Source organism: Scyliorhinus canicula, chromosome 3 (assembly GCF_902713615.1).
Source record: "Scyliorhinus canicula chromosome 3, sScyCan1.1, whole genome shotgun sequence".
In the NCBI taxonomy this organism is placed as follows: Eukaryota; Metazoa; Chordata; class Chondrichthyes; order Carcharhiniformes; family Scyliorhinidae; genus Scyliorhinus; species Scyliorhinus canicula.
The window spans coordinates 83,335,553-83,479,731 of NC_052148.1; the positions used below are offsets into that span (position 1 = coordinate 83,335,553).

A 144,179-nucleotide genomic window follows, 5' to 3' on the forward strand; every position below is an offset into this window, starting at 1 on the left:
TTGACTTCTTTGAGGAAAATTGAACGTCAGCAGTAAGGGGGAGGAGAAATGGGGGGGAGGGAAGAAAAAGGGAGGCATGGTAGTGTAAGACAAGGACAGGGAACTTAATATACGGGTAATCAGGAGATAGGGTGTGGGGGGGGGGGGGGGTGGTGGGTGGGTGTAATAGGGTATGTTGTTTTAATGTTGTTGCTCACTGTCCCAGCATCCACCGCACTCTGGAGTAGCGAATTCCACAGATTCACAACCCTTTGGGAGAAGTAGCTTCTTCTCAGTTTCTACCTCTACTACCTTTTCAGGCTGTTTTTAAAAATTCTTTCATGGGATGTGGGTTCTGCTGGCAAGGCCAGTATTTGTTGTCCATCCCGAATTGTAGTTGAACTGAGTGGCCTCTTAAGGTTGATAATAACCAACCACATTGCTGGAGTCTGGAGTCATGTGTAGGCCTGACCAGATAAAGATGGCGGGCACGATTCTCTGCTACCCAGGCCGGGTGGGAGAATAGGGGGCGAGGAGCGGCCTCCAACGCCATCGTGAAACACTCTGGGTTTCACGCCAGCGTCGGCCGTTGCGGAGAATTGCGCCCGGTAGATTTCTTTCCCCAAAGGACCTTGATGAACTAGATTGGTACAATCAACAATGGTTCATGGTTGCCAATACATGAGACCAGCTTTATTTTCTAGATTTAGAACATAGAACAGTACAGCACAGACAGGCCCTTCAGCCCTCGATGTTGTGCCGAGCATTGTCCGAAACCAAGATCAAGCTATCCCACTCCCTGTCATTCTGGTGTGCTCCATGTGCCTATCCAATAACCGCTTGAAAGTTCCTAAAGTGTCCGACTCCACTATCACAGCAGGCAGTCCATTCCACACCCTAACCACTCTCTGAGTAAAGAACCTAGTTCGGATATCCCTCCTATATCTCCCACCCTGAACCTTATAGTTATGCCCCCTTGTAACAGCTACATCCACCCGAGGAAATAGTCTCTGAACGTCCACTCTATCTATCCCCCTCATCATCTTATAAACCTCTATTAAGTCGCCTCTCATCCTCCGCTCCAAAGAGAAAAGCCCTAGCTCCCTCAACCTTCCCTCATAAGACCTATCCTGCAAACCAGGCAGCATCCTGGTAAATCTCATTTGCACCCTTTCCAATTCTTCCACATCCTTCCTGTAATGAGGTGACCAGAACTGCACACAATACTCCAAATGTGGTCTCACCAGGGTCATGTATAGTTGCAGCATAACCTGGCGGCTCTTAAACTCAAGCCCCCTGTTAATAAACGCTAACACACTATAAGCCTTCTTCACGGCTCTATCCACTTGAGTGGCAACCTTCAGAGATCTGTGGACATGAACCCCAAGATCTCTCTGTTCCTCCACATTCCTCAGAACCCTGCCGTTGACCCTGTAATCCGCATTCAAATTTTTTCTACCAAAATGAATCACCTCGCATTTATCAGGGTTAAACTCCATCTGCAATTTTTCGGCCCAGCTCTGCATCCTATCAATGTCTCTTTGCAGCCTACAACAGCCCTCCACCTCATCCACGACTCCACCAATCTTGGTGTCATCAGCAAATTTACTGACCCACCCTTCAGTCCTCTCCTCCAAGTCATTGATAAAAATCACAAATAGCAGAGGACCCAGCACTGATCCCTGCGGTACACCGCTGGTAACTGGTCTCCAGTCTGAAAATTTTTCATCCACCACCACCCTCTGTCTTCTATGTGATAGCCAGTTACTTATCCAGTTGGCTAAATTTCCCTCTATCCCACACCTCCTTACTTTCTTCATGAGCCGTCCAGGGGGAACCTTATCAAACGCCTTACTAAAATCCATGTATACAACATCAACTGCTCTACCTTCATCGACAGACTTAGTTACCTCCTCAAAGAATTCAACAAATTTGTGAGGCAAGACTTACCCTTCACAAATCCTTGTTGACTATCCCGGATTAAGCTGCATCTTTCCAAATGGTCATAAATCCTATCCTTCAGGGCCTTTTCCATTAACTTACCGACCACCGAAGTAAGACTAACTGGCCTATAATTACCAGGGTCATTCCTATTCCCTTTCTTGAACAGAGGAACAACATTCACCACTCTCCAGTCCTCTGGCACTATCCCCGTGGACAGTGAGGACCCAAAGATCAAAGCCAAAGGCTCTGCAATCTCATCCCTTGCCTCCCAAAGAATCCTAGGATATATCCCACCTGGCCCAGGGGACTTGTTGACCCTCAGGTTTTTCAAAATTACTAATACATCCTTCCTCAGAACATCTACCTCCTCCTGCCTACCCGCCTGTATCACACTCTCATCCTCAAAAACATGGCCTCTCTCCTTGGTGAACACTGAAGAAAAGTATTCATTCAACGCCTCTCCTATTTCTTCTGACTCCATGCACAAGTTCCCATTACTGTCCTTGACCGGCCCTAACCTCACCCTGGTCATCCTTTTATTTCTCACATAAGAGTAAAAAGCCTTGGGGTTTTCCTTGATCCGACCGACCAAGGACTTCTCATGCCCCCTCCTAGCTCTCCTAAGCCCTTTTTCTTAGCTCATTCCGTGCCACCTTGTAGCCCTCAAGCGACCCAACTGAACCTTGTTTTCTCATCCTTTCATACTCTTCCATTTTCCTCTTGACAAGACATTCAATCTCTTTGTGAACCATGGTTCCCTCACACAGCCATTTCCTCCCTGCCCGACAGGGACATACCTATCAAGGACACACAGTATTTGTCCCTTGAACAAGCTCCACTTTTCATTTGAGCCTTTCCCTGGCAGTTTCTGTTCCCATCTTATGCTCCCTAATTCTTGCCTAATCGCATCATAATTACCCCTCCCCCAATTATAAACCTTGCCCTGCCATATGGCCCTATCCCTCTCCATTGCAATAGTGAAAGACACCGAATTGTGGTCACTATCTCCAAAGTGCTCTCCCACAAACAAATCTAACACTTGGTCCAGTTCATTACCCAGTACCAAATCCAATGTTGCCCCCCCCCTCTTGTCGGCCTATCCACATATTGTGTCAGGAAACTCTCCTGCACGTACTGTACAAAAACTGCCCCATCCGAACTGTTCAACCTATAGAGGTTCCAATCAATATTTGGAAAGTTAAAGTCACCCATGACAACTACCCTGAGACCTCCACACCTATCCATAATCTGTTTCGCAATTTCTTCCTCCACATCTCTATTACTATTTGGGGGCCTATAGAAAACTCCTAACAATGTGACTGCTCCTTTTCTATTTCTAACTTCGGCCCATATTACCTCAGTAGGCAAATCCCCTTCGAACTGACTTTCTGTAGCTGTTAAACTATCCTTGATTAACAATGCTACTCCTCCAACTCTTTTACCACCTTCCCTACTCTTACTGAAACATCTATACCCCGGAACTTCCAACAACCATTCCTTAGGTTAAAGGGGGTGGAAGGGTGGGGGGCACTACAAGTGTATTGTCTGGGGTTTAGGAACTGCCCAACTTAAATACAGGTAAAAAATAAAACACTTAACCAGCAACCGCTGCGCCCCACACAAGAACAGCAATCAGTTGTTATGGGCCTATTGAATTCAAATCCCACCAGCTGCCATGGTGGGATTTGAACTCAAAGCATTAGCTTGGGCCTCTGAATTACTGGTCTAATTACCACTATGCACCATCTCCTCCAGAACCACTGGTTGAAATAAATTCTCCTCAACGTTTCTCTCATCCTTTTACCTGTACGAAAGAGGGGCCTTTAAAGAAATAGTGGCTTTTTAGACTTGTATGGAACAAGCTGACACAGCACTTCATTCTCTTTCTCGTACTCTCTCTCTGGACAAAAACGTAGACAATACTAACGAGTCAGGGACCAAGACAAGGTAAGGTAGGATAAAGGTCACAAAGATTGCACACCCCACGTTGAGATCACTAGGCTCAACAAACTTTCCAGCCCATTAACTCTTTTGCTCTTCACAGCTGCTGCCTGACCCGCTGAGCAATTGCTCTTTTTTATTTCAGATTTTCAGCATCTGCAGTATTTTATTTTTGTGTGAAATGAAAAATGAAAATAGCTTATTGTCACAAGTAGGCTTCAATTAAGTTACTGTGAAAAGCACCTAGTCGCCACATTCCGGCGCCTGTCCGGGGAGGCTGGTATGGGAAGCTTTGTATTCGGTAAGCTTTGTACCCTGCTTCTTAAAATTCCTGTCCACAGGTGAAGTAAGTGAGAGATTTCGGGTGAAGCACCATGTAGGGTTTATTATATGGCTGGAAAGCCACATCCTATCATTTAAATAGCCTGCTGAAGTTTTAATAAGCTGTTCTGGTATTTTGCCAGGAAAGTTTGTTATAAAAGCAGTTTAACAACCTTCTGAAAAGTTATTAGCGCTGTGAAAAGCTGCAGGAAACAAATTGGGCTTCTGAAGTCCTGAATCAGAGACACCCAAGTCATTGCCGGATATGGTTTTGTCTCAGAGTCCCTTGAAAAGAATTAACAACCACAGCACGGTAGCACAGTGGTTAGCACAGTTGCTTCACAGCTCCAGGGTCCCAGGTTCGATTCCCGGCTTGGGTCACTGTCTGTGTGGAGTCTGCACGTTCTCCCCGTGTGTGCATGGGTTTCCTCCGGGTGCTCCGGTTTCCTCCCACAGTCCAAAGATGTGCAGGTTAGGTGGATTGGCCATGATAAATTGCCCTTATTGTCCAAAAAGGTTAAGTGGAGTTACTGGGTTACGGGGATAGGGTGGAGGTGTGGGCTTGGGTAGGGTGCTCTTTCGAAGGGCCGGTGCAGACTCGATAGGCCGAATGGCCTCCTTCAGCACTGTAAATTCTACAATTCATATATCTGCATGTAGTCACTAAGATATTCAATTGAATGCTGAGAAATTTCTCATAGTTGTTAGTTGTTTTGCAGCTTGTGGAGAATAGTAAGTCACCTGCGTTTTGAGTAAAACAGTAAGCTCCTCTTTTCATCTTTTATTTGTATTTGTCTGTTTCTCTTTGATTCTCTATGTCTATTGTAATTGTCTCTGTCCCTCCCCTTTCTATTTTAAATAAGAAAATGGTGTTTTGTTTCTTTTGTGGTGTATCTTCCACTACAGTATCTACATTTTGGATTGTAGTTTTTTTGATGAATAGAACATTCACTTAGATGAGTACCCCATGATGTTGAGCACTTCCAATGTTGGGAGATTTACCCACAGACCAAGAAAGTCACAGGTTGTCTATGCTGGGTTCGCTGTTAGGCAGGGCAGGGAAGATGTGGGGCTGTGACAAATAGCCACAGTGCTCCTGAAAGTGAGAGGAAGTAAATTATTTTCCTTTTCTTTATTGCAATCTAGTTAATCTGACACAAAGCGTATTTGTTTATCTCTCTGAGTGCAAATGGATGATCATGTCAGAGAATAGAAATTTGTTTTTTTAATAGCCAACAAGTGGCACAGAATTGTTTCAAAAAAGTACGTTCAGAAATGATGAGAGCAAATCGTTCCAAACCAGATGTTACACAACATCTTCCGCAGACACGAGAGCAGAAGTAGTTACTGGCCCTCTCTGTTAAGAATTGGTGCATGGCAGAGAACTTGGATGGAAAATTAGAGGGAATATTTCGAACCCAGAAGGCATTTCACACGAAGCTAATTAAGAACATAAAATATTTTAATTCAGATATGTTGTGAGTAATTAATACTGCTCTCAAGCATAAACACAAAGACAGCCAGAAAAAATTGTTTAGCATACCATTCACTTTGAGCTTAGCTATGCTAAATTCTTTGTGTGCCCTTCAGAGCTCCATTGAAGGCACAATGTTTTACTGTACATTCATCATGATTTCCTCAGAAATTGAGATAAAGGCTGTGCGAGCCTTTAGATAAGTACTTTCTAGTAACCTTCAGGACATAAAAGATATCAGCATACCAAAGGCAGATTTAAACAAAATACTGTTTTGAATCCGCATTGGGAAAGTGCGTTTTCTTTTGTCTGTGAATGTTTAATGATGATTGTTTTTCCTTTAAAATTCAGCTCACATCACCTTAGCTGTTAAAACATTCATTTAAAACAACCACCATCACATGGAGATCTCTGACATATTTACTTTAAAAATTGCCCTAGAAGGAATTTCCACATTATAATATCAGTAGAGAAACATCATTTTAAATTTTTAATCATTTCAGTAAATATCAATTCCCAGACCATTTATTTATGTGAGTAGCAGAACTGTGAGGAGGAATCTTTCTACTGCCAGATTTCTAAGTTAGCTTCATTAAAGTGACTTCTCCATGAGTCTGCATTTACACCTACTTTGAGTATTAAAACAAAATGAACAGACAACCTCGAAAATCAAAGGCTGAATCTTCTGAAAATTGGTGAATTGGGTGAGATGTTAAATTTGAAGAATCTTAATCCCAACCACAACCCGTGAACACTAAGAGCCAAATTTTCCCCAGGACACAGGTTTTACTAATTGTGGGCCACGGTGGCTCAATGGTTAGCACTGCTGATTCACCGCCAGGTACCCAGGTTCAATTCCAGCCTTGGGTGACTGTGTGGAGTTTGCACGTTCTCCCTGTGCCTGTGTGGATGATATAACCTGCCCGGATCCTATTGGCTGGGGACAATTGGTTACCCCATGACTCTTGAGGAATATGAGTTTCCCCAATGGGGGGGGCGGGGCAATCATTAACCTCTCAGCTGTATAACTGGAGCTGGCTAGTCTGGTACCAGCTAGAGAGAGAGAACCAGTAGTGAACTACAGCTGCTGTGTAAATATTGTTGTAAATAAAAGTTACTTTTTGTTCCACTCTACAAACACGTGCTGGACTCTTCGTGGCCTTCACAAAAGTGGGTTTCCTCTGGGCCTTCCGGTTTCTTCCCACAGCGCAGAGGTGTGCAGGTTAGGTGATTGGCCTTGCTAAATTGCCCTTAGTGTCCAAAGGTTCAGTGGGGTTACGGTGGATAGGGCGGGGGTGTGGGCTTAGGTAGACTACACATCGTGTAGACTCGATGGGCCGAATGACCCCGTCTGCACTGTAGGGATTCTATGATTGCAACCAACTGTACAATGAGTGGCGAGGGTTAGGCCTGGGACCAGGGGTGGGTGTTGCACTGACATCAGCCATATGCAAGCAACCTGATAGCTTGTCAATCCAGAATTGAGAGCCAGAATTCCCAGCAGTATAAGGTTCTTGCGTTACACCTGGCTCAGAGGTAGTTATGTGACCACCTAACCAAAGTCTCACTTGCCTCTTGCATGTAAAGACATGTTACGTGTCAATGCGTATGTTGTGAAATAAAAATCAGCTTGTAAATCATTGATGACATTTAACTTCACACTAACAAAGCAGCCTGTGAGAATGTGATCAAGAGGTCAATATAGTTTTGTGTAACTTTGAAATGTAAACCTGAAGCCACAAGTTTATACTTGCACTATTATACATTTGTTATTGCTATCAAACTGATTTCACAAGGATAAAAGGGATCAGAGGAGGTGCTTTAAAGATGTTTACTCAAATTATTATGAACTACTTATGCCAATATACAAAAAAGAGAAATTACATTAGGTATTTCTGAACAGGCGAGTAGTGTGGCGACTAGGGGATTTTCACAGTGACGTCATTGCAGTGTTAATGTAAACCTACTTGTGACAAGAATAAAGATTATTATTATTCAAAAATATATTGCTTTAAAACTCCAAGGGACAGAAACCTACATCAATTTACACGTAAATCCTCTGGCTTTTTGCGGCATATAATCTCTCAGCTCCTGGCCATCTGCCACTTCAATTTTCCACCCATTCCTATTCTGACCGCTCATCAAAACTATTTCAATGAGACTCAACATGTGTTTGAATAACAGCAACCACATTGGCTTTAATATTAACATTAATAACTTCAGAGTTTAACTACAGTTCCAGTTTTATCTCTGGCAGCAGCAGGCAGTGGCAATATATAGGGTTCATGCGACTGATTTAGAGCTGGGGACTGATTTCTGCTGATATTGCGATCAAGGAGGGGGAAAGCTATCTGGATGCTTTGTCCCAGAAGATGATCATAACCCTTAGGATAGGGTCTTTTTGTTTGGAATGTGGTCAGGGACAGGAGGGTGTGACTGCAGCTGAGGCAGTTAAGGGGACCCAGAGGACAGGAGAGTCAGCCCCTGCAATTGTCCAACATTGAATTGAACTTCTTTCAGCTTGTTTGGATGAGCGTGGGAGCTGCAGGGTGGCTGAATTGACTGACCATGACACCGTGATACTGCAAGCCCTTCAAGTGGGTGGGAACAAAAAGGAATGTAGTGGTAGTAGGGGGACGGTATAGTGAGGGGGATTGTCACTTCCTTGAAACAATGAGCGAGAGTCCAGACAGCTGTGTTGCCTGTTCGGTCCGTGGGCTTGTGACGTCTGCTCCGGGCAGGAGAAGAGTGCACAGTGGGCAGGGGTAGACCCAGTTGTGATCCACATAGGCACCAACACCACCGGCAGGACAAAGAAAGAGGTTCTGCATAGTCAGTGTGAGGACCTAGGCACGGAACTAAGAAACAGAACCTCCAAGGTCATAATCTCAGGATTATTACGTGAGCCACTTAAAATTGGCACAAGGCAAATCAGATTAGAGAAATGAATGCTTAGCTCAAAGACTGGTGTGGCAGAACCAGTGGGTTCTGGTCCGTGGGGCACTGATACCAGTACTGGGGAAAGTGGGATCTGTACCATTGGGACAGTCTAAACATCCTGGGACCAGTGCTCTTGTGAACCACATAAATAGGGAAGTAAATAGCGGGGCAGGGTATCAAATTTATGAAGATGTGGTAAACCAAAGAGCAGATACATGGTAAAAGAGGAAAGTATTATTACAGGAAATTAAAAACAGACCAAGACAGGAAAGGTTAGAGAGTACAAACCTAACAGTAAATCAACGATGAGACGAGAGGTTATAAAAATAAAAGGATAAAACTAAAATCTCTGGGCTGGATTCTCTGGTCGCCGACGTCAAAATCGAGTTCGGCGCTCGGGCAGAGAATCACATTCCCAACCAAATCGTGGGCGGTGTCGCTTACAGGATGCTCCGACCCCTCCAAAGTGGTGTCATCTGCGAGTACGCCACGCGACGTATCGACGGCCTCAGGACATTGTCTGAGGCCCGCCCCACGATGCTTCGCCCCCAACCGGCCGAGTTCCCGATGGCATCGGTCGGGTGCGGTCTCATCCGTCGGGATCACGGCGTGGTGACTGTGGACTCAGTCCAGTGCCGCCACAGTTGGGAGATGGCCGATCCGCGGGCAGATGGGACTTTATTAGGGGCTGGGGCACTGTGGGGGGTTGGTCTGGGGTGCGCGAGCCGGCCAAAGGGGCAGCACTATTTCGTGGGCCGGGTCCGCGGGCCGGGTCCGTGAGTGGCCTCCGCTATATAGCACGGCACGGCCGCTGCAGGCCGGCATGCACTTGCGCGGCCACGGACCCGGCAATTCTCCAGGCCGTTTCGGCAGCTCGAGCCGGGGGCTCGACACTGACGGCATGCTAGCCCCCAGCCAAACGGGTGGCCGTTTACACCATTTTGTCTGGTGTAAAATGTCCCATGCCAACGTGGGGACATAGCCCCAGAAACGGAGAATCCAGCCCTCTGTATCTGAATGCATGTTGCACTTAAACAAAACAGATGGACTTAGAGTGCGCACAGAAACAAGTAGGAATGGCCATTACTGAGACATGGCTGGAGGAGGACAACGATTGGAACCTGAATATTTAATGATACACAATATTTAGGAAGAACAGGAAGCGAGGAGAAAGTGGAGTGGTGGGTCTGTTAGTTAATAATGATGGTAGTAGCACAATACAGCGGGATGACCTAAATTCAGGAAAAAAGGGACAATTTTGAGTCTGCTTTACCCGCCTGTGAGAATGTCAACATGGCCGAAAAATTAGAAGACGTGACTCTCTCCGGTGAGGTAGCGATTTCTGATTTCCCAGGCCCCTCCCTCTCCAGTGACATGATTTACCACAGCCATATAAAAACGAGAACCTGGCGACCTCACTTCCAAAGGGATATCAGAGGTGGGTGTTCAGGTTGCCATTACCATCCAGGGTGCCAGCAGCATGGAGGACGGGGGGGGGGGATGGACCCCAATAGGTTCAACCTGCGGCTGAGGCAGGGGTTCAGTCTCGGCATCCCGGGAAGTGGGATCGCTTGCAGGCCTTAGCGGCCCTTCATGTCTGACAGCCTCTAGGTTAGAGGGGTGTAGCAGCTGTTATGCAGGCAATGCTTCCCATGCCCTGCTTGCTGGCATTGTGGTGATATAACTGCTGAGGGATTGCCCTTCCAGAGTGGAAGCAGGTGAATTCATAGGGTCAGTACTGGGGGAAACAGGTTTATCTGTGACCATGTGATGTGCAACATGCAGGTAGGTGTGTGTCCGTTCCCTGGGGAGCGTCCATGATAGTTACATCTTGCAGTGCTCGCAGAGACCAGCCTGCTTTGAGGGAAACCAGCAACTAGAAGGATGACTCCTTGGTGACAAAGGGTACCACTCAGGGCGTGGCTGATCATACCACTGCAGAGGCCCAAACACCCACTGAGACTTGCTGCAACGAGGCTCATGCATCAATGACCCTACTGGTCCAGCAGGCAATTGGACTGCTCAAGATGCAATTCTGGTGCCTGGACCATTCAGAAGGAGTTCTCCAATACAGACCGCAAAGGGTATCGCGCATCATTGTGATCTGTTGGGCTCTGCACAACCTGGCACTGCAGGGTGGAGAGCAGCTGGACCAGGAGATGGAGGAGCACCATCTGCTTGGATGAGGAGGAGGGCAGTAAGGGTCAACACCTGGAGGAGAAGGACCTCGGGTGATGGTCCGGGCCTGCATGAGGCGAAGAACTAGGGACGCACTCACCGCATCTTGGTTTGGGGACGATCAGGACTAGGGAGTGAAGACCTCTCACACCATGGGGCCTGACATCAACTCACTAACGTGGTGCCTGCGGGAGCTGCTCGTTAAAGTTCCTACATTCACGTGCAAGGTGCGAAAGCCATTGGCCATACGTTGCAGTGGAATGGCGATTGCATGGAGTACAGAGCAAGCTCCTCTCTTCCTCAGCGATATGTATGACCCCTGCTTGACAGACAGCTGAATGCATCCTGCCAATGAATGGACATTTGTGATTCAGAGAAGCTGGATAACAAATCTCAGCTCCGACTGTCCCCTCTGAGATCAAGGGTCCTGGTGTTTTTCTCCACCTTATGTATGAGTGGACAAGCTCTCAACACTTTGTCAGCATTGGCATCATCATCACTGGAAAAGAATGAAAGACAAGTGATATGAGTGTTGATGTCGGGGATGGGCGCAGTTAGCTTTCCTGGATGGGGGGGGGGGTTTGGGTGAGGGCTGGGGGGTTCTGTGCTGGCAGTTGCACATCTTTACTGCGTCGTTAGTGTGGGAGATGGGATAGATATAGCGCTACCATCCCCACACATCCCCATTGTTCATGTCAATGGGGGAACAAATTGACGTTTAATACAAGAGCGATGTTACAATGGCGACATCTCTATTAGTACCTAGGTTTACGGGCCGGTTTAGTACACTTGGCTGGATTGCTGGTTCGCGATGCAGAGCGAGGCAAGCAGCACGGGTTCAATTTCTATACCAGCTAAATTATTCATGAAGGCCCTTGCCCATCGCCTGAGGTGTGGTGATCCTCAGGTTAAATCACCACCAGTCAGCTCTCCTCCTCAAAGGGGAAAGCAGCCTATGGTCATCTGGGACTATGGTGACGTTACATATTACAGTGCCTCGGTTCACCCATGGCCACCAGGTACTTATGGTTTCTTACTCTTCCTCACCCTCCCACTCCATTTAGGTGCATCCCCCAGGATCCATAACTACGGTTGTGGCGACCCGCTGATTTCCATGCCCTGTTGCCTGAGATGACCTTGGCAGGCATCCCCTGGGGGGGACCTGGACCTTGAGGGTCACGTGTTGCAGTGCTTCCATCCTCAATGTGCGGGGCTGAAGGTGTGTCGCACACAGGGAGGGGGGGGGTGTCAGATGAACTGGACACCCTTGGGGTATCCTGGGTGGAAGGGCTCAGGTAGAACCCCCACCGATCTTCAATTCAGGGGCTCCACCCTGCGTGATGAATGTAGAGATTTCAGATATATTGTATTGTAAGTATGTGGTGAAGTAAGGGTAAAAACCTGGGTTAGAGTGTGTTTGACTGCTGCAATCATGTTTTTAAAATAATCTTGGTTTGAAAGACAAGCTTTTAGGAGCCTGAGGTGCAATTAACCGTTGTGAAAAGTTTGGGCTAATGTAACTTTGTTTTGATTATGGGGATTCCCTGGGGAGTTAATTAGATTTCAGATTGGTAAGCTGATGTAGGTGGCACGGTAGCACAGTGGGTAGCATTGTTGTTTCACAGCTCCTGGATCCCAGGTTTGATTCCCGGCTTGGGTCACTGTCTGTGCGGAGCCTACACATTCTCCCCGTGTCTGCGTGGGTTTCCTCTGGTTTCCTCCCACAACTCCCGAAAGACGTGCTGTTCGGTGAATTGAATATTCTGAATTCTCCATGTACATGAACAGGCGCCGGAATGTGGCGACTAGGGGCTTTTCACGATAACTTCATTGCACTGTGAATGTCAGCCTACTTGTGACAATGACGATTATTATTATTATGTAATGGCTTGGTGGAGCTCAGGCATCAGGAATTTTGGCTGAAGGTGTGCATAGTGAAACAGTTCTGTTCTCACTGTAAGTTTGTTAAAAGACATTAACTGTATTTGAAACAGTGCAGACTTGACTGAGGACAAGGGAGATTTGAAACAAGTCAGTTGTGAACAGCTTTTTGCAGACATTCAGCCAGAGATTTCTGCAGGGGTTCAGACTCGAGTTAGAACGGTTCTGTAAAGAAGTGTCAAGAGATTTCTTCTTGAAAGAATGACTCTGTAAAGCAAGCATTACTCTGCCATTGATATTTAAGGTGAATTGAGAACTGAGATGGTTTATTTCCTTGATGTTCAAGTGGGAATAAAGATAACAATTAAGGGTATTGTATTCACTGTATTGAGTAGAATTATTTGAGGGGTAATTTCAAGCTATTTTCGGGTGTATTAGTCGTAAAGTTTTGTTTTAAAATACTATATTCCTACTTCCTTGTGCAATCACTCCAGGAGCGAAGTATTCCTTCCTCACAGTCCAGACCTTGCAGTCCAAGGAGGGATGTGGTCATCCCTTCTTGATTCTCGCGACTCTGCCTTTGCATTTCCAGCAGGTCTGGGATGACCAAACCCAGGGGCACTGGCCAGGAGTTCAACAGAGTCCTAGCCTTGGCCTCCTTCTGAGTTCCGGTTCCCTGAGATATTCCTTCCTCTGCCCGCTGTGGATCTTCAGCTGCGAGGTGCTCACCAGTCAGTGACCCAGAATCTGCCTACTAGTTAATCCAAGGTGTAAGTATCTACACTGGGGAGCGCGGGTGACAGCTGTGATTCCTCATCAATGCCCGTCTTCGTGATGTCGCCCTTGGAGCTGCTTGGATCCACGGTGTCCAGAGGGTGGAAGAGTGGTTTGGGTTGGTCGACTGTTTGCTCTGCAAGGTTAGCAAGGTGGCATTAGTGCATCACAGGGGATAAATGATAGGAGAAAGTTAACTCATGTGAGGTTTGTACCATGGCTGCACGACTACTGCCCTCTACACAGGTGTGGCCCTGCTCACCAACTGCCAGCTCAAGGGCTCTCTCTTCAAAGGGTGTTAGGCAGCTCAGCTCGGGCATGACTCCGGCAGGCTGTGCCCGCTCACACTGGTTATGCTCGAGTTTATCCTGAGATGAGGCAGATGGGGTGAGTGTGGATGGGAGTCCCGCCAGGTCAGATGGCGATGAAGTCTGGCATGTGTGGGATGTGAGTGGGAGTGGGGATGTGAAGATCGGATTACCAACTGGAGGGGAGCATGCGGAGTGGGGCGGGCACCATGGGAGGTGTTGGGAACCGTGAGATGGCTGGGTGAAAGATCACTGTGGAGGTGTGAAGTGTGTGTATATTAAGGAGAGAAATAACCAGACAGTAGGATGGAGCATAAAGGAAGAAATAATTATAGCTTGTCAGAAAGATATGGCTATAATCATGAGAGATTTGAATTTACATATAAACTGAAAAAGTCAGATGGGCAAAGATAGCCTCGATGAGGAGTTCATAGAATGTTTCCAAGATAGTTTCATAGGATAGCATGTTCTGGAGCAAACCAGGGAGCAGGCAAGACTAGATCTGGTATTGAGCAATGATATTGTCGTAATTAATGATCTCATAGTGAAGGCGCTCCTGGGTAATATCTACCATAATATGATTTAAGTTTACATTTATTTTGAGGAAGAGAGGAGTGGGTCTGAGACTACAGTTTAAAATTTAAATAAGGCCAATTATTAGGGCATGAAAGCTGAGCTGGCTAAAGTGAATTGGCAAAATAAGTTAAGGGATAGATCAATAGAGATGCACTGCAAACCTTTAAGGGGACATTTCAGAATGCACAGGGTATATTTCAGCGAGTAAGAAAAAGTCCAATTGGCCAGTTGCTCTGTTTCGGTCCCAACAGCGTCGCCAATACTGTGGGTATTTCTATTTATCTTAGTGAACCACAAGCCTTCCCTTATATCGATCAAATAACCACACAACCAGTTAGTTAATTCAAAAGATGGTTTATTTACATACACAAGAGTTATCTCGACATGCAAACACAATATCTACTACGAGTTAAATTACACCTATCAGCTACAATAACCTATACTTAACTTCAGGGCGACCGGCACTGTGCAAATGGATAAGGCCTTTATCTGGATTTCACATGGCTGGTTTGAAGTGGCTCTGTCTCTGCTGGGCTCATCCGTCAGGTAGCGATCGTTGGTCTTGAACTTAGCTGGCTGTTCCTGCTGCAATTGGGCTGGCACAGGCCGGATCCAAAAGAGACAGAACATATGGCTGTGTCCTCTTTTATCTCTCTGGGATTTCGCGCTCTTTGGGGCTGTCCTTAACCTTGGACCCAATGGTTTGACAGGGCTCTGATCAATTTCTTCAATTTCAGCCAATAAAGGGGTGGGTGCCGTGGTGGCTGAGTGGGTCCTTAGCGGTCATTGACCTTGGCAGTTGTGCTTTCTGAGTAGGGGAGTGGCGCCGATCAGTCTGTGGCTGTACCGGTTGCTTGATTGGAGTCATATTGTCCTGGGAAAATAGGTCATTAAAATGAAAACGAGCAGGGGTTCCGATCAGGTCTGGTTACCTGTGTCTTAGATACACATGTGTATCTGTCTGAGTCCTGGGTTGGCCATAATTCCCATGGTCCTTTGCAGGTGGCCATCTTAGATGGCTACGTTCCGTCCTTTTGATCCTGAACGCGAAGCGTGGTGGATCACACCGTTGATCCCTGTTCATCCTTGGTGGAATGGCCACCCTTGATCAAGGCAAGGTTCTACTCTACTCTATCTTATGGTTTGGGACATTTACCTAATATTCCATTAATATTCATAAATTAATTCATCTCGAACGGTTATTCTAATTCAGGTCACTATAAAACATTTTATATATCCGCACAGTTGTTCTCTAGCTAATGCTATCTAAGCTAAGCTCATGCTGCTGGTGAATATCAAAGAACTTATATACAGTACAAAATTTAAAACAGCAGCATCACATTTCTATTTAATCCTAATAAAGTTAAAGAGGTACATGGTTTATTTATAGCAGTGATTGTTACAGGAGTTCAATTTTGTTGAATTCCAAAGAAGGGGGATCGGACTGTGTATATCGGGGAGGGGGAGGCTTTTGCTCGCCATTTACGGAGTCGGAGTGTCTGAATGACACTGCAGATTATTGCAATTAGTAGAAGGGCCTCTACTATGTATGAAAGGGGGTTCCATTTGGCAACGTTTTCGCACCAGGTGGGGGTTTCCATGTCTGTCTTTATGTGTGGTGTAGTGTCCAGGCTGGTAGTGGCCTGTTGTTTGGTAGTGGGCACGGTGAATCTGGCGGGAGTCAGATACCCACCACCGTACAATCAGGTTGCAATTCTCCCAATGGGGGTCGTTCTTCCAGCTGTCAGGTAGCACAAAAACCATTTACACCTCATGAATGATCATTAAAATAACTGCCCGCTGACCTCCCACCAGGCCTTTCAATGTTGTCATACCAGGTGGAAATCACATTGGCATCAAACTCGATTGCTAATGAGTGGCATTAACAAGGGGGTTCGCAGAGACTTCGGAGTGAGTGCCTTAGTGTTGCACTGCTCCTATGCGCTTTTCACCACTCTGCCTCCATTGGCCTTCATGGACAACACTCCTGTGTCAATGAGTTATTCAGTACTGCGTCTGGGGTTGGGGAGTACAGGGGTCTCCTCTCTGGTGCCACACAGCAGTGCTTACCTGGACAGGACTGTGCTGCGGGACTCATGCTGCCACTGAATCAAGGTCCAAAGTTTGTGCGGGGATGGAGTGTAAGGTGAAGCCGGGGGTGAGGGAAGACAGGGGGTTAATGTGGAAGGAATGTGCAAGGCGATGGGGTGGGAGTGGAGGGGGGGGGGGGGGCGCGCGGGTGAAAGGGCCCACAATAGCACGCAGAGGGGCGAGGAAATGAATGAAGATGAATAATGGAAAGTTGAGGGAATACAGAATGGTGGGAAACTGGATTCCGAGAAGGCTGCATGAAAAGCTCATGGAGTGATCAGAGTATACGGGACTGGTATTTAAATATGGCACCAGGACCTTCAAACCCATCAGCTGAGGGCGGGCAGACAATCAGCTGCTGGCTTGCCAGGAGAGTTACAGGGGAGCTCGGCTGTGCAGAATTGATGTGCTTCCAAGTGCAGAATCTGACACGGGATTCTGCTATTCTGGTCAGCAGGACAGGTGCTACGGGAGCCGCCCACTAACACACAGTATAAAAATGGGAGAATTTCATCCAATGTCTCTAGGATGCAGTTCTTCTGCTGAAAAATGCCTTGGACTCAGTCAATCTGCAATTTAGCATTGTTTCATTATAGCAGTGTTTTTTACTAATGGTGTGAACCACTGATGAAAGTTTGGCATGAATACGTATAAATGCAGCAGCAGATGGGACGTCAGAGGAAAATTTCCCAACTCACCTTGGTGAGCACATGGAAATAGTGACTTTGCAGTGATGCTGGATGCAACAACAGTTCAAGAGGAATAGGAGATGAACCATGAACAGATACAGGATCTGGGCAGTGAAGAAATTTTGGCCACACTGTTTCGTCTTCTGTTCTTGAATTGCAACATGCACCCAGAGAATCAGTTTTGGAGACCATCAGGTTGATCTAGCCTGTCATCAATACCGTCAGCGGGTGACAATTCAAATTCGGATTCTACGGTTCTTTTGCTGAAACATGTAGGACTGCTTCACAATTTTAATGCAGGTTCATTTCCAATTTAAACTAAATTACCCTTTTTTATTTTTAACCTTAATCTTTGAAACTGCTTTAGCATTGAATAGTTTATCTTATTTATGTATTTGACTACAGTTAAATAAAACTAGCTGCATTTGTAGCCACCGAAGTTGGCCATTCCCTCAATACAAAATGGAGGAACGCAAAGCTTGCAGGTTAAAATTGACAAAGTTTGCAGCACAAGCAGGCTGCACCAAGCCAATGTGTATTCTGTCTGCTAAGAGAGCAGACAGCACCGAAACGAACATTCCACATACTAATGAGGCAATCTCCGGGACAGTTAACATAGTAATGGAACGATCCCAGGGACAATGGACACAAATAGGGAAGTCATTGCAACACTGTATAGGATACCAGACACCCCGGCACCAGCGGGGTTCGAAGACAAAGCACCTGAAGGCTCGCCCAGTAGCCAAGGGACAGCCTCAGTATTGGGGGGATTCAAACAAATCGATTGGGAAGAGACCCAATCGATCCCCAGCAGATAGAGGGTCCGCCCAAAAGGGCGCAAAGCCCTAAGACCCATAAAAGACAGGTACCAAACTTAGTTTGTTCTTCTTGACCAACCCTCCTCTCTTGACCAGCCCTCTCGACCAGCTTTTACCAAAGAAGACCTTGACCGAGAGAGAGGAGAGGTTTGGGACAGCAGCCACCAGCAAGTAAGTGTCTCACTACGATCACTACCAGAGATAGACACTCCTGACCCCTTTTTAACCCGTACCAACGTGAAGTCTTTGGACTCAGTGCAGAGCAAGAGGCCTTGTCCCCTGATCCGGCAGTTCCTTTAAGATAAGTATTGGTTTATATAGTGGTAGGAATAGTTTAGTCATCTTAGCGTGTGCATGAGTAAATTATAATTGTACTATAATAAACTAATTTGTTTGAACTTACTAATTGGTGTATGGTTTTATTGCTTTGAACTTGATCTTGAAACTTGTGGCGGTATCGTAACGATACCTGGCGACTCCAGAGCTAAGTAACGAAACACAGCCAAATCGAGTGTTAAGCACAATCACCCAGAACGAGCAACATTTAGTGGGGACATCCGACGGGACTCGATTAGAAGTGGCCCCCCCACTCCGAGAGAACCCAGAAATTTGAATCTGAAATCCAATTGGGAAAAGGAGAAACCACAAGTGTTCAAGTAGTTCAAACCAATACTCCTAAATCGTAAGTGTGTATTTGCATGCGTAACTAACAGGGTTGTAAGGTAAAACCGTGAGATTTTTGTTGCGACAAACTGTCGGGACTTTTATAATTCGGAACATAGCGAAAGCCGTACCCGTATTTTATAAGCATTGCCTTATCATCCCTCGTTCCAAATTAAAAGAGAGCCTAGGAGAAAAAGAAATGGCCACGCAGGCAATGGAACGCCTCATGAACCCAGAGCAGTTTGTGGTCGCAGCGACCAGCAGCAGCAGAGTAGGTCAGTGTCCCGTGTGGGAGCTGGAACTCAGGAAGTACCTCAAAGGGAAAGGATGGCCCCTTTGGAGTGAGTTTTGTGTGAATGAGGAGACAGGTCCGGGAGTATAGGACTTACTTGGTGGGAGAACCTGAGTGAAATTCACAAGAAAAGTATAGGTAAAGCACGTAAGCGATGGTAATTGTGTCCTGCTTGGCACAATTGCGAGGCACAGAGGAGGTCGTCAGGACGCTCCGAGCAGAGTTAGAGGAGAAGAATAGAATGAGCAAAGTGGATGTCAGGGACATCGAAAAGGAGAATCTACGTTTAAGACAACGACTGGCAGATAAGGATAGAGAGGTGGATGATGCCAAGAGGGCACATCAGTCTTGTCTAGCCCATCTGAGCAGTTCTCAAGTTCAATATGAAAAAGCCTATCAAGATGTGCAGCGTGCAGTCTTGGTAAGAGAAGAGTCAGAAAAGCAGGTAGAGACACTGAAGAAGCAGTGTAGCGACCTAAAGGCATCTTTAAGGGCACTCCATGCTGACACCACTGAGCAAAGGCAAAGCACAGTGGGCCATGCAAAATGTAGGAAGCAGATTGCTGAGCTGCAATCTCTGTTTTCTGTGCAGAATAGCTTCCAAGAGACCTTTGGAACACAATTAGAAGAAGAGAATGCCCCAGATTGGCAGGAGTTGAGTGAAACAGCGCAGCGATATGTTCAGGGAACATGTGCGCTAGCAGCACAGCAGAAAAGGAAAGCGCCCCAACCCTCCACAGATTAGATAACACCCGCACCAATGAACCCAGTCACCACCCAAAGAAAAGCAACTGCAGAAGGCGCACCCGAGATCACGTATACCACCCCTTAACTGTAACACAACTAAGGGACGCGTGTGAGAAAATCACCCCGTTCCTCCCCACTGCAGACCCCCACCAATTTTTCGCAAGAGTGAAACAGCAGGCGACCAGGTACGGCCTGGATGAGCGAGAGCAGGTTAAGCTCACAGTTTTGAGTTTAGACTCATCAGTTGTAGCAGCCCTCCCCGACCCACAGAACGTTGGCGGAGGCACCCTCGAAGAGATGCAAACAGCTATTTTAGACGCGATAGGGTACAACAGAGGAGACCCAGTCGAAGGCCTAAATAAGTGTAGGCAGAAAAGGACCGAGCACCCCACAGCATTCGCAGGAAGGCTGTGGATTCACATCACTGCCGTTTTTGGCGATTTAGACCGCGCACATTTAACCCGAGACAATATGGTTAAATGGACCCGCACCATCATCTCCCACGCCACAGATGCAGGACAGAATGTCTGCAGCAATTATGACCCCTCAGAAGAGGCCCATAATGAAAAATGGGTATTGAAAAAATTGTCCCGCGCTTGGGAGCAATCTGTCCAAGGCAAGATAACTGTAAAGAACCCCGAAGAAGCTCAGGCTGCAGCAGACATTCAGGCAGTGAGAGCACACCAAAACCCCGCATGGGTAAATGAAGGAAAGAACAGCCCCCCACAGAAATCACAAGAATGTTACAACTGCGGACAGTTAGGCCATTTTGCTAGGGAATGCAACGGCCCCCAGAAATCTCAGAGGCCAGCAGACAGGCACTCCGACCAGGAACAAAGCAAAGCCAATCCACAGTATAGGGATGCAGTCAGGACAGACCAATGTGGACGGGACGGACTGACGGTGTTCGGGCTCCCCCACTTGGATCTGTGACACCCTCTGGGACCAATCCGGAAGACCGGTGGTCACGGCGAAAATTCAGGGAAAGCCCATAGAATTACTTTGGGACACAGGAGGGTCCCGCACTACCATTAATTCCTCCACTACACCACAGGCAGGCACGTGGCCCACTACAGCTTCAATTACACTCAGTGGCTTTACAGGCCACTCACAGCAGGGACACATTACATCCCCTGTATCCATCCAGCTAGGGGATATCTCCACCAGACACCCCGTTGTTTTGGTTAATCTGCCCCGCACAGCAGAACACATAGTGGGCATTGACTTCATGAATGCCCACAGCCTGTCGTTCGATCCAGTAAATCAATGTGTCTGGCGAATGGCAAAATCTGACAGAGCAACCGCAACTCTCACAGTGGGAGAGTATGCGAACAGGATTAGCGCAGTAGGCGACTATTGTTTTGACCCGACCACACTTAGCACGGACAAACAGGTTAGGGCAGTTTTGAACAGACACAGGACAGCATTTGCCAGTCACCGGCACAACTGCGGCAGAATGACTGGACAAGTTCAAGTTACTGGACCTGACCCGAGACCACAGAGACAGTACAGATTTCCCCTAGAAGCAGAGGGAGAAATTGGAAAAGTTATAGAGAGCTTATTAGAGCAGGGTGTACTTAGGACAGTAGCCTCGACTAATAATGCCCCTATTTGGCCAGTGTGGAAGCCCGACGGATCATGGCGTCTGACCATAGATTATCGTGAACTCAACAAAGTTACCCCAGCAGTAGCTCCCACGGTAGCAACAAGTCCCGAGACCATGCTCAAGAAAGGGACTCCACTCCAAATATTTCATGGTATTGGACATTTGCAACGGCTTCTGGTCAATCCCATTGGCAAAGGCGTGCCAGTACAAATTTGCCTTCACATTCAAAGGACAGCAGTATACGTGGACATGCCTCTCACAAGGATTCCACAATTCCCCCTCCATTTTCCACCGACAGCTGTCAAATGGACTAGCATAATATTCCCGACCCGAATGTCTGGTACAGTATGTGGACGACCTATTACTGCAGACAGATACCAAGGCAGAGCACATCATGCTTCTGTCCGAACTCCTGGAACTATTGCAAAGTATTGGATGTAAAGTTAACCCCAGAAAGGCCCAAATATTGGAGAATCAGGTGATGTATTTGGGTACAGTCATCACGCTCGGCAAACGCGAGATCGAGTTCAAAAGAATTGATTCGATCGTCAAACTGCCCCTTCCCCAAAATGTTTCAGCCCTCCGGTCGTTTTTAGGACTGGTTGGGTATTGTCGGAACCATATCGATGGTTTTGCGACCAAGGCAGCCCCACTCTCAGATCTCCTTAAGAAAGGAGCCCCTTGGGAATGGCTTCCGCAGCATACAGAGGCTGTGGAAGAGTTAAAGAAAGCCCTCAGCGCAGCACCCATGCTACAAGTTCTAGACCAACTCTCCCCCTATGCAATAGAGGTAGCTGGCACCGATCTGACCCTCTCGGCCGTGCTCCTTCAGGAATGGCCGAGCAGCTACAACCAGTGGCTTATGCCTCACGACTGTTAGATCCCATGGAGCAAGGTTTCTCAGCCTGCGAAAGGCACCTGCTCGCGGTATTCTGGGCAGTACAATATTTTTCCTGCATTACCGGACTCAACCCCATCACCATTTTGACCGAACACACCACCACACAGTTACTTTTGGACGGTCGACTGAAGGACGGTTCAGTGAGCCAGATAAAGCAGCTAGATGGACACTTCATTTACAGGGACGGGACATTACAGTTAAACGAACCAAGACACACACATTGTTAGCGGACTAACTCCAGTACCCAGGACAACCCCATGAATGCGAGATAGTAGCACCCCTACACAACACAGGACCCTTCATTGCCAAAACGCCCCCCAGGAAGATAGGGAATTCAAGCCAGAGCCCCCAGCACACAAGACACGTGTGCCCCCTTGAAAATCAATGTGGATGGTTCATCCACAGTTTTAGATGGCGAATGCATCACTGGATGCGGGATTTACGTAGAAGATACGCAGGGACGTGCACTAGAGGAGATAGCAGTAAAGTTACCAGGTCACTTAGGTGCGCAGGCAGCAGAGTTCACGGCCATTGCATACATAGTGGACCACCCAGATTCGTTCCCCAGCCCAGCAGACATATACTCGGACAGTTTATATGTCTGTAACAGCCTCACAGACTTTCTACCCCTGTGGAGGAAAAGAGGTTTTGTCTCCGCAGACGGGAAGTCCCTTCCATCTGCCCCATTACTCCGCCATATCCTAGAGAAGGCAAAGGATAGGACATATGGCATTATTAAGGTTAGAAGCCACCATCGATCATCCCCCCCCGAAATGTGAAAGCCGACGCACTGGCTAAAGCAGGTTTCAGGCGAGGTCACTTTTGGACACCCCCAGCTAGCGCCCCTGTGAGTTCAGTTCAGGTCTCTCAGACAGAAATAGAGGATTTAGTGCAGGCACAGAAGCAGGACGAAAATCTCTGGGAGATTTTAAAAGGAAACTTTTACGCTCAGTACGACAAATTCAAACACGCTTTGACCACACATGAGGGTGTGATTATCAAAAACCAGTTGTATGTGGTTAATGAGAAAGACAGGAATCAAATGATTGCATTATTCCATGATGGTCATGGACACCAAGGGATCGACCCCACCACAGCACACCTTAGACAACTCTGTTGGTGGCCCAATTTAAGACAAGATGTTACCCACTACATAGAGAATTGTTTAATTTGTGCGCAGAATAACCCGGAGAGGTATTCAAAGAAGGCACAACTCAGCCACACTTGCCCCGTTAATGGCCCCTGGACAAACCTCCAGATCGATTTTATAGGTCCATTGCCCCCTTGCAGGAATGGCTATAAATATGTTCTGGTGGTCATAGATACCTTTACCAAATGGGTAGAGGCATTCCCTTCCTGCACCAACACAGCAAAGACAACTGCAAAGATCCTGACCCACCACATCTTTACTAGATGGGGACTCCCCAGAAGCATAGAATCAGATCAGGGATCTCATTTTACAGGACGGGTCATGAAGAATGTCCTGACCATATTCGGAATCAAACAGAATTTTCACATTGCATATCACCCCCAGTCAAGCGGGATAGTGGAACGCATGAATCGGACTCTAAAATCGACCCTTAGAAAAATGGTACAGGAGAACAATTCGACTTGGGATTCAGTGCTCCCATTCGCTCTTATGTTCGTAAGAAATACTGTTTCGTCATCTACAGGTTTCACCCCACACACACTCATGACTGGACGCCCTATGAAAGGATCAGAATTCCTTTTAGGACTCGACATGACCAGCCCAGAAGTGACGGCCCTCACACACGAGAAAGCTGAGACTGTAAGGTCTGCTCAGCTAGCAGCCGCAGTAAAATTGGGTAAAAGGTGGAAACAGAGCAAGGCCTGTTTCAACAAAAATGTCCACACCACAGAATTTCAGGTTGGGCAACAAGTGATGTTATCTGTATATAACCCCAGCACGTTTTTGGCACCAAAATTTTCCGGCCCGTACTCAATTTCGGACAAAATCAGCCCCTCAGTATATAGGATAAAGTATCCCAATGGTAAGACTGCGTGGTTCCATATTAACCAGCTAAAGGCTTATGGAACACAGTCAAACCACTCGCACCATGTCCTGCTAGATGCAGCAGAACACCTCGCTCCGCCCACAAGAGACACATTTCCACCCTCCCCCTCACAGACCAGTTCCTCATCGGACTCGACCTCGACTCCATCCACTGACTCCAGACCACGCCCCGAAACGCCCACAAGCTGCCACAGCAGAGACAGTGACTGTGAGTGAGGACAGCCACAGCACTCCACCCTACAGCCCCCACTTCAGCGACTTCGACCCCGACTCCAGTGACCCCCATGGAGATCACTTACATTAAAAATCCAGACCCACACCCAAACCCACCACCCAACACTGACGACCCCAACAACGTTCCTTCAAATTTAGACCCCACGATTTGGCACAGGGACAATTCTTGGATAGAGGGTCCGCCCAAAAGGGCGCGAAGCCCTAAGACCTATTCTCGCCATCTAAAACTGTGGATGAACCGTCCACATTGATTTTCAAAGGGGCACACCTTGGGGCAATGCAAAAATTACATGCCTGATCCATACAAGGGTATGGGATCCGGGAATGACTTGATGTCTGACTCCCGACACGGCAACCCCTTTGCGAACCTGTTCGCAGAGGATAATGAATGAGGTGTCCAGATGATGAAGTATAAGGAACCGCTTGAGAGAAGCGCTGTCCTTTCTGATGGAACCTGCAGTATGTCTAATGTTTGCTTGTTCTATGTTTGTTTCATTCAGCTCAGAACGCCTAGGACGATTGGCCACAAGACATCCAGCTGAAAAGTTTGTGACCATCTCACATTCCCCCGCCATATCACTTGAGATGTCTTCTGCTGAATCGATCAATGTTCACGACTTGTCTTCTGTTTACAGATGATTTGTCCCCGACAACATTTAATCTGAAATGTCTGAAGCCCAGCTCAAGGCTTCACCCTTCACCCCACTAGGAGCATCTTGGCTCCCCCTTTTTTTTTTAGGTGCCCCTCTATTCTGAGAAGAGGCTGCAAATTCCACAATACATTCTTGCCCGTTTGTTCCAGGTCGCTCAGGCAGTGGAGAAACAGCATTGAGGACCCGCCCTGTCTGAGGACCACCCCTTTGGTGAGCTAAGCTCGGGTACAGCACAGCACGTCCTACCCGGGGATCCCATTCAACTCTTACCCGTCGCGGCCCATACGCAACTCATTAGACCTTTTTCATTTCTAAAGCTTGGTTTCATTTTTGTTTAAGGTATCCCTTCGGCCGCCACTCCATATGCTATTTACATCCACGAACATTTAGGGATGGTAAATTGCAACACTCTGGGAGACGGCTCGCACTGGTTTAATAGATAAGTATATGTCTGGTCCTAAATCCACTTTTGAAAAAAAAATGAGTGAGTCACATGGAGGTGACCATCACAAAGGGAAATTTGGAACAAGAGGACAGATATACTTAAAGTCGAGATATTAAGCTGAACACTAACAGATAATATACTTGATCCCATAGCTTTCGGACGTTCGAGAGAGGAACCAAAGCAACAGCACAGCAAGATCCCAGGAAGGAAAGAAAAGAGAGAAGATGAAGAGCACTCCAATTGCTATGTTTTTAGCTTTTGTGGCATCTTCGTGGACGCGAACCCCCTTTCCCACAGTACAACGTTTGCTAACTTCTCCCAAACCCAGACCACCCCCAGCCCAGTCAATGGTAACAGTACCCCGGCATGGTGTATCAGATTTCTGACATGGTACTCCTTGTCGTAAGTTTATAGAATCACTTTTAGCAATAGCGATCATCTGTATTATAGTCCAAACCCTCAGGATGAGGAAATGGAGAAGGAGAGCCTACCGCTCTCGTGCCTGAAGTGTATAGTGTGAGATCCCCTATTTTTGGATTCCACCAGTCCCCCAAACCCCTAGAAATGTAATCAAGATTTTATTTTTACACTCGATACCTTTGTAAAATAAAGAGATTCTTTCTATCAATGATGTACCTCTGCGCTCGACTGCCGAGTCAGAGAGAATGAAATGTAATGATGCTTCTGTGTGAATGATTAAGGGTTTAGAATGTTGTAGAATGTTTAAATATGAGATGAGAGTAGTTTATTGAGAATAGTTAGAGGTTCCCGATTCCAATTGATAATGCATGTCCCCTTTGACATAGCGCCAATCAGAAATTGTTAGTTAAAATTTTTTTGCCATAATTTAGTAAAGTATAGAAGTCAAGAAACTCGCTCAGGTCAGGGGACCCAAAGACACCGTACTTGGGTGATCCTTCATGATTTCTCATGAGGATCACAAGGAGGGAGCGTAGCCACCGAAGTTGGCCATTCCCTCAATACAAAATGGAGGAATGCAAAGCTTGCAGGTTAAAATGGACAAAGTTTGCAGCACAAGCAGGCTGCACCAAGCCAATGTGTATTCTGTCTGCTAAGAGAGCAGATAGTACCGAAACGAACATTCCACATACTAATGAGGCAATCTCCGGGACAGTTAACATAGTAATGGAACGATCCCAGGGACAATGGACACAGATAGGGAAGTGATTGCAACATTGTATAGGATACCAGACACCCCGGCACCAGCGGGTTCGAAGACAAAGCACCTGAAGGCCCGCCCAGTAGCCGAGGGACAGCCTCAGTATTGGGGGGATTCAAACAAATCGATTGGGAAAAGACCCAATCGATCCCCAGCAGATAGAGGGTCCGCTCAAAAGGGCGCGAAGCCCTGGGACCTATAAAAGACAGGTCCCAAACTTAGTTCGTTCTTCTTAACCAGCCCTCTCGACCAGCTTTTACCGAAGAAGACCTTGACCGAGAGAGAGGAGAGGTTTGGGACAGCAGCCACCAGCAAGTAAGTGTTTCACAACAATCGCTACCAGAGATAGACACTCCTGACCCCTTTTTAACCCGTACCAACGTGAAGTCTTTGGACTCAGTGCAGAGCAAGAGGCCTTGTCCCCTGATCCGGCAGTTCCTTTAAGATAAGTATTGGTTTATATAGCGATAGTAATAGTTTAGTCATCTTAGCGTGTGCATGAGTAAATTATAATTGTACTATAATAAACTAATTTGTTTGAACTTACTAATTGGTGTATGGTTTTATTGCTTTGAACTTGACCTTGAAACTTGTGGCGGTATCTTAACGATACCTGGCGACTCCAGAGCTAAGTAACGAAACAGAGCCAAATCGAGTGTTAAGCACACTCACCCAGAACGAGCAACACATTGCATAGTCTTGCTTGGTTTCTTGTACAGTAATAATAATAATAATGTTTATTGGTGTCACACATAGGCTTACATGAACACTGCAATGAAGTTACTGTGAAAAATCTCGAGTCGCCCCACTCCGGCGCTTGTTCAGGTACACGGAGGGAGAATTCAGAATGTCCAACTCACTTAACATCACGAAAGTGATGCTGGATGTAACAGTTCAAGAGGAATTTCATGGGAGGAAAGCCTCGCAGACACGGGGAGAACGTGCAGACTCCCACAGACAGCGACCCAAGCCAGGAATTGAACCTGGGTCCCTGAGAAACAACAGTACTTACCATTGTGCTACCGTTTATCATGCAATACTGGCTTCATAGAATTTACAGTGCAGATGGAGGCCATTCGGCCCATCGAGTTTACACCAGCCAGTGGAAAGAGCACCCTACTCCACTCTATCCCCAAAACCCCATCTAACATTTTGGACACCATGGGGCAATTTAGCATGGCCAATCCACCCAACTTTAGACTGTGGGAGGAAACCGGAGCACCCGGAGGATACCCACACAGACATGGGGAGAAAGTGAAAACACAGTCACCAGAGGCCAGAACTGAACCCGGGTCCCTGGAGCTGTGAAGCAGCAGTGCTAACCACGGTGTCATAGTGAACAAAATTGGTTCGCACATACCTGGACGTTATAAAAGGGGAGAACTGTAAAAGGCATAGGTATACTTTGTCTAGTGTTTGTAAACCTGGAAACTGCATCTGCAACAAAGGCTACTGAAATTCAGTCTGCACAGCGATACCGGGAACTTGGGCATATAACTTTGCCATATAAATGTGCAAGTTTCCCTGAGATGAGGTGAGCTCAGATTCAAAACAGCTAGCTCAGATATACTTACAAGTACTGAAAACAATCTTACACAAGAGAAATGGAGCTAAGAGGAAAGGAGGGTAAAACTGGTTTAAAGTACATCAAATAGTCAGCATAAATTACAAACCATTTTGTGAAATATTGTTTGACTTAACGCAATCTGAATTGCTCCCGAAAGGTGACTCATTTCCTTCTTCAAAAAAACAGGATACACAAGTCTGGATTCCAAAATGCCAATTTCTTTGTTTTATCTTTCATCACAATTATATCACTTGGTCACAATATTTACATTGGTTACTAAGCAACATAATCAGTCTCTGTTTAACCTTTGCCTTTTACTGATCTACTTATTTTTCCATAGACTTGACCTTTACGCTGCTAAAGTTAATATCTCATGCTGTGGTCACTTGCTCGTTCAGGTTTAACCATTTGCAAGCATGGCGATTACCAGTACCCATCCATCCACAAGGAAAATTAACACAGTGAAACGTTATTTGGTGGGAGGGAAAGAAATAATTATAAAACATTTATTTTCTCTTTCAGGAAATTTGACATACTGATCCCATCAGTTCAGAAAGACCTTTTTTTAATATCCATGATGCAGTTGTACAGGTGGAAAATAAGCTACAGACACCCAACAAAATCAATTCTTCCAAGGGTATAAAAGTGTTGTGCTATCAGCATGACACGTTTTCATCTCAAATTTCAAAACAGTTTGAATCTGACATATTCTGCAGTTGCAATTTTCATCCGTCATTCAGTAGAAATTTCAGACCATTTTTGACTTTGGAATTTCATTCCCTGAAGGCAATGTTTGACTTCCACCAATCAGTTCGGGTGACTTGTCAGTCTGGAAGACATCCATTGTTAGTTTTTCTTGTATAGCTGCTGATCTGTTAGTCAGGGTGCTGTAAATTCCCATGGCCTGCGACGTACACAATGCAGATAGTTTAGTATTCAACAAAAATAGCAAAGAAACAGCCAAAGCAATGGAGAAAAGCAAATTACTGCGGATGCTGGAATCTGAAACAAAAGGGAAAATGCTGGAAAATCTCAGCAAGTCTGGCAGCATCTGTAGGACGAGAAAAGAGCTCACGTTTCGAGTTCGATGACTCTTTGTCAAAGCGGAGCATCGGACTCGAAACGTTAGCTCTTTTCTCTCCCTACAGATGCTGCCAGACTTGCTGAGATTTTCCAGCATTTTCCCTTTCAGCCAAAGCAATGACTGCACTGACAACATACATTTTAACACAAAGAACATACACCAATTAGGAAATGACAAAAACTCACAGGCATTAAATTCAGTGACTAATTTTCAGAAAGGAACAAGACTTCATAATTAATTTGGTTCATTATAATCATGAATTCTACCAAATAATAATGAAAAGATGATAGGACATTCCTAGCAAAGGATATAACTTCCTTTAGACCACCTGCACTCCCAGCCCTGTCATCATTTTGAATGTGGGTCTGTTCAACGTATCAGTGCATTATGTCCCATTTTAATCTTACCCTCCTTCACATACTGCCTAACAGAAAACATGTGTTTACTGCAGAAAGAGAAAGTATCAGCGAATACCAAGAAAAGCACAGCACTGAAGTCTGTACATTTTTAAACTGAATGTAAAGAGTTATTCAATTAATGTACATCAGAGTAATGGATAAGTTTGTTGGCACACATAACCAAACTATTTCCGTACAAATTCTTTCTGTAGGAAAAAAAGTCTTGGCTTCATGGAGGTGTTCTTTAAATAAAGTTTTCAAATTGTATGCAGAGGACTGCACAGAATCTATTAGTAAATTTTTAAGGACTTTCAATTTGGTCAGAACAATACAGTGTAGTGTGGCTCTGAATTAAAGATCAAGAAATGTTTCCAGGTTTGGCCCCTGATGTGTTAAGTTATCAAGTATCAGCCATGGCAGCAATAGATAACCAAACTGGGGTTCCATATCCTAGATGACAAGGTGGGAGGGGGTCAGTCTGCTTTTCAGTGTCCCCCATAGGGCAGTGGTGCGCTGGACAAGTTTGGATTTGGCTGTGATGCCAATAATGAAACAGCTTTCATCTTCTTTGGGCTCACAAATGAAAATTGACAGCTGCATCTTCGGAAGGTTGCTGCCACTTGTAGAAACTTCAGCCAGCAGACTGCAGGTAAGGGGGAAAAGAAATGCACCCAGGAACTTGAATTTGTAAACTGAACCCGAATGTGCTTTGATTTACAAGTGGTACCCGATGAAACACAAAAATCCATGTATGCAAACAACATCGATCGGTCTAAACCACTGTGCAGATATTTCCTAAAAAAACTAATTAGTTCAGCATATCCTCAGGCCTTTGTATATCCAAGACAATTGTCCTGATTAGTACAAGGAACTTTATGTATTCATTAATTTTATCCCTGTGCTTTAGAAGTTTACAAATAATCAGTGCCCAGGGGCCTCCGATTTCCAGGCTTACCCTGTCCACCAGCCTTTATGAATGTAAAATTTGACACCTTCAGTATAATTCATATTTTCAAAGATTTTTAGATAATCATGGTTTGTGTCACGACCAACTCCCAACCACTTTTGAGTTTTTAAAAATGCATACTAACTGACTCTAATATTTGCCACTCTCTAGACTCCTTTGGCACAATTTCTATTCGTAAAGCTTTTTGGACATTTTGACTGTTTGCATCGCTATTTCTTCAACTTTCAGGTATTCCTCAAGTATGCTGGGATGCATACCACCTGTGACTATTGTTAGTCTCATTTGTTTTATTCAAAGTATCTTTTTGGCATACTTGTCTCTCGTAACACTCTTTCAAATTTTCCCTCAAACACCCCTACAGTCCTACTCAAACCTTGTAGTGTGAACACGTCACCCTCATTCCTTCATTCTCAAGTAATCCCATTCTTTCAGTTGTCTTTACAAAAGCCGTATTACTTTCCTTTATGTTAATTAACAGCGTTTTTTACATTAACCAGTGAAACATTTTTTTTGTTCCTTTTCTATAACTTTCATACTTCGGTTTTATTCTGTATCGTTCCCTCCATATTTATTAGCTGCCTCTTTGTCAGTCTCATTTTTGCTATAGTCCCTCTATTTATCCATGGCTCTCCTGCTTTTGAAGTACCTCTTTGCTCCCATAACATCATAATATTTGAATTCCATTTTTCCAAACAATTAGCCATTGAAATTAGTTATTTCCCAGTCCAATACTTACCTGATATTTCTCTTATCTTCAACTAATCAATTAGATTACGGACTATAGTTCCCAAGTATTCGTCCCTCAGTTTATTTCCTGTTTTGTTACCCATCACGTCATTCATGAAGATTAATTCTGTGTTCTTCTCACAACCAACTGTTACTTATGTGGAACTGGCAATTAACACACAAGTCCCATGAGATAAAGATTGCTCATCTGCCCTGTGCATTGGCACAGTATAAAAATTCTATATTTCAATGACACTGGCAATCTATTTCCATCAACAGGTTGTCAAATTAAAATCAGTAATAGCTCCCAAAATCTGAGATTAAAATTGAAAAATGCATGGTTTGATTAATTTTCTGATTCAAAACATTGATCCAAAGTTCTAATTTATCACCCTCACCGAGAGATGCTCAAAATACATTCAAATAAGACGTCGTGGCCAAACTATCAAACTGTAACATAAATGGATAACTTCAAGACTTCTGAAAATGTATATTTTCAATAGAAGAGAAACATAGAACATAGAACAGTACAGCACAGAACAGGCCCTTCGGCCCTCGATGTTGTGCCGAGCAATGATCACCCTACTCAAACCCACGTATCCACCCTATACCCGTAACCCAACAATTTAGCATGGCCAATCCACCTAACCCGCACATCTTTGGACTGTGGGAGGAAACCGGAGCACCCGGAGGAAACCCACACACACACGGGGAGGACGTGCAGACTCCGCACAGTGACCCAGCCGGGAATCGAACCTGGGACCCTGGAGCTGTGAAGCATTTATGCTAACCACCATGCTACCGTGCTGCCAACACATCAGACAAAAGCCTTTTAATGAATAAAATAGCAAAACGCAAAACACCATTTAGGTTGCCACTGATGCAAGTTGTTTGTTTTGGGTTCCAAGTACTTAACAAGACTGCATCACCTTAAATCTAAAACGTTAGGCTATCAATCTTACCTGTGTCACCATGCTACTGATATCACCTGCATTTGAAGGAAGAAGAATTGTATTGCTCTGTTTTGCCAGGTTACTAAAGGCAGACACATACTGCTCGGCTACACTCAATGAGGCTGCTTGACTTCCACACTGTGAATCACATGAAGGGAAAAAAATAAGTGTAAATTCTCGTTCTTTCTTCATTCCATTTAAAATCAATTTAATGTAATTCAGCTCTGAGGATTCACTCTTTAATACCTGTTGACGAAGAGCTTCAGAGAGCATTTGAATGGCTTCCGCTTTTGCCTTTGCTTTTGCTATGAGTGCGTTAGCTTCACCTGTGAACAATTACAGAAATTAAATATGAAAATTCAAGCATAAATAATCAAAGTCAGAAACAGCATTTATATGCAGCAAACAATTCAATTCCATTTTTAGCATCAATATATTTTTTACCAACAAATATTTAATAAGATTGACTTGGCAGATTTTGGAGGATAGTGAACCAGATACCAAGTAAAATAGCAGAATTCCATAGTCTAAGTCATAAATATATAAACTGGAAGATTAGAGAACTCTGAAAGGTAGTTTATTTTGATTAAAGTACTAAATGTAGAAATGATAAACCATGATATGGTCTTTCAAACGGAATGAATAACAAAAATAAAATTTAATTAAATCGCCTCTTTGTGCTTAGTTTTGGGCTTTTGATATGTGTAAATTTAATATAATCGAGACAAGAGGTTATAAATACAATGGTCAACACATTAACTTGTAATCATTCCAACAGATAATTTCAAACTACAAGCTACAAATTGTGGCAGTGAAGCTTTAGTAATGTATAAATATCACTGTGATCAGTGAGGTTTGATTATAACCTTACATAGGTTATTTGTTTTAAGGCAAGTTTATTCAGAAGGAACGAGAGGCGGGATTCTCCGCGATCGGTGTGATGGCCCGACGCCAGCATCAAAAATGGCCGCGAACCACTCCGTCGTCGGGCCAACCGTAACGTCGGAAAACCTCTGACTTGGAAGGGGCTAGCAGCGGCGTGACGCCATTCGCGACGGCGTCACGCGTGCGCTGTCAGTGACGCTGCGCAGCGTTGCTGCACAAAAGATGCCCCCGCCGGAGACCCGGCAAAATAGCTGCCTGCCGCGTAGCGCCGGGATTCCAGGAGCGCGACATTGAGGCGCTCCTGGGCGCAGTGGAGCAGAGGAGGGAGGCCCTGCACCCCGGACACGGCTATGGGCCACACCAAACCTCAGCCGGCACCTGTGGCGGGAGATGGCAGAGGCCGTCAGTGCCGTGACCGTGACAGCCAGGACAGACATCCACTGCCACAAGGTGGTCAACGACCTAGTCAGGGCAGCCAGAATGAGTACCCCCCCCACCACCGACTGCAGAAGAATCTCGTTCATAACAACCAGGAGCGTGAGATGACCAGAGGGGGTCCACCTGAAGTGTGTCCCCTTACCGTTCATGAAGCTAGCGCCCTGAACATTACAGGCGGACCTGAGGATCGGGAGGTTGCGGATGCAGAGGTCGGAGGCGCACCGCCAAGTGAGACCCCCCACTTCCTGCCCCATTTCCCCCCTTTCCCAATTCCCCCTTCCCCCCTTTGCCTCTTGCCCCATCCTCGTCTGTGTGTCTAACCATGCATGCTGTATTGTGTACTGCAGGAGCAAATGTCGACCCACCCGTCCCTGCGGATGCCGACCGCCCCCGGGACGTGCCAGGGCGTCCACGGGGCAGGGATAGACCCGGCCCATCGAGCATACGACACTCCCACCCAGTGTCAGGGTGCCCACGAGACAGGGATAGACCCGGCCCGTCAGACATACGCTGCCCCCATCCAGTGCGGCGACGCCAGTGGGCCACACCCAGCGACGGCAAGAGCAGCCACAACAACAGGCCTCCATCCCAGTCAACCTGGGACACTGACACACAACACACGTACCCAGGAAACCCACATATGGGACACACCCACCCAGGACACACCCATGCACAGGACACACCCACGCACAGGACACAACCCCTCAGGGCACCCACACACAGGGGACGGACGGACAGGAAACACCACTCCAAGGGACCCCGGACTTTGGGTCGGATGAGGACCTCGACATTACGCCACAGCTATCTCCTACACCCTCCACCATCGCAGAGACACTCACCTCGGTTGGGCACTTTAGCAATGAGGCCTCTGGTACACTAACTGATGCGCACAACACAGCCGTCCCGGTACAGCAGGTGGAGGTAGGAGCAGCCGAGGGGCCGGACAGCCGGAGGGCAGCCCGGCGCAAGCAACCATCTGCCACCCAGACGGGTCCCGGGTTCCTGGAGTTACCACACCCACTCATAGGCCCGATGCAGTCACGGACCCAGGGACGATCGAGCTGGGTGACGGCCAGCTTGCGGCAGCTGCAGGTGGAGGAGTCCACCCGCGTGCAGGAGCTGGGAGTGGTGCCGGTCATGTGCGCCACCAAGGCCGACACCGCATGGGTGGCGTCCGTGGTGGAGGCAATGGGGGCGACGGTATCAGACATGGGGAGCAGTATGCAGGGCCTGGGGCTTTCTGTGCAGGCAACATCCGTGGCCCAGGACATGGCTACCCTCTCACAGGAAGCCATGAGCCAGAGCCTACAGGTCGCAGAGGCGCTCAACGCCGTTGCCCAGTCTCTGCAGGCAATGCTGCCCTAGTTACAGGGCAGGAATCACAGGAGTCCACCTCCAGCTCTGCTGTACAGTCTGGGGAACCACCTAGACATAGTCATAGGGCCCGTAAGGCCAAATAATTAGACACTGAGTAAGTTGGCACAGGTGCAGGGCAGAGTAGTTATAGGGGCTAGGGCACGTGGATGAACTGTTTGTCATTAAAATCACTTTCACACCTACAGAAGCTCCCTCTGTGCTCAGTCTGATGCGTGCAGGGGTGGGGTGAGGTGAGTGCCAGTGTGTGTGAGGGGTGATAAGACGTCAGCCTCAGGTGAGTGTGCCCCCCCGGGTCACCCTCACCATCCCCCCGGGCAGACGACAGACCATGCGCTGCAGTGTCAGGGCTGCATGCAGGGACGGTCCAGGTGGAGGGTGGTACTGTGGCCATGAGTCAGGCATGTCTAACGATGTGGAGCCCGGAGCTCATTGCAGAGCGGGTTGTCATTCATCCCCGATTGCCTGCAATAGACACGCTTCCACTGACGACTGTGTGAGCCCGGCCCAGTGTGCCGCAGGATGTGCAATGGAGGGGTGGTGTGCATGCAGGTGATGTGAGGGTGGTTGATGGTGGAGTGAGGGCGGTTGGTGGTGGGTGGGAGGGGTGAGGCTGGTGCCATACTGTGCTGTCTGTGCTCATACTCGGCAATTCCCACGCCCCCCTAGTCTGTGAACTGGGCGGCTATCAACCCGTCCTGTGCCCGCTGGCCTAGCCATTAACAGTGGGCAGCCTAAGGTCCTACAAAAAACAAAATCCAGGGGGGGCTAGCCCTCCCAAACCTACAATTCTACCACTGGGCGGCAACAGCCGAGCGAGTAAGGGGATAGATCCAAGAGCCAGAGGCCGAGTGGGTGCGCGCGGAGGAGGCCTCCTGCATGGGGACCTCCCTCCGGGCCCTCGCCACGGCAGCACTACCATCCCCACCCAAAAAACACTCCAGCAGCCCGGTGGTGACAGCCACCCTCCAATCCTGGAACCAACTGCGGCAGCAATTTGGCCTGACCAAAATGTCGGACAAAGCTCCCATCTGCAACAACCATAGGTTCACACCAGCACTGACTGACGCCACCTTCAAAAGGTGGAGGCAGGATGGAGGGACACTGACAGTCAGGTACCTATACACAGACGGCAGGATCGCAACACTGGACGAACTGACAGTGAAATTTTGGCTAGCCAGGGGGGAACGGGCTAAGGTATCTGCAGCACAAAAACTTCTTATGAAAGGAGACAAGGACGTACCCACAACCGCCACGACAGACACTGCTGGAAGACCTACTGGACGCAAGTATCCTAGATTTTTTTATTTTTAAAAAAAAATTTAGATTAGCCAATTATCTTTTCCAATTAAGGGGCAATTTAGCGTGGCCAATCCACCTACTCTGCACATTTTTGGGTTGTGGGGGCGAAACCCACGCAGACACGGGGAGAATGTGCAAACTCCACACAGACAGTGACCCAGAGCCAGGATCGAACCTGGGACCTCAGCGCCATGAGGCGGTTGTGCTAACCACTAGGCCACCGTGCTGCCCTGCAAGTATCCTAGATAAAGGGAACTGTAGCGACATGTATGACCGACTGGTAGAAAGGGACGACACCGTACTGGACGCAACAAGAAAGAAATGGGAGGAGGACCTGGTCATTGAGATAGGGTGGGGACTCTGGAGCGAGGCACTGCATAGGCTCCACTGACACGTGCGCAAGGCTCAGCCTGACGCAACTAAAAGTGATACATAGAGCTCAGTTAACAAGAACCCGTATGAGTAGGTTCTTCCCGGAGGTGGAGGACAGACGTGAACAGTGCCAAAGAGGCCCGGCCAACCACGCCCACATATTCTGGTCTTGCCCCAGACTCGTGAAGTACTGGACAGCCTTCTTCGAGGCCATGTCCAAAGTGGTGGGGGTGAGGGTGGAGCCATGCCCGAAAGTGGCAGTCTTCGGGGTCTCGGACCAGCCAGATCTATTCCTGGGGAGGAGGGCGGACGCCCTTGCCTTTGCCTCCCTGATCGCCCGCCGTAGAATCCTGTTTGGCTGGCGGTCAGCAGCACCACCCAGAGCTGCAGACTGGCTGGCTGACCTCTCGGAATCTCTCCAAATGGAGAAAATCAAATTCGCCATCTGAGGGTCAGACGACGGTTTCCACAGAACGTGGGAGCCATTCATGCAATTGTTCCGGGACCTGTTTGTGGCCAACGAACAAGCAGAAGAATAGCCAGGTGGCCAAGAATCAGGGGAAAATGGTGGGGAATCGTGGGAAGGTAGCCGGGGCATGGAGGGGAGAGATGGACTTTGGGGGGGGGGGGGGGGAGGAGGAGAGACGGCTAAACCTGAGGAGGGAGGGGCGAACCACGGAGGCTGGAGGGGGGAAGACAGCTAAACCTGGGGAGAGGGAGGCGAACCGTGGAGGGGGGTTGGGAGAGGAGGAGGAGGAGGGCCGGTGGCGTGGGGCGGGGGCAGGGAAGCGGGAGCCGGAGGGAGGGCACGGGATGCCAAAACGTGCATGACACCTCCAGGAGCGGGGAACGAGGAAAATGGAGATGGAGGACGGGAGGAGCGGCAGAAGCGGGGGCGAGCGTGGGACGGCAGCGAGACCCGTCCGGGAAGGGCGGGTGACAGCAACACACAGCACAGCCAAATATCGCACACTGTTATTTACTCCCCCGGCACCCAAATGTGTGTGTGTTCCCCCCCCCCCCCCCCACTTCAAGTCCCTGCCACCCCCCCTCCCCCCACCCCACCGCAGGCAGTCGCCTACTTACGTGTTGTGGGTAATTTTGCCAGATGTACAGAGCTGCCGCTGTCGAGCTGGTGCACAATACCCCACCAGTTATTCTATTTCCTATTTTATTATATTGGGGTGTGCCCTTCTCCTCTAAATATGTGTATATATATATATATATATGTTTCTTATTCTGTGTACATAACGGTAATTATACCTTGTTCAAAAACCCAATACAAACATTTATTAAAAAAAACTTCAGCAGCAACCCGGGCCCGGGGTGGGGGAGCTACGGGTTCGTTATGGGGGTTTGTTTTCATGGTTTTATGCTTATTTCTTTTTCTTGTTAATTTATTGTTTTGTATTGGAGGGGAGGGGTTACTGTTTTTCTCTGTTGTGATAAAATTTGTTGTTGAAAATTTGAATAAAAATTATTTTTAAAAAAACAGTGGGCAGCCTCCCGTCCATGTCCAGCCCGTCTGTCCCATACATTGCCCCCATCCTCCTCATCTGGGGAGGTCTGCCCTTCGTCGTGTCCCCCCTCCCCCTCCTCCCCCTCCTCCTCCAGCACATCGCCCCTCTGCTGGGCTATGTTGTGCAGGACGCAGCAGACCACAACGATGCGGACGACATTATCCGAAGGGTACTGAACGGTCCCTCCAGAGCGGTCCAGACACCTGAAGCGCATCTTCAGCAGCCCAAAGCACCTCTCTATCACACCCCTGGTCACTGCATGGGCATCGTTGTAGCGGTTCTCCATGTCAGTCTGTGGCCTCCGTAGAGGCGTCATCAGCCACGACCGCAACGGGTAACCCTTGTCGCCCAGCAAGCAGCCCCTCAGCCGGGGGTGGCGTCCCTCGAACACTGTGGGAATGAACGATTGCACCAATACGAACGAGTCATGTACACCGCCTGGGCGCAGATGTGCAAGATCCTCATGCGGTGGTCGCAGACCACTTGAATGTTCATGGAGTAGGTCCTCTTCCTATTCGTGAACACAGTCCTGTTATCTGCAGGTGGCCGCACGCCGACATGCATCCCATCGATTGCACCTTGTACCATGGGCAACCGGGCCACGGCAGCGAAGCCTGCTGCCCGGGCATCCTGGCTGGCCCGGTCCACAGGGAACTGGATGTAGCGGTCCCCACCCCCCACGGCACTCAACCCACACCACCGGCACCAACCATGATAACCGCCACGCACCCTCCACCGGCACCCACGATCCACCCCTCATCTATGGCCGTGCCATCACTTCTCCGGCAGCCGCTCCACGCCGACTTCTACCACTGCGCTGGCCGGCTTCAACAAGAACGACTGATTGACGCCGCTAAAAAGGTTGTTTGATTTACGCAGGTGTGACCCGTGGTCACGTCGGCGGGACTGCGGCCCATCCGGCCCGGAGAATTGGAGCAGCCCCAGGGCCCATAGCGTCGCGCCGGCCCTCGCTATTCTGCGAGGCGCGTGGCCCGATTCCCGTTGGCGCGAATTTTTGGTTGCTGGAGAATATCGCGGGCGGCGTCGGAGTGGGATTCACGTCGTCCCACTGGCGATTCTCCGACCCCCAGCCGGGTCGGAGAATCCTGCCCAAAATGTCTGGAAACATTTTGCTCAAACTTTAATGAAAAAATAGCTTTTAACAGGTGTCCTCTGATCATTTGGGGGGAAAAAACGGTTAAGGCCTTGAATGTAATTAAATTAATTTTCTGATTAAATGTGGGCATACTCAGTTACAGATTCATAAAGTTAAACAGAACATAGGGAGCACTATCATGTCAAAACATGGTTACATCCAGAATGCTGGAAGTGAGTGCAACATACACGAGTACAGGGTATTCAGGAAAGGTGGAGGTCTCGGAGAAATAGGGGAATTTGTATATGCAAGGATCACTCTAGAACTGAAGGAACTCAATGCAGCAACACACGATCTTCTTGGTCTCAGAGCTGAGCTTCAAAAACCACATCCTAGCCACATCTAGGCCAGTTATTTCCACCTATGCTGCATTGCCATTGCCTACATCAAACCTCACTGATACAGAAATCTTCATCAATGATTTGTCACCTTCAGGCTCAATTTCTCCCATGGCCTCCCATTTTCTACCTTTTGTGGATATCACTCTCATGAATCATGAATTAATTTCAATTGGGCAGCATGGTGGTGCAGTGGGTTAGCACTGCTGCCTCATGGCGCCGAGGTCCCAGGTTCAATCCCGGCCCGTGTGGAGTTTGCACATTCGCCCCGTGTTTGTGTGATGTGCAGGCTAGGTGGATTGGCCACGCTAAATTGCCCCTTAATTGGAAAAAATGAATTGGGTACTCTAAATTTATTTTTAAAAAATGAATTAATTTCAATTGCCTATGTTTTCAAGAATATCTTTACTGATCAAAATAGCCAGTTAAGCTTTGCCAATGATCTATCTCTTGGTTATTTTTAGCTACTGGAAAGATCTCTCTCCCAGTTTCAAAAAAAATATACAGCATCACTAACTCAAATACAAAGTCAAAAAATACTGTGAATACTGAACAGGTCTGGTAGCATCCGTGGAGATAGAATCAGAGAATGATTCCAAAGCCTTTTGTCAGAACGGACACAAAATATCATTGGCTGCGATCCAATGCCCCTGTTGGCCACTGTCGGAAATCCCATAATGGCAGCCAAATCCCGCAAGAGGCCAAAAACAGGATGATCATCAGCAAAATCTCAGATTAGGTTCATGCCCAGGAAGAGTGTGAGCCTGATTCGCAAGAATTGGCATCATATTAGCGAACTTGACGCTGCTCATTCCATCCTCATTCTAACTTCCCACCCCGCTGGCATGACGTCATGTATTCAAAAACAAAAAAGTCGAGATGACCATGCAGGGGATGTACAGGTAAGTATAGCTCCTGGCTGATGAGGGATATGCCTGGGCATTACCCTGAAACTCTGGCAGTGCCTCCAGAACTACCGGGGCACTCTGGGAGTTCCCCTTATCCAACGGGAGGGGTTGGGGTTGTGTGTGTGCGCTTGCATGCAAGTGCGTCCCCTTCTCCGTGGGGGGGGGGGGGGGGGGGGGCTTTGTTTTTGTGGGGGGTGGGGTATCTTTTCTTTAAATCGGAGATCGGTGCTCCCGGAATACATAGAATCCCTACAAAAGGAGGCCATTCAACCCATCGAGTGTGCACAGACCCTCTGGAAGAGCACCCACCCAGGCCCACTCCCCAGTACTATCCCTGTAACCCCACCTAACCTTTGGACACTAAGGGGCAATTTAACATGGCCAATCCACCTTAGCCTGCACATCTTTGTCTGTGGGAGGCACCCAGAGGAAAGCCACGGAGACTTGGGGAGAATGTACAAACTTCACAGTCACCCGAGGTCAGAATAAAACCCGGGTCCCTGGCGCTGAGAGGCAGCAGTGCTAACCACTGTGCCACCCTAAACATTGGCTAGGATTTTCCAGTCCTGCGACGATGCCCGCTCCTGGCAGGGCCGGAAAACCCACTCACTAGCTTGGTTTCTCTCTCTTCAAATACTGCCAGATCTGCTATTTCCAGCTTCTCCTGTCTTTAATTTTATATTTCCAGCTTTGCTCTTTCATCACTACATCAGACCTTTTTTCAATTTTAAATTAATTAATTTTACACAAGATGTAAGCATGCTGATGACATCTGACTCAACCTCAACAGCGCCTCTCTAAATTGTCAGACTGCTTCTCCAACATCCAGTATTGGATGAGCAGAATTTCCCTCAATTAGCTATTGGAAAGATAAAAGCCATCATCATTGGTCCCTGCCATAAACTCTGTTCCCAAGCTATCAATTTAATCTCTTTCCCTGACGTCTGACTGAGGCAGAATCGGATAGTTTAACCCCATGTTGAGCTTCTGGGCACACATCCACCATCACAAAGGTCACATAAATTCACCTGAAACACCGCCTGATTCATTCTCTGCCTCAGCTCAAGTATTGCTAAAAGTCTTATCCATGCCTTTGTTACCTCTAGACTTGGCTATTCCAACACACTCTTGATGGTTTCCCATATTCCATCTTCCACAAACTTGGGATTATGCTAAACTTTGCTGCCTTTGCCCTGAATAGCACATCACCCAGGTACTCACTGATTTACATTGGCACCCGGTTAAGCAACACATTGATTTTTGAACTCTTGTCCTTATTTTCAAATGCCTCCATGGCCTCTCTCCTCTCTAAGTCGGTAAGGTCCTCCAGCTCCTTAATCCTCCAAGATATCTGTGCTTTACTAATTCTGGCCTTTTGAGCATCCCTGATTTTAATCGCTCCACCATTGGAGGGCTGTAGCTTCTGCTGTCTAGGCTCTAAGTTCTGGAATTCTTTCTTAAATCTCTCCACCTCACTTTCCTCTTTTAAGGCACTCCTCAAAATCTTGCATTTGACCTAGTGTTTGATCATCTGCTCTAATATCTCTTTCTGTGCTTCGGTGTCAATATTTTCTTTATCATACTCCTGTGAAGCATTTTCGCACATTTTATTACAAATTGTTGGTGCTGTTGAAAATGAAGCAAATTACTATTAACAGTGGCATGGCAAAATCTATAATTAGCTTTTCCTAAAATAAATTAAAGTTGTTATTTTCTAATTCTAATCCCTTTCGTAAACAAATAGGAAGAGTTTCTTGTTTTTTTTAAACTTTGCTTTCAAGTGTGGTTGATGTTGGCAATATATTGCCCATCCCATGACCCTTCAACTGCCACAGATGATATGCTGATGATGCTCTGTGATGATTATCATAGAATTTACTGTGCAGAAGGAGGCCATTCGGCCCATCGAGTCTGCACCGGCTCTTGGAAAGAGCACCCTACCCAATTCCAGGGAATTCCAGGGAATTTAACCTGATGAGGAAACAGCAACATCTAAACCCTGTTGACCTCACTTTTTCTTGAGCTCTTTGGTGCAAACCTTAGTTAAACAAAGCTCTCATTTCAAGTACAAGTGATCTCACTCTACCAGTCTTCAGCCTTGCATCCAGATCTGGATCAAGGCTGTGCTGCGATCAAAGCTGCGGAGTTCCTGGCACAACCTTAATGCTGCGTCATTGAATTAGTTATCTTTATGGATGACTTCTTTCATCATTTAACTACTGGACAATTTTCCATATTGTCAGTATCATAGCGTTACTGGGAACAGTTTAGCTTGGGAATGGCTAGTTCTTCTGTATTTGCAGCCAGGCTTGATATCGGTGTTCATAGTCTTTACTTGTCCAATTCACTCTGCTGCCTATTTTTTTAAGTTCATCCATATTATGCAGAGTGCATTAGGTTAGGCATGTTATGTGGAGAGAAACAAATTGGCTGGACACTGGTATTTGCAATGGTGAGGATTGTGGCAGATTGTGGTCTCTATTGGCACATTCAGCTGAAATGTTTGAAAACATTTTAGCATCAGCTTCTGCTGAAATGTGCAGGGCTAATCGTCATGGAGTTTCCAATCACTGTGGGAGCTGCTTAAATTAGGTTATTAATTTAAGAACTCCCAAATATTCTATAAGAACAGCAACATTCCTTAATTAGTGCCTAAATAAGTTAACAGAGCCATTCGTAACTTTCAGTAACTGCTGACCACATTTGAAAATAACTCTCCACTCTACATATCACTGAACAAAAGCGACACGGTCTTTTTGTTCAAACAAATTAAACTTGAAAAATTGTCTAATTAAGCTTGGTACAAGATTCTAGGTACAAATAGCCTTGAAATCCTTGTCCATTGTGGCTGACTCTAATGGGACACCTATCATACTAATTGAGACAAAAAATACTTTATTTTTGCTGTGTCACAGCCAAGCACCGGCAAGGGGGGGGGGGGAAGAGATCACTGCAGGTTTGTTATACAGCTCTGGCATTAAGATACACACACACTGGAGTTTAAGACAAGCATCATCATGTATCACGCTAAAATGTAATTCAATTATTCTTTAAAATAGCTCGGATGTGTTTAGCCATCTAAATCAGAATCTGCAATTTACTATGGAAAAATAAATTAAGTAATTTGTAAAGCACAAGTGAGACCCATTTAAGCAAAAGAAAATAAAAAAAATCTGCAGTTTCAGCAGTGAATATCCAACCTGCAGCTTGGTTAATATTTTCTGCTTTTGTTGCCTCAGATGCCAGAATGCGAGATTGCTTCTTCCCTTCAGCTATATTGATTTCAGCCTCTCTGGTCCCTTCAGATTCCAGCACAGTGGCTCGTTTTCGTCTCTCAGCTTCAACCTGAAATAATGTAACCCATTAACAAGCCACATTTCTCTTTGTGCCACCAAACCAGAAAGGTTAGTCAGAACCGTTACATATTTCTACAAAGATATTATATAGAACAAAAAAAACTATGATACAATTGTTCTACATACACAAATGGCACATATATTAGAACCTGTACAATCTGCTGTGTGCGACATGGGCACCCCGTGGTGCATAAATGTGATGCTTCAGGAATGGAGAACTCACTCGTGATCATCATCGAGAAAAGTAGTTAAGACAAGAGACCAGACCATGAAGGAAAGCATCAGTTGTGGATGCTTCCTCAACAGGAATAAATGAACCTTCACCAGGCACATCATCCTTGTTCTCATGCATCGCCTTGTGGCTGATCTGCGGGTAGGGGCAATACAGTATCATTACCGGGACTGGTTTAGCTCACTGGGCTAAATCGCTGGCTTTTGAAGCAGACCAAGTAGGCCAGCAGCACGGTTCGATTCCCGTACCAGCCTCCCCGGACAGGCGCCGGAATGTGGCGACTAGGGGCTTTTCACAGTAACTTCATTGAAGCCTACTCGTGACAATAAGCGATTTTCATTTTTTCATTTCCAGAATTACGGACGCAGGTCACCTGGTATCCTTCGCAGTTGGAAACAATGGATGGCACGGGGGGAAACAATGGATGGCACGGGGGGAAACAATGGATGGCACGGGGGGGAAACAATGGATGGCACGGGGGGGAACAATGGATGGCACGGGGGGGAACAATGGATGGCACGGGGGGGAACAATGGATGGCACGGGGGGGAACAATGGATGGCACAGGGAGAAACAATGGATGGCACAGGGGGAAGTTTAGAGATGGAAAACATTTTAAATTTAGAGGGAAGAAAATTGCTAATTTAAAAAAATAAAACAATGAATAAAGGAATATCTGGTTTTTGAATATTTAAATAACAGATGCCAGATTCCTGATACTTATTGTGACAAATAAAATAAAACTAATGAACGAACAGCACAATATTCTAAATTGTGATTTATTATGATTGTACCTTCTTTTGAAGGTTCTGACAAATATAAACACCTCCCAGACAAAATGCTAAGCAAGCCAATTATTTTTCCCTTCGAGAAAACTTCAAAATTCACACATACTTGCATTTGCATGGCTTCCTTTACTTTAGGCGGAACCTGAATATCCTTGATCTCATATCTTAGGCAGCGGATTCCCCACGTATCTGCTGCTTGATTTATTTGAGTGACCATATTCATATTCAGTACTTCTCTTTCCTGCCATGCAATGATAGAGATGAGGGAGTTTTTGAGTCTTCAAAACATAACATGCAGATGGCTTAACATAATCTTCTATGCGTGTCAGGAAGTCAAGCATGAACATTAAATTACATAGATTAACTTCAATACTTAATACAGTCCTTTAGAATCAAGAATTTTGCAGGATGAATGACGGGGTTCCGCCGGGTAGGACCACACGTAAATGGCATCGGCGGGACTCGGCCTAACTCTGCGGGCACTTGGCACATCCCGCACGGAGAATCGTGGGGGGGGGGGGGGGGGGCACTCGACCGTGCCTGCGCCAATTGTGCCGATTCTCCGGTGACCGGAGAATCAGCGGACTGGTGTCACGTGAACCCCCCCCTCCCCCGGCGATTCTCCGACCTGGCACAGTGTCTGAGAATCCGGCCCCTTGTCTCTTATGGACCAATGGCCGAATGGACTTTTTCTGGCTCTGTACTTTTCTGCATTGCTAATGGAGATGGGTTTAGTCTTCGGAAACAATTTGTAGGTCTCCTTTTTTTATTGAAAAGCTTACGAACACCACCTTACTACAATTTATGAAATATGCAAAGCTCAACTGTCCAAGCACCAACAGGGAACACTTCCCCTTTATTTTAACTAAGACGATACTGCTAACATTTTCGGAAAAGGAAAGTCCATTCAAATTGAAATTGAGTTTTAACAAAATAAATACTAAAATTAGAATAGTGAAATCAGGTATAAGTAAGGCAAGAGGAAAAAAAAAAGCAGGTTATTACTTAAGTAGAGAACAACTGCAGAATGCAGAGGTGCAGAGGGTGTTCTTGTGCATGAGTCACAAAAAGTGACAGCAAATAATCAAGAAGGCGAATGGAATGCTATCCTTTATTATGAGTGGAACTGAACATAAAAGTAAGGATACTACGGTTCAATTATACAGAGAATTGGTGAGACCGCATCTCGACTACTGTCTGCAGTTTTGGTCCACTTATTTAAGGAAGGATGTAAATGCATTGGAGGTGGTTCAGAGGAGGTTTACCAGATTGATACCTGGAATGAGTGGGCTGTCTTATAAGGAGAGATTGGAAAGGCTGGGCTTGTTTCCCCTCGAGTTTAGAAGAGTGAGGAGTGACTTGATTGAAGTAGAAGAGATCCTGATTGGATTTGACATGGTGGACGTGGAAAGGATGTGGAAAGGACGTTTCCTCTTGTGGATGTGTCCAGAACTAGGGGGCACTGTTTTCAATTAGGGGTCACCGTTTAGGACAGAGATGAAGAAAATTCTTTCACTCAGAAGGTTTTGCGACTTTGGAACTTCACTTCTTTGACTGTACCCATAATCCCGGACTCCCCTGTCTATCAAACATCCATCTATCTGACTCAGTCAAATGGTCCAGTCTTTATTGATTTCTGGGGAAGAGAATTCCACAAACAGTCCTCCAAGAGAAAAGGTTGCTCATCTCCCTCTTTCTTAGAAGAAAATAGGTTAACATGAATAACAAAATATCAAAAACATTTAAATTCAACCATTGAAAGACCGTTGACCTGAAAAGTTCACAGTTTCTCTGTTCACGGGCATTACCAGATAAAATGTGACTTTATCACATTTCTACTTCTGTTTCAGATTTCCAGCATCTGCAATAGTTTGCTTTTGTAATATTAAAAAAAGCATTGGGTGACATGGCGGGTTTTAGCAAGCTAGAGAAGGTCAAATTCGCTCTGAGAGGATCGGTACAAGGGTTCTTTAGGCGGTGGCAACCTTTCCTCGACTTTCTGGCTCAACGATAGGGTACTGGGTCAGCAGCAGCAGCAACCCCCGGGGTTGGGGGGGGGGGGGGGGGGGGGGGGGGGGGGAGACGTTGACTATGTTTGCTTATTTAATTTTAATTTATTTTTAAGTTCTCTTGTTTACTGGGTTTGGGGGGGTGGTGATACATGCGTTGGGGGACTTGGGGGTGTTACAGTTATTATGGTGTTTTATTGTTGCTTTTTATTGTTTGTTGTTATATTTTCTGTATAAAATTCCAATAAAAATTATTTTTTAAAAAAAGCATTGGGGACACTGTGGCTGGAATCTTTTGTTCTGGTGTGTAAGTTCAGAGGTGAGCACTGGGAATGGGACGGTCAACCTCACGCAATCTTGCACTATTTAGCTAATGAAATATGCATCTGCGAGGAGCTTGCAGATTCCAATGGTGGGGGCAGGCAGGAAGTTGCCACTCCCACCGTTATCTCATGGGGTTGTAGGACCGGGCACCATATTTAAATAGCACCCAGACAGCCAGCACTATCCCTTGCAACTTTGCACAGCCACTGCTCCAGCCTCCTTGCTAACCCTCACTCCCTTCCTTGGTCATCCTTCATGCAACTTGCACTGCCACCGGTCTCAAGCATAGGCACATTTACAGACACTCCCCAAAAAGGACAATGCAGCGGCAACAAGCCGTTAATTACGGAAGAAGTCGACCTTGCTAGGTGCACACCACTTATGTGCAGTTGTAAAAGCGAACATTCTAATTTCTCCCTTGCAGGAAACTTAATTTGATGGGGGTTCTTAATTCCAGAGGCATGGTATTTTAATGAGCATGCATGATTGTTGATGCATGCAAAAAGCTTTGTGACATTGTTCGCTGGGAAACCTGATCCACCTTTAAAGTTCCAAAAACATAATTCCTAAAGTTCATCTGCAGCCATCTGGGATGGCCACTTCCAGAATACAAAATGGATGATCGCAATGACTGTAGGGAAATATGGACAATATTAAGAAAGCAAGCAGGCGCAGAGCCTGTATGCATACTGGAGAAGGCAACTGCCAGACGAGACTGAAACTATAGGTCAATTAACATATTGATGGCCCATCTCCGGGAACAAAGGAAAAACACAAGCAACCGATCTAGCTCCAGACACCCCGGCGCCAGTTCCCCAAACCGAAAGCGTAAACAAAGCAAGGCCAATGGTCACCTAGGACACGCCCAGCCATCAGGGCACCCACCCCTTTATTGGTCAAGATCAATACGAGTGATCAAGATACGGCCCAATTAATTGGGACCAAGTTCAAGGCCCGCCCAAAAGCGCGCGAAGCCCCTTCAGGTATAAGAAGAAACCCCTGAGAGAGAATTGCTCTCTTGGAATTGGCTCTCAAAGCAGAGAGACCTGTCCACCAGAAACAAGCAAGTCCAAGGTCAACGCTCGCTATCAGACGGACGACCTTAGCTGTTCTCCTGTACCTCTTCGAACCCAACAACCTCAGATCCGAACAACGGCCACTGTTCCTCTGACTGAGTGGGCACCCAAAGTTAAGTAACAGTTAGTGTTAGAGATAGTTTAGTTTGTAGTATTTTGTGCATGAGTAGATATTACTGTGTGTGTAAATAAATAGTATTGACTTTGAACTAACTGGTGTATTGACTCTTTGATCAGTGTTCGAGTTTGAACCTTGTGTTGGTATCGAAAGATACCTGGCGACTCTAGAGCAAACGTAATTAGGATTAAGAAAGGCGACCATATTGACTGCCATATATCCAGATAAATATAGCAACACATCCCAGTCAGGGAACTGAAATTTTTGGTCTCATGCCAAATTAAGCTCCCCTTCCTGCCAAGCGTCCCGTTGCTGGCAAGACTGGAAGATTCCACCCAGAATTAGAAACTACTTTACCCTAAAAACACTGTCCAATGTGAGCTTCCCAAGTTCAGATCTCATGGTTGTTTGAGCCAGTTGAGTAACTGCATACTCAGGATCTTCAACTCCATAGCTTGCCTGAAAGAGAAAGAGAAAATTCAAACATTCTTTTAGCTTTATCAAGCTATTATTACCGTATTATTTTAAAAGAATCACCATCAATATTACCATCCCACTTCCAAACTCCCACCCCACCAAATACAATGGACGTGAGAGGGTTAAAAATGAAAACCCATAAAACACTATGCCAATCTGCCACTTAAATGCAAGCCTCCCCTTTTACAGGTTAAGAGGTGCACTTGCCCCCCAGCTTGGAGACGTGGCAGTTATTATTTATTATAATATCTAAAGGCGGAGTGAATGTTCCTACACGGACGCTGGGTAAAAATCCTGAAACCCCCTCCGTAACAGAAATGTGGGTGTAACCAACCACCTCATGGACTGCAGCAGTTCAAGAAGGTAGCTCACCACCATCTTCTCAAAGACAATTAAGGATGGGCAGTAAACATTAAGATATAGCCATCAACGCCCACATCTGGTTAAAGATGCAAAAGATTTTCTTTTTAAATCATGTTTCCACTGTGCAGTTATGAAACTGATTTTAATTTAACAGTTGCAGCCAGTGTTTCCCAGGACTCGGGGAACTCAACAGCTAAATGGAAACTTAAGTGATTGGCTGCAGAACATAAGTGCTTTCAGAGCTCCCTCCAGCCCTTGCTGACCTCACCCTTCAATCCGTAATCATTCCCTCCCTCCATCTCTATTGTCAGGACAATCCATCCATCCATCCTCCCCGTGTGTGCGTGGGTTTCCTCCGGGTGCTCCGGTTTCCTCCCACAGTCCAAAGATGTGCAGGTTAGGTGGATTGGCCATGATAAATTGCCCTTAGTATCCAAAATTGCCCTTAGTGTTGGGTGGGGTTACTGGGTTATTTATGGGGATAGGGTGGAGGTGTTAACCTTGGGTAGGGTGCTCTTTCCAGGAGCCGGTGCAGACTCGATGGGCCCAATGGCCTCCTGCACTGTAAATTCTATGTAAATTTCCATTCTCTTCCAATTGTCAGGATGGTTCCCACTTGAACCCAAATTATTCCCTCCTGATTGCAGACCTTACCACACAGCCACTCCATCCTAGTCAATGTGTGGTCTTTCCCACCTGACTGTGACAACACCCAGCTCTACCTCATCGCCATCTCTGTTGACCCCTCCACTGTCTCTAAATTGCCAGACTGCTTGTAAATATCCAGTATTGAAGTTAAAGATGTTTCCTCCAGCTAAACGTCGGGAAGACCAAAGCCACAGTCTTCAGACCCTGCCATTAACTCCGCTACCTAATGTAATTGATAATATGGAAAGATGTGTCATTTGAAACATGGAAGTCTGGCAATATCTGGACTGAGAGAAACATGAGAGAATACAGGGCAAGATCCCACAAGGGTTAACAGCAGCTGCAAAGAGCAGGATTATAAAATGCAGATTTTTTTCTCCCAAACAGGTTTAGCAAACACACAGGATTTTTGTATGAAGCTAAAAACAATGGTTCACACCTTCATTGAAAGTAACTATCTTAGTAAGCATCTGGAAAAGCATGGATGAGGGTTTCAGTTGAGCTAGGTGATAAATGTAAACCTTTCAAGTTATAACCAAGTGAATTTTTAGCATACAGCTAAAAGCAATGTTTCACACCTTCATTGAAATTAACTATCTTAGTAAGCAGCTGGAAAGGAAAGGATGAGGTTTAGTTGAATTTGGTGACAATTCTAGGTGTGAGATTCTGCTAACACCAGGTAGATTAAAGAAAACTGGAGACTATCAGTCTACGAGAAACATAATTTAGAGCCAAAATCAAAGTCAAAATTATGAGCTAGGGACACAATTGGAAAATAAAACTATAGACATTACAGGAACCAAAATTCACACCCCTATTGAAACCAAAGCATTTTTGAATATCACAAAGGAACTTTGAACATCACAAAGGAAACAATGTAATCAGCGACCCGAGAGGTGAGGTCATGTCAAAATGAATACTTAGTTGTATTAGAATGTTTAGATCAAAGATACTTTTTATAATCCAAGTGAAATAAAAATTACTTTATAATAAAGTCATAAAAACTTAATAACTGTTAGAAAAATATATAAACCCCGAGAAAGGGGCAGAGGCACTACCAGAACTCAGAGAGAGAGAGAGAGAGAGAAGCAGAGAAGGAACAAGCAGCTCAGAGTCAGCTCGGTCATGGGAAAGGACAGAGCCAAGTAGCCGAGCTAAAACAGCTAATACATCTAAGGAAGACCAGAATTTAAAGAGGAGGCAGAGTCAGTTCAGAGGCAGAGGGCAGAGTCAGCAGAGCCAGCTCTCACAGATCGGTACATGGGAAAGATAGGACATAGCAACCGAGCTCACCAGCCAATACATCTAAAGAAGACCAGATTTTAAAAAGAAGATTGATTGTCAAGTTGGGCCTGAAGGTCCCTTCAACCAACCAGAAGGATCCAGAAGCAAGATCTTTTTACCTTTCTGTAAAGAAAGTGATTGCAGCTTTTAAAAGAAAAAATATATTAATAAAATAACTTAAAAGTTTTAACCTGAAACAGTGGTTATTTCAAAGTCTATTTTACTTACTTAGCAATGCAGGACCCAGGATCGATGCTACTAAGTGGTAAGTAGATGAAATCTTCTGTGAAGGTATGGGTTATACTTGGGGATAACTTGAAAACATAGTTTGACCTGAATAGCACCCACTGAAGCCTGCATAGGAGTCGGGGAGTGAGAATCCCTGTTCACCATTTAGAATGTCGGCCCTTTTTGGTATAGGGGGACTGCATCCCTCCCCCTAGCAACTACCCAAGGCTGAAACTGACTGTTTGCAACCCTCGTATCATATTTGACTCCAAGTAAGCTACTGACCACATGTCTGCACCTTCACTAAGACTGTCTATTTCCACCTCTGTTCCATCGCCAGACACCATCCGTTCCTCAGCTCATCTGCTGATGAAATCCTAAACCATGCCTGTGTTTGACTGGACTATTTCCACACATTCCTGGCCGGCCTCTTACATTCTATCTTGTATATACTTAACATTGGATTCTAATGCGCACCAAGTCCTGTTTACCCATCAACCTGAGGTTGCTGACCTAAGGCTAAGCTACATCTTGATTTTAAAATGCTTGCCCTTTTTAAAAAATCTCTCCAAGCCTTGCTCCTACCTATTTCTGTTATCGTCCCCAGCCCTGCAATCCTCATATCTGCACTGCTCTAATTCTAGCCTCACAGCATCCCCAATTTTAATCTTTTCACCATTGGCGGTTGCGCCTTTAGCTGCCATGGAGTTAAGGTCTGGAATGGTCCCCAAGCCTCAATGCTTCTCTACCTCTCATTCTCTTTTAAAACACTCATCAGGCCACATGGCCTACGCCTGATCCTTATTCTTATCTTTTAAATTTATTTTAGATTTGAATGGAATAAAAAACCAACTCAGCTCGTTTCCTTCTGCACTGTAAATTCTATGATAAATTCTATGATAATCTATGACACAAATTTGCAGGAATGCCAAAACTTTATAAAACAGCTAAATTTATCCCAAAGCAAATAGATTTATAGTGCCACAAAAAGGTGAGGTTGTATTTTATTTCAAGCAGGCAATGACAAAAAATTACAAATGTCACTTTTACTACCTTGAATGGGTCCATTATTCGTAAATATAGTACACCATCAATCTGTAAAGTCACATTATCTGTAACAGTGAATGGAAAATGGTGAGCTTTACACATATTGATCAACGTTTGATGAAATTTCATTCAATACATGACTATTGAAACCAACAGCTCATATGTCATCCAAAACCAATCTGGGCATTTCACAACTATCAAACTATGAATACAGACAAGATTAAAATATTGAGAGTTAATTTATAAAACAAAGCAAATTCTTTAAAAATTAGTCTATTATTTTATAATTTATGCTATTTCTTTATTTCCATCCCTATGAAAGTATTAACAAAGAGTCTGATTAAAGCTACATTACCTAGGAAACTCTGAAATGCAAAGTAATGGTCATGTTACATCTCTGCAATGTCACACCCTTGTTTGAAAAACGGGAGCAGGATAAACCTGGTAACTCCAGGCCAATCAATCGAATGTCAGTGATGGGGAGTTATGAGAGACCATCATCAAGGACAAAATCAATTCTCACTTTGAGCAGCATGGGTTAATTAGCAGCTAGCTTAATATATCATATACATCACATCTGACTGACCGGATTGAGGTCTTTGATGAAGTAACAGATTGATTGATGAAGTTAGTGTAGATGTTCCATATATGGATATAAAAATGAAAAATGAAAAAATGAAAATCGCTTATTGTCACAAGTAGGCCTCAATGAAGTTACTGTGAAAAGCCCCTAGTCGCCACATTCCGGCGCCATTTCGGGGAGGCTGGTACGGGAATCGAACCGTGCTGCTCGCCTGCCTTGGTCTGCTTTAAAAGCCAGTGATTTAGCCCAGTGTGCTAAACCAGTCCTAAAGGCATTTAATCAAGTGTCACATCATTGACTGATTCAGGAAAAGAAGTACCGTATATACTCGCGTATCATGCGACTCCTAAATTTTCGTCCCCAAACCATGATTTTATGCTATATCTCGTGTATCATGCGAGTCACTTTTTTGGAAATTAATGCCCAAACTAAAACTTCCAAATGGTATCATGGCTGTGGATTCTGCAGAGTGGATTCTGTTGTGAAAACCGTTCGCGAATCGAACAGCTTTCCAGCTGGCTTTACTCGCGTCGTTCTGCCACTTGACGTTTCTATTCATAAAAACAGCAAGTAAAACACCCGCGAATTCTGTGAAGGACACACTCAAATCTGGAGAGGAAACTGACCCACTCATAGCTGGACAGGGAAAAGATTCCCTCAAAATGGGTTGGGTCCTAATCATTCATATGTGGACAGGGGAAAGGCACAATAAAATCTGGAATAGGGAACTGACCCATTCATATCTGGACAATGGCAAGGCACACTCTAATCTGGAGAAGGAAGTAACTCATTCACTTTCTGGACAGGTGAAAGACACATTCAAATCTGGACAGGGGAAAGTCACACACCAATCTGGGCAGCAAATTGACCTTTCCACAAGTGAACAGGCGCAAGGTACACTCAAATCTGGATACAGACAGAACTTATTCATAATTGAGCAGGGGACAGAGACACTCAAATCTGGAAGAGTGAACTAACCCATTCACTAATGGAGAGGGGAAATACTCCCTCACAACAGGAGAGGGGAAAGACACACTGATATCTCGACAGGGAACTGACCCATTCACAACTGGACAGAGGACAACACTCAAATCTGGAGTGTGAATTGACCATTCGCTTTCTGGAGACAAGAAAAACACAATCAAAGCTGTTTCGGTACTGATCCAGCCACAACTGGACAGGGGAATGACACACTCAAATCTGGATGGGGATCTGACACATTCACAACTGGACAGTGGAAAGGCACACTCCAATCTGGAGGAGGAAGTAATTCATTCACTTACGGGACAGAAAAAACTGCAAGTAAAACACCCGCGAATTTTGTATCTCGCGTATCATGCGACCCCCCAAATTTAGGTTACAATTTAGGTCTTCAAAAGTCGCATGATACGCGAGTATATACGGTATATGGTATCAAAGAGATGTGGTAATTTTGTTATGTAATTGGTTACGGGATGGTAGTAGGAACACAGGAGCAGGAATAGGCCATTCAGCCTGCTCCACCATTCAATACGATCATGGCGGATCATCCACTTCGATGTCATTTTCCCAGACTACCAGCAAACCCCTTTATGTCATTGGTATTTAGAAATCTGTGAATGTCTGCTTAAAATTTAGACTCAGTGACTGAGCTTCCACAGCCCTCTGGAATAGAGAATTTCAAAGATTCACAACTCTCTTCGTAAAAAGATTTCTCCTCATCTCCGTCCTGAGTGACTTCCCCACTTGAAGTTGTGTCACCTGGTTCTAGACTCCCCAACCAGAGGAAACATCTTACCTGCATCTACCCTTTAAGTATTTTGTAGGTTTCAATTAGATTACCTCTAATTCTTTGAAACTCTAGAGAATACAGGCCCAGTTTCCCCAATCTTTCTTCTTAGGACAGTCCCACCATCCCCGGAATAGGTCTGGCAAACCTAGTGGTGCACAGATGTTTATCTGACTGGAATGTTCAGGTCCCCATGGGTCTGTATTGGGCCAATTTCTATTTTATATAAATGCCCTACTCTTGGGCCTAAGGAACACAATTTTGGAGTTTGTGGCTGGCGCAAAACTTGGCAACGTGGTAAATAGTAGCAGAGTTCAGAAGCACACGGACAGACCAGTGAAATGAGCAGGCACATAGCAGATGCAATTTAATGCAGATAAGTATAAGTGATACACTTCGGGAGGAATAAGAGAGGCAGTATAATCTAACTGAAACTATTTTGAGTGGAATGCAAGAGCAGAGGGTTGAAGGTGGTAGAGCACGTTGACGGGCCATTTCAGAAATGTATGGGATACTTTGCTTTCTAAATAGGGGCATTAAATACAAAAAAAAAGAGGAAGTCACATCTCTGGTTTGGGTTCAGCTGGAGTATTGTGTGCAGAATTCAGGGCACCAAACTTCAAAGCCTTGAGAAGAATATAGAGGAAGCTCAGCTTCAAAAACTAGGAATGAGGGATTTCAGTGATACGGAGAACCTGCTGACAGCAGAGAGAGCGAAAAGAAAAACGAATAGATGTAGTCAAAATGGACTTCTGACAGAGTAAATACAGAGAAATTGTTGTCTCTGGTAAGTGGGTCAAGAACTATAGAATATAGATTTAAAGTAACCAAATACTCCATTTGGCAAAAGAAGGGAAATTAGGAGATTTTTTTTTCATGCAGAGGGTTGTTAAGATCTGCGACACACTACCTGGTGGAATCAGGTTCCAGAAGAATTTTTGAAAGGTAATTGGGCGTGTACTTGAAAAGGACAAATTAAGGGGAAAAGCTGAGGTGTGGAACTAAATTGAATAATACTTTCAAAAGGCCAGCAAAAGCATGATGGGCTGAATAGCCTCCTGCTGGGCTGCAGGTTTCTATAATTCCACGTTGACCTGCTTTCTGTGGCTTACCAATACTGCTCTGTGGTCCACCAGAATTTTCTCAAAGCATGATCAAGTCTTTGCCAATTTTCCATTCAGGTATGCACCACTGCCACGGTACCAAATCGCTATCACCAAAGTCACTATTGACATCATATGCGACCGTGAGAAAGGTAAACTATCCTTCTTCATCCTTCTCAACCTGTCTGTAGCCTTTGATATGGTTGACCATGTCATTCTCCTCCAACAGCTCTCCACTGTCAACCAGTTGGGTAGGAATTCTATCACCTGGCTCTATTGTTAATCAAACTATAGCCAGAGTATCATCTGCAATGATTTCTCTTCCTGCTATCTCTGGTACTCCACAGCATCTATCCTTGGCCCCTCTTATTTCTCATCAACCTGTTACCCCTTGGCGACATAATCTGAGAAAACAGCGGCACAGGAGCCAGTGGTTAGCACTGTTGTTTCACAGCGCCAGGGACCCAGGTTCGATTCCCGGCTTGGGTCACTAGATTTCCTCCAGTTTCCTCCCACAAGTCCTGAAGGACGTACTTGCTAGGTGAATTGAACATTCTGAATGCTCCCTCAGTGTACCCGAACAGGCACCGGAATGTGGCGACTAGGGACTTTTCACAGTAACTTTATTGCAATGTTAATGTGAGTCTACTTGTGACTCTAATAACAATGATTTTTATTATCAGTTTTCGCATGTACATTGACCACACCCAGCTCTACCTCACCACCAGCTCAGCTGCTGCAGAAACTCTCATCCATAATTTTGTCACCTCTGGACTGGTCTCCCACATTTTATCCTCTGTAAATTTGACTCTGCTGCGCATATTCAGACATAGCAACAAGTCCTATTCACCTGTCACCCACACACTAACTGACCTATATTGGTTCCTATTTAAGTCTCCTCGAACTCCACAACCTTCCAAGAAATGTGCATCAGTCTAATTCTGGCCTCCTGACTTTTAATTGCTCTTCCTTTGGTGGCCATGCCTTCAGCTGCTAAGTCCTCTAGAATTTCCTCTCTACACCTCTCACTCTTCCTTCAAGATGCTCCTTAAATAAATAAATAAATCTTTATTAGTGTCACAAATATAGCAGCTGCATTTGTTGTTGTCCCAGGTTAAATAGCCAAAGGTGGCAACAGTATCCAAAGAAGCAAGAATGTGATTAGCTGAGATCACATCTCCAAGCACACACACAGAATTTAAAAATTCTCCAGTCATCATTGATGTGGAACTTTCTTAAAGGTGTGGTATAGAAATGCAGTAGGTATGTCATACACTCTTGCTGTGATACCCTGAATAAAGTGTTTCTCTGCGAATTGAGCACGGATCATGGAAGGAAGGATTTTTAATCCGTAAAGAATTATGGGGATAAGGCGGGAAAGTGGAGTTGAGAATTATAATTTCAGATCAGTCATGATCTCATCGAATGGCGGAGCAGACTCGATGGGCCGAAGAGTCGATTTCTGCTCCTGTGTCTTATGGTCTTATTGAAGCAGAGCTCCCAGACAATCAGTTACCACAGCAACCTCACCCAACACGATTAACCAATTTGATGATTGAGCAAGTTGACGGGCAATGACTTACATAAAAACATGCCACAGCTCCAAGTACTTTATGCTACATGAATACTGCCTATTCCATATGTTGCAGAAAGTTTACACCAAGCACATTATGACAATTTTGTGAAGAAAATTCAAACTTAAATATTTATTAAACACTTTACCGCACTTACCTAATGAAACAGCAGATTGTTCTGGAATATCAATAACAATCTCCTTTAAGCTCTGTACGTATCTTATCCGATCTACAATTGGGATCAAGAAATTCAAGCCCTGTGTAAACAATAATTAATTTGAGATAAATGTATACATTGTGTCTTTTCATGTCATAAAAGCCCCAAGGAAGAAAGAAAAATCTTAGTCTTAATGCACAGTAATAGCCAATGAAACAACTTTGAAGATTAAATCAGAGTTTGTATTAGACAGGAGTAATAACATTATCTGTGACTGTAATGTTTGACTTCTCTTCCTCGCCTCAAAAACTCCATTTGACAAGTCCATTGTCCTTTGCTGGCTTTCCTCTGCTGTTCAGCTTGACAGGATTTCCCTGTTTGGATGAACTCAGCACAATTTCAGCAACAGTTCTTCTCTTTCATAATTTTCTGTCTCACTGCTCAGTCATGTACAAAATCCCTCAAGGGTGAAACCAAAGACTTCAAATCCCCCTTCTTTCTATGCTACTCCTTGTCGATATCACCTACAGACATGGATTACCTGTACTGGTGACGTATAGATCCATTTTTCCAGCATTTGTGCTGTCATTCCATCTACCTGAATGAGAGGGGGACCATGAGTATATTTAAGAATTTGGTTCAAAGTGAGAATTTGTTGCACAGGGGGAAAAGGAGTGCTTAGGTAAGGTTTACTGCAAGAAGTCTGACTTAGAATAGATTGCTGGGAGTTGGGTAATTAAGGGAGTTGGGAAGGGAAGAGACCTTCAGGAAGTGGTCTTATTCAGGAATGAGAAGCTCGTTATTTGGTAAGTGACTCCAGTTAAGTCTATCCCCAAGGTTCAAAATAGTCTAGCAACTAGTGGCAAGGTTGATAAAATACATAAAAACAAAAGTAAGACTTTCGGTTGCGGCTATGCGGAGCTAAGTCGCACGTTCGGCAGCTCCCGCTAGAATAGGACTTTTGGGCTCTTTTTAAGGGCCCGCTACGGCGCTTGTTTGACTTTTCCTGGTGTGGAAAGGGAACAGCAACATTTCCCGCTGGAGTATGGATTGGACCAGGAGCGGGGCGATTAAAAAAGTGGCATTGGAGCAGAGAAAGGTGCGATGGAGGAAGACCAAGATGGTGGCGGGCGGGGACCAGGCAGCGTGGACGCAGGAGCTGCTCCAAGGCTGCTTTAGGGAGCTTAAGGCAGAGTTGCTAGAACCGCTAAAGGCCTCATTTGACAAGCTCCTGGAGACCCAGACGGCCCAAGGGGTGGCGATCCGTGAGGTCCGGCAAAAGGTCTCGGAGAACGAGGATGAGATCCTAGGCCTGGCGCTTCACAAGAAGTGGCAGGCAAGGTTCGAGGAGATGGAGACCTGGTCGACGCGGAAGAATCTGCGGATCCTGGGCCTCCCGGAGGGGCTGGAGGGATCGGACATGGGGGCCTATGTGGTCACCATATTGAATTCGCTGATGGGAGTGGGGTCCTTCCATGGGCCCTTGGAGCTGGAGGGGGCCCACCGAGTGCTGGCGAGGAAGCCCAAGCCCAGCGAGACGCTGAGGGCGGTGCTGGTGCAGTTCCACTGGTTCGCTGATCGAGAGTGTGTGCTTAGGTGGGCCAAGAAGGAGCGGAGCAGCAGATGGGAGAATGCGGAGGTCCGAATCTACCAAGATTGGAGTGCGGAGGTGGCGAGGAAGAGGGCCGTTTATAATCGTACGAAAGCAGTGCTGCACAGGAGAGGGGTGAAGTTTGGCGTGTTATAGCCGGCGCGCCTATGGGTCACCCACAAGGACCGTCATCACTATTTTGAGACCCCGCAGGAGGCCTGGGCCTTTGTTCAGGCCGAAAAACTGCACTCAGACTGAGGGTTGGGGGATGGTTGTGTTGTTCTTCGAGGAGGGGGTTCTTTCTTTGTTCTTTGGGGAGTTCGCCAGACGGGCTTGTGGAGGGGGGGGTAGGCGCTTAGCCTGGGGGGTTGATGGTCGGTAGGGGTTGATGGGGCCTCACTGGGGGGGGGGGGGGGGGAGTGGCCTGGGATGGGGCTAGTGAGATTGGGCCTGAAAAGGGAGCTGCACCAGAGGAGGCTGGGCTGGCCGAGCTTTTTCCCGCGCAAAGGGCTGAAGGGGGCAGGGCTGAAGTTGGAAGCGCGGGCTTTTTCCCACGCTAGGACCGGAACGGGAAGGAGATGAGCCTGTTCGTGGGCAGGGAGGGTAGGGGCAGTGTTACACTGTGTGGGGGGTCGTTGGTGCGGCGGGAGTGGCCGGGGTCAGCAGACTCACGGGAGTACAATGGGGGGACCAACGCAGCTAGGGGGGGACACCTAGCCCCGGGGGGGGGGGGGGGGGGGGGGGGGGGGACAGCCCCCGGATCCGGCTGATAACCTGGAATGTAAGGGGACTGAATGGGCCGGTCAAACGGGCCAGGGTATTCGCGCATCTGAAGGGGCTGAGGGCAGATGTGTGGCCATGCTGCAGGAGACGCACCCAAGGGTGGTGGATCAGGTAAGGTTGAGAAAGGGGTGGGTAGGGCAAGTGTTCCATTCGGGCTCAGATGCGAAGAACCAGGGGGTGGCGATTTTAGTGGGTAAGAGAGTATCGTTCGTGGCACCGAGCGGGGCGGCGGACAGTGGCGGCAGATATGTGATGGTAAGTGGTAAGCTCCAGGGGGAGCGAGTGGTGCTGGTCAATATGTACGCCCCGAATTGGGACGATGCGGGCTTCATGCGGCGTACGTTGGGCCGGATTCCAGACCTTGAGACAGGGGGTCTAATAATGGGGGGGGATTTCAACACGGTGCTGGACCCGGCACTTGATCACTCCAGGTCCAGTACGGGTAGGAGTCCAGCGGCAGCCAAGGTGTTGAGGGGGTTCATGGACCAGATGGGAGGGGTGGACCCCTGGAGATTTATGAGGCCGGGGGTTAGGGAATTCTCGTTCTTCTCCCATGTCCACAAGGCCTACTCCCAGATTGACTTATTTGTTTTGGGCAGGGGGTTGATTCAGAGGGTGGAGGACGCGGAATACTCGGCGATAGCCATCTCAGACCACACTCCACATTGGGTGGACCTGGAGTTGGGAGAGGAGAGGGACCAACGTCTGATGTGGCGACTAGAGGTGGGGTTGCTGGCTGACGAGGAGGCGAGCGGGCGAGTCCGGAGGTGTATAGAGAGGTACCTGGAGACTAATGATAATGGGGAGGTGCAAGTTGGGGTGGTCTGGGAGGCGCTGAAGGTGGTGGTTAGGGGGAGCTGATCTCCATTAGGGTGCACAAGGAGAGGGGGGAGAGGAGAGAGGGGGAGAGGTTGGTGGGGGAGATGGTGAGGGTAGATAGGAGGTACGCGGAGGCCCCAGAGGAGGGATTGCTGAGGAAGCGGCGTAGCCTCCAGGCTGAGTTTGATTTATTGACCTCCAGGAAAGCGGAGGCGCAGTGGAGGAGGGCGCAGGGGGTGGTATATGAATATGGAGAAAAGGCGAGGCGGATGCTGGCGCACCAGCTCCGGAAGTGGGAGGCAGCTAGGGAGATCGGGGGAGTTAGGGACGGAGGAGGGAGCATGGTACGAAGCGCGATGGGCATTAACGGGGTCTTTAGGAGCTTTTACGAGGAACTGTACCGGTCAGAGCCCCCAGTGGAGGAGGGAGTTTTCCGAGAGTGAAGGAGGAGCAGGTGGCGGGGTTGGGGGCACCAGTTGGACTGGAGGAGCTGGTCAAAGCGATAGGGAACATGCAGACGGGGAAGGCACCGGGGCCAGACGGGTTCCCGGTTGAATTCTACAAGATGTTTTCAGACCTGCTGGGCCCACTGCTAGTTAGGACCTTCAACGAGGCAAGGGAAGGGGGGGCTCTGCCCCCGACAATGTCTAGGGCGCTGATCTCCCTGATCCTGAAGCGGGATAAGGATCCCCTACAGTGTGGGCCATATAGACCGATTTCACTCCTAAATGTAGATGCAAAGTTGCTGGCTAAGATATTGGCCATGAGGATTGAGGACACCGTGATGCAGGTCATACATGAGGATCAAACGGGCTTTGTGAAAGGGAGGCAATTGAATGCTAATGTACGGAGGCTCTTAAATGTTATAATGATGCCGGCAGTGGAAGGAGAGGCGGCGATAGTGGCGGCGATGGATACGGAGAAGCCCTTTGATAGGCTGGAGTGGGGATACCTATGGGAGGTGTTGAAAAGGTTCGGGTTTGGAGAGGGGTTCGTTAGGTGGGTGAGGCTGCTATACGAGGCCCCGGTGGCGAGTGTGGCTACGAATGGAAGGAGGTCGGAGAATTTTCGGCTGTACTGGGGGACGAGGCAGGGATGCCCCCTGTCTCCCCTGCTCTTTGCGCTGGCGATTGAACCCCTGGCCATGGCGCTGAGGGAGTCGAGGAACTGGAGAGGGGGATAGTGCGGGGGGAGGGGAGCATCGGCTGTCGTTATACGCAGATGACCTACTGTTGTACGTGGCGGACCCGGTGGGGGAAATGCCAGAGGTGATGAGGATCCTTAGGGAGTTTGGGGATTTCTCCAGCTATAAGCTCGATGTGGGGAAGAGTGAGCTGTTCGTAGTACACCCAGGGGACCAGGAGAGGGAGATTGGGGAGCTCCCGCTGAAGAGGGCGGAGAAGAGTGTTAGGTACCTGGGTTTACAGGTAGCTAGGAGCTGGGGGGGCCTTGCACAGGCTTAACTTCACGAGGCTGGTGGAGCAGATGGAGGTGGTGTTTAAGAGGTGGGATGTGCTGCCGCTCTCCCTAGAGGGTAGGGTCCAGTCAGTCAAAATGACGGTGCTCCCGAGGTTTGTGTTCTTGTTCCAGTGCCTCCCTATCCTGATTCCTAAGGCTTTTTTCAGGCGGGTCAATAGGAGCATATGGGGTTTGTGTGGGTGCAGAAGACCCCGAGGGTGAGAAGCGTGTTCCTGGAGCGGGGCAGGGATAGGGGGGGGTTGGCGCTGCCTAACCTGTGTGAGTACTACTGGGCCGCCAACGTGGCGATGATACGCAGGTGGGTAATGGAGGGGGCGGCATGGAAGAGATTGGAGGTGGCGTCCTGTGTGGGCACGAGTCTGGAGGCGCTGGTGACGGCGCCGCTGCCGTTTCCCCCAATGAGGTATACTACGAGCCCGGTGGTGGTGGCTACCCTCAAAATTTGGGGGCAATGGAGGCAGCATAGGGGGCAGATGAGGGCTTCAGTGTATTCCTTGATACGGGGGAACCACCGGTTTGTCCCAAGGAGAATGGACGGAGGGTTTCTGAGCTTGCACAGGGCAGGTATTTGGCGGCTGGGGGACCTATTTGTGGATGGGAAGTTTGCGACCCTGGGGAGTTGGAGGGGAGGTTTGGCCTCCCCCCAGGGAACACCTTCAGATACATGCAGGTAAGGGCATTTGTCAGGCGGCAGGTGGTGGAGTTTCCACTGTTGCCGTCAGGAGGGGTTCAGGACAGGGTGCGCTCGGGGACGTGGGTTGGACAGGGGAGGATCTCGGTGACCTATCAAGTGATGCAGGAGGGGGAGGAGGCCTCGGTGGAAGAGCTGAAAGGTAAGTGGGAGGAGGAGCTGGGAGAGGAGATCGACGAGGGGACGTGGGCGGATGCCCTGGGGAGGGTGAATTCCTCCTCCTCTTGCGCAAGGCTCAGCTTAATTCAATTAAAGGTGCTGCATAGGGCGCACATGACTGGGGCAAGGCTGAGCCGGTTCTTTGGGAGAGGGGGCAGGTGTGTCAGGTGTTCGGGGAGCCCAGCAAACCATACCACATGTTCTGGGCGTGCCCTACACTGGAGGGGTGTCGCGGAGACGCTGTCAAGGGTAGTAGGTTCCAGGGTTGAGCCGGGCTGGGGGCTCGCAGTATTTGGGGTAACAGTGGAGCCGGGAGTGTAGGAGGCGAAAGAGGCCGGTATTCTGGCCTTTGCATCCCTGGTAGCTCAGCGCAGGATTCTTCTACAGTGGAAGGATGCAAGGCCCCCGGGGGTAGAATCCTGAGTCAACGATATGGCTGGGTTTATCAAACTGGAAAGGGTCAAATTTGCCTTAAGGGGGTCGGTGCAGGGGGTCTTCTGGCGGTGGCAACCGTTTCTAGACTTCCTGGCGGAAGATTTAGTCAGTGGTCAGGGACAGGCGTGTACGACTGCAAGTGAGACAGGTAAGGGGACTCACGAGGGCTGGGGCAAGCAGGGGTGCCTTAGTCATTATAATTGCCCAACAGCTTTGAGGTTTTTTCATCTTGTTTGGATGAAAGTAGGGGGGTTGCAGGGTGAATGAGCAAACTGACCATGACACCGTAGTACAGGAAGCCATTCAAGTGGGTGGGAACAAAAAGGAAATGTAGTGGTAATAGGGGACATTGCAATGAGGGGGATTGACACTGTTCTCTGCAGCAAAGAGCAAGACTCCAGGTGGCTGTGTTGCCTGCCCGGTGCCAGGGTTCAGGACATCTGCTTAGGGCTGGAGAGGAACTTGCAGTGGGAATGCATGACTTGTGTATAAGATGTGGTTTCCAGTTCATGGGGCACTGGCACAAGTAGGGGGGAAAAAGTGGGATCTGTACCAGGGGTACGGTCTCCACCCAAAGTGTTCTGGAACTGGTGATCTTGTGAACCACATACATAGGGAAGTAAAGAGAATTTTAAATGAAACAGTGAGGGCAAAGGATCAAATTTGGAAGATGTGGTAAATCAAAGAGGAAAGACAAGGCAGAAGAGAAAGGTATTATTACAGGAAATGAAAAACCAACAGATACGACTAGAGGTTATGGAAAGAATAAAAGCATAAAACTAAAAGCTCTGTATCTGAACACACATGCATTCTAAATAAAGCAGATGAAGTGAGAGTGCACATATAAATAAGTACGCATGATTTGATAGTGGAAGTCTTATGGCACAGTGGGTAGCATCCCTGCCTCTGAGCCAGATGCCTCTGGTTCGAGTTCCATATCAGGACTTGATGGCCAAGAAAGGTGCGCTTATAACATGGTCAAACAGCTTGATGCGTCAACCTGCAAATCTTCCCAAGCACGCCAATGGCTGGCGTTAAGAGCGACAGAGACTCCTGGTCAGCTACGCTTGCTGTGGAGTGTGCCCCTCAAGTCATAAGCCCCTGGCGACAGTCTAGCGACCTACCCTGGGAATTACTATGGAAACAGGCAAAAGTCTGCCTTAATACACTACTAGGTGCGGGAAGAGATTAATAGCCATTATGACAACATGACTGCAGGGGGACGACAGGAGGACCTGAATATTGAGGGGTATACAATATTTACGAAGGGCAGAAAGTGATGAAAATGTGGAGTGTTGGCTCTGTTAGATAATGATGGTTTTAGAGAGATGAGAGCGGGATAAGTTCAGGAAACGAGGATGTAGAAGAGGTTTGGGTAGAGATGAGAAATGATAAAGACAAGAAGTCACTTATGGGAGTCGTGTACAGGATTTGATAGGATAGAGCATAAAGGAAGAAATAATTGGTGCTTGTCAGAAAGGTTCGCTATAATGATGGGAGATTTTAATTTACATAGAAGAGAAAAGTCAGAGGGCAAAGGTAGCCTAGATGAGGAGTTCACTGAATGTTTCCAGGATAGTTTCTTAGAATAGCATGTTCTGGAGCCAACCAATGACCTGGCTATACTAGACCCGATATTGTGCAACAAATGGGAGTAACTAATAATTTCAGTGAAGGCACTCCTGGTTAACAACGACCATAATATGACTGAATTTTACATTCCGTTTGAGGGAGAGGGGAGTGGGTCTGAGACTATGTTTTAAAATCTAAATAAGGGCAATTATGAGGGCACGAAAGCTGAGCTGACTGAAGTGAATCGACAAATTAGGATCGTGAATGATGCACTCGCAAACATTTATGGGGACATTTCAGAATGCACAGAACAGATACATTTCAACGAGTAAGAAAAAGTTCAAGGGATGGAGCGACCATCCATCCCTAACTAGAAAGGTTAAAGATATTATCAAACTTAAAGAAAAAGCATATAATTGTGCATAGACAGGTGGCAGGTCAGAATATAAGGAACAGCAATAGTGGTACAGTGATTGGCACTGCTGCCTCACAACACCGGGGACCCGGGTTCGATCTCAAACTTGGGTGACTGTGGAGTTTACACGTTCTCCCAATGTATGCGTGTGTTTCCTCCAGGTGCTCCGGTTTCTCCCCTTAGTCCAAAGATATGCATACGAGGTGATTTAGCCATGATCAATTTTTCCTTAGTGTTCAAAGATGTGCAGGTTAGGTAGATTGGCCATGATCAATGAATGGGGTTACGGGGATGGGGCTGGTAGTAGAATTAGTTAAAGTGCCCTTTCGGAGAGTCAGGGCAGACTCAATGGGCTGAATGGCCTCCGTCCGTATTGTAAGAATTCTATGGATGACTAAAAGATTAATAACCAGGGAAATAACAGAGTACGAGAGATGGCTTGCCAGAAATATAAAAACAAATAGTAAACTTTTCTAAATATTTAAAGAAGAAAAGCAGAGTACGCATTGGTCCGATAGAAAGTGAGTCTAGAGATCTGATAATGGAAAACAAGGAGACCGCAGATGAATTGAATAGTTATTTTACATCAGAGGATACAAGTAACATCCCAGAAGTAGCTATAAACCATGAAATTGAAGGGAGGGTGCAACTTGGGAAAATTACATTCACCAGAGAAGTGGTACTGAGTAAACTGTTGGAGTGGTAGACTGACAAAGGGCCTGGGGGGTCCTGATGGACATCATCCTGGGTCTTAAAAGAAATGTCAAGTGAGATAGTTGAATCATTGGTTTCAATTTTCCAAAACTGCCTAGATTCAGGGAAGGTTGCATTGGATTGGAAGACATCACATATAACTCCATTATTCAAAGAGAGAGAGAGAGAGACAGAAAGCAAGAATCATAGAATTTACAGTGCAGAAGGAGGCCATTCGGCCCATCGACTCTGCACTGGCCCTTAGAAAGAGCACCCTACCCAAACCCACACCTCCACCTAATCCCCGTAACCCTACCCAGCCCTTTTGGACACTAAGGACAATTGATTATGATCAATCCACCTAACCTGCACGCACTTTGAGATTTGCGGGAGGAAACCGGAGCATCCGGAGGAAACCCACACAGACATGGGAAGAACGTGCAGACTCCGCACAGACTGTGACCCAAGCCGGGAATCGAAACAGGAAACAACAGGCCAGTTAGCTTAACATCGGCCATCAGGAAAATATGAGAAGCTGTTATTAAAGAAGTTACAATAGGGTACTAGGATAAGCCTCAAAGTAGTCAGGCAGAGTCAACGTGGTATTTTGAAAGGGAAATCATGTTTAACCAACTATTGGATTTATTTGAGGAAGTAACCTGCGCTGTGGATGATGGGGAACCAGTGGATGTACTGTACAGATTTTCAGACGGTAAAGTGCCACATCAAAGGTTATTGTGAAAAATAATAGCTCATGTTAGAGGAGATAACATATTGGCATGGATACAAGATTGGCTGGTTATCAGAAAGCAGAGAGTAGACATAAATGGATCTTTTCAGGTTGGCAAGATGTAATGGGTGGTTTGCCACAGGATCACTATTTACAACTGATATAAATTACTTGTATGAAGGGATGGTTGCCAAATTTGCTGATATCACAAAATAGGAGGAAAGTAAGCCATGAAGTGGATATAAGGGAGGCTACAAAAAGATATAGACAGTTTAAGTAAGTGGGCTGGTTAAGTGAGTGGGCAAAGATCTGGCAAATGGAGTATAATGTGGGAAAATGTGAAATTGCTGAGATTGCACAGTGTTGATCAGCTCGAGTAGCTGAGGAGGGGAGAGGTACTTATAGCAACGTCTCTGTCAGATGTTGTGACTGATCACTTTATTAGGGCGGCACGGTATAACAGAGGGCGGCACAGTATAACAGTAGGTGGCACTGTTGCTTCACAGTGCCAGGGTCTCAGGTTAGATTCCCAGCTTCGTGCGGAGTCTGCACATTCTTCCTGTGTCTGTGTGGGTTTCCTCCAAATGCTTCAGTTTCCTCCCACAAGTCCCAAAAGACGGCTGTTAGTTAATTTGGACATTCTGAATTCGCCCTCTGTGTACCCGAACCGGAATGTGGCGGCTCGGGGCTTTTCACTTCATTGCAGTGTTATTGCAATCCTACTTGTGACAATAAAGATCCATTAATTAATGTCAGTTACATATGAATAAGGAGGAGCAGGCCATTCTGCCTCTCGTGTCTGCTCCACCATTTAATAAGATCATGACCGATCAGATAGAAACCTCAAATCTGTATCCCACCTACTCTCACTAACCTTGATCAGTCCCTTGCTTATCAAGAATCTATCCATCTGTCTCTTGGAACGTGCAGTATGTTAAAGAGGTTTATAGAGGGCGTGATCGAACGGCCTCGTCAGGCCCGGCTTGGTGACGCAACAAGGCCATTAATTCTCACAAGAAGCATCTAGTGAGTTTTCGACGCCCGGACTGCCTCAGGAAATCTAATGAGATCTCGCGAGGTATCACGACATGGATCTTGCCACTGGGCGCATTTAAATATGTCGCCGCCCAATTCTCCCGAGGCCTTGGAGCGCCCGCGCCAGAGAGACCTTGCATGGCGCGGTTTAGCACTGGTGCACACAAATGTAGACTGGGCGTAATGGCACTGGGGGGGTGGGTCTTCCAGTCAATCAGAGGCTCCCGGGTGGTCGGGCTATGGGCAGGGCGGTATCATGGCACTCCCGCTGCCACCCAGGCATTTTGGTACTGCCAGCCTAGCACCGGGCACCCTTGTAGTTCCACCAGGTGCCTGGGTACGAGGCTGTCCGTGCCAGGATTTGGGCCGGGCATGCTCGAGAGGTAGAGTGAGAGAGAGGGCTCGAGTGGTAAGGTGGTACAGTGTGGGGGGTCCGGTGGCCGAGTGTGGTGTCCGAGGGGGTCAAGAGATTATGGCGCCTTTTAAATGAAGCCAGAAAAAAAAAGTTCCGTTTGTTAGCAGGGTCGTTCTTGGTGCTGCAAGTGCTGAAAAAGACTCCGCTTTATACGTCCAAAATGGGATTCTGTTTTTGTGTGTTAAATTGTGCCCATAATTGCAATTGTTGCATAGATTGCTCATTCTCATGAATTCCATATGACAGATGTTAGGAAAACATCAGGGGATTTATATGTGTGTTGGTAAACATTAAAAATAATGTATAGTTTTAGGTGTGTTTAATTTAATGTTTCTGTGCCTTGAAGGATAAAACCTATAGTTAGATTCATGCTGGACAAAAGGTGTTTGTATGTGTGGGGGCTGGTTAAGCTCCAACTGTGTTCCTAGAAAGGGCTACGATGGTGAAAAATAAACAAAAGGCATTAACATAAAATGAAAATGAAAAATGAAAATCGCTTATTGTCACGAGTAGGCTTCAATTAAGTTACTGTGAAAAGCCCCTAGTCGCCACATTCCGGCGCCTGTCTGGGGAGGCTGGTACGGGAATCGAACCGTGCTGCTGGCCTGCTTGAAAAGCCAGAGATTTAGCTGAGTGAGCTAAACCAGAACATGGTGGGTGTTCTAAGGTAAAAAGCTTTTAAGTTTTAGTTTAGTTGGACCCAGGTTCAATCCCAGCCAGGGTCACTGTCCGTTTGAAGTTTGCACATTCTCCTCACGTCTGTCTCACCCCCACAACCCAAAAAGATGTGCAGTGTACATGAATGAGCCACGCTAAATTGCCCCCTAATTGGAAAAAAGGAATTGGATACTCTTTTTTAAAAAAAGTTTTAGTTTAGCAAATTTGAGAGCAGTTGGAGCCAGGTCATTGAGGAGTGAACAGCACTAAATTCTGAGGATATATTGGACAGGACAAGGTAGTTGCAAAGATGCAGACTTCCTAAAGTTCAAGTTAAAGTCCAGATAACCAGGGAATTGGGACAGAAAGAGTGTCTAAGAAGTTTGGAGTTAAGGGAACGAGACCAAGGTATAGTTTAGAAGAATTCAAGGAAGTCAACAACGTGTTTTGAGTTAAAGACACAATTACAATAACTAGATATAAAGTGGGACAGCAGATTTCAGAGGCAGATGACACATTTTGATGTTATTTTAATACAGTCTGAGGGTCAAGAGTTAAAGCAATTGTGAGCTATTCGTACAGCAGTCAAGACCAAGAAATCTAAAGAGGTTGATGCAAAATCTTGGACTGGATTTGCTGTTATATAAGTGGAGAAGTTTTGTTTGAAAATATCATTTGTAAAACCTAGACTGGATTTCAGAATGCAAACGGCCAAAGGAAAGTATTATTATGAGACAAGATTTTAAAGCGTGTTTTTGGAAGTGGTGTCTGGAAACTCTCATGTGACAATCATCTGGAAGAATTCTGAGGAGAAAATCACAGACACCAACTTGGATTTAGAGAGGAGTGTGTACTTGACCACAGGCATCTTGTGTGATTAAAAGGGATTTTTTTGTGTTAATGAGACAATTTTATCCTATGATGAACTTTGTAATCCACGTCAATCTTTAAATCGGTGTGTATTTGTTAAGATAAAGGGGAGTAAAGGATTATTGCATAATAATCCAACTTTTGATGTTTAATTAAATGTTTTCTTGTTAAAACAAATTAGCGGTTCTGTGACTCTGTTCCTCCATGTTTTACACAAAAGTAAAAGTTGAAGTCTTCTGAGCCAGGATACCATTCTGGAATCTTCTCATCCAGTTATTTTTTTTAAATAAATTTAGAGTACCCAATTAATTTTTTTCCAATTAAGGGGCAATTTAGCATGGCCAATCCACCTAACCTGCACATGTTTGGGTTGTGGGGGTGAAACCCATGCAGACATGGGGGGAAATGTGCAAACTCCACACAGACAGTGACCCAGGGCCGGGATTCAAACCCGGGTCCTCAGTGTCGCAGTCCCAGTGCTAACCACATGCCACCCTTTCCCATCCATCAACTGGGATCGTAGGACAGACGATAAAAAAATAAGTAATCAGGTTAGTTTTAAGTTTGCTCCTGTCATATCACTATTGATTTGTCTTTATATTGTTATAATTTAGCTTTTGTTTGTTAAATAGAAAAAGTGTGATTCTTAAGTTGTCGTGTCTTACAATAGCTACAAGTGTTGGGGGAATTTTAAGCTACTAAACATTTGAACTGAGATGAAACCTTCATAAATGTGAAGTAATCATTTGCAAATGAGAAAAAGTAATAAGAGACATGTGTGAAAAAAGTGTAACAGCAGCACACAGAAACAGGGCAGGCAGAAACATTCCCTCGATGAAAGAAAGGAGGAAGAGAGAGAGAGAGAGAGAGAGAGAGAGAGAAACAGGGTTCTGTAACATAAACACTGGCATCTTAATGATGGTATGAACCCTGATAAAGACCACAGCCTGGTTTTGCAAAGGTAGGGAGTGCACCTCCTGTTGTCAAGTTATCGGAGTAAGAAACAAAGATGTTTTGAAGGCTTAGTTTTTTCCCATCCATATGTATCATTGCATAGTCTACAATAAACAGCACTGATGAGAGAACAGTTCAGTGATGTTACAGAAGACTGCAATCAGTCCACATTTAAAACAGTAATTTTAACATAATTCTTGCAATCCTACTTTCCTGACTCAAGCTACAATCAGAATACATGGTAGAATCACAGGATATGACTCATATCCCGAACACTAAAATAACCATAACTCATTAGTGAGTTTGATGCTCGCATTATCATGTCATCTAATTTACAGAATATATGTTTAAAATATCGTGTTTCATGAATCTTTAAATACCCAAAAAAGTTTTAATTCTGCCATACATCATTAGTATTAAGAGAGGATCAAAAGAGGAAATAAATACTTAAAAGCTTGGGACTGAAGAAAGGTCAAGGCAACGAATTTCAGAACCAGCGTTTCCAAAATCAGACAAGGATCCTGATTTAGTGAAGCTGAGCAAATTCCCAGAGATTCTCATCAACAGGCAGCTGCTCTCGATGACAGCAAAAGCTGGGGAGCTCCATTTTGATCTTGGTGCACTTGAGCTGGAGTTCAGAAATGTTGCTGAACTCCAATTGATCAACACCAGTGTTGTATAAAATTGGATATAATAGCATTTTCAAAGAGTAAATGAACCATAGAATACAATTTAAAGTAATATTTTTCAACATTTATTCATAGAATGCTCATCATTTACTGAAATTTACAGCAATATCAGGAAGGGTTTCAAAGTGCTGGAAGATTGTGACAGGCATAGATCTTTCTCCTGGAACTACGACTACTCTCGAAAACAGAACCAAATGATATTCCCAAGAATTTGCTTTTAATTTCATTGATTAGAAAAGTATTTTAATAATCTATTTCATGTTTTATTTTCAGAAAATTGTTAAGCACAAATTCCAAAATCTAGGCATCTGCTGGAGTCCCATCATTTATCAGACTATGGAAATGAATCCTTACAGATAACAAATTAACCAAATAGCAATGATATTCTTCCAGAGTGGTTGACAGATCACTAGTTTTTTTAAAAACAAAAAACATGCATGGAATTGCATAGCACAACAAATTAATCATCAAATGTAAAAATAGTAAATCGTTAATATGGTTAACACATAAACATATAATATTTTTGCCTCATACTATTTAGGGTCTTTGCTCCTCCCAGGCTTTCTGAATAATGAAAGAAGGTGGCATCTTAAACATTAACATTGTGTAATATGGTCAGTATGTTGGAAAGCTTAAGAGTCAACCTGGAGGCATGCAAACGCAGAAAGCAGTTTCGTGGCTCGGTGTGACACTGTACTTTCCAGGGTCAGGCAGCTGCAAAATATCATACTTGTTACAAACCATTGAAGCAAGTGTTTTGGAACAATTGCCATGATCATTGGCAGACACATTTAAAATGCCGCGTTCATTGAAATGCTTTCAGTTAATAACTATTTCCAAAACCAAATCAGAAAATACAATCAATATTAAAAGTCAATCATCATATCTATTTATAAGGCCCATATAAAAAGCAACACCTTCTTGTCTGCTTCAATTAAAATATGTTACCACTTACTGGATCTAGTATTCTGTGAAAACGACCCATTCTTTCTATCACCCATGCCTCCTGATGTGGAACAAACAGCATAACTGTGTTCATGGGTATGTTTGATGCCCATCGGTGCTGTGTCGTTACTAACCATGTCTGTGGTATTCCTCTTCTAGAATGCTGAAGTAAAAATTAAAAAAGAAATGAGCAAGCCCCTTCTAAACAGAATAGTTTTCTCCTTAACTTTGTCATAAATACATGCACTTATGCTGTGATAGATCATGGGCTGGATTTTAAGATCACAAATCAGGCACTTTCCCCACACGCTAACGAAAGTTTTGGCGTGATGATATTGGGTCAGCAATACAGGGACAACATGTCAGAAGGCAAGCAGGCATCGAAATTGGCAGCCCAACCACTATTTTGAAAATACAAATTGACAAGCTATAATTGTCCAGAATGTTTTATGGAGTCCCAAAATATTCAGTGGGCAGAGATAAAAGAAAATACATTTTGGAGTGTTTTACAGCAGCGATGTCGTGGTGGCACAAGGGAAGAAGAAAAGGTCTGCCACCAAGACCTCAGAATCAGCTGAGAAAGCAGCACATCCGTATTTTACTTAAGTCGTTTTTAATTTTCTTTTTAAGCTTTCAATACAAAATAAAGACCGACTCTGAGAGCAGGGGGCCTTTACAATTACAACAAAGGATGGCTTCTTGTTCGCGGCATGACCCCTCTGCCGCGTGATGTCCTCCTGGCCTAAAGTCTCAATTGGACACAGAGCCCTGTCTACTTTGCTCCTATAATGGATCTCCTCCCACCAGATGGCCACGAATTGGTCATCTGATGCTTGATTGGACAAGCAGAGATGGCAGGGGTGGGAGTGCGCGGCCCACTCAGTTTCTCTCACTCTGCTGAGAAACGGAAAATCCAGCGTCATGTTGCACATCAATATCCCTCTATTTACCTTGCCAAAAGGTCAATCTGCTGCTGCAATTCTGGAAAGTGAGGGTTAAATGTTTTTTCCACTGTGTGGACATTGTGATAGCCAAGCTGAGTTTGATGTTAACTGATGGTTATGCATGTACTTTCCATCAGGGGTCGCTGTACTCAACAATCAGACAAACCATTAGCAGGCTCAAGAAAACAGTTCTGCCACGTTCAGAGCTGTTAGCGTCTCCTAGTCAATTGCTGGTAGGAATTTGCAAAGACACATTGCACAATAGTATCCCCTCTTAAATCACAAAACAAACCAAAAAAAAAACTTTCCAAAGCTAAAGAAATATCAAAACAAGCTGGAATATTCCCATTCACCTTCGATTTCCCTTCAACACTCTCCTTTCAGTCGTGACACATGCTGAAGTAGACAGACTGTGGCCCTTGGCTACCTAGCTGTATTATAATCCTATGTAAATCTGGTTAGAATATGTCAACACTGTACTGTCTCCAGAGTTTACAACAGCAAGCCCAGTCCTTTCCTCAGCTGGAGGACATAAAAATGCACTTGCCACAAATGGAAGTTGTTTTAACTTTTCTTCTTTACCCTGCTGTACAAAGTACAATTTTCCAAGACATCAGTGTCAGCAAATTTACAATCTGTAAAAGGCAAAGTTGTATTAAATTAAAGCCACATTTTTAAAAAATCATTAAATTCAGAGTGATAAACTGTGGAAGTTACATTTGTCGGTAATATTACAGTGAACCTGGCATCCGGGAACTCTTTATCAATCAGAATTCTCTAGCAACCCGGAATCTCTGACAGCTCGAATTTTAATTTAAACGCCAATTCTTTCAGTGTTCATATATAATCTCTCCCTTCAGGTACTATGCCACAAGAGAGTGTTGGTTAACCTTGTTCTAGAGGTGTGGATCATCTTCATTGGTGATACATTGATCTAGTTTGGATTCAGGTCATGCATTCTTTTTTTAAAATGCTGATTCTAACAACAATAGATTGTAAATCTGCAAAGCTGTTCTCAATTTTTATATTGAAATGATTACATTTTAGGGTCAGTTTTGGTTATTGTACCTCATACTGCATCTTGTGTTATGTCCAGAGAAATGTTACTCCAAATTAACCGGTATTTTTGATTAACCAGCACCACCCATTCCCCAAGGATGCCGGATGACAAAGATTTTACTGTATCTATATTTTATTGCTGTTCTTCAATCAGAATAATAAAACAATCTGCTTCCATTCTCTTTTAACTGCCATGAATACATTTTGAGCCATTATAAAGTTCTGGGACTAGGTATATTTTCTTTGACTGGAGGGGAAATGCCAAAGTTCAGAGAAAAAGCATGGCCATGGCCAATGCTAGCTGGTAATGAGGCACTTGTTGGTTTATATATTGCATAGAAGATATGGCACAGAAATAGGCCGTTCAGTCTAAGCAGTCCATGCCATGTTTATGCTCAACTCAAGCCTGGTTTATACTGGCTTCCCCCCCCCCGATTTTCACATCCTTTAATAGGAAAGGACCTACTATTATTTAGTAGCGGCCTCAAAAAAATGACTGAAAGCAAGAACTAAGCAAATATTTTTATCTAAAGCACTGAATGTTCAAAAGAAATCCGAGTAATTATTTTAAATCATTTATTCTGCACAATAAGAAAATACCAAAAGAAAAACCACAAGTGAAAATTCCTGAGCTGGAAGTCTGTTTGACTGATGTGGTAATTCACTGTTTCTAATAAAGCTCCTATCTCAACTTCAGCTTTCCCTTCCATGACACCCCTCCCTGATCTGCATCAACAATATGTCTAGACACTGAATTCAGTGCTGCCACTCTACTGACCCACCAGGAGGCACAAAGCAGCAGCCTAAGGAAATCTTTGACAGACAAATTTTCCTTTATTCCACCCCAACTGCCGTGCTGAATGGACCAAGGGACCAGCATTGTCATTACCCAAGTCAGAAGGTTAAAATATTGGTATACAAACCTAGAACAAGAAAATTTTATAAATTCAAACATTTCCCAGTACCAATAATTGATTACAATTTACCCAAGTTAAATTTCCAATTAATTTATCAATTCCGTTTTAATTTCTCTCAGAACTTGCAAAGCATTGTTTACTGAGCCAAAATAACCTAGAAATTCCTGTTGCCAATAACAGCAGATGAAAACTTGGTAAAAACTTCACTATTTTAGTAGGGTCATTAATCCAAAATGTACATTATAATGGTGAACAAACAGTATCGTACAAGTATATTGAACATTTTTCTGCTGATATCATCCATAGTAATTTATCACAAAATCACAGCCAAACAAGGAGGCTATTCAGTCCAATGTCTGAGCCAACACCCTGAAGAAGCTCCACATTTAACTACAAACTGCATTTGCCTGCCCTTTCCCTTTAACCGTTTAATATTTTTCCAAATATTTATCCACTTCCCTTTTAAAAAGCTTTTAAGGTTTCCGTCTTCATCACTGTTTCTGCATTCTACATCCAAAGAACCCATTGTGTAAAAACAAAATTATCCGAACCATTATTTTTTTAAAAAAAAGTATTTTTATTCAACATTTTTACAATACAATCACAACCCGACAAAAAAATCCCCCAGTCCACCCAACCCCCCCCCCCCCCCCCCCCTCCTCAACAGTCAACATTTTTTTTTGGAAATGTTTTTTATTGAGTTTTCATATTTTATATCCAACAAATTACAAATTATTAGAAAAAAAACATGCAAAAATTAACATGTATATTTACAGGTAAGCATCTTCATAATAACAACTGTGGTCACCCCCTTTAACCGGCATACATATTTTACATTCCCCAATATGGCCGAGGCACATGTTTATAGGCATTTATTTACAATTTGGTTTTGGGCCTTAGCTTGCCATCAGACTGTCGCTTGCGGCTTTGTCTTTCCTTTTTTTTTTATAATGTTTATTCAACTTTTCAACAACAAATTTTATCACAACAGAGAAAAACAGTAACCCCTCCCCTCCAATACAAAAACAATAAATTAACAAGAAAAAGAAATAAGCATAAAACCAAGAGAACAAACCCCCATAACAAACCCGTAGCCACCCCCCCCCCCCCCCCCCCCCGGCTACCTTCCCCCAATTCCAGTCCATTTTTCCCTGATTCTCGGCCACCCGACTATTCTTCCTCTTGTTCGTTGGCCACAAACAGGTCCCGGAACAATTGCATGAATGGCTCCCACGTTCTGTGGAAGCCGTCGTCTGACCCTCGGATGGCGAATTTGATTTTCTCCATTTGGAGAGATTCTGAGAGGTCGGGCAGCCAGTCTGCAGCTCTGGGTGGTGCTGCTGACCGCCAGCCAAACAGGATTCTACGGCGGGCGATCAGGGAGGCAAAGGCAAGGGCGTCCGCCCTCCTACCCAGGAATAGATCTGGCTGGTCCGAGACCCCGAAGACTGCCACTTTCGGGCATGGCTCCACCCTCACCCCCACCACTTTGGATATGGCCTCAAAGAAGGCTGTCCAGTACTCCACGAGTCTGGGCAAGACCAGAATATGTGGGCGTGGTTGGCCGGGCCTCTTTGGCACCGTTCACATCTGTCCTTCACCTCCGGGAAGAACCTACTCATACGGTTTCTTGTTAAGTGGGCTCTATGTACCACTTTTAGTTGAGTCAGGCTGAGCCTTGCGCACATGGAGGTGGAGTTGACCCTATGCAGTGCTTCGCTCCAGAGTCCCCACCTTATCTCAATCCCCAGGTCATCCTCCCATTTCTTTCTTGTTGCGTCCAGTACAGTGTCGTCCCTTTCTACCAGTCGGTCATACATGTCGCTACAGTTCCCTTTCTCTAGGATATTTGCGTCCAGTAGGTCTTCCAGTAGTGTCTCTCGTGGCGGTTGTGGGTACGCCCCCCTTTACGAACCCCATCTGGTCCTCCCCAATCACCTTTGGGAGGCATCCTTCCAACCTTAACACCAACAACTCTGCAGGTATCATGGCATCCACATTCAGCAGAGAGATGGGTCAATATGACCCACCCTCCACCGGATGCTTGTCCTTCTTTAGCACTGGCAAGATGGAAGCCTGCCCCATTGTTTGCAGCAAGACACCCCGAATCATCGCGTCCTCAAACATTCCCACCATCAACGCCGCCAGCTTATCCTTAAACCTGGTGGCAACCCATCGGGACCCACCACGTTCCCTGTCTGCATCCTCCCAATCGCCACCTTCACCTCCCCCACGGGTTCCTTCTCCACCTCCCCCAACCTTGGACACTCCAGCTCATCCAGAAACTCACTCATCTCTTGCCCATCCTGTGGCAGCTCCGACCTACACAGCTCCCTCTACTTCGAGCCGCCGCCAACTCCCCGATCTTATCCTGCCCTATCTTCCTCTCCGCGGCCTCCCTCCGACACCGATCTGCCAACATACGCCCTGCCTTCTCCCCGTACTCACAGACAGCTTCCCTCGCCCTTCTCAACTGACACACCGCTTTGCCAGTGGACAACAGGTCAAACCTCGCCTGCAACTCCTTCTTCTTTACCAGGAGAAGGGTCTCCACGTTCCTCCCATCCGCCTCCAAAATCTCTTCTATCAGTCGTTGGCATTCCTCCCTCTCCTCCCGATCCACCTTAGCCTGAAACGAGATCACCACCTCCCTCACCACTGCCTTCAGAGCCTCCCCGACCAGTGACTGTGAGAGCTCCCCCATGCAATTGAACCCCCTCATACTCCTCAATCACTTTCCCTATCTTGTCACAGAAGCTCTAGTCCACCAGTAACCCCACATCCATTCTCTACCCTGGCTTCTGGGCTGCTCCCTTCTCCAAAACCACATCCATCTAAGGCGGAGCATGATCCGAGATCACAACTGCCAAGTACGCCGACCTCTTAATCACAGCCAACACCGCCTTTCTCACCATAAAAAAGTCAACCCTCAAAAACATCATGTGCAACAGGGAGAACAAGGGATTAAAACCCTCCATTGGTCCGTCCACTCAGCCCCCATCTTCCTCATGAGCCCAGCCAACGTTTTCACCCCACCACCCCCAGACTCGGTCAGCACCAGCAGCTTCCCCCTCCAACGCATCCGTCACTATCGCTTACCTGCCCTCCTGATCAGCCATCATCTTCTCCACCTGAAACCTCACCCTCAATCAAATAGAAAACCCTTCATAAAAAAACGCCATCCCTGTCCAAATCCCAACTCTCATCTCAGTCCCAGTCCTTCAGCTATAATGAACATCTTCTCTGCCTCCACTATCTCAAAATAAAAATCCCTCGAATTAGGCTTCACTCTCAACTTCAAAGGGTAGACCACTCCAAATCTCACTCTGCTGCCATACAATGCCACCTTCACCCATCCAAAGGCCGACTGCCTTCTCGCCAGCTCCGTAGTCAGGTCTTGATATATTCGTATACCAACGCCTTCCCAATTCACCTCTCGTCTCTGCTTCACCCAGCTCAAGACCTTCTCCTTCACATGGAACCTGTGAAAGCAGACTATAACTGCCCTTGGTGGTTCATTCATTTTTGGCTTTGGCCTGAGCGACTGAAGTGCCCTCTCTGGCCCTCCATCCCCTCAGGCAGGCCCGCAATTTCAGATTTTGCCTTCTCGACCTGTTCACCAGGTCCTCCACCTTGGCTCTGAGCCCTTTGAGGGCCTCCGCCACCCTCCACAGTTCCTCACCCATCGAGGTGAACTAGTCACTGTGCTACGACAATGTCTCCTCCACCACCTACAACTTCTCTCCTTGCTCACACACCTCGACCGACATCTTCATCACTGCCGCCTTCACCGGGGCAATTGCCTCCTCCACCACTCTTTCATTGCAGTCAACATCTCCCTCCAAAGCACCTCCATATGCTTGGCAAACAGGCTCTCGAACTCCACCGACATCACCCAGGTCAGAGTTTCTACGTGAAGGGAACGGCCCCACCCATCGACCCAGCCCCCGCCATCTTTTTTCCTGCAAGACTCACAGCCTCACACAACGGCGGACATTCGCTTGGCCCCTTCTTCTGGGTCTTTGACATGTCACGTCTTCCTTATGACTTCCCACACCAACTCATTCACAAAAGGGCGGCACAGTACTACAGTGATTCGCATTGTTGCTTCACAGCATCGGGGTCCCAGGTTCGATTCCCAGCTTGGGTCACTGTCTGTGCGGCGTCTGCACGTTCTCCCCGTGTCTGCGTGGGTTTCCTCTGGGTGCTCCGGTTTCCTCCCACAGCCCCCGAAAGACGTGCAGTAAGGTAATTTTGACATTCTGAATTCTCCCTCCGTGTATCCGAACAGGCGCTGGAATATGGTGACATGGGGATTTTCACAGTAACTTCATTGCAGTGTTTATGTAAGCCTACTTGTGGCAATAAAGATTAGTATAACTACCCCTAAAACTGGGCACAAGTCCAAAAATCAGAAACTCTAGCAGGAGCCACCTAACAGGCGACCTTCACCTACATGTTGCCACTGCAAGTCTGCCGCCTAGCCTTTATTTTGATAATATTGAAGTCATACCACCTGGTTATCGACTCGGACTGGTGGAGACATTTTCTTTATTGATCTGATCAAAACGACTGATAACTTGCACACATTTATCAGATCTCCCCAACCATTTTTTTCTCTATTCGCTCGTCCTACTCCCCATGTCTAGCATTTTATTGAGTCTCAGTAACGCTCTCTTCATGGCCTTGGCACTTTTGTCTAAATAAAAGTGCTTGTGACAAAAAAGTAATTTTGTCTGTGGTGTGTTATATTCTGTACTGTTAAAAAGATGATATGCATGATTAACACAAGGCCACTAAAGTACATGTGTCCGGAGAGGGCTCCAAAAGGTATAGATTTTTATGATGAACAATGTTTTGCTTGGGGTATTCATTTTGAATTGATCAGACCCATACATACATCTACAAATATTTTTCGGAAAGTCAAAGAAAGATTCAGTACACATGATGAATGGTTTCTTGCAATTGAGACATCAGCCGTTGACTGCTTTTGTCACAGTAGAGCTGCAGTCCTCATCCAATGTCATGTTGCCACAGATCAACTAATCAGGCACCACTCTGACAGTGGATGTGATTGACAGTGGTGTCTGAAAGCTTAGAAGAGGACAAGGTCATCGAATAGTTGCAGTCCTCAGAAAGACACCTCAGTTGTCAAGATCTTTTAGTGTGTTTAGCATAAAAGCCGAGCAGAATTTTTCATAATAAAACAGTAGTAACCATAATAACAAAACAAACTAGAGTGAACATTAACATAGTGCAAAAAGAGAATATACAATAACAATTGCCGAGCTAGATTTCAAACAGTAGCTTTATCAACAGGATGAGAAATTATTCTATATTTTATTATCTAGGTTTAGAGACAGCAAGTGGCATCCTTTTTTACTTGATGGATTTACAAGGTTAGAATAATGTATACTTCATATTAAATTGTTCATTCCTTCGCCGAGGAGACAATGACAGGGCACCATATGTTTCTTTTTAAAATTTAGAGCAGCCAATTATTTTTCTTTTTCCAATTAAAGGGCAATTTAGCATGGCCAATCCATCTAACCCGCACATCTTATGGGTTGTGGGGTTGAAACCCACGCAGACATGGGGATAACGTGCAAACTCCACACGGACAGTGACCCAGGGCCAGGCTTCGAACCCGGGTCCTCAGCGCCGCAGTTCCAGTGATAACCACTGCGCCACATGCCGCGCTGGGGCACCATATGTAATATTCCAACAGACAGTGTACAAACTATTATAATCTATTTCTTTAACCATTTGTCCAGTAATGTGAATTTAAAAAAAATTTAGTCGAGTGTAGAAAATCTACAGGGCTATGAGTCAGCAACTGGAGGGTGGGTTAGGCTGAATAGCTCTTTTTCAGTCAGCACAGAAATTATGGGCCGAATCGTCTCATTCTGTGCCATATATTTTTCTAGGTTTCCAAAGGCAATTAAAATGCTAATGAGCTAGGTTTTGATGTTAGTTCCCCCAAAACAGTAAACACTTCACCAGCCTTCTTCATTAACTCTGTAAACACCTCGCATTCATTTCACATTCACCTTTCCTTCTGACTGTGAATGTGGACATTAAACATTAACAGACATACGTACGAACAGTCAGATCCAGCAACGGTTGCAAAAGGTGATCTGTTGTAAAAGACACATATATCCAGTTCAAATCTTAAGGGGGTTAATTAACTGTTACATCCCTGGGTTACACTCAGGGCAAGTTCGATACTGGGCAGTGAGAGTCTATTCTGATAAGGGAAGATTGTGGGCTCCACATATGGATGTGATTATTGTCACTGAAACCAGAAAGGTATCTGCGGCAGACAAATTTATCACAGGACACTGAGATTGTTCTATTATTTACCCAGATATTGTACACAAAAGGGTGCAGTCTGGATCTTAGGAGAATGAGATGCACTTACTGAACTGGCCAGTGACACAGTAACCCTGGGCAGCACGGTGGTGCAGTGGTTAGCACTGCTGCCTCATCGAGGACCTGGCGGTCGATCCCAGCTCCTTGTCACTGTCCGTGTGGAGTTTGCACATTCTCCCCGTGTCAGCTTGGGTCTCACCTTCACAACCCAAAGACGTGCAGGGTAGGTGGATTGGGCACGCTAGATTGCCCCTTAATTGGAAAAAAAAGAATTGGGTACTCTAAATTTATTTTTGAAAAAGTGATGCTGTAGCTCCCAAAAATCTAACCCAAAAACGTGATACTGCCAAAACAGGGTAGATTGTATGATGAATTGTCTGACAAAGTGTTATCCATGCTCAAAACATTAGCCCTGTTCTCTCTTCACACATGCTGGGCATGATTCTGCCCAAAAATTTCTAAGTTAATTTGTGGTGGATTTTTCAGGGAGTTCCCCACTGCTATTCAATGACACTTGGGGCCCTGGGGAGTTTCTCACCAGTTTAGCCCAGACTTCGAATTTTTTGTTAGCACTGGGGAGTTGAACTCAGAGATCTGGCAGCCATTTCACAGCGCCAGTGCCCCAGGTTCGATTCCTGCCTGAATTACTGTCTGTGTGGAGTCTGCACATTCTCCCAGTGTCTGTGTGGGTTTCCTCCGGGTTCTCCAGTTTCCTCCTACTTGCCAAAGATGTGCAGGCTAGTTGGATTGACCATTCTAAATTGCCCGTAGTGTCCAAAAAAGATTAGGTGGGGTTACTGGGTTACGGGGAAAGGGTGGAGGTATGGGCTTAGGCATCAAGGGTCGGTGCAGACTTGGTGGGCCAAATGGCCTCCTTCTGCATTGTAAATTCTATGATTTCGAAAGGGTGCCCCTCCAACCCCCCCAGAGGCCCCTACTTAACTGCCTTGCATTCTCCCTTCCTTCAAACCCCGTCCAACCTCATTTAATGGGCTTGGCCGCCCTCACACCCTGGTCCTTGGCAGTGCTTGGGCTGGCTTGGCAATGCCAGGGTGGCAGTGCAAAGATGCCCACGTTCTGGGGTGGGGTGGGCGGAAAGAGGACCAGGGGGCCATCCTGCACTTATCCTGACCACCCAAGGGTCTCCGATGTGCCAGGAGACCCCTGGGTACCATTCCGCCTGGTCCACATTTGTGGACCAGCAGTGATCGGCACCCGGCTGCAGCCTCCCTGGGGAGGCCGGTGGATCCTGCATGAGCAGGTCTTAAGTAGGTTTACGACCTACTTCCGGGAGCACTCTTTGGTCACGCCCATTTGGGCCGCAGTTCTGACTCCGGTGTCTTGTGGGACTTTGGAAAACCCTGCGAGGCGAGGAGGCTGTCGGAAGGCTCGCTGGAAGCCTCTCCCAGCATTCACCGCCCCAGTTGTGCTCTCCCTAGAGTGTAACACGACTGAAGAATCACGCCCGCTGTCAGACCTGATGAGATTTGCCAGAATTTTCTGTTTTGTTTCAGATTCCAGCATCCGGAGTAATTTGCTTTTGATTGTATGAAATACTGTCTCACCAATGATTTGCAGAGATTCAGGATTACAGCTTTCCTTGTGCACTCCTTGATCCTGTTATCAAACCAATTATTCAATTTTTTAAAACAGAAAGATTATGGATGAGATGTTAAACCAAGGTCCTGTCTGCTCTCCCGATGGATGTTCAAAATCTCAAGACACTATTTTAGAGAAAGGCAGGGACTTATTTCAGGTGGATAGTCAATATTTATCCATCAACGTACAAAACAAATGAGTTGGTCAGTATTTTGTGCTGTTTATGGGACCCTCCTGTGCAGATAAGTGACTATATTTCAAAGCAGTTCAAAAAGATTGTACCGAAAAGCCCATCGATTACAGGGCAGTGAGTTTAACTACAGTAGTGGGGAAGCTCTGAGAAACAATTAGTAGGAATAAAACTAATACTTTAGGAAGGACATGAATGAATTGAAGAGAGTGTAAAAGAGGTTTATAAGAACGATTCCAGGGAAGAGAGACTTCAGTTATGAAGCTAGAACGGAGAAGTTGTAACTACTGTACTCTCATAGAATCATAGGATCTCTACAGTTCAGAACAAGACCCATCGATTCTGCACCGACATTCCAAAAGAACACCCTCCCCAGGTCCACGGCCCCACCCCTTCCCCCTAACCTTTTGGGCACTAAGGGGCAATTTAGTATGGCCAATCCACCTAACCCTGTACATCTTTGGACTGTGGGAGAAAACCGGAAAACCCACGCAGACAAAGGGAGAAAGTGCAAACGCCACACAGACAGTGACTCAAAGCCAGAACAGCGGCAGAGACCCAGGATCAATTCTGGCCGACACTTGATATCATCTTCATTACACAAAGCTTCTTTAAACAGAAGTGGCGATTCTGTAATACGCTGGTCTGTCAGAGCTATGGAATTTGTCATATGGCTGGATTCCACTCTGATGGTGACACAGTAACAATTTTAACCATGTACTCTTTCAAAGTTTGTGGGTTGCTCCCCTTCCTGAAAAAGCACTTAAATGCTGGAAGATCACATGGTTGGAAATAGCTAAGATGGGTCTAATAGTTAAATGACTCAAAACACTAGCTTACTTGCAAAGAATGGCTGCACGGATGCAGAGGGCCCCCATTTAAAATTTTTTTTTTTTATATTACTTTTTGTGATTTACAAAGCTAGGGCTCATTGTGGACAGGGGCGAACCCAGAATCACAACTATAGCAGAGGAGAAACACTGGGTTTACTAACAATATTTTTGGCAGGAAAAATAATTTATTTATCTAACCGAGCCTCCCAAGTAGATCGTTTCCTTTTGATGCTGGAACCAATAACCAGGAATTCATCCAGTCCTTATTAAAATCCTGGCATGATTTTCTGTTCTACCGACCTTGCTATTAATCATAGAATCCCAACAGTGCAGAAGGAGGCCATTCATTCGGTCCATCGAGTCCGCACCGACCCTTTGAAAGAGGACCCCAGCCCTATTTCAACAACACTATAACCCGACCTAACCTATTGGACACCAAGGGACAATTTGGCGTGGCCAATCCACCTAACCTGCACTGTGAAAGGAAACTGAGCACCCAGAGGAAACCCACGCACACACAGGGAGCCTGTGCAAACTCCACACGGTCATCCAAGACAGGAATTGAACCGGGTTCACTGGTGCTGTGAGGCAGCAGTGTTAACCACTGTGTGACTGCCGCCCTGAATCTGTTATGGATTCTATTCCATAATTCATCCCCTAAAATGTTGCCTATTTCTTTCAAACACCATAACAACTTATATTTTTAAAGTTTCTTGATGTAGTTAAAATCTCCCAATGCACTTTACAGGAGCATTATCAAACAAAATTTTACACTGAGCCACATAAGAAGTTATTGAAAGATGAGCTTGTCCAAAGAAGTAGGTCTTAAAAGCTTCATAGGAGTGAGGTAGAAGAGACATGGAGAGAGATTTAGGAAGGAAATTCTAAAGCTTAAGGCCTTGGATACTGAACGCATGGTCACAAATGATGGAGCAGTTCCAGTTGGCATTTAGCCCGTAGCAATGGTCCTTCGGGCGTCTATGCAGTGGCCGGGGATAGGAAAGGGAAGCAGGGAACACCAGGTGCCGTTGTACACGGACGACATGTTATTGTTTGTGTGGGACTTGCTGGAGTGTGTGGGTAAGATCATGAAATGAAAATCGCTTATTGTCACGAGTAGGAATATTTGAAAGATTTGGGGCCTTCTCTGGGTATAAGTTAAATGTCAGGTAGAGTAAGGTGTTTCCAGTGAATGCAGCGGGGCAGGAGGCCAACTTGGGTGTTGCTTTCAAGGTAGCTCGGGAAAGGTTCAGATATTTGGGGATTCAGGTGATGAGGGAATGGGCTACAGTGAACAGGTGGAATTTGGCAACATTGGTGGAGAAGGTCAGGGTTTAAAAAAAAAGAGATGGAACACATTACACCTGACATCGGCAGGAAGGGTTCAGGTGGTAAAGATGAATGTGCTGCCAAGGTTCCAGTCTGTTTGCCAGGCCCTCCCGATTTTTCTCCTACGGCCTTCTTCCAGAAGTTGGAGACAGTGATTTCGGAGTTTATATGGGCAGGGAAAGTGGCGAGGGTAAAGAGGGCTCTGTTACAGAGGCAGAGACAGAAAGGGGAGTTGGTGCTCCAGAACCTGCTTCACTACTACTGGGCGGCGAATGTGAAGAAGGTGAGGCGATTGGGGGGAGGGGGAGAGAGTGGGTCAGGATGAAGGGGGGAGTCCTGTAGGGGTTCTAGTCTGAGGGTCATCGTGACGGCTCTGCTGCCACGTTCCAGGGAAGCATATGGGGAGTCTGGTGGTACAGTCGATGGTCAGGGTGTGGAATCAGCTTTGGAGGTGGTGTCGGTGTTGACACCACTGTGTGAGAATCATAGGTTTAAACCGGCGTTGTTGGAGGGATGTATGGAAAGTGGAGGGAGGCAGAGCTGGAGAGGTTGCGGGACCTGTACTCGGAATGGAAGTTTGCAGGTCTGGATGAGTTACGGGAGAGGTTTGAGCTGCCAAAGGGAGTGAAGTTAGATATATGCAGGTGAGGTACTTGGCGAAGAGTGGAGGGTGTTTCCCAGGTTGCCAGAATACACTTTATTGGAGCAACTGCTGCTCCCGGATGAGTTGGGGGAGGGTCGGATTGGAATATATACGGGTGGTTGGGGGAGCAGGGGGTGAGGGGATGCAGGTGGTGAGAATAGAATTTACAGTGCAGAATTAGGCCATTCGGCCCATTGAGTCTACACCAGCCCTTAAAAAAAAGAGCACCATACCAAAGCCCACACCTCCACCCAATTCCTGTAACCCAGTAACTCCACCCCACCTTTTGGTCACTAAGGGCAATTTATCATGAACAAATGGGATGCGGAGTGCGGGGGGGGGGGGGAATAGGCTGGGAACTGTGGTGCAAGGCGATGCGTAGGGTGAACTCAACATCCTCCTGCGCGGGGATGAGCTTGATCCAGTTTAAGGTGACACGTAGGGTGAGGATGAGTAGTTTCTTCCAAGGGGTGGCTGACGAACGCGAGAAGTGTGGGCGAGGGCTGGCTCATCATGCACACATATTTTGGGATTGCGAGAAGACGGAGAGATACTGGGAAGCGGTGTTTGGGACGCTATCTACGATAGTGGGTGTGGAGGTCAGGCTGGATTCAATGGTAGCGATCTTTGGGGTATCGGAAGTGCCGAAGCTGCTGGAGGGGAAGGGGGCCAATGTTGTGGTCTTCGATCCCGGCTCTGGGTCATTGTGCAAACTCCACACGGACGTTCTCCCCGTGTTTGCGTGGGTTTTGCCCCCATAATCCAAAGATGTGCAGGTTGGGTAGATTGGCCATGCTAAATTGCCCCTTAATTGAAAAAAATTAATTGGGTCCTCCAAACTAAAAAAAAAATATTGTGGTCTTCGCTTCTCTAGTTGCCCAACGAAGGATCTTGCTAAATTGGAGGTCGGATACGCCACTGGGGGTGGGGCCTTATACGACTTTCTCTGGTTAGAAAAGATTAAGTTTGAATTGAGGGATGTCAGCGGAGGCCTTCGAGATGTGCAGTAGGGGTTGTTCATGATGATGTTTGAGGAACTGTTTGTCGTGCGGGGGTGAAAACGGGAAAAACTGTGACTTTGTGGAGTGTGTTTGCATATGTTGCTGTTTTTTTTTTACACTTTTGGAATAAAGTACATTTAAAAAAAAAAACAAATGATGGAGCAATTAAAATCGTCATTAATTTCAAATGTCATTTTTTTAGCTCTCGAATCCTCCACGTGTAAGAAGAACTTTCCTGAACTCAAATTCTCCATGCCTTGAAAGATCCCTGTGAAGACCATCCATTCCATCCTTCTCCAGACTGCCATGACCTGGGGTAGGTAATCTGTCCTCATGATCAAGCCTATGTTTAGAAATTACTCTCGTGTCTCTCCTCTGTACTATCAATAATCCTCCATTTTCCCTGTAACAGTGCTCTAGATGCTGCCTTACTATAAGTAAGTTACAAGTTCCTCGCCTCGTTTGAGTTAGAAGTTAGTTACCTTTGGCAGTACAACCCATTTCATTTACTTTCCATATCATGAAGCAACATTTTAAAACCCATCTCTACTTATCACGTCACCTATCTGGGAAGTACAAAGATTAGAGTTTTACAGCAACTAAAGAACAAAAAAGACTTGCATTAATAGGACACATTTTGCAACTCAAGGCACTCCAGTGTTTAACAAACAACAATATATTTCTCCACTGTTAAAATGTTGAAATGTAGGACATACAGCACACAAGTTACACACAGCAAGCTCCCACAAACAGCAATGTGATAATGACAAGATAATCTGGGTGGTCTGTGAAGCTGGTTAAGGACACAAGGATAATCCCAACTCCTCTTCAAAATAGTGCCATCCACCTTTGAGGGCAGACAAGATTTTATTTTAAACTGCAACAATGGCATAACCTGAAAAGTTAGAGATTTATCAAAATATTCAAAATGAAACATTCACTTAAGCATGCACAGTACCCTGGTTTCAGTTTCACAGAGGCTCAAGTACACATCATCGGACCTCATTCATTTTCATGGACTTATTTGCAAACTTTATGTTTTAATATAAAACTGCTTATTGTTTGTAATTGGGCGTAAATGATACAGAGTTTGGACTACAAATCAACTGTGGAAATAAACTCCAAAAGAGAACAAATGACTTCAGTCTTTCAATAAATGGACAATTAAATAATTGTGCTCTTCTGTAGATTATAGGCTATGCACTACAGTTCACCAAGAACTGTTGATACCGAATCCTATCCAGCTGCATCACAGCTTGGTATGGCAACTGCTCGGCCCAAGATCGCAAGAAACTGCAGACTGTAGTGAACTCAGCCCAATGCATCACACAAGCTTGCCACCCTCACATTAATTCCGTCTACACCTCCCGCTGCCTCAGGAAGGCAGACAGCATGTCAGAGACCCCTCCCACCAGGCTTTGCCCTCTTCCAGACCCTTCCATCAGGCAGAAGATACAGAAGTCTGAAGACCCGCACATCCAGACCTAGGAACAGTTTCTTCCCACAGCTACTAGACTCCTCAACGACTCTCCCTCGGACTGATCTGTTCCCTGTAAGAGCACTATTCACGACACCCTATGCTGCTCTTACTCATGTATTAGCTTTCTTTGGATCTTGTTCCTCACTGTAACCAATCACTATTTGTTGATGGACCATTTGTCAATGTACTCTGTTGATTAATCTTGTCTCTACTATGAGGGCAGCACGGTAGCATTGTGGATAGCACAATGGCTTCACAGCTCCAGGGTCCCAGGTTCGATTCCGGCTTGGGTCACTGTCTGTGTGGAGTCTGCACATCTCCCCGTGTCTGCGTGGGTTTCCTCTGGGTGCGCCGGTTTCCTTCCACAGTCCAAAGATGTGCAGGTTAGGTGGATTGGCAATGATAAATTGCCCTTAGTGTCCAAAATTGCCCTTAGTGTTGGGTGAGGTTACTGGGTTATTGGGATAGGGTGGAGGTGTTGAACTTGGGTAGGGTGCTCTTTCCAAGAGCCGGTGCAGACTCGATGAGCCGAATGGCCTCCTTCTGCACTGTAAATTCTATGATCTATGTACGTACTGTGTACGTTTCCTTGGCCACAGAAAAATACTTTTCATTGTACTTCGGTACATGTGACAATCAATCAATCAATAAATAAATACAATTCAGAATATAATTAGAAGTCTTGCAAGTAGTCTGAATATAAAACATCATCGCTAAGTGCAGCTCAAGATTCACATGTCCTGGGGCAAAGGATCATGAGTAACTCCAACAACAACCTACATACGAAGTCAGAATTTTTCAAACATTTTTTACCCGGGACCCACTTTTACAAACCATCTGACCTTTGCGACCCACATAGCCCGACCTTCGCGAGCCACCATTTTTACCTTTAAAAAAAAAATTTAGAGCACCAAATTCATTTTTTCCAATTAAGGGGCAATTTAGGGTGGCCAATCCATCTACCTTGCATATCTTTGGGTTGTGGGGGTGAAACACACACAAAGACGGGGAAAATGTGCAAACTCCACACAGACAGTGACCCAGAGCTGGGATCGAACCTGGGACCTCAGCACCGTGAGCCAGCAGTGCTAACCACGGCGCCGCTGTGCTGCCCTATTTTTACCTTTCTTTAACTCACGATCTCATTGCAATCAGGTTCACAGGAGTAGATGGCAATGCTCATATCAGGTGCAGAGTTCAGCTGGTTCCTTTCTACTGTCTTCATCTTTGTGAGGAGAGAAATTCCAACCTCGCACATGTAGGTTGTTGTGAAGAGCAATAGCAACAAAATGCTTGTTTTACTCAGCAATGGGTATTCCTCGGAAACGCTACTCCAGAATGCTGACAGCCTCATGGATTTGTGGCGTGTTTTTTAATGTACTGTCACAGATGAGGCACAGAAGTTCAGTCTCTTAATTTGAAGTCAGCTGTAAGTTAATAGTTGACTCTGGGGTCTCAACTGAAAAGGATATTTCACCCACCTCTTCTCTTTCAAAATCTGAATCTTCTCCTCTGGAAAGTAGCGACTAAACTGTTGATCAGCGCAGCCAGATGTGACTGAACAAGGCTTGCCAATCTATTAACGGTTCCCTTTCGAAATTATTATTATTAACTCTGTTTTCTTCGATGTGTTGCAGCAGTATGGGGAACATGTAGTAATTTTGGCTTTGTACTGGCACTTGCATGGCTTTTGTAAAGCAACTATTTCTTCAGTGTTGAAAGCAATCATCATCCTTTCCTTGCAATTTGAGGTTAAGTTAATTTAGAATTAAAAATATATCTGCAAGGTAAGATATAATTAGCATCCAACTCTCATTTGCCAGTACTTTCCTGCATATAACACCCATGGGCTTTGCATCCTTATTTGCATTGGCATTATTAACAAAGCCAGACATCCAGAAATCATCTTTATGCAGTTTCTTCTTAATGGGAAGTTCACCAGAGGCCCTGGAGCTCTGTCTCCAGCTCACACCAGCACTGCTTTGTCCTGCCGTGGACTCTCCTGTGCAACTCTCTCCAACAGATTCAGTTATGAGATCCTGGCTCTCTCTTCCTTATTACAAAATGACCCATCTTCAGCTCTTCACAGTCCTGTTGCTTGCATTTTGACAGCGATAAACTGGAGACATCTCTCCTCCGTGATTTCACGTCCAAAGCATGGATGGGCCCAGTGTGTGACCTGCTCTCTGCCGCCACCTTTGGCGGGAAGACTCCAGCGTACTCATTTCAAAGCTGGTCGCGGCCAGCATCCTTAAAAGTCAGTCGCGACCAGCGGCCGCTTCTCCCACAATCGGGAATCCGTGACTGATCGCTCTGCGATCCTCCCGACACCCACTCACGACCTCTAGTTTGAAAAACCCTGTACTAATTATCAAACATCTGGTAGGCAAATGTGAACAAATAAAACAGTAATAACTATAAATGGAGAAAGTAATTAAATGCTCACGACTGCTTTAAAAATAACCAGCAAGGAACACTCAAAAAAAATCCAATTTTACTAATAATTGTTTCATACTGCTTTGTCATTTTTTTAAAGCTTAAATCAATGCCTTGGGGTGTTTCATTACATTGAAGGTGCTGTACAAATACAAGTTGTTGTTGCTTATGCTCTGTCACCAACCATTTCTTAACACAGCACCTCGACATTTAATAGTCTTTTGTCTCATGATCAACCTTCCATAATCTCTCCTTTTACACAAATAGCAGCCTATTCCTTCTATTTACTTTTTCAACAGCTCTCGTAAGCTCAAGGCTAAATATATTTGGATGTTGCCAAAATTGGACATTTCAAACCTTGTTGGCAGCCATGTAATGCAGCACTCTCTGTCATTCATGTATATCAACTGTTTTGCGAAAGCCACCAACTATCAGGGAAACAAAACCAAGTTCTTCAGTTAGCTTCATGTGTCACCAGATTCCCTGATAATATTGAGAACAATTGGAGCGCTGTGTTTTGGGAAGAACAGCTCTGCCGTCATAGCACATCACAGAATGCCTGGTCACTTAGAAGCACCAGAGAGAACATGAATACAGAAGAGAACAAACTATTTTTCTTGTTTGCTGAACAAGTAGCTCTTCAACTTCCAGGTCACTAGAAACCCAACAACTGAATGATATTCTAATAAACATGCCTGTAGTGTGACTAATATGCGACTCCTGTCAAATAGCAACATGGTTGATTTTTCTCTGCAGCTCAATTCGGAATGAAATAGAAGCAAGTGACATCCATACTCATACCCACTGCTGTCATTTTAGCACCACTCAATATCGTGTGGCTTTAAAAACAAACAGCATCAATTTGCACACATCTGTGGCTGATTCACCAGAGTGGAGTGTGTATTGGCCAACACTGAGCTAGAGGATGCTAAAATTCAACAATGTCTGGATGTCAGGCAAGTCATCTAACAACACAAAGGCAGTGAAAGAGGTCAAGAGAGCTAGAACTGGATGTCACGTCACTGAAACAAGGATTCATTTTTTTTTTATTTTTTTTTTTTATAAATTTAGAGTACCCAATTCATTTTTCCAATTAAGGGGCAATTTAACATGGCCAATCCACCTAGCTTGCACATCTTTGGGTTGTGGGGGTGAAACCCACGCAGACACGGGGAGAATGTGCAAACTCCACACAGACAGTGACCCAGAGCCGGGATCGAACCTGGGACCTCAGCGCCGTGAGGCTGCAGGGAAACAAGGATTCATGACCTTAAATCTATTTTGGTGCTCCAAAGGGGGTGAGAACCAATTCAAATCTGAAGAGATGCCATACATCAGTTTTAGCAACTAAATTTGTGTAGATAAATCCCCAATTCTCTCCAATAAAACAAACTGAGGGTTCTCCACTTCATAAACAGATGTTCAGTGTGTCCCATCCACCACCACCCTGCTCCACCTGGCTGACTTGCTCTCACATTGAACAAACTTCTGTTTTGATTCCACTCACTCCCTCCCTCCAAACAAAAAATGACCCTTATGGGTCCGAGCTTTGCCTGCCTATATGCGGAAAATTCTTTGTTCCAGTCATACTCTTTTTCTGGTACGTTGATGACTGCATCAGTACCATTTTCCTGTTCTCACCCAAACTGGAAATATCATTAACTTTGGTTATAATTTGCACCCTTCATGTGTCCCATCACCAACTCCTTCCTCAACTTCTCTGTCTCCATTTGAGGATAGACTATCAATATTGACTATAGGCCCATCTTTGCAGGCATCAATTCTTGGTGACAATTCTGCTATTCCCATTCACCCACCTCTAGGCCCAACGTTTGTTACTTCACTGTCTCAAATACCAGTTCCCTTTGCCTTGTACCATCATCCCTTTCGTCATTTAATCACTCTCCCACCTTTCAACATATTACAGACCTATCCCCATCTCTGGAATTGTTTAAAAGCTTATAAAGCTCTAACCGTTTCCAATTCTGATACAGGATCATGGACCAAAAAGGTTATCCTTCCTTTCTCCACAGATAGTACCAGACCTGTTGAATGTTCCCAGCATTTTGTCATTTCAGATTTTCAACATCCACAATGTTTTGCCGTTGCCCCAAATGGCTTTCAGTGTGGCTGCTTCACCCGATTCTGGTGTCTATGTATTTACATTATGGACCTTGTGTTGCCCTTTCATGTATTTTCTTTTTATTTTCTTTTATTTTCATGTACTAAATGATCTATTTGAGCTGCTCGCAGAAAAATACTTTTCATTGTACCTCGGTACATGTGTCAATAAACAAATCCAATCTTATCCAATCCAATTCTTCCTCCCAAACTAGATCACCTCGTGTCATATCCAGTAAAGGCATGTCCGAGCCATAGCTTTTAAAATGTGGGGCTGGATTCTCCGGTCGGCGACACCGATATCGCGTCCAACGAATGGCCGAAGAATCCAAGTTTTCGACCAAAGCGGGGGCGCCACCGCTTTCGCGATGCTCTGCCCCCTCCAAAGCGGCATACTGAGAGAGTACGTTGCACCATGTATCGATGGCCTCCGGACATTGCCGGAGGCCGCCTCCCAATGCTCTGCCTCCGACCGGCCGAGTTCCCGACGGCATGGGTCTCACCCGTCGGAAACTCGGCATGGCTGCTGCTGACTCAGTCGGACCCGCCACAGTCCGGGGTGGACATTATTCGGGGCTGAGGACACTGTGGGGGCATGCAAGCCAGCCGAAAGGGGGGGGGGGAGACTACTTTGCGGGCCGGGTCCGCGGGCTGCGTCTGCCATGAAGCACGGCGCTGCCGCTGCAGGCCGTGCCATGTGCATGCGTGGCCATGGACGGGGCAATTCTCCGGAGCGTTTCGGCAGTCAGAGCTGGGTGCTCTACGCTGCCGTCTGCTAGCCCCCAGGAAAATGGGGAATCGGTGGCCGTTTTGCATCTTTCCTGTTTTCCTGACGTTAAACGCCATCGTTCTCATGCCAGCGTGGGTAAATAGCGCCAGAATCGGAGAATCCAGACCCTGAACTGTAATCAGTGCAAAATGTTCTTTTCGTTTGAGAGAAAATGGATATTAAAATGACGCAAAAGATGACCAGAGAATTATTCGACTTGGTGTATGGATTCCCTACTGTCTCAAAGGGACAAAGGATACATTCCAGACTGAGAAGCGTCATTACTCATCTACTGAAACCATCCAAAAGGTGTTTCCTGACTTGAATGAGTTGCTCTGAAACCAAGACAATGATTGTCACAAATGCCACAGTAAATGCCTACAAATAATAACCCAGGTTGTAGCTAATCCACTGAAGCACACCACCATGTTTGGAAAAGAGGACTGCGAGAAGATGTAGCCAATGCATCCACTATCTCTTCAGCCACTTCAAGTTCGTAGAATGCAGGCCATTAGGTCCATGGAATTTGTCAGCTCTTAGTCCCATTAGTTTAACTGATACATTTTCTCTGGTGTCGATGATTGTTTCAAGTTCCTCTCCCCCTTTTGCCCTTTGACTTTCTTGGAGTGAAATTTGTCTTCTACCCTGAAGACAGATAGAAAATATTTGTTCAAAGTCCTTGTTGTCTCCAGTTTCCCATTATTAATTCAGGTCTGACAGTATCTGTGGAGAGAATGGCCATCTCTCCACAAATATTGTCAGATCTGCTGAGAGTGTCCCGTATTTTCTGTTTGTTTCAGATTCCAGCATCCGCAGTAATTTGCTTTAATCCATTATTAATTCCCAAGTCTCATCATCTAAGATTTATTTTAGCGACTGTCTTCCTTTGTATATATTTGTAGAAGCTCTTAGAGCCTGTTTTTATATTTCTTGCTTGTTTATTTGCGGACTCTAATTTCTCCCATTTTTTGCTCAGTCATCCTCTTGCTGGTTTCCAAAATGTTCCCAATCTTCTGGCCTACCACTAATCTTCGCAGCATTGTAAGTGTTTTCTGTCAATTTGATTCAAGAAAGAGGTAGTGTTTTTTATATTTTAGTGGCATCAAGGGGTACGGGGGGCAGTCTTCTCATAGGATATTTCTTTCTCAGTGCAATATATCTTTGTTGAGAGTTTGAAATAGCTCCTTAAATATTTTCTACTGCTTAGCTACTGTTTTACTTTTCAACTGACTTGTACCATAGCCACGTTCTCAAACTCTTGCCTTCGTACCTTCTTTTTTATAAATTTAGAGTATCCAATTCATTTTTCCCAATTAAGGGGCAATTTAGCGTGGCCAATCCACCTAACTTGTACATCTTTGTGTTGTGGGGGTGATACCCACGCAGACATTGGGAGAATGTGCAAACTCCACACAGACAGTTACCCAGGGCCGGGATCGAACCTGGGACCTCAACGTCGTGAGGCAGCAACGCTAACCACTGTGTCACCGTGTTGCCCTTGCCTTCATACCTTTCTAATTTTCTTCATTACAGTTTAAAATACCAGTTCCAGAACATGCAGTCGGGGAAGGCGCTGGGGCCGGATGGGTTCCCGGTTGAATTTTACAAGGTGTATGCAGACCTGCTGGGCCCCCTGTTGGTTAGGACCTACAACGAGACGAGGGAGGGCTTTGCCCCTGACGATGTCCCGGGCGTTGATCTCCTTGATCCTTAAGCGAGACAAGGATCCCCTGCTGTGTGGGTCATACAGGCCGATCTCACTCCTGAATGTGGACGCCAAGTTGTTGGCAAAGATCTTAGCCACGAGGATAGAACATTGTGTGCCGCAGGTTATCCACGAGGATCAAACAGGGTTTGTGAAGGGGAGGCAGCTGAACACTAATATACGGAGGCTCTTGAACATTATTATGATGCCGGCGGTGGAAGGGAAGGCGGAGATAGTGGTGGCGCTAGATGCGGAGAAGGCCTTTGATAGGGTCGAGTGGGGGTACTTGTGGGAGGTGCTGGAAAGGTTCTGGTTTGGGAAGGGGTTTGTCACTTGGGTGAGGCTGTTGTATGAGGCCCCGAGGGCGAGTGTGGCCACAAATAAGAGGTCGGAGTATTTTAGACTATACCGAGGGACGAGGCAGGGGTGTCCCCTGTCCCCCCTACTTTTTGCGCTGGCAATTGAACCCCTGGCTATGGCGCTGAGGGAGTCGGGGGATTGGAGGGGGCTGGTCCGGGGTGGGGAGGAGCACCGAGTGTCGCTCAATGCGGATGACCTATTGTTGTATGTGGCGGACCCGGTGGGAGGAATGCCGGTGGTGATGGGGATTCTCCGGGAATTTGGGGATTTCTCAGGGTATAAGCTTAACTTTGGGAAAAGCGAGCTGTTTGTGGTACACCCGGGGGACCAGGAGGGGGGATTGGGAGGCTCCCACTGAAAAGGGCGGAGAGGAGCTTCAGGTACTTGGGGGTTCAGGTGGCCAGGAGCTGGGAGGCCTTGCATAAGCTAAACCTCACAAGGCTGGTGGAGCAAATGGAGAAGGAGTTTAAGAGGTGGGACATGCTGCCTCTGTCTTTGGCGGGTAGGGTGCAGTCAGTCAAGATGACGGTGCCCCCGAGGTTTCTGTTCCTGTTTCAGTGCCTCCCCATCCTTATCCCGAAGGCCTTTTTCAGGCGGTTAACAGTAGCATTACGGGGTTTGTGTGGGCATACGGGACTCCAAGGGTGAGACGGGTGTTCTTGGAGCGGGGTAGGGATTGGCGGGGGGGGGGTTGGCTGGCATTGCCCAACCTCTGTGGGTATTATTGGGCTGCCAATGCAGCGATGGTGCGTAAGTGGGTATTGGAGGGGGCGGCATGGAAGAGGCTGGAGATGGCATCCTGTGTGGGTACGAGCCTGGAAGCGCTTGCAACGGCGCCGCTGCCGCTCCCTCCAACGAGGTATACCACGAGCCCGGTGGTGGCAGCTACCCTCAAGATTTGGGGGCAATGGAGGCAGCACAGAGGGGAGGCGGGGGCCTCGATGGGGTCTCCGATACGGGGGAACCACCGGTTTGTTCTGGGGAGAATTGATGGCGGGTTCCTGAGTTGGCACAGGGCAGGTGTCAGGAGGCTGGGGAACCTGTTCATAGACGGGAAGTTTGCGAGCCTGGGTGAGCTGGAAGGGAGTTCAGGCTCCCCCCGGGAACACCTTTAGGTACATGCCGGTAAGGGCTTTTGTCAGGCGGCAGGGGTTCCCCCTGCTGCCGCCGCGTGGGGTCGAGGACAGGGTGCGCTTGGGGGTGTGGGTTGGAGAGGGGAGGATCTCGGAAGTGTACCAGTTGATGCAGGAGGTAGACGAGGCCTCGGTGGAGGAGCTGGAAGATAAATGGGAGGAGGAGCTGGGTGAGGCGATTGAGGAGGCGATGTGGGCGGATGCCCTAGAAAGGGTGAACTCCTCCTCTTCGTGTGCGAGGCTTAGCCTCATATAGTTTAAGGTACTGCATAGGGCTCATATGACCGGGACAAGGATGAGCCGGTTTTTTGGGACCGAGGACAGGTGTATTAGGTGCTCAGGGAGCCCAGCAAACCATGTCCACATGTTCTGGGCATGCCCAGCGCTGGGGGAATTTTGGAAGTGTGTAGCAAGGACGGTATCGAGGGTGGTAGGATCCAGGGTCAATCCAGGCTGGGGACTCGCAATATTTGGGGTTGCAGTGGAGCCGGGAGTGCAGGAGGCGAAAGAGGCCGGTGTTCTGGCCTTTGCGTCCCTAGTAGCCCGGCGGAGGATTCTTCTTCAGTGGAAGGATGCGAGGCCCCCAAGCGTGGAGGCCTGGGTCAACGATATGGCGGGGTTTATTAAATTGGAGAGGGTTAAATTTGCCCTAAGGGGGTCAGTGCAGGGGTTTTTCCAGGAGATGGCAACCATTCCTAGATCTCCTGGCAGAACGATAAAAACAAAAAGTCAATACCAGTTCCAGGTTTCACACTCTAGAACAAAGTGTGATCTCTCTGAGATGATTGGATTGGATTATTGTCACGTGTCCCGAGGTACAGTTAAAAGTATTTTTCTGCGAGCAGCTCAACAGATCATTAAGTACATGAAAAGAAAAGAAAATAAAAATCTGTAGTACACAATGTAACTACATAAACACTGACATCATGTGAAGCATACAGGGGTGTAGTGTTAATGAGGTCAGTCCATAAGAGGGTCGTTAGGAGTCTGGTAACAGTGGGGAAGAAGCTGTTTTTGAGTCTGTTCATGCGTGTTCTCAGACTTTTGTATCTCCTGCCCGATAAAAGAAGTTGGAAGAGTGAGTAAGCCGGGTGGGTGGGTTTTTGATTATGCTGCCCGCTTTTCCCAGGCAGCGGGAAGTGTAGATGGAGTCAATGGATGGGAGGCAGGTTCATGTGATGGACTGGGCTGTGTTCACGACTCTCTGAAGTTTTTATGGTCTTGGGCCGAGCAGTTGCCATACCAGGCTGTGATACAGTCAGATAGGATGCTTTCTATGGTGCATCTGTAAAACTTGGTAAGAGGTAATGTGGACATTCCGAATTTCCTTAGTTTTCTGAGGAAGTATAGGCGCTGTTGTACTTTCATGGCGGTAGTGTCAACGTGGGTGGACCAGGACAGATTATTGGTGATTGGGCCACTGAACGGTAGTCATTGAGGACGTTGCCTGGTTCTCTTCCAACCCCCATTATTTCTTGATGTAAAAGTCACCAGTCCTGAGGACGATAGGCTGCGCTCCCCTTTTGAGCACAGTACGAAGTCTCACAACACCAGGTTAAAATCCAACAGGTTTGTTTCAGATCACTAGATTTTGGAGGGCTGGTCCTTCCTCAGGTGAATGAAGAGCTCTTCATTCATCTGAGGAAGGAGCAGTGCTCCGAAAGCTAGTGATTTGAAACAAACCCGTTGGATTTTAACCTGGTGTTGTAAGACTTCTTACTGTGCTCACCCCAGTCCAACGCTGGCATCTCCACATCAGGGCTCCCCTTTTGAGAGAGAGCTGACTGATAGTTATTTAATCTGAGGGTCACCACATCTTCAGCGAAGGGCAAGTTTGGAAAGGCAAGGCCTTCATGGATAACCTCAGCCAGCACGGGAATTGAACACTCGCTGTTAGTGTTGCTCGCATCGCAAACCAACCGTCCAGCCAACTGAGCTAACCGACTCCCCATTTTCTTGATTTACACTCTGTCAAACAGCATAACTACTGTTACGGGGCTTATCATCAACTACCACCTGTGACTTCTTTTCTTGACTATTTCTTATATCCACCCAAACTGATCTTCTATCTTGATCTTCTACGCCAAGAGCATTTCTCACTACTGGATTGGTCTCATCCTTTATTAACCTCATTCTTCCTATCCCTCCAAAATGTCAAATACTTTTGAATATTTAGTTCCCAGCCTTGTTCATTTTGCAATCAAGTCTCTGTAATGGTTATTAGACTATATGCATTTATTTCTATTTGCGCTATCAATTTATCCTTGTTAAGAATGTTCTGTGAATTCTGATAAAGAGCCTTTAATTCTGCCTTTTTAACATTTGTCCCTATTCTGGCCTCATTTGCTGGTGTACCCTTGTTTGTATGCTCTGTCCCTCCTTGTCACACTAAAGTCACTATCATGCATTATTGCCTTGTTCTTTCTCTAACTTTCTAAATCTACCTCCATCCCCACTACTTAGTTTAAAAGCCCCTTCTATAGCCATAATTATACAATTCACCAGGATCCTGTTCCCTGTACAATTCAACTGAATGCTGTCTCAAAGGTCGTATTCGCAGGGCAGCATGGTGGCGCAGTGCTTAGCACTGCTTAGGACCCAGGTTCCATCCCGGCTCTGGGTCACTGTCCGTGTGGAGTTTGCACGTTCTCCCCGTGTATGCGTGGGTTTCGCCCCCACAACCTAAAGATGTGCAGGGTAGGTGGATTGGCCACGCTAAATTGCCCCTTAATTGGAAAAAATAAATTGGGTACTCTAAATTTTAAGAAAAAAAAAGGTTGTACTCCTCTTTCCCCATTCCTGGTGTCCAGGATTCAAAACTAATTTTTCCCACGTAAAGCAGTCAACCCGTTCATCTTATTTACCATATGTCAATTGAAATGAAATGAAATGAAATGAAATGAAATGAAATGAAATGAAATGAAAATGAAATGAAAATCGGTTATTGTCACGAGTAGGCTTCAATGAAGTTACTATGAAAAGCACCTAGTCGCCACATTCCGGCGCCTGTCCGGGGAGGCTGGTACGCGAATCAAACCGTGCTGCTGGCCTGCCTTGGTCTGCTTTAAAAGCCAGCCATTTAGCCCAGTGTGCTAAACCAGCCCCTGGCTAGCTCCCCCAATTAGCTCCTGGCTCAGGTAGAAATCTAGAGATGGTTAACTTTTGTGATTCTGTTTTTTACTTTAAGCCCAGCTGTTTATGTTCCTGCAACAAAACCTCTGAGTTTTACTTAAGTCTTTGGAAGGATCACAACAACTTGATCCTTCCTCTCACACTTCAGTTTCCTCTTCAGGCTGGAAGAGGTCCTAAAGGATGACATCACTCATGCTCTTTATTAGCAGCACGACTGAAATAGTTTTAAATACTGTAATTTCAGAAATGCAATTGAAATGTCTGTATATTTTTCTGCTGATTGTTGTAGGTCCACTTATGATTTCATATTACAATGAAAAGATTTCTTTGCTTTTTTTTAATTTATGGGATTTGGGCGTCGATGGTTAGGCCAGCATTTATTGCCCAACCCTAGTTGCCAATCAGAAGGTGGTGGTGAGCTGCTTTCTTGAACCGCTGCAGTCGCTGAGGTGTAGGTGTACCCACTGTGGGGGAGGAAGTTCCAGGATTTTGCCCTAGCGACAATGAAGGAACAGCGATATATTTCCAAGTCATGGTGGTGAGTGACTTGGAGGGGAACCTCCAGGTGGTGAGGGTCCCAGCTATCTGCTGCTCGTGTCCTTCTAGGTGGTAGTGGTTGTGGGTTTGGAAGATGCTATCTAAGTAACCTTGGTGAGTTACTGCAGTGCATCTTGTAGATGGTACACATGGTTGCCACTGTTCGTCGGTGGTGGAGGGTTTGAATATTTGTGAAGGAAAAGCAATCAAGTGGGCTGCTTTGTCCTGGAAGGTGTCGTGCTTCTTGAATGCTGTTGTAGCTGCACTCATCCAGGCAAGTGGAGAGTATTTCATTACACTCCTGACTTGTGCCTTGTAGATGGTGGACAGGGTTTTGGGGGTCAGGTGGTCAGTTATTCGCTGTAGGATTCCTAGCCTTTGCCTGCCCTGGTAGCCACAGTATTAATATGGCTATTCCAGTTCAGTTTCTGATCAATGATAACCCCCAGGATGTTTATTGTGGGGAATTCAGCGATGGTAATGTCAAGGGGCAATGGTGAGATCCTCTCTTATAGATGGTGATTGTCTGGCACTTGTCTGGCACAAATGTAACTTGCTACTTGTCAGCCCAAGCCACAAGTTGTACGCTGTGTTTGAGCAGCAGGTAGATCCTGTTGATATGGCAAGTCATGGTCTGCAACTGCTGGCTTGTCATGATCACATTCAGCCACTGAACAATGTGCAGTCATTAAACAAAATAGTTGTTGTTGTTTTAATCTAACTGATCATTTGTAAATAGACCAATTTGTATGATGAAGGGATCTGGAACCTGGCTTCAGGCGAGAGTGATTCTCCAATATCACAGGACATATCACAGAAGGTACAGCCTTCTCATATTTAAGGAGTTTGATCATTTTTTAGAATTCTTTCACAAGATGTGGGTGTCCCTGACTCGGTCGGTGTTTGTCATCCATCCCAAATTGCCCGGAGAAGCTGGCTATGAGCCGTCTTCTTGAACTGCTGCAGTCCATCTGATGCGGATACTTCCTTGGTGCTTCAGGAAGGAATTTCCGGAACAGCTACATCGTTGCAAATCAGGATGGAGCAGAACCTGATGGTGGTGGTATTCCCATGCATCTGCTTCCCTTGTCCTTGTAGGTGATAGAGGTTGTGGATTTGGCAAGGAGCCTTGGTGAGTTGCTACAGTACATCTTGTATATGGTTCGTGTTACAATGGGCTCTAGGCTGGCTACAACAGGCCACACGTGGCCACATGGAACAAAATGGCACAACAAGCAGCCACTTTGGAGGGACCCCATACAAAAGGAAACCCCGGAGGGCAGGGGCTCACCCACATGGAGTACACACAGTTGGCGGCCATGTTGGATGGTCCCTGTACAAAGGGAAACTCTGGAGCGCATGGGTCCGGCCTCATGGGGAGTACACTGACCGCGGCCAATTTGGATGACCCCCTAACAAAGGGACACCCTGGAGTGCAGGGGCGCATCTACAAGGTAGGCATGGTGATCCTTCTAGGGGTGGGGGGGGGGGGGGACTACAAAAAAAACCCCATCAGAATAGTCATCTAGAACGTCAGGGGACTTACCAGCCCATGCAAAGATCCAGAGTCTTTGCCATCCTGAAAAGTATGAAAGCCGACATAGTCTTCCTCCAAGAGACACACCTGAGGAAGAAGGACCGACTGCGGGTAAGAAAAGAAAGGCTGGGTGGTACAGATGTACCATTTTTGCTATGGGATGCAAGTTAGGGCAATAGCCATACTGTTTTTTAAAAATAAATTTTGAGTACTCAATTCATTTTTTCCAATTAAGGGACAATTTAGCGTGTTCAATCCACCTACCTTGCACATCTTTGTGTTGTGGGGGCAAAACCCATGCAAACACGGGGAGAATGTGCAAACTCCACACGGAATGACCCAGAGCCGGGATCGAACCTGGGACCTCGGCGCCGTGAGACCGCAGTGCTAACCACTGAGCCACCATGCTGCCCCATACTGTTAAATAAATGGACAGTGTTTACAGCGACGAGGACGGTTACAGACCCAGGGGACAGTACGTTATGGTCAGCGGTGTCCTGGAAGGGGCACCAGTGAACCTCATTAAAGTGTACGCACCCAACTGCGGCAACACGGAATTCCTCTCCCTAGTACATCAGGTATACTCGCACATCCACTTCTTTGTAATGGGGAAATTGGTGCTTCCAGGATAGTAAAAACGGAATATTCCATGATGGTAATCACCAACCACGCTCCACTCGACATGGATGGGAGGTTGGAGACGGGCCATGTCCAGCGCCCCCCCATGGAGGTTGGACACAGCGCTCCTTGTCAATAAGACATTTTGCGAGAAAATATCACAGGCGATAAACAGGTACATCACCAACAATCAGAATGGACAGCTCTCACCCTCCACATTCTGGAGTCACTGAAGGCCGTGATTAGGGATGAGATCATCGCTCATTAAGCAGGCAGAGACAGGCAGGAGAGGGCGGCTGGGCAACAACTGGTCGACTCCATACTGGAAGGGAATAGGCAATACTCCAAGGCCCCGACCGTAGAGCTTCTGGTGGAGAGGAAAAAGCGACAAATGGACTTCTACCTGCTCTCCACTGGGAAGGCAGTGCACCAGCTCCGCCAGACAAGGGGGACCTGCTATGAACACGGAGACAAAGCCAGCCGCCTGCTGGCTCACCAGCTGAGAAAGCAGGCGCCATGAGGGAAATAGGTCAGATCAGTAACAACAATGGCAGACTAGTAACTGAGCCGAAAAAGGTCAATGAAACATTCAAGGGGGACTCGAGGATGAAGCAGTTTCTCAATGGACTGGACATGCCAATCGTGGGGCAGGATAGAAATCGTGGGCTGGAAGCACCACTAGAACTGGGAGAAATTATGGAGAGCATCAGCTCCATGCAGGTGAGGAAAGTCCTGGGAGCAGACGGATTCCCGGCAGACGTCTACAAAACATTTACACTAGCACTGGTCCCGCACTTGCGGGAGATGTTCACAGACTCTCGAGTAATGGGCACGTTGCCACCAATGCTAGCACAAGCCTCAATCTTGCTGATAACAAAGACAAAGACCCAACTGAATGTGGGTCCTGCAGACCCATTTCGCTGATCAATGCAGACGTGAAAATACCAGCCAAGATCTTAGCCAAAAGATTGGAAAACAGCATGCCAGACGTGGTCACAGAGGACCAGACGGACTTTGTTAAGGCTAGACAGCTAACATCGAACATCAGGCGTCTGCTGAGCGTGATAATGACCCCACTCAGGGACAGAACACCAGAGGTGATCATCTCCCTGGACGCAGTAAAGGTCTTCGTCAAAGTTGAATACCTCATAGAAGTACTGAAACGTTTTGGGCTTGGAGTAGGGTTCACCGCTTGGATGAAACTCCTATACAGAGCTTCCACAGCGAGCGTGCGGATTAACACTACCAGCTGTACAGGGGCACAAGGCAGGGATGCCCGCTGTCCCGCTCCTATTCGCCCTTGCAATAGAAACACTGGCAATCGCCCTCGGAGCAGCAAAGAATTGGAAAGGGACCCAGAGAGGAGACGGAAAGCAGAGTTCACTCTTTGCAGATAACCTGCTCCTCTACGTCTCAGACCCCCAAAGCAGCATGAAGAGTATCATGATGCTCCGGAGAGAGTTTGGAGCCTTCTCAGGCTACAAGTTCAACTTGAGCAAAGGTGAAGTCTTCCCAGTAAACCCGCAAGGGAGAAGGCCGGAGCAGGAAGGAGTGCCATTTAAACAAGCCCAAAACAAATTCCGTTACCTGGGGATCTACACTGCCTTTGGCTGGATGTGGATACACAAATGGAACCTGACAAGTCTGGTGGAGGAAATAAAGAAGGACCTGCAGAGGTAGGACGCAGTCCTGTTCTCCCTGGCAGGGAGAGTGCAGATGATCAAATTGAACGTACTGCCCAGGTTCCTCTTCCTGTTCAGATCCATACTGATGTACAAGCCTAAGGCCTTTTTCATCACAATAGTCAAAATGATCATAACGTTTATGGCGGCAGTGGTAACAGCCACATTCTGGTCATGGAACCAACTAACGCAGCACTTCGGCCTGACCGAAATGTCCATCATGGCCCCCATCTGCAACAACTACAGGCTAGACAGCTAACATCGAACATCAGGCGTCTACTGAGCATGATAATGACCCCACCCAGGGGCAGAACACCAGAGGTGATCATCTCCCTGGACACAGTAAAGGTCTTCGTCAAAGTTAAATACCTCATAGAAGTACTGAAACGTTTTGGGCTTGGAGTAGGGTTCACCGCCTGGATGAAACTCCTATACAAAGCTCCCACAGCGAGCGTGGATTAACACCACCAGCTCTAAATACTTCCAGCTGCACAGAGGCACAAGGCAGGGATGCTAGACTGCAGGTACAAGTCAGGCACAATGGTCTCCACATTTAAGAGACTTTAACACAGACGACAGGCTAGCGACGTTAGAGGCACTGATGGAGAGGTTGCAACTGCCCTCTGGAACGAACTATGACATTTACAGATCAAAAACGTCCTTCGCAAAGAGACATCATACCCACGGACGGCAAGATACTCAATGATAGGGGTATCAGACCAGCCAGAACTATTCACGGAAAGGGGAGGGGCCGACACCCTTACCTGCCTAATCATCCGCCAAAGAATTCTGGCGATGAGCTGCACGATCCAAAGCTGGAGACTGGCTGTCCGACATGTTGGAATTTCTCCAACTGGAGAAAATCAAATTTGCCATACAGAGTCAGAAGAGGACTTCCAGAAGACATGGAAGCCATTCACCAATTTGTTCCAAGATCAGTTAAAAAGGAAGAGAAGGTGGGTGGGGGAGGGGGTAGGGGACAGGAACGGGGGGTAGAAACCAACAAGAACACCACGGGATGCAAGGGGCATAGAGGCAAGAAGATAAACCCAAGATCAAAAAAGAGGACTAAAAGGTATAGTAACAAACAAATCAAGCACAAACCAGGACCACAGCAGACAATGCAGCAGACGCTGGCTGGCCAAATAAAATACACAGCTATCAAAGAGTGACAAAGTAGGCAACTGTAAATATATACAGCGGATCTCATCTCTCACACTTGGGCGAACTTGTTTGACTTTCTTCTTCTTACACAGAAACATTATTGTTAAATTTCCCAGTTTTCCTGTAACATGCATCTCTTTTGGTTCTTTTTTTTCTAAACTAGAACTGCATCCTGATGGCTTTCTGTAATATACCACTCACTAGTACACCTGCAACATAACATTCGAGCTAGAAATATGTAAATAGAAAATGAATTGTCAAATGTAAAATCTAAAAATCCAACAAAAACATTTTTTTTAAATGCTGCCTTGTTATCAAAGGCAGTCATAGATGTTTACAGCATGAAACCACGCCCTTTGGCCCAGCTGGTCCATGCCACCCAGTTTCTATCACTAAGCTAGTCCCACTTGCCCACATTTGGCCCATATCCCTCTATACCCACCCTGCCCATGTAACTGTCCAACTGCTTTTTAAAAGACAAAATCGCCTCTACCATCCCGTTCCAGGTGCTCACCACCCTCTGTGTGAAACCCAGTCACTCTCACCTCGCCTCTGGCATTCTGTTACTTTGTCCATGTTTGAACCAAGGCTGACATTTCCTTATTTCATGTATCACTGCAACCTCATACAAAGAAGTTAATTTATGAGCTCGTGGTGTCAGAATATAACTCCCCTCATGAAGCCGCTCCAATGAATGTACTTCCCCATATGAACAGACACTCCAACTCTCTCCACTGACTCTACCTTCCCCATGAACTGACACTAAAATCCGGTGAAGAGTCCAAGAATATGAAATGTTAACTGTTTCTGTCCACACAGATGCTGCCAGATCTGCTGGGTTTCTTGCAGCTTTTTCTGTTCTTATCCATTGACTGTGCCTCACCTCATAAACTGTCACTCAACTCTTCCTCTATTGACTGTACCGCCCACAATGACTGACACACAAACCCTCTCCACTGACAGCCTCAATTCCAGCCTTGGAGCACTGTGTGGAGTTTGCACTTTTCTCCATGTCTGCGTGGGTTCCCTCCGGGTACTCTACTGTCCTTCCACAGTCCAAAGATGTGCAGGGTAAATAGATTGGTCATGTTAAAATTGCCCTTTTGTGTCCAAAGGTTAGGTGGGGTTACGGGGCTGGAGGGGGAAGTGGGCGTGTGCAGGGCCGGCTCAAGGCACCGGCAACTCGGGCTGTTGCCCGGGGCGCCATGTGCTCGGGGGCGCCAGACTCGGGTCCCGCGCATGCGCAGTTGGGCCGGCGCCAACCAGCGCATGCGCGGTGGCCGCATTCCCCGCGGTCCGTCCCCTCGGTCCGCTCGCCCGCTCGGTCCGCTCCCCCCCCCCCCCGCCTCGGGTCCGCCCGCCCCGCCCCCCCCTCGGGTCCGGCCCCCCGTCCCCCCCTCGGGTCCGCCCCCCCCGCGCCGCCCCGCCCCCCCTCGGGTCCACCCCCCCGCCCCTGCCCCCCCCTCGGGTCCGCTCCCCCACCGGGTACAGATTTTAAACTGTAATATTTTTTCTCTCCCCTGTTTAGTATGTGATGCGGGCAGATGCTACAGAGCTCACTGCGTGGCTGCTGTTCTGAGACCTTAAGATCTGTGTTGGAATACAGCCATTTTATGAAGCAGTGGAGTGCCCATTGAGCAGTGGTAGTTCGTTAAGGCCTTGGGCAAAGCTTATGGGTTTAACAATATCGTCAGAAGCCCGAGACACAAACGTCTGACGCCCTGATGTAAAGTCTTGCCACATTTACTGAAGACATTCGCTCACCAGTTCCCCACACACCCGCACCACCCCCCCCCCCCCCACCCCCCCCCCCCCCCCCCCCCCGCCATGTGTGCGAGAATAAAGATAGAAGTAAGCCATTACTTGTTTGTATAAGTGCTCTTCATCTGTGGATTTATTAACAAAAGTAAATAAACAGACTCCGCCGCGGTGCTGGGAAAATACTATTTTTGGACGTAGGGTTTTTCTTTTCCTATTTTTACTAAATGGGAAAGTAAGTGAAGGGTTATTATTGTAAACTGGCAGATGTTTTTATGTCATAGACAGGAAGTCACCAACAGTCATGATGTTGTCAACAACTGCTTTCATTTCACTGCATCTTTAAAGTCGAGGGTGCTGCACAGAATGGTTATCAAACAAAAACAAAATTTGACATCAAGTCACATGAGGCGCGGTTGGATCAGGTGACAGGAATCTTGGTCATTCATCAAAAAAGTAGACTAACGGAGTGTCGTAAAGGAGATTTGAGGAGAGCATTCCGGAGCTTCAAGTCCTGGACAACTGAAAGCGGGTTCGACGTTGAGAATGCGGAAAAGGTCGGAGGCCCTCTCGGCCCCGCCCCCCTCTCAGCCCCGCCCCCCGCCGGCCACGCCCCCGCCCCCCGCCTCCCCCCCCCCGGCCACGCCCCCGCCCCCCGCCCCCCCCCCCCCCCCCCCCCGCCACGCCACGCCCCCGCCCCCGCCCCCCGGCCACGCCCCCCCCGGCCACGTCCACGCCCCCCCCCCGGCCACGCCCCCCCCCCCCCCGGCCACGCCCCCCCCCCCCCCCCCCGGCCACGCCCCCCCCCCCCCCCCCCCCCGGCCACGCCCCCCCCCCCCCCCCCCGGCCCACCCCCCCCCCCCCCCCCCCGCCCGGCCACGCCCCCCCCCCCCCCCCGGCCACGCCCCCCCCCCCCCCCCCGGCCACGCCCCCCCCCCCCCCCCCCGGCCACGCCCCCCCCCCCCCCCCGGCCACGCCCCCCCCCCCCCCCCCGGCCACGCCCCCCCCCCCCCCCCCCCGGCCACGCCCCCCCCCCCAAGGGCGCCGAAGCTCAGCTTGCCCGGGGCGCCAGCAACCCTAGGGCCGGCGCTGGGCGTGTGTAGGGTACTCTTTCAGATTGTCGCTGGAGACTCGATAGGCTGAATCACCTCCTTCTGCACTGTAGAGATTCTGTACCTCACCTCATGAACTGACACCCAAACCCTCTGCACTGACTGTACCTCCTACATGAGCTGACACACAAATCCTCTCCATTGACTGTACCTCCCGTATGAACTGACACCCAGACTCTCTCCACTGACTGTACCTCACCCCATAAACTGACAACCAAACCTTCTCCACTGACTGTACGTCCTGCACAAACTGACACCCAAACCCTCTCAACTGACTGTACCGCCCGCATTTACTGACACCCAAATCCTCTCCACTGACTGTACCTCCTGCACAAACTGACACCCAAATCCTCTCCACTGACTGTACCTCCCACATGAACTGACACCAGACCCTCTCCACTGACTGTAGCTCACCCCATAAACTGACACCCAAACCCTCGCCACTGACTGCACCTCGCCACTGACTGCACCTCGCCCCATGAACTGACACTCAGACACTCTCCACTGACTGTACCTCCCGCATGAACTGACACCCAAATCGTCTCCACTAACTGTACCTCACCCCATGAACTGACACCCAGATCCTCTCCACTGACAGCCTCAATTCCAGCCTTGGATCACTGTGTGGCATTTGCACATTTCCCCATGTCTGCGTGGGATCCCTCCGGGTACTCTACTGTCCTTCCACAGTCCAAAGATGTGCAGGGTAAATGGATTGGTCATGTTAAAATTGTCCTTTTGTGTCCAAAGATTACGTGGGGGTTACGGGGCTGCAGGGGGAAGTGGGCGTGTGTAGGGTACTCTTTCAGATTGTCGCTGGAGACTCATGGGCTCAATCGCCTCCTTCTGCACTGTAGAGATTCTGTACCTCACCTCATGAACTGGCACCCAAATCCTCTCCACTGACTGTAACTCCTGCATGAACTGACACCCAAATCCTCTCCACTGACTGTACCTCCCGTATGAACTACCACTCAGACCCTCTCCACTGACTATCTCACCCCATAAACTGACACCCAAACCCTCTCAGCTGACTGTACCTCCCGCATTTACTGACACCCAGACCCTCTCCACGGACCGTTCCTCACCCCATGAACTGACACCCAGACTCTCTCTCTCTATTGACCCCCCTGCACCATGACCGCTCTGGCCTTTCGCACGAGGCGGCCGTGCGGGGGAGCGGCGCAAACAGGTGAATCCGCTCGAGCTAAATGACAAAGCGGCGACACGGGCCGGCTCTGGGCACGCGCCAGCCCACCCGGGCCGGGTGACCGCCGCCCGGCGCTGCCATGGTTACCTGCAGTAAGGCCTGGCCCCGGATCAATGAGCGCAACATCTCAACAGCAGCAGGCGGACAGGAAGAGCGGGATTCCGTCAGAAAACTATTCCGGGCTGCAAGCTCCCTACTCCGATGGGAAACATAGAGCTGGCGATAAAAGTTCCGGCACCACCAAGACCTCCTGCCCTTTTAAAAGTTGCAAATCTTAACCAGAGTGACCCGCCCATTTCTGAACCATTGCCGATATGTTTAAAGTAATAAGTCTTACAATACCAGGTTAAAGTCCAACATGTTTGTTTCAAACACTAGCTTTCGGAGCACTGCTCCTTCCTCACCTGATGAGTGCTCCGAAAGCTAGTGATTTGAAACTAACCTGTTGGACTTTAACCTGGTGTTGTAAGACTTTTTACTGTGCCCACCCCAGTCCAACGCCGGCATCTCCATATCATGAATTGTGTAAACACCACTTGTTCTTGCTCCTGATATAATTTCGTATTAAAACGAATTAGCTTTACCGACCCCCCAGCACTGTTCTCTAGTTTCCAGGAATTAAATATTAACTTTCTACACAAGACTGCCAGCTCACCAGGAGAAAGAATTAAAGACTGTATGTTCTTGTAATTTTCTTTGAACACTTTATAGTATATTGTTCGTAGATGAAGATTTGGAACGTTATTGTTATGCACATGTATATCCAGTATGCCACATCATTCATCCTGAACTATAGGCAGCTGGCAACAATGTGTTGGTCTGCAGCGGATGGTGAGATCTGACAAATATATTGATGAAGTCCAGTCTTCTAAGGTATTGGGCGTAGTTTGGTAGGTCTTATCAAGGTATTTCTAGTCTTAGGTAGTTCAACAGTAAGTATTTATTAACTACTAGAAACTATATACATAGATGCAGTCCCAGCTAGGAGCTATCTCCATGCTGCCTTGGACACAAGGCTCTGTCCAACACTGCACTGACCCCTAGGTACTGGTCATGTGTTCTCTTACATCACTCTCTTGGCAGGACTGTACAGTCCCAAATTAACCCTTTATGTCCTTACGCAGCATTTGAGTTGAGGCGGCTGGTTTAGCTCAATTTACAGCTGGTTCAGAGTGAGGCCAGCGCATGAGTTCAATTCCGATACTGGCTGTGGTTACGCAAGAAGATCCACATTCTCAACCTTGCCCCTCGCCTGAGGTGTGGTGACCCTCAGGTTAAATCACACCAGTCAGTTTTCCTGGGACAAAATAGCAACTTTGCAACTTTACATTTGAGTTAAAAAATGTGATCCACAGAATCTACAGTGTAGAAAGAGGCCATTCAGCCCATCGAGTCTGCACCTACTCTCTGAAAGAGCACCCCACCTAGGCCCTCTCCCCCACACTATCCCCATAGCCCATCTAACCTGTACATCTTTGGACTGTGGGAGGAAACCGGAGTACCCAGAGGAAAGCCACTCAGATACGGGGAGAATGTGCAGATTCCGCACAAACAGTGACCCAAGCCACAAATGGAACCTGGATCACGAGCACTGTGAGGTAACAGTGCTAACCACTGTGCCACCATGCCACCTCTATTTTTCAAGAAGGAGAATACGTACAGTGTTTTGCCTTGTTACATGTCACAACTATTTACAGTATTTATTTACATGTGCATGTCAAGTCTAACATCAGTGGTTGGGAAATTATTGGAAAAAGTTCTGAGGGGCAGAATTAATCTTTTTAGAGGGTTCACTTGGGAGAGTAGCAATATAATTTTTTTAAGAGCCTAATGGGTGTTTAATCTTTTCTTTTTTTCACCCTTTAAATCTCTTTGTTAATTCAGATCAGAGGGGATGGAGTCTAGGGCAGTTGAATGCTCCTCCTGCACGATGTGGGTGGTGAGGGGTACCACCGGTGTCCCCGCTGACTACACCTGCGGGAAGTGTACCAAACTCCAGCTCCTCAGAGACCGTGTTAGGGAGCTGGAGCTGGATGAACTTCGGATCATTAGGGAGGCAGAGGGATTGATAGAGAAGAGTTACAGGGTGGTAGCCACACCCAAGGTGCAGGACAAGAGTGATGCTCGATCAATGACTCCAGAAGCGAGATTGGATGACAATTGAAGGCTTTATTGGACTAGATGTTTCCCCCAGCAGCGCAGGTACAGAATGCAGCAGCTGGGGAGACACAGACTCTTATACTCCGCCTTACTGGACGGAACCAGCAGGCAGGCTTCACCAATGATCTTTCTGTCTCAGGTACCTCCCACACCAATGGTCTTACAGCCTCAACCTGGGTACCGTAATACCCCTAATACCGGCGACCACATTCACCCCTGTTAAAAAAAAGAGTCCGGCAGGGGTGGTGGTCTTGCGTTATACAGTGGTAGAGGTTGAGATACCCGTCGGTGGTACAGTATTTTGCCTTGTTTCATGTCACAACTATTTACAGTATTTATTTACATGTACATGTCAAAATGAAGCAATTAGTCGATTGGGGGCCCTGGTTGTCTTCTGTGAATGTTGCAGTTTCGGCGGTGATGCAGGCGCCGGCTCGGGCATCCGTGACTCCGGGATCGTGACTTCAGTTTCCTCAGTAGCTTCATCACCCCTAGATGGGACCAGTGGAAGAACTGATCCACCTGGGAAGGGGGCGGCCTTGGGGTGCGCCGGTGGGAGGGAGGGTGGGGTAGGTGGGGGGCACGGTTGTGGGTGGGGACCAGCGGGCGCCAGGTCCCGTAGGGAGACCATATCTTGTCGGCCGTCGGGCTACGCCACGTAGGCATACTGAGGGTTAGCGTGAAGGAGGTGGACCCTCTTGACCAATGGGTTTGACTTGGGCGCCCGCACATGTTTGCGGAGTAGGATGGGTCCAGAGGCTGCCAGCCAGGTTGTGAGCGAGGTCCCGGAGGAGGACTTCCTAGGGAAGCCAAGGAGACATTCATGAGGTGTTTCTTTTGTCGTGGTACACAGCAGTGATCGGATGGAGTGGAGTGCATCGGGGAGGACCCCCTGCCAGCGGGAGACTGGGAGAATTCTGAACCGCAGAGCCAGTATGATGGTCTTCCAGACCGTTCCGTTCACCCTCTCTACCTGCCCGTTTCCCCGGGGGTTAATACTGGTCGTCCTGCTCAAAGCAATGCCCTTGCTGAGCAGGAATTGACGCAGTTCGTCACTCATGAAGGAGGACCCCCTATCGCTGTGTATGTAGGCGGGGATACCGAACAGGGTAAAGATGCTGTGGAGGGCTTTTATTCCAGTGGCTGCAGTCATGTCGGGGCAGGGGATGGTGAATGGGAACCGGGAGTACTTGTCAATCACGTTCAGGAAGTACGTGTTGCGGTTGGTGGAGGGGAGGGGCCCTTTGAAGTCCATGCTGAGGCGTTCAAAGGGACGGGAAGCCTTTATTAGATGCGCTTTCTCTGGCCTGTAGAAGTGCGGCTTGCACTCCGTGCAGATTTGGCAGTTCCTTGTGGCGGTTCTGACCTCCTCGATGGAGTAGGGCAGGTTGCGGGTCTTGATAAAATGGAAAAACGAGTGACCCCCGGGTGGCATGGAGGGCCCGGAGTTGGTCCACTTGTGCGTTGGCATATGTGCCGCGGGATAGGGCATCAGGAGACTCGTTCAGCTTCCCGGGACGATACAAGATCTCATAGTTGTAGGTGGAGAACTCGATCCTCCACCGAAAGATCTTATCGTTCTTTATCTTGCCCCGCTGTGCATTATCGAACATGAAAGCAACCGACCGTTGGTCAGTGAGGAGAGTGAATCTCCTGCCGGCCAGGTGATGCCTCCAGTGCCGCACAGCTTCTACTATGGCCTGGGCCTCCTTTTCAACGGAGGAATGACGGATTTCTGAAGCATGGAGGGTGCATGAGAAGAAGGCCACAGGCCTGCCCGCTTGGTTGAGGGTGGCCGCCAGAGCCACGTCGGATGCGTCACTCTCGACTTGGAATGGAAGCAATTAGTCGATTGCTTGCATCGTGGCCTTTGCGATGTCCGCTTTTATGCGGCTGAAGGCCTGGCGGGCCTCTGCCGACAGGGGAAAAAACGTGGATTGGATTAGTGGGCGGGCCTTGTCCGTATAATTGGGGACCCACTGGGCGTAATACGAAAAACATCCCAGGCAGCTTTTCAGGGCCTTGGAGCAGTGGGGGAGGGGAAACTCCATGAGGGGGTGCATGCGTTCGGGATCTGGGCCTATAACTCCATCATGCACTATGTAGCCGAGGATGGCTAGACGGTCGGTGCTGAACACGCATTTGTCTTTGTTGTAGGTGAGATTAAGGATTTTTGCGGTATGGAGGAATTTTCGGACGTTGGTGTCGTGGTCCTGCTGGTCGTGGTGACATTGTCGAGGTATGGAAACGTGGCCCGCAAACCGTACCAGTCAACCATTCGGTCCATCTCCCGTTGGAAGACCAAGACTCCATTTGTGACACCGAAGGGAACCCTCAGGAAGTGGTAGAGCTGCCCAGCTGCTTTGAATGCAGTGTATTTGTGGTCGTCCAGGTGGATGGGGAGCTGGTTGTAGGCAGATTTGAGGTCCACCGTGGAAAAGACTTTGTATTATGCAATCTCATTGACCAAATCAGATATGCGGGGGAGAGGGTACGCGTCGAGCTGCGTATACCTGTTGATGGTCTGACTATAATCGATGACCATCCTGTGCTTCTCCCCAGTCTTTACAACCAGTACTTGAGCTCTCCAGGGGCTGTTGCTAGCCTCGATAATACCTTCTTTCAGTAACCGCTGGACTTCTGACCTAATGAAGGTCTGGTCCTGGGCACTGTACCGTCTGCTCCTGGTGGTGACGGGTTTGCAATCCGTGGTGAGGTTCGCAAAAAGGGAAGGCGGGTCTACCGTGAGGGTCGCGAGGCTGCAGACAGTGAGGGGGGGTATAGGGCCGCCGAATTTAAAGGTTAAGCTCTGGAGGTTGCATTGGAAGTCTAACCCTAGAAGCGTGGCAGCGCAGAGGTGAGGAAGGACATAGAGTTGGAAATTTTTTAATTCCCTTCCCTGGACCGTGAGGTTAGCTACACAGAACCTCTTGATCTCGACAGAGTGAGACCCGGAGACCAGGGAGATTCTTTGATTAACTGGGTGCACAGGAAGAGAACAGCGCCTTACCATGTTGGGGTGTATGAAGCTCTCTGTGCTCCCGGAGTCGATCAGGCAGGATGTTTTGTGTCCATTGATGAGCACGGTCGTCGCCGCGGTCGAGAGCGTTCGGGGCCGAGACTGGTCCAGGGTCACCGAGGCAAGTCGTGGTAAAAGTTGAAGATTTCCCTCGGGCGGTGTGTGGTCATCCGAGTCGGGGTCCTGAGACTCCAGCCGAAATGGCGGCGCCCACGGGTCGCACATGGCTGGGGGCGTGCAAGATGGCGGCACCTACGCGTCGCACGTGGTCCCTGGGGAACAAGATGGCGGCGCCCGGGGCCCGCACGTGGCTCGGGAAGACGAAGCTGGCAGCGCCCGCTGCCCATGCATGGCCCGTGGAGAGAGTTGTGGTGGCGGTCCCGGGAGATGGCGGCGACCGCCCGGGCCTGGCATACCGCCACGAAATGACCCTTTTTGCCGCACCCTTTGGTGGAGGGTAGCACTGCCAGGGGTGCTTGGCTTGCCCGCAAAAATAACAGCGGGGCCTCCCTGGGTTCCCTGGCAGCCGCATGGCACAAGCTTGTGGGGGGATGGGGGATGCATCAGAGTCGGCCGCGGGGGGTTCCACGTTGCCCAAGGGGCTTCCACATGGTCAGGGACGTACGCGCGGGCGTTTCGGGATGCCACATCCAGGGAGCTAGCAAGGGCCCATGCCTCCTTGAGGCCTAGTGTCTCTTTTTCTAGGAGCCGCTGACGGATTTGGGAGGACAGCATACCTGCAATGAATGCGTCCCGGATCAAACGTTCTGTGTGGTTGCTGGCTGAAACTTGCGGGCAGTCACAGTTCCTACCTAGTACCAGAAGCGCACGGTAGAATTCATCCAGGATTCCCCTGGGATTTGTCGCCTTGTTGCTAGCAGATGTCGTGTGTAGACCTGATTCACTGGGTGAATATAGTGTCCTTTCAACAGGGCCATCGCGGCCTCGAAATTGTCCGCATCCTCGATGAGGGTGTAGATCTCTGGGCTCACCCTCGAGAACTTGCATCTTCTGGTCCTCCGTGGGTGTAATCGTGGCCGTCCTGAGGTACTCGTTGAAGCACGCCAGCCAGTGTTTGAAAAGTTGCCGCTGAGTTTGCCGCCTGGGGGCTGAGTTGCAGACACTCCGGCTTGATTCGGAGTTCCATTATTTAAAATCTAGTCCAATAAATTGATGCTCGATCAATGACTCCAGAAGCGAGATTGGATGACAATTGAAGGCTTTATTGGGACAGATGTTTCCCCCAGCAGTGCAGGTACAGAATGCAGCAGTTGGGGAGACACAGACTCTTATACTCCACCTTACTGGGCGGAACCAGCTGGCAGGCTTCACCAATGATCTTGCTGTCTCAGGTACCTCCCACACCAATGGTCTTACAGCCTCAACCTGCATACCGTAATACCCCTAATACCAATTACCACAAAGAGTAGCTCGGTTACAGTCAGGGGAAGGAAAATGAATGGGCAGACAGTGCAGGGATCCCTCATGGCCCTTCAAAACAAGTATACCATTTTGGATGATGTTGGGAGGGATGACCTACCAGGGGAAGGCCCTAGCGGCCAGGTCTCTGGCACTGAGTCTGGCTCTGTGGCTCAGAAGGGAAGGGGGGAGAATAGAAAAGCAATAGTGATAGGAGACTCAACGGTCAGGAGAATGGATAGGAGATTCTGTGGTCGCGAGCGAGACTCATGGAAGGTATGTTGCCTCCCGGGTGCCTGGGCCAGGGATGTCTCGGATCGAGTCTACACGATTCTTAAGGTGGAGGGGGAGCAACCAGAAGTTGTGGTGCACATAGGCACCAACGACATAGCTAAGAAAAGGGATGAGGATCTAAAAAATGACTTTAGGGAGTTAGGTTGGAAGCTAAAGAGCAGGACAAGCAGAGTAGATGATCTCAGGATTGCTACTCTGCCACGTGCAAGTGAGGCAAGGAACAGAGAGCGAGTGCAGCTGAACACGTGGCTACAGGGCTGGTGCAGGAGGGAAGGCTTCAGATATGTGGATCATTGGGATATCTTCTGGGGAAGGTGGGACCTGTACATGAAGGACGGATTGCACCTAAACTGGAGGGGCACCAATATCCTGGGTGGGAGGTTTGCTAGAACTCTTCGGGAGGGTTTAAACTAGTTTGACAGGGGGATGGGAACCAGAGCTATGGATCAGAGGATAGGATAGCTGTTGAACAGGCAGAAATAGTATGCAGCAAGTCTGTGAGGAAGGATAGACAGTTGATAGACCAAAGTTGCACTCAGTGGAATGGGTTAAAGTGTGTCTGTTAAATGCAAGGAGTGTCAGGAATAAGGGAAATGAACTTAGAGCATGGATCAGTGCTTGGAACTACGATGTTGTGGCCATTACAGAGACACAGATTTCACAGGAGCAGGAATGGTTGTTAGATGTTCCGGGGTTTAGATGTAGTGGCCATTACGGAGGCACAGATTTCACAGGAGCAGGAATGGTTGTTAGATGTTCCGGGGTTTAGATGTAGTGGCCATTACGGAGACACAGATTTCACAGGAGCAGGAATGGTTGTTAGATGTTCCGGGGTTTGGATGTTTTCAGAAGAATAGGGAGTGAGGTAGAAGAGGAGGGGGTGTGGCATTTTAATTAGGGAGTGCACCACAGCTGCAGAAAAGGAGTTAGTTGAGGAGGGTTTGTCTACTGAGTCAATATGGGTGGAAGTCAGAAACAAGAAAGGAGCAGTCACTTTATTGGGAGTTTTCTATAGACACCCCAATAGCAGCAGAGAGCTAAGGAACAGATTGGGTGGCAGATCTTGGAAAAGTGCAGAAGTAACAGTTGTTGTCATGGGTGACTTCAACTTCCCTAATATTGACTATAACCTCCTCAGTGCAAATGGTTTGGATGGAACAGATTTTGTCAGGTGTGTACAGGAAGGATTCCTGACTCAATATGTAGATAGGCCGACTAGGGGGAGGCCATATTGGACTTGGTGCTCGGCAAAGAACAAGGCCAGGTGTCAGATGTCTCGGTGGGAGAGCATGTCGGTGACAGTGACCACAACTCCTTTACCTTTACCATAGTCATGGAAAGGGATAGGAACACACAGTATGGGAAGGTATTTAATTGTGGGAGGGGAAATTATACTGCTATTAGACAGGAGCTGAGGAGCATAAAGTGGGAACAATTGTTCTTGGGGAAATGCACAACAGTAATGTGGGGATTGTTTAAGGAGCACTTGCTGCGAGTGCTGAATAGTTTTGTCCCACTGGGATGAGGAAGGAATGGCAAGGTGAAGGGGCCTTGGATGACAAGAGAAGTGGAGCTTCCAGTCAAGAGGAAGAAGGAAGCCTACGTAAGGTTGAGGAAGCAAGGATCTGACTCGGCTCTAGAGGGTTACAAGGTAGACAGGAAGGAACTCAAAAATGGACTGAGGAGCTAGAAGGGGGCATGAAAAAGCCCTGGCGGGAAGGATTATGGAAAACCCCAAGGCGTTCTACACTTATGTGAGAAATAAGAGGATGATCAGAGTGAGAGTAGGGCCGATCAGGGCTGGTGGAGGGAACTTGTGCCTCGAGTCTGTGGAGATGGGGGAGGCCTTAAATGAATAATTTGCTTCAGTATTCACTAGAGAGAGGGACCTTGTTACTTGTGAGAACAGTGTGAACCAGATTAATAGACTCGAACAGGTTGATATTAAGAAGGAGGATGTGCTGGACATTTTGAAAAGCAGCAGGATAGATAAGTCCCCTGGACCTGACAGGATATACCAAGGTTACTACGGGAAGCGAAGGAGGAGATTGCTGCGCCGTTGGCGATGATCTTTGCATCCTCACTCTCCACTGGAGTAGTACCGGATGATTGGAGGGAGGCAAATGCTGTGTCCCTGTTTAAGAAAAGGAGAGGGAAATCCCTGGGAATTCACAGACCCATCAGTCTTGCATCTGTGGAGAGCAAACTATTGGAAAGGATTATTTAGAAAAATATAGTTTGATTAAAGATAGTCAGCATGCCTTTGTGAGGGGCAGGTCATGCCTCACAAGCCTCATTGAATTCTTTGAGGATGTGATGAGACACATTGATGAAGGTCGGGCAGTGGATGTGGTGTATATGGATTTCAGTAAGGCACTTGATAAGGTTCCCCATGGTAGGCTCATTCAGAAAGTTAGAGGGCATGGGATACAGGGAAATTTGGCTGTCTGAATACAAATTGGCTGGCCAAAAGAAGACAGCGAGTGGTAGTGGATGGAAAGTATTCCGCCTGGAGGTCAGTGACAAGTGGTGTCCCGCAAGGATCTGTTCTGGGACCTCGGCTCTTTGTGGTTTTTATAAATGAATTGGATGAGTAAGTGGAAGCGTGGGTTAGTAAGTTTGCCGATGATGCGAAGGTTGGGGGAGTTATAGATAGTGTTGAGGGTTGTTGCAGGTTACAATAGGACATTGACAGGATGCAGAGCTGAGCTGAGAAGTGGCAGATGGACCTTGATAAAAGTGAAGTGATTCATTTTGGAAGGTCGAATTTGAATGCTGAATGCAGTGTTAAAGGCAGGATTCTTGGAAGTGTGGAGGAACAGAGGGATCTTGGGGTCCACGTATATAGATCCGTCAAAGTTGCCACCCAGGTTGATAGGGTTGTTAAGAAGGAGTATGGTGTGTTGGCTTTCATTAACAGGGGGATTGAGTTTAAGAGCTGTGAGGTTTTGCTGCAGCTTTATAAAACTCTAGTTAGACCACACTTGGAATATTGTGTCCAGTTCTGGTCGCCTCATTATTGGAAGGATGTGGATGCTTTGGAGAGGATGCAAAGGAGATTTACCAGGATGCTGCCTAGACTGGAGGGCATGTCTTATGAAGAAAGGTTGAGGGAGCTAGGGCTTTTCTCACTGGAGCGAAGAAGGCAGAGAGGTGACATGATCGAGGTGTACAAGATGATGAGAGACATGGATAGAGTGGATAGCCAGAGACTTTTCCCCAGGGTGGAAATGGCTGTCACGAGGGACATAATTGTAATGTGATTGGAGGAAGGTATAGGGGAGATGTCAGAGGTAGGTTCTTTACACAGAGAGTGGTGGGTGTGCGGAATGCACTGCCAGCAGAAGTGGTGGAATCAGAGTCATTCGGGACATTTAAGCGATTCTTAGACAGGCACATGGACAGCTGTAAATTGAAGGAGTGTAGGTTAGGTTGACCTTAGATTAGGATAAATGGTCGGCACAACATTGTGGACTGAAGGGCCTATGCTGTGCTGTACTGTTCTATGTTCTATGTTCTAATCTCTGCTTGGAGAGGCATAGCTTTGTCAAGGGGAGATCACTTTAGGAAGGGGTGATCAAGAAAGTTATCTTATTAAAAAAAATTATGTCTTACCTTTTGTCATTATTAATGGGAGGAGTGATGCTGGAAAGCTGATTCTGATATTGGACACATGCACCTCTCTCTCACTCACATACATCACCCCCTCTCACACACTTCCCCCCATCTCTCTCACACATACGCCCTACTCTCACACACTCTCATCCCCCCTCTAACACACACTCCCCCCTCACACACTCACCCTCCACTCTCACACATGCATCCCCTCTCTCATTAATACACATTCCTTTCACACACTCATCCCCCTCACACAAACATCTCCTCTCACACACACTCACCCCCCCCGCCCCCGCAACCTTCCTTCCCTCTTGCACACACACTCAACCCTCCTCTCACACTCACTCACCCGCGCTCTCACCCTCTCTCTCACGCACCTACCCCTCTCACACACACTCACCTCTCCTTCAAACTTTGAGGCTGGCTCTATCTGCTCTACCTTCAACCTCCTGAGGCTCCTCTGCTCCTACCTCCCCCGAGGCCTATTGCCCTACCTCCTCACCGAGGCCTGCTCTACTCTGCTCCACCAATGCCAACGTTGCACCTCCTGATGCCCGCTCCCCCCCACCCCCCTTTGGAGGCCTACTTTGTCCCCCGTGCCATGGCCTACTCTACCATCCCAACGCACGCTCTGCTCCCCGCTGAGGCTGCTATGCCCCCCTGAGGTCCGCTGTACTCACCCGCCCCCCTCGAGGCCCGCTCTGCCTCTCTCCCTAAACTGGAGAGGTGTAAATATCCTGGCCGCGAGTTTGTTAGTGTCACATGGGAGGGTTTAAACTAGTATGGCAGGGGGGTGGGTACCGGAGCAATAGGGCAGAAGGTGAAAAAACTGAAGGAGAACTGGGGAAGAGGGCCAGTATGGCTCTGAGGGAGAGCAGACAGGGAGATGATGCTGAAAACAGCAGGACTGGTGGCCTGAAATGCATATGTTTTAATGCAAGAAGTATAACGGGGAAGACAAATGAACTTAGAGCTTGGATTAGTACTTGGAACTATGATGTTGTTGCCATTACAGAGACCTGGTTGAGGGAAGGACAGGATTTACAGCTAAACGTTCCAGGATTTAGGTGTTTCAGGTGGAATAGAAGGATATGTAAAAGGGAGGGAGGAGTTGCGCTACTGGTTAGGGCGAATATCACAGCTGTACTGAGGGAGGACACTTCAGAGGGCAGCGAAGCTATATGGCTAGAGATCAGGAACAAGAAGGGTGCAGTCACAATGTTGTGGGTTTACTACAGGCCTCCCAACAGCCAGTGGGAGGTAGAGGAGCAGATAGGTAGACTGATTTTGGAAAAGAGTAAAAGCAACAGGGTTGTTGTGATGGGAGACTTCAACTTCCCCAATATTGACTGGGACTCACTTAGTGCTAGGGGCTTGGACGGGGCAGAGTTTGTAAGAAGCATCCAGGAGGGCTTCTTTAAACAATATGTAGATAGACCAACTAGGGAAGGGGCTGTACTGGAAATGGCATTGGGGAATGAATCCGGCCAGGTGGTAGAAGTTTCAGTAGGGGAGCATTCCGGGAACAATGACCACAATTCAGTAAGTTTTAAAGGGCTGGTGGACAAGGATAAGAGTGGCCCTAGGGTGAATGTGCTAAATTGGGGGAAGGCTAATTATAACAATATTAGGTGGAACTGAAGAACCTAGATTGGGGGCAGATGTTTGAGGGTAAATCAACATCTGACCTGTGGGAGGCTTTCAAATGTCAGTTGAAAGGAATTCAGGACCGGCATGTTCCTGTGAGGAAGAAGGATAAATAGGGCAAATTTCGGGAACCTTGAATAACGAGAGATATTGTAGGCCTCGTCAAAAAGAAAAAGGAGGCATTTGTCAGGGCGAGAAGGCTGGGAACAGACGAAGCCTGTGTGGAATATAAGGGAAGTAGGAAGGAACTTAAGCAAGGGGTTAGGAGGGCTAGAAGGGGTCACGAAAAATCACTGGCAAATAGGGTTAAGGAAAATCCCAAGGCTTTTTACACGTACATAAAAAGCAAGAGGGTAGCCAGGGAAAGGGTTGACCTACTGAAGAACAGTCAAGGGAATCTATGTGTGGTGCCAGAGGAAATGGGCGAGGTACTAAATGAATACTTTGCATCAGTATTCACCAAAGAGAAGAAATTGATGGATGTTGAGTCTGGAGAAGGATGTGTAGATAGCCTGGGTCACATTGAGATCCAAAAAGACGAGGTGTTGGGCGTCTTGAAAAATACTGAGGTAGATAAGTTCCCAGGGCCTAATGGGATCTACCCCAGAATACTGAAGGAGGCAAGAGAGGAAATTGCTGAGGCCGTGACAGAAATCTTTAGATCCTCACTGTCTTCAGGTGATGTCCCGGAGGACTGGAGAATAGCCAATGTTGTTCCTTTGTTTAAGAAGGGTAGCAAGGATAATCCAGGGAACTACAGGCCGGTGAGCCATACGTCAGTGGTAGGGAAATTACTGGAGAGAATTCTTCAAGACAGGATCTACTCCCATTTGGAAGCAAATGGATGTATTAGCGAGAGGCAACACGGTTTTGTGAAGGGGAGGTCGTGTCTCAATAACTTGATAGATTTTTTCGAGGAAGTCACAAAAATGATTGATGCAGGTAGGGCCGTGGATGTTGTCTGTATGTACTTCAGTAAGGCCTTTGACAAGGTCCTTCATGGCAGACTGGTACAAAAGGTGAAGTCACATGGGATCAGAGGCGGGCTGGCAAGATTGATACAGAATTGGCTCGGTCATAGAAGGCAGAGAGTAGCAATGGAAGGGTGCTTTTCTGAATGGAGGGCTGTGACTAGTGGTATTCCGCAGGGATCAGTGCTGGGACCTTTGCTGTTCGTAGTATATATAAATGATTTTGAGGAAAATGTAACTGGTCTGATTAGTAAGTTTGCGGACAACACAAAGGATGGTGGAATTGTGGATAGCGATGAGGACTGTCAGCGGATACAGCAGGATTTAGATTGTTTGGAGACTTGGGCGGAGAGATGGCAGATGGAGTTTGTAGCCACCTGAGTTGGCCACTTCCCAAGTTCAAAATGGAGAAACACAAGGAACGCAGGGAAAATTGGACAATCCTAGAGAAACAAGCAGTTTGCAGACTTTTCCTGTGCATTCTGCCTGCAAAGAAAGCAGACAGCACTGAAACCAGCAGCCATGCATATTAATGAGCAATTCTCGGGCACAATAGTAACAATCAAAGGTGATCGAAGTAAAGCTAGACTCCTCGGCGCCAGCAGGAGTCCAAGACAAAAGAAGCAAACGGGCACCCAAGGACCGCCCAGCGATCGGGAAACAGCCCCAGTATTGGGGAATTCAAACCAATCGATTGGTATGTGATCCAATCGATTGGAAGTAAGCTCGGGATCCGCCCAAAAGGGCGCGAAGCCCCTGGGGCCTATAAAAGACAGGTCCCAAGTTCAGTTCGCTCTCTTAGCCGGCCCTCCCAGCAGAACATCTTAGCAGCTCTCGAAGAAGTTGACCGTAAGAAGGAGCGGCCTGGCCAACTGCTGCACCATCAAGTAAGTGTCCAGTCAATGCACGCTACGAGATAGATGCTCCTGACCCCTTAGTCCATACCAGCTGGAAGCCTGCAGACTCAGGATCGAGCAAGAGGCCATAACATTCCCTGACCCAGCGGGTTCCCTTATCCAGATAAGTACTGGCCTGTTAGTGGTAGGAATAGCCTAGTCTTTTAGTATTATATGCATGAATAGCGATTAACTGTATATTAATAAACGTGTCTTGATTTGAACCTTACTAATTGGTGTATTGAGTCATTGATCTGAACTTGAACTTGAACCTCGTGGTGGTATCATAAGGATACCTAGCGACTCTAGAGCTAAGTAATAAAACAGAGCCAATTGAGTGTAAAGCACACTCACCAGAACGAGCAACAAGTTTAATCTCAACAAATGTGAGGTAATGCATTTTGGAAAGTCTAATGCAGGTAGGGAATATACAGTGAATGGTAGAACCCTCAAGAATATTGACAGTCAGAGAGATCTAGTTGTACAGGTCCACAGGTCACTGAAAGGGGCAGCACAAGTGGAGAAGGTAGTCAAGATGGTATACGGCATGTTTGCCTTCATTGACCGGGGCATTGAGTATAAAAATTGGCAAGTCATGTTGCAGCTGTATAGAGCCTTAGTTAGGCCACACTTGGAGTATAGTGTTCTATTCTGGTTGCCACACTACCAGAAGGATGTGGAGGCTTTAGAGCGGGTGCAGAAGAGATTTACCAAGATGTTGCCTGGTATGGAGGCCATTAGCTATGAGGAGAGGTTGAATAAACTCGGTTTGTTCTCACTGGAACGACGGAGGTTGAGGGGCGAGCTGATAGAGGTCTACAAAATTATGAGGGGCACAGACAGAGTGGATAGTCAGAGGCTTTTTCCCAGGGTAGAGTGCTCAATTACTAAGGGGCATAGGTTTAAGGTGCGAGGGGCAAGTTTTAGAGGAGATGTACGAGGCAAGTTTTTTACACAGAGGGTAGTGGGTGCCTGGAACACGCTGCCAGAGGAGGTGGTGGAAGCAGGGACGATAGTGATGTTTAAGGGGCATTGTGACAAATACATGAATAGGATGGGAATAGAGGGATACGGACCCTGGAAGTGCAGAAGATTTTAGTTCAGGTGGACAGCATGGTTTGCACAGGCTTGGAGGGCCGAAGGGCCTGTTCCTGTGCTGTACTTTTCTTTGTTCTTTCTTCTACCAATGTCCACCCTGCACACCCCCAAGGCCCACTCTGTCCCCCACCGGAGCCCTCCCCACCCCCTCAGGCACTCACCCCCATCTCTAATACACACTCTGCCACTCTCTCACACATTCCCCCCATCTCTCTCTTACAGAGAGATGAGTAGGCCAGGGTTTCCCAAACTGGGATCCGCGGAACCCAGGCAGGACAAACACATTTGAAAAGTGCTGCAGAGCTGTTTGTTCAATCAGAATCTGGCTTCTGGAGAAACATGGACAATGAGTGCTGGGGAGAGAGGGTTTCAGAATGGAACTTGGAACTCGTGCACCAAAGGGTGGGGGGAGCAGACATACACCCCTCTCTCACACACACTCCCCCCTCACACACTCACCCTCCACTCTCACACAAACACATCCCTTTCACACATTCCTCCCACTCACACAAAGATCCCCTCTGTCACACACACTCAGCCCTGTCTGACACACACACACATACATACCCACCCGCTCTCACACACACTCACCGCCCTCCCAGACACAACTCCCACACACACCCTCACCCCACACTCACTCCTCTTTGAGGCCGGTTCCACCCGCTCTCCTCCCTCCTCCCCTGAGGCCTGTTGCCCCACCTCCTCACCGAGGCCTGCTGTGCTGCACTCCACCTTCTGAGTGCCAGTGATGCACCTCCTGAGGCCAGCTCTTCTCTCTCCCGAGGCCCGCACCCCCACCCCCCACCACCTCCGAAGTCCACTTTGCGTCCCCCAACAAGGCCTGCTCTACCAACCCAAGGCAGACTCTGCCCCCCCTGAGGTCCGCTCTGTCATAGATAGAATCTCTGCGCTGGTGGAGGGTGGGGATGACAGCTCTCCTCCGAGGTGTTCTCTTGGGTTCCCAGATGGCCCGGCTCCATCAGGTGGAGAGAATAGACATGTGGTCAGTGGGAGGGAAGGATCATTTTTGGACACGAAGGGCCAATCCACCTAACCTGCACATCTCTGGACTGTGGGAGGAAACCCACGCAGACACGGGGAGAACGTGCAGACTCCGCACAGACAGTGACCCAAGCCGGGAATCGAACCTGGGACCCTGGATCTGTGAAGCAACTGTGCTAACCACTGTGCTACTATGGTGCCTCCTGAGGTCCACTCTACTCAAACCCCCCCGCCCCCAACAAATTCCACCCTGCGCAGCCCCAGGGCCCGCTCTGGTCCCACCACCGAGGTCCACTCTGCCCCACCCCACTCTGAGGCCCGCGCTCCACCCCCACCCTGAGACCTGCTCTGTAACCCCCCCCCCCCTCCACTCTTCTCCCCCACTCTGAGGCACATTCTGGTGCCCCAACCCGAAGATCACTCTGCTGTACCTCCCTCCCCGGCCTGCTCTGAAACCCTCTCTTCCCAAAACCCACTCTGCCCCCCCCCCCAACCCGAGGTCCGTTCTGCTCCCCTCATGCTAGAATTGGACATTCAGAGATGAGGATCTACTGCCCCTTCCCCCAGATGACCTGCCTGAAGTGAGTAGCTCATGTCAGACAAAATGATCGTTCCCTCCCACTGACCACATGTCTATTCTCTCCACCTGATGGAGCCGGACCATCTGGGAACCCAAGTGAACACCTCGGAGGAGAGCTGTCATCCCCACCCTCCACCAGCGCAGAGACACACACCATGGTGGGCAACACTAGTGGACAGGCTTCTGGGGCATAATCTGGTGAGCATCACCCAGATGCTGAGTCACATCGGTGGAGGAAGGAATATCCAAAGGAGTCAGCAGTTGGAGGCCTGCTGGATCCCGGGACTCAGCTGAGACTCAGTCAGATGCCGAGCTTCTGGGCAAGGTTTTTCCAGAGTTGATGCAGATGCTAGGGCATGAGATTCAGAAGGGAATTTCAGCAACACTCGGTGAATGTATCGTCAATTGGAGAAGTCCCAGAGGCTAGGGCGAATGAGATGGCATCAGGAATGTGTGGCATCGAGGCCAACATTGCTTGGGTGATGACCACAGTGGAAAGCCTGTTCCACAACGTCACCGCCATGAGTGGTTCAGTCAGTGATGACCATGGCTGAGGGCCTCGGCATCATGTCCCAGTTGATGAAGGACGTGTCTCAGACCCAGGTGGACATTGCCAAGGCTCTCCGGAGCATGTCCAAGTCACTGAGGAGCTTCGTTGGGGATGTCAACACTATGGTTCAGGCAACGGGGAGGTGACAGGACCGGCAGAGCTGGATGATGCAGGGGCCTCTGGAGCTCACGCCACCTGCCCCTCCATCCCATGGATATCCCCAGGGCCCTACGGGCACCATCCGGGAGAAGGGAGCGCTGGAATCTGACCCTGTGCTTGCCACCAGGGAGACAACAATCCTTGTTGATCTCTATCACCTTCCGCAGCTCCTTCCCCATCGAGGTAATTTGATCACTGTGCTGCAATAATGTCTCTTCCACTTCCTTCAGCGCCTCGCCTTGCACCCGCACCTCTGCCACTGTGCTCAATACCGCCGCCCTCACCGGGGCAATCGCCTCCTCCGCCAGCACTTTAAATACCCTCCCCATCTCCTTCCTCATCGCCTCCATGTGCTTTGTGAACTGTCTTTCGAGTTCCGCAGCCATCACCTTAGTCATTTCTTCAGCTGTGGGCAATGTGGCCTCCCCTGGTGCCCCAGTCTCCACTTTCCTTGCCGTCTCCGCGGTGACCTTTCCACTCCCCCACGGACTTTGAGCTGCTTTTTTCACGGCCTTTTTTAACTTGTTTTTGACATTTCTCTTCACTGTGCCTTCTCCCTGTTTTTGCCGCTTCTGTAGCCCCTGGGACTGGATGTTAATCCCCGTACATGCCGTTCCCGAACGGGAGCCCTCCAATGTGCGGCTGCCTCCCGCCCGCCGTCACCGGAAGTCTCCTCTTGACTTGTACATTGACCTGCTGACAGTATCGACACAGGCCCATCACCCTGGAGTGATGTTACACTGATGCTGGGAGGGTAGAATAGGGTAGTTGGAGATGCCGGGGGGGGGGGGGGGGGGGGGGGGAGTGCCGGGAATGGGGAGCAGGGAGGAGGGAAATGGGTGGGGAGGAGGGGAATGGGGGTGGCCAATGGGGGAGGGATGAATGGGGGGCAGTTAGAGGGGAGGAGTGCGAGGGGGCGAGCTGACGAACAAAACCTTGTCTTAGGAGAAACGGGCAAGGATGAGGGCCTCCTTGGCCCTCCGGTAATGCCAGATACTTGCCGCTGCCTAACCTCCATCTTCGGCTGTCCTCCCTGGGCTCGTCTTCCAGCTCCTCCTGGTCCAGTTCATCCTCATCCTTCTTAGACTAGGCTGCATGTCCCTCCTCCTCCTCCCTGCTGCTGTGTCAGGTTGTGATGGGCACAGCAGACCACCACAAAGTGGGAGACCCTCTGGGGGGTGTACTGCAGTGCACCACCAGAGAGGTCCAGGCGTCGTAACCACAGTTTCAGCAGCTCAACAACAGCACAGGTGTCAACATGGGACTGATTATATCAGGTCTTTGCCTCAGTCTCTGCCCCGATCATTTCAATAAACTCGGCAACCCTACCATGGCCTCTGGACCATCACTGCACCTAACCTAGCTCTTACAAGGTCCTCAAGAACCCCCTCACTCCACCTTTTGTGGGCAAGGCACCCCGGACTCAACCCCTGGTACAAGTAACCTGGTACCTTGCCCCTGCCAGCCTGGCAGTGCCATCTGGACATGCTGGACAGGGTGGTATTAACAGAGTGCTGGGTGGCAGTGCTAAGGTGCCCTGGTGCCGGTGGGACTGCCTGGGTACCACCCTGTCCAGAGCCTGACCACCCGGGGGTCTCTAAGGACCTGGGACCATCTCCCTCCCCTTCCCCAGATGCAGTTATGCCTGGCTATGCTTGTGTGAGCCAGTGCTAAACAGCACCCTGGCGAGGTCTCCCAGTTGTAACTCTTAGGTCTTTGATGTGGCAGAATCCTGCCCAGACATATTTAAATAAGCCTAACGGCTCACTTAAATATGCTGATGATGTCTCACCCAGTGAGAGCTTGATGCACATCATGGCATCTCGCGAGATTCAATGGAATCTCGTGAGATGTTTTGAGCATTGCGAATCCGGCAAGAGACCCCTCGCGAGATTTAATTGCCTCATCCTGACACCAAGTTCGGTAAATCGCGCCCATTGTGTTCAGTTTCATAAGGTGATGTAGTTAATTAGAGGAGCCAGGGGGTGAAGAAATTTCTGGAGGATCAGTTCAGTTTTGGATCTGTCTGTGAGCAGCCTAACTTCTTTCCCAGCAGTTTAGATTTGGCTGTGAACAGACAGAGGTTTCTGAAATGGCAAGAATCTGCAAGCTGTTTCCTGGAGGATCTCTTTCTCAAAGTGGCTTATCCAAAACATCTCTTTTCAGCAAGTATTCCTGAATCTGCGAACTGAATTGCGACCTGAAATGGGTTTTGTTTGAGTGGAGATAAAAGATAGCAGTTAGGAATTATTGTTTCATTGTCATTGTTAAGCATTGTTTAATAGATAATATTTGTAAGCTATTTTCTTGTGTGATGGTAAATATATTTTAATACTGTGTACGTAATAATGTTTGTTTTAATATACCATAGCCCTGTTTGTGTGTAGAACCACACCTGGGGGTAGAATCAGTAAGTTTGCGGATGAGACAAAAATAGGCCGGGTAGTTAACAGTGAGGCTGAGTGTCTTGGGTTAGAGGAAGATATAGACGGGATGGTCAAATGGGCAGAAAAGTGACAGATAAGTGACATCCTGAAAAGTGTGAGGTGATACACTTTGGAAGGAGCAATTTGACAAGGAAATATTCAATGGATGGCAACACACTGGGAAGTCCTGAGCATCAAGAGACCTTGGTGTGTTTGTAAATAAATCTCTGAAGGTAGAAGGGCAGGTTAGTATGTGGTGAAAAAGGCATATGGTTGTGGTGATATAACCACTGTAGATATGCATACTTGCAGTAGGGGGATGTATGCCTGTACCTGTAATACAGGTTCCTCCGGTAAGCCCCTGCCGGCTAGCTCCACCCACAGGGAGCTTGTGTATAAATATGCGTGTGAGTCACTCAGACCTTTAGTCTACAGTTTGCAGATGGAGGGACAGCATCGCACAACAATAAAGCCTCTATTGTACCAGTCTCTCGGCTTTGAGTATAATTGTTAGCGCTACAATGGTACACTTGCCTTTATCAATCGTGGGATAGATTACAAAGCTAGGAAATCATGTTGGAGTTGTATAGAACATTGGTGAGGCCGCAGCTGGAGTGCTGCGTGCAGTTCTGGCCGGCACATTATAGGAAGGATGTGATTACGCTGGAGCGGTTGCAGAGGCGTTTCATCAGGATGTTGCCGGGGTTGGAACATTTAAGTTATGAAGAGAGGTTGGATAAGCTTGGGTTGTTTTCACTGCAGCAGAAATGAAATGAAATTAAAATCCGCTTATTGTCACAAGTAGGCTTCAAATTAAGTTACTGTGAAAAGCCCCTAGTCGCCACATTCCAGCGCCTGTTAGGGGAGGCTGTTACGGGAATTGAACCGTGCTACTGGCCTGCCTTGGTCTGCTTTCAAAGCCAGCGAATTAGCCCTGAGCTAAACTGCCCCTGAGAAGACTGAAGGACGACCTGATCGAGGTGTATAAGATTATGAGGGGCACGGACAATGTGGATCGGGAACAGCTGTTCTCCTGAGTTGAAAGGTCAGTTACGAGGGGCCACAAATTCAATGTGAGGGGTGAGAGGTTCAGGGGAGATTGGAGGAAAAACATTTTTACCCAGATGGTGGTGACGGTCTGGAACACACTGCCTGGGAGGGTGGTAGAGGCGGGTTGCCTCACATCCTTTGAAAGGTACCTGGATGAGCACTTGGCACATCTTAATATTCAAGGCTATGGGGCAAATGCTGGCAAATTGTATTAGGATTGGCAGATCAGATGACTTTCATGCAGCGGTGCAGACTCGATGGTCCACTGTTTCTTTCTGTGATTCTGTGATTTTATCCTTTCCTCACAGTCTTACAAACTAAATAAAATATTGGAGTTTCTGTCTAGTATCACGGCAACTACTGAGGTCTGGTCCGCAATTGTAATAAAGGCAATTTAAAATGATTTACTCAACAAACAACTAGATATTAAAATAGGGAAGTGGTGGTGATTGTGGAATGGTGGAGGGGGTGGGCAAATGGGCTGGGGGAGGTGATTTCTCTGACAGATGAACTGAATGAGGAAAATTGTTTTCTTTAAATTTAGATACCCAATTATTTTTTTTTCCAATTATTGGGCAATTTAGCGTGGCCAATCCACCTAACATCGTTGGGTTGTGGGAGTGAAACCCACGCAGAGGTGGGGAGAATGTACAAACTCCACACCAACAGTGACCCAGCACTGGGATTCGAACCCAGGTCCTCAGCGCCGCAGTCTCAGTGCTAACCACTGCGCCACATGCTGCCCCCGAAAATGGTCTTGTTAATCTATGTTATGCCTTTGATATTATTCCTCACCTTAAAACCTGTGTTTCCTTTACGTAATCCACTAAAATACTGTGTTGTGTACTTAATGCTATATAATTTGAATAATGTGATTTCTATTTAGGTCTAACTATATTCTTGATGCATTTGCTTTGCTTATTGTCCTCGTTGTTGTTTGGGTGGGATTTGTTTGTCAAAGGCAATGTTGCTCTTGTTTAAATTCAAGGCGTTTACCACATAAAACCAATAATGCTATTTTTTTTCTAAATCTGAAGTGAGACTGACAGATTGGCCACTTTCATCCTTCCTTTTAATGATACAATTAGGATGACGAGAAAAGCAGACGGCACATCAAATGTCATTCACTTCAGTTTTAAAATGTGACCTCTTTCAAGTGCATCTAGATTAAACACAGCTGCATAATAGGTTTTTCCATCACTGTCTCCCTCACTCATCATAAATGTCACTCTTAACATTCCCCCAATGTTGACAGCATTATGAAGCAAAACAGGTGAGTTTCAAATTTCTTAAATCAATTACAACCCACATGGCCGTGGAAAAATTAAAAGGGAAAGAAAAACAAGAGCAGCTTTGGAATTTGTTCAATATATTAAATGCAGAACACAGTATCCTGATTTAAAGAAACCACACCTTTAAATCTGCTATTACAAGACTGAATTGGAAGAACAAGACCATTTGCTTTATTCTGGCTCATCTATCAGAGAAGGATCTATTGACAGCTGGGTTTTCTCCACTACTTGAGACTTTTCATTCAGTGTTAAAATGGCCCCTGAACCACAAATGGCACGATTCCACAGAAATTGACAAAATAGACTTCATTTTTACCACTGAGCTTTCAGCATCTGGCTTTGCGTTTTAAAAAATTCCAGTTAGGTTGCTCAAAAATGACCAAAGTCAAAATCAAGCGGGTGGGACCCAGCGTCCTATTTTGCACAGACTGATAATTAGTGGAGTTAGGAGCCGCCCAAGGCCAACATAAGTATCTTCTCCAGGCAACAAGAGGGAAGTTGTCACTAACGTGTACAAACAGTCTGTCCAAATTAAAAGCCTGAAGTAAAAACACAGTCACTTTAATTACAACTGTCAGATAAAATTGAAGGAAGTAGCAACTCCTGTACCACACTCATGCGTTGGAATCAAACCATAGAAACGTCAGATGATTGGCAAAGTTGTTATTTTTAAAAGAAAAAACAAAATGAATAGAATTGGAACCAATTAAAATGAATGAACATCACAGTTGTCAATGTCGGTGAAATGCTAAATATACATTTATTTCAAGGGGAGCCAGTGGCATAGTGGTATTGTCGTTGACTAGCAACCCAGAGTAATGCTTCAGGTACCCGGGTTTGAATCCCACCATGGTAGAGGGTGACATTTGAATTCAATAAAAATAGAAATTAAGGGCGTGATTCAATGGAAACATTTCTAAGTGCTGGATTCTCCCGCCCCATCCGCCACAAGAACTTCACAGGCGAGACGCCGACAATGGAAAAATCCATTGACCTTGGGTTGGATTCTCCGGTTGCCGGGCGAACGCAGCCAGAGAATCCCGCCCCATGTGTCATTTTGGGTGCATTTGGCGGGCTGATTCTCGACAGCTGAGTTGGCGAGATCGTGTCCCGTATTAGTGCCAAAAATGAGCCCCCCCACCAGATTCTCACCATTACTGGGCTCTGTCGCCGTCTGATTCGCCAGACACCCGCCTCAGCTTCTTGCCACAAACAAAATGCTGCTGATTTTTAAAAAATGTATTTTATTCCAAACATATACAAAAGTACAAATACATACATCAACTTTTCAAACCCCCCCCCTCCCACTCCACGACAAATAATTCCTCAAAGATGGTCATGAACAGTCCCCGCTGTGTCTCAAAGCCGGCCGCTGATACCCTCAACTTGAACTTGACCTTTTCCAGCTGGAGGAAGTCGTGCAGGCCCCTCAGCCAGGCCGCGACCCCCGGTGGTGTTGTCGAGCGCCATTCCAATAAAATCCTTCACCGGGCAATAAGAGAGCGAAGGCCACAACATTAGCCCTCCTCCCCTCCATTAGCTCCGGCATTTCTGATATCCCAAAAATCTCCATCATTGGGTCCGGACTGGCTTCTACCCCCACAATCTTCGATTGCATCCTGAACATTTCACCAACTTCTAACAGCCCCATATGCACGTGATTTACTGGTCCACACTTCTTATTTTCATCCTCCACCCCCTGGAAGAACCCACTCATCCTCGCCCGAGCCATATGCACCCTATGCACCACCTTAAATTGAATCAAACACATCCCCGCAAACGAGGAGGTCAAATTTACCCTACGCATTGCCTCACTCCACACTCCCCATCCTATCTCCCCCCAACTCCTCCTCCCATTTCTCCTTAATCCTCACCACCCGTGTTCCCCTATGCTTTCCCAGCTACCCATATAAATCCCCAACCCTACCCTCCCTTCCATGTCCAGGAGTAGCAACCGCTCCAACAGGGCATACTCCGGCAGCTTGGGACACCCTCTCCATTCCTTCCACGCAAGGCTCTTCACTTTTCAGGACACCCTGAATTCGCTACCCTCCGGCAGACTGCTATCTCTCCTCCAGATGTAGATCCCTCGCCCTCACCAGCCTCACCTCTTTCCACTTCCTATACATGATATCCATCTCCCTGGCTTAAACCCATGGTTCCCACACAATGGTGTCAGCACTGATGTCCCCTCCATGTTAAAGTGTCTCCTCAAATGGTTCCACACCCTGATCGTGGTCTGTACTGGGCTCACCATGTACCTCCCCGGTGCCAGTGGAAGCGATGCTGTCACAATAGCCCTCAAGTTGGACCCTCTACAGGATTCTTCCTCCATCCTAACCCACTCTAACCCCTCTCCTTCCCATCACCACCTCACCTTCTCCACATTCACCACCCAGTAGTAATGCAGCAGGTTTGGTAGTGCCAGTTCCTTTTCTGCCTCTGTAACCTCTATTCACCTGAGGTACCTTCCCCGCCCATATAAACTCCAAAATCACTGCACCCAGTTTCCAGAAAAAGGCTTTCGGGATGAAGACCAGGAGGGTCTGGAATCCAAACAGGAACCTTGGCAGAAAGTTCAATTTAACCACCAGGACCCTCTCCGCCAATATCAGGTGTAACGGAGGGCAGCACGATGGCACAGTGGGTAGCACTGTTGCTTCACAGCTCCAGTGTCCCAGGTTCGATTCCCGGCTTGCATCACTGTCTGTGCGGAGTCTGCACATTCTCCCTGTGTCTGTGTGGGTTTCATTCGGGTGCTCCAGTTCAAGTCTCGAAAGACGTGCTCTTAGGTGAATTGGACGTTCTGAATTCTCCCTCTGTGTACCCGAACAGATACCGGAATATGGCGACTAGGGGCTTTTCACAGTAACTTAATTGCAGTGCTAAGTAAGCCTACCCGTGACAATAAAAATTGTTATTATTAACGTATCCCATCTCCTAAAGTACCCCCAATCTCCTCCACCAATGTTGTCAGGTTCCACTTGTGCATCGTCAACCACTCCCCCGTCACCAGATACTTGAACCTGTCCCTGGCAACCCTAAATGGCAACGCCCCCAGATTGGCTCCCAGACCCGCCGCATTCAACGGAAACACCTCACTCTTTCTGACATTCAACTTATAACCCAAAAGGCCCTGGAGCTCTCTAATATGTCCATGATTCTCCCCATACTCTACAAAGGGTCCAACATGAACAGCAGCAAGTCATCAGGATGGCATGGTGGTAGTGGTTAGTGCTGCTGCCTCACAGCTCCAGGGTTCCAGATTCAATTCTGACCTCAGGTGACTGTGTGGGGTTTGTACTTTCTCCCTGTATCTGCGTGGGTTTTCTCCGGGTGCTCCTGTTTCCTCCAAGTCCAAAGATGTGCAGGTTAGGTGGATTGGCCATGATAAATTGCCCCTCAGTGTCCAAAAAGTTAGGTGGGGTTACTGGGTTACAGGGATAGGGTGAAGGTGTCGGCTGAAGTTGGGTGCTCTTTCAAAGGGCTGGTGCACTCAATTGGCCGAATGGCCTCCTTCTGCACTGTAAATCTGTGCACAGCGACACCCGGTGTTCTCTACTTCCCCTCACAATCCAATGCCAAATGGACGTATTAGCGAGAGGCAGCACAGTTCTGTGAAGGGGAGGTCATGTCTCACTAACTTGATAGAGTTTTTTGAAGAGGTTACAAAGATGATGGATGCGGGTAGGGCAGTGGATGTTGTCTACATGGACTTCAGTAAGGCCTTTGACAAGGCCCCTCACGGTAGACTGGTACAAAAGGCGAAGCCACACGGGATCAGGGGTGAGCTGGCAAGGTGGGTACAGAACTGGCTAGGTCCTAGGAGGCAGAGAGTAGCAATGGAAGGGTGCTTTTCTGATTGGAGGGCTGTGACTAGTGGTGTTCCACAGGGATCAGTGCTGGGACCTTTGCTGTTCGTAGTATATAAATGATTTGGAGGAAAATGTAACTGGTCTGATTAGTAAGTTTGCAGAAAACACAAAGGTAGGTGGAATTGTGGATAGCGATGAGGACTGTCAGAGGATACAGCAGGATTTAGATTGTTTGGAGACTTGGGCGGAGAGATGGCAGATGGAGTTTAATCCTGACAAATGTGAGGTAATGCATTTTGGAAGGTCTAATGCAGGTAGGGAATATACAGTGAATGGTAGAACCCTCAAGAGTATTGACAGTCAGAGAGATCTAGGTGTACAGGTCCATAGATCATTGAAAAGGTCAACATAGGTGGAGAAGGTAGTCAAGAAGGCATACGGCATGCTTGCCTTCATTGACCGGGGCATTGAGTATAAGAATTGGCAAGTCATGTTGCAGCTGTATAGAACCTTAGTTAGGCCACACTTGGAGTATAGTGTTCAATTCTGGTTGCCACACTGCCAGAAGGATGTGGAGGCGTTAGAGAGGGTGCAGAAGAGATTTACCAGGATGTTGCCTGGTATGGAGGGCATTAGCTATGAGGAGAGTTTGAATTAACTCGGTTTGTTCTCACAGGAACGATGGAGGTTGAGGGGCGAGCTGATAGAGGTCGACAAATTTATGAGGGGCATAGACAGAGTGGATAGTCAGAGGCTTTTTCCCAGGGTAGAGGGGTCAATTACTAGAGAGCATAGGTTTAAGGTGTGAGAGGCAAGGTTTAGAGGAGATGTACGAGGCAAATATTTTACACAGAAGGTAGTGGGTGCCTGGAACTCGCTGCCAGAGGAGGTTGTGGAAGCAGGGACGATTGTGATGTTTAAGGGGCATCTTGAAAAATACATGAATAGGATGGGAATAGAGGGCTACAGGAAGTGTAGAAGATTTTAGTTTAGACAGGCAGCATGGTCGGCACAGGCTTGGAGAGCCGAAGGGCCGTTCCTGTGCTGTACCTTTCTTTGTTCTTTGTACTGACCTCTAAGGACCATCGCCAAGGGCTCTATCGCCAGCACAAACAACAATGGCAACAGCGGAAAGCCATGCCTCATCTCATTTGTCCGTACACTTGCCACTCGGGCCACATACAACAGACGCATCCACGCCACAAATTTCATGTCAAACCCGAACCTTCCCAGAATCTCAAACAGGTACTGCCACTCCACCCGGTCTAAAGCCTTCTCCGTGTCCATAGAGACCACAACCTCCGGTACGTGTACCTTCGACGGGGTCATGAGCACGTTTAATAGTCTTCTGATGTTTCTGGACAGCTGCCTGCCCTTTAACAAAAACCCATTTGGTCCCCTATGACCACCACTGGAACTCATCCTTCCATCCTCCCCGCTACTAACATAGCCAACACTTTCACATCCGTATTCAGTAGTAGTACTTCAGTAGTAGCTGACCAAGGCAGGCCAGCAGCACGGTTCAATTCCCGTACCAGCCTCCCCACACAGGCGCCGGAATGTGGTGACTAGGGGCTTTTCACAGTAACTTCATTTGAAGCCTACTCGTGACAATAAGTGATTTTCATTTCATTTTTTTCTACCTTTGACCTTAGTGACTTGCAAAGGTCCCGCAGGAGCCCACCTCTGCCTCCAAAGCCACCACATGCTCGCTGTGATCAGACATCATCTTCTCCATCTCCCAGATCTGTGACCTGTGCCTCCAGGCACTTCTCAACTCTCTCCATCGATCCTTTCAGGGGTGGTTCAGCTCCTTCGATGGCTTTCGACCGATCCTTGTGCATCTCCTTTCGCTGCTAATGGAATCTTCCCTGATAAACTCCATCAACTGCTCCATCTGGGGTTTTCCAACTTGCGACAACCCTTCCCCCTCTGCCAACTTTACAATTACTACTGCGTCACAGGTCTCCTCCAATCTTCAGATTTTCGGCGGGAGCAGTGGCCAGGGGTCTGTCGGGAAGGTAGGTTTAACTTTAAAAACTTACCTTTAGAGCTGCAGGAAGTCGGCTGTGGGGATTTCAGGGAAGATTTGTTAGTACCTGTATAAAAGTTAGGCAGTTGCTAAACCCGAGACACTACACTTGTAGTGTCCCCCACCCTTCCACCTCCTCTAACCTAAGGGGTTGAGTGATTATCAGGTAAGCTCTTCCTTTCTTCTTGTTTTATCTAGAGGTGATGTCAGGGAAGGCAGTACAATGTTCCTCCTGCAGAATGTTTGTGGTGAGGGACGCCGTCAGTGTCCCTGCTGATTTCATCTGTGGGAAGTGCACCCAACTTCAGCTCCTCAGAAAGCGCGTTAGGGAACTGGAACTGGAGCTGGATGAACTTCGGATCGTTCGGGAGGCAGAGGTGGTCATAGATAGAAGCTTCAGGGATGTAGTTACTCCGAAGAATAAAGATAGATGGGTGACGGTGAGAGGGGCTGGGAGGAAGCAGTCAGTACAGGGATCCCCTGTGGTTGTTCCCCTTAGTAACAAGCAGGGTAGCATGGTGGTTAGCATAAATGCTTCACAGCTCCAGGATCCCAGGTTCGATTCCCGGCTGGGTCACTGTCTGTGTGGAGTCTGCACGTCCTCCCCCTGTGTGCGTGGGTTTCCTCCGGGTGCTCCGGTTTCCTCCCACAGTCCAAAGATGTGCGGGTTAGGTGGATTGGCCATGATAAATTGCCCGTAGTGTCCTAATAAAAGTAAGGTTAAGGGGGGGTTGTTGGGTTACGGGTATAGGGTGGATACGTGGGTTTGAGTAGGGTGATCATGGCTCAGCACAACATTGAGGGCCGAAGGGCCTGTTCTGTGCTGTACTGTTCTATGTTCTATATACCGCTTTGGATACTGTTGGGGGGGGGGGGAAACTTACCAGGGGTAAGCCATGGGGTACAGGTCTCTGGCACAGAGTCTGTCCCTGTTGCTCAGAAGGGAAGGGGGGAGAGGAGTAGGGCATTAGTCATTGGAGACTCCATAGTTAGGAGGATAGATAGGAGATTCTGTGGGAACGAGAGAGACTTGCGGTTGGTGTGTTGCTTCCCAGGTGCCAGGGTCCGCGATGCCTCGGATTGTGCTTTCGGGATCCTTAAGGGGGAGGGGGAGCAGCCCCAAGCCGTGGTCCACATAGGTACCAATGACATAGGTAGGAAAAGGGATAGGGATGTAAGGCAGGAATTCAGGAAGCTAGGGTGGAAACTTAGATCTAGGACAAACAGAGTTATTATCTCTGGGTTGTTACCCGTGCCACGCGCTAGCGAGATGAGGAATAGGGAGAAAGAGCAGTTGAACATGTGGCTACAGGGATGGTGCAGGAGGGAGGGTTTCAGGTTCCTGGATAATTGGGGCTCATTCTGGGGTAGGTGGGACCTCTACAAACGGGATGGTCTATACCTGGACCAAAGGGGTACCAATATCCTGGGGGGGGAAATTTGCTAATGCTCTTCGGGAGGGTTTAAACTAGTTCAGCAGGAGATTGGGAACCTGAATTGTAGCTCCAGTACACAAGAGATTGAGAGTAAGGTTTCAAAGTTGCAGGAGTGTATCGGCAGGAAGGAAGGTGGTTTAAAGTGCGTCTACTTCAATGCCAGGAGCATCCGGAATAAGGTGGGTGAGCTTGCGGCATGGGTTGGTACCTGGGACTTCAATGTTGTGGCCATTTCGGAGACATGGATAGAGCAGGGACAGGAATGGTTGTTGCAGGTGCCAGGGTTTAGATATTTCAGTAAGCTCAGGGAAGGTGGTAAAAGAGGGGGAGGGGTGGCATTGTTAGTTAAGGACAGTATTACGGTGGCAGAAAGGACGTTTGATGAGGACTCGTCTTCTGAGGTAGTATGGGCTGAGGTTAGAAACAGGAAAGGAGAGGTCACCCAGTTAGGGATTTTCTACAGGTCTCCGAAAAGTTCCAGAGATGTAGAGGAAAGGATTGCAAAGATGATTCTGGATAGGAGCGAAAGTCACAGGGTAGTTGTTATGGGGGACTTTAACTTTCCAAATATTGACTGGAAACGCTATAGTTCAAGTACTTTAGATGGGTCCGTTTTTGTCCAATGTGTGCAGGAGGGTTTTGTGACACAGTATGTAGATAGGCCAATGAGAGGCGAGGCCATATTGGATTTGGTACTGGGTAATGAACCAGGACAGGTGTTAGATTTGGAGGTAGGTGAGCACTTTGGTGATAGTGACCACAATTCAATTTTGTTTACTTTAGTGATGGAAAGGGATAGGTATATACCGCAGGGCAAGAGTTATATCTGGGGGAAAGGCAATTATAATGCGATGAGGCAAGACTTAGGATGCATCAGATGGGGAGGGAAACTGCAGGGGATGGACACAAGGGAAATGTGGAGCTTATTCATGTGGTGCTAGCACATGGCACGGGTAACAACAACACAGTAGCTGTTCCTTGATAAATATGTACCTGTCAGGCAGGGAGGAAGTGGTCAAGCGAGGGAACTATGGTTTGAGGAAGAAGGAGGCTTATGTGAAGATGAGACGTGAAGGTTCAGTTAGGGCGCTCGAGAGATAAAAGTTAGCTAGGAAGGACCTAAAGAGAGAGCTAAGAAGAGTCAGGAGGGGACATGAGAAGTCTTTGGCAGGTAGGATCAAGGATAACCCTAAAGCTTTCTACAGATATGTCAGGAATAAAAGAATGACTAGGGTAAGAGTAGGGCCAGTCAAGGACAGTAGTGGGAAGTTGTGCATGGAGTCCGAGGAGATAGGAGAGGTGCTAAATGAATATTTCTCGGCACCCCCAAGACTTTTACTCCTTATTTTATATGGTCTCTCCATGTTCTTCCTACCAAAATGCATCACCTCACACTTCTCCGTATTGAGCTTCATTTATCATCTACCTGCCCACTTCACCAACTTGACTATGTCCTTTTGAAGGTCTACACTTTCCTCTTCACAGTTTACAAAAGTCCCAAGTTTTGTATAATCTGTAAACTTTGAAATTGCCCCTGCACACAAAGCTATTGATCACTCGTATTATCAGGAAAAGCAAAGTCCCCAATACCATCCCCTGAGGAACGCCACTACAAACCTTCCTCCAGCCTGAAAAATATCCATTGACCATCAATTACTCTCTGCTTCCTATTGTTCAACCAATTTTGTATCCATGTTGCTACTGGCCCTGTTATTCTATGAGTTCCAACCTTTCTCACAAGTCTGTTGTCTGGCACGTATCAAACGCCTTCTGTAAGTCCATGTACATCACATCATCAGTTATGCTTATCGAACCTTATGGTTACCGCCGCAAAAAACTCCAGAAACTTAGTTAAACACAATTTCCTCTTTAGAAATCCATGCTGGCTCTTTCTAATCAACCCACATTTTTCCATCTGATTATCAATTCTATCCCGAATAATTGTTTTTATAAACTTGCTCACCACTGATGTTAAATTGACTGCCATATAATTTCTCAGGCTATCCTCACAATCTCCTCTGAACAAGGGCATACATTTGCAATGTTCCAGTCCTCTGGCATCCCCCCTGTGTCAAGAAGAGACTGGAAGATTATGGCCAGCGCCCTCATAATTTCCATTCTCACTTCCTTCAATATCCTCGGATGCATCTCATCTGGTCCCTGTGCCTTGTCAACTTTCAGTACCGAAGGTCTATTCAACACTCCATCCTCATCAACTTTAAACACTTCTTGGGACAGAATTTCCTCATCTTCCACCATGCCCTAGGTAGTATTTACCCCACTGGCACAGGCGGATATAAATTATTCATTTAATATCTCAGTCATGTCCTGCCTCCATGGGTAAATCGTTTTCAGTTCCCAAATCACCCCACTCTTTTTACCACCAGTTTACAGTTTAGAGACCTATAGAAGACTTTGGGATTCCCCTTTTTGTTGGCTGCCAGGAATTGAACTGGACTAGCCATATAAACACTGTGGCTACAAGAGTAGGTCAAAGGCTAAGAATCCTGCAGCGAGTAACTCGCCTCCTAACTCCCCATCGACAAGGCACAATTCAGGAGTGTAATAGAATACTCTCCACTTGCATGGATGAATTGTGGTGCTGGAAACAGGCTGAGAAGACACTGGTTGTCTGCAAGAGCACTCAACTGAACACATAAACTTATTTTTGCTATCTGGACTTTGTGATTACCCACTCACGTTTACACAAAAGAACAAGACCATGCTACGAATATGTAACGAATTTCCAGACACAAGTGACTGAATTTGCAGCAGGATGAAGGACAGACAAAAGAAGCCATCAGACTCCATTAAGAGCTGTTGGCTGGTCAGACGAGGGTGTTTCAGAGGATAATGGTCTTGATTGAATCATCCGGGGTAACAGGAGTAATCTGTTTTACCCGTTAACGAGTTGGGCTCTGGATAGGACAATGGTCAGTTGTGGGGGTATGCCTATGACTCAATATTAGCATACCAGTATAAAGGAAGGAATATTGGAACAGATCTTCAGCAATAACCTGGGAGCCCCCAGGCACAACCATCGCATGAAGAAGGGAAGCTGGGTTTTGGAACGCTGAGAAGAGATCATCGAGTGATCGTAGCCCGGCCAGTCTCTTTCACTAAGTGCGGGTAATACCTGGAGCTCAGCTGAGTCTGAGTTATCCTTCGTTGAGTGAGAGAATTGTGAATAATATTGTGTTAAACCATGGACCTGTTTTGACCTTTGTTCACCTCACAAATAAGGGCAACTGGGTAAAACACTTGGGGCGAGATTTTCTGCAAATGCGGAGAATCGTAAAGGCTGCCGTGGGACAGGCCGTGACCCACGGCAGCCTTCACGCCCACTTCCGGGGCCGATTCTCCCCCCCGGGCGGGGCTAGGAGTGCGGCCCTGTGCGTCACGGCGGCGCGGCCTTGACGACGGTCGTCAAGACCGCACGCCAAGTGTACACCGGCTGACGCAGCCGATGACGTCAGCCCGCATCTGCGCATGCGCAGTTGGCGTCTTTTCCCTCAGCCGCCCCGCAAGACGTGGCGGCTTGATCTTGCGGGGCGGTGGAGGGAAAAGAGTGCGTCCGTTACGGACGCATGACCCCCTTGGCACGGCCGTGGTACTGCCGTGCCAATCGGGCCCCCAGATGCCCCAAACGATGGCAGCGAGCAGGTATGTTTGTTGCCGTGTTGAAACGGGCGCTCGGCCCGGCCGCTCGGCCCATCGGCCTCGGAGAATCGCCGCTCGCCGTAAAAAACGCTGAGCGGCGATTCATGGCGTGGTCGGGCGTGGGGGGGGGGGGGGGAGAATAGCGGGACGGCGTGAAAAATGTCGGGAGGCCCTCCCGCTATTCTCCCACCCGGCGTGGGGGGGGGGTGGAGAATCGCGCCCTTGATTAATACACTGGTCGAAGAAACTGTGATTTTACAGATGCTTTTTTAAAAATTACTTTATCAGAGTTACAAAGCCAGAGCTCAGAGTGTGGACAGGGGCAAACCCCTAATCCAGATCCTTGCCTGCTCCAAAAACCAATTCAAATTGAATCCAATTCATGATCCGCACAAGAGAGACATACCAGATCCAGGCATAACACCTGACCTCACGCTCTTTACAGATACAACAAAGTGCAGTTCCAACAACACTCAAGAAGCTCAGCACCATCCAGGACAAAGCAGCCCGCTTGATTGGAACCCCTTCTGCAAACATTCACTTCCTCCACCAGCGAAGAACAGTGGTATGTACCATCCATGAGACGCACTATGGGAACTCATCAAGATTCTTTCGGCAGAAACTCCAGAACTATGACCATTAATAATAATATAATAATAATCACTTATTGTCACAAGTAGGCTTCAATGA

At 47.3% G+C, this 144,179-nt stretch overlaps 1 protein-coding gene across 1 annotated transcript; it reads right to left on the reverse strand.

Annotated features, from left to right (window-relative positions):
* Positions 1-28,439: 28,439 nt before the first annotated feature.
* Positions 28,440-110,570, reverse strand: stoml2 (stomatin (EPB72)-like 2). The gene is made up of 10 exons (XM_038790799.1): positions 110,453-110,570; positions 72,735-72,887; positions 57,793-57,892; positions 52,614-52,672; positions 48,918-49,019; positions 45,140-45,274; positions 43,859-44,003; positions 32,612-32,691; positions 32,375-32,503; positions 28,440-29,141 (listed from the first exon to the last, which is right to left on the reverse strand). The coding sequence occupies exons 1-10, from the start codon at positions 110,489-110,491 to the stop codon at positions 28,986-28,988; spliced, it is 1,098 nt and encodes a 365-aa protein (XP_038646727.1). The 5' UTR covers positions 110,492-110,570; the 3' UTR covers positions 28,440-28,985.
* Between the last annotated feature and the right edge of the window lie 33,609 nt (positions 110,571-144,179).

Excerpts from the sequence above, each read along its gene's own strand:
- stoml2 (XM_038790799.1), bottom strand. The coding sequence starts at position 110,491 with ATGTTGCGCTCATTGATCCGGGGCCAGGCCTTACTGCAG. Across the intron at positions 49,020-52,613 it reads GAATAATGGACCCATTCAAG|GCAAGCTATGGAGTTGAAGA; the intron begins GTAGTAAAAGTG and ends TTTCTCTTTCAG. Across the intron at positions 45,275-48,917 it reads CATTGGACAGTGTTTTTAGG|GAAAGAGAAGTACTGAATAT; the intron begins GTAAAGTAGTTT and ends ATTGCATGGCAG.